The sequence below is a fragment of the Equus asinus genome, chromosome 4, assembly GCF_041296235.1.
Source record: "Equus asinus isolate D_3611 breed Donkey chromosome 4, EquAss-T2T_v2, whole genome shotgun sequence".
Taxonomy (NCBI): Eukaryota; Metazoa; Chordata; class Mammalia; order Perissodactyla; family Equidae; genus Equus; species Equus asinus.
This window is the reverse complement of record NC_091793.1, coordinates 114,813,429-114,957,607: the sequence shown is the minus strand read 5'-3', so window position 1 is coordinate 114,957,607 and position 144,179 is coordinate 114,813,429. Positions and strand designations below refer to the sequence as shown.

The following is a 144,179-nucleotide window of genomic DNA, read 5'->3' as shown; positions in this document are numbered from 1 at the left end:
TCTACTCTGGAAGCCATCTGACATAGAAGGAGCGAGAAAAGCAAATGTGTGCATTAAGGATAAATCAAGGAAGCATCCTTTCCCCCAAGGCCAGCAATGTAAACATATTCATAATACAACTGCAAGTTCAGACTTGGGGGGGAAGGAGTGAAAAAGATGGGGGTGGTTGGCCAAGTGAATGGAATGTACCCACCAAGGAGACGGTTCTCAAGAAATGGTTTTAAAGTGAGAATCTTGTAATTTGGCCCAGATTGGAAAGGATATTTATAGCCAAGGGGAATGGAATCCTTGGAAATATATGTCAGAGGGACAGAAACAAAGACCAGAAGTCAGTTCTGGCTCCTGGGTTTCTGCAGATCCACAGTCCCCGATCAGCGATCTCAAAATTTTAAAAGTTCTGACAGTGGAACGTTTTTCCCTAACTCATTTGGTGGTTAATTCTCATGTGACCTGAACACATTTGGTTGCAAAGCCTGATCTGAAAAGATGTGGAAATATCCACAGTTATCTTACTTTAAGATAAATAGCCATACATTTCATTGTAGAAATATTAATGTGTTTGATTGCAGAGTGCTGCCCAGACCCCACTGGGGGTTAGGCGCTGTAATGCAGACGGCACTGAGTTATCTTTCTGAAATATGGAAAATTCTGAATTCTGAAACACATCTGGCCCCAAGGATCTGGGTAAAGCACTGTGGACCTGTAGTGGGAGGGGCCAAGAGGACTGCACTCCTGACGGTGTGAGGACGGTTAACACAGAACAGATGCAGAGATCACAGCCTGCACAAGACGTCCACCTTCATGGAGCACAGATGGGGCGTGCGGTCACAGTCAGGGGCTGCGAACCAGCCTGGGGCTGAACCCAGCTCCATGTGCCTGCGAGAGGGAAGTCTAAAGGGTGCTGATGGTGTCCGGTTGGGAAACCCGTGTTTTTTTGAGAGCCTGCTGCTAGCCAGGCACAACTCATTACTTCATTTTATTCCTCACACCAGCCCTCTGAGAAGAGAAAATAAGGATCGGAGAGTAAGGTCACAGAGTCAGTGGCACTGTTGAGCATCATACCAGGTCTGTGTGACTGCAAAGCCCGTTCGTTGCCATTATAACATGCAGATCTCTCATTGATCATGTCAACAGGCTGCAGGCTAGAGAGAGCAGTTATAAGCTAATTCTTAGTGAATGTATTCTCCATGCAGGAACTTTGCTTAATTCTCAAAACAATCAACTGGATTGGTGTACTATGACCCCATTTTTCAGAAGGATAAACTGAGGCTTAGAGAGGGGAAGTAACTTGTCCAAGGTCTTGCAAACCTAATAAGTGGTGGAGCTGGATTTCAAACTGACATCTCTCTTTCCCCAGAGCTTCCCTGCTCTGATGGATCTGATGCTTCCCCCTGAACAGAGATTGCTGGTGCCAGAAGTCAGATATTTACATGCAGACACACAAATGCAAACACACAAGCCCTTTTCTTAACAGCCATGTGATTATCCAGACTTAAGTGTCAGCAGCCTTCTGGGATGCCTCCAATGGGTGAAGGGATAAAGGTCATAGTGATGGCCACAGAAAGTTTATGATTAGGAGATAACATTTCCTGTCACTTTAAATGAGCCAGAGACCTCCAGACACTGCAGCAAGTCTCCCATTACACAGGAGAACAGCTTCAACATCAAAAGAGAAGGGATACAGGCAAAGGAGGGGCAAGGGTGCTTTTCTTCAGCTGTTGAGGGTTGGTCAAGGGAGTCTAATGGCTTATTAATAGGAAGCAATTAATTGTGTAGCCAGCCCAGTAGTTCTAAGAAATGAAATCCCAAATCTGATACATGAAGGGCATTGAGGATTGAATAACTGTTCAAAAGCAGGTTCTGGACTGCTTCGCTTCAATAAAGAGGTAAAGAACAAAGGAATAGCGTGCAACCACTGCACGATCAATAGATGCTTGAAATACAAAAGCTGGAAAAGCGGAGAAGTGTGGAACCTGGCAAAACGTTAATATCTGCTTTGCAGAGAGGAAAGGCGAATCACGGAGACGTGGAATCGGAAAGGGCCCCAAGAGGTCATCCTGTGCCACGGCTTAAATTCTCTCTGGCTGAGGACATCTAGTCTCTTATTTAAAATGTCCAGAGAAATATGACAGATCGTGTTCCAGAGAAAGAAGAGAATGTGCTTTTACTTGTGGCAGCCACTGGACAGCTGACCCACTGGGCGTGGTAAATCAGGGTTGAAAACAATGACATACAAAGAACTTCTGAACTCATTAGACCTCCTCTGATGTACAAGACTGGCATCTGCCTGCATGCCAACAGGAATCTTATGAAACCAAAATTTCAGCCCAAAGAGATCTGGACCCTGTAACAGGAATTCTTATAATTCTCAAGCCAGAACTCATAAGTTTCAGCTACTTCGATGAAGGGAGAAGAGGCCATTTGGGGGGATCCCCTGGTCGATGTGGTCGTCGTGACAACCTGTGCTGCTTGTTAGGAAATAATATCCAAGTGGAAGGGATGTTCATAGTTTATAGTCATAAGCTAAGAGAATTTAATACCAGACTGAAATTAAAACACACGCACTCACACCCATACACACACATTTGGAGCCTCCAGGAATGTGAGAGACATAAGATAACAGCATTTGTATCACAATGCCAATTTATTAATTAAGACCGAAATGTGTAAGATTTCCATTTTCAATGAAGTTGCATCAGTAATGTCCCTGCATCCAAAATGTCCTCAGTTCCTATTAATAAGGCTAAAGGGAGATTCTTTGCAAAATGGTTGGAATGTTTTGAGATTTCTGAACCCCTTGGGAACACTAGGCAGAATAATGGACCAGATTTAATGATCTCTATATCGTCCATGCTGGTTGCCTAGACACATCCCTCAAAGATTAGTAGATGCTGGTTTTGTCTGTTTAATCAAAGAGAGGATATGTAAAATTTAGACACTGTTTCATTTCTGGGTGCTTTTCAGGGAAGTGCCAGAGATTTCAGGGGACCTGGGGAGTTGTTTCATCTGTTGTCAGGGCATTCCTGTGAGGAATACAATTTGGTACAAAAGTACACTAAATACATATGGTAGTCAGCGTGACCGTGTCAATGCTATAGCTGAAGAAATGGAATTGAAGACTCAGAGTTGAGGCCAACGTTTGTAACGATGATCCCTTCATTTCAGTCTAAGAGACTGTCTTGGTCAGAACAATCTCCTGTACGGGGACATGAGGCTGCCAAGCAAAGGCCGTTTGTAATGAGACTTTTTCTTTAGTTACAAGATTGTCTTCTAAATTAGTTGAATCCATGGGCCACAAATATAAAACTGTCTGACCCAACTTGACTTTAACATGGCAACACACCGTGCTATGTCTGAAATGTATGCAAGGATGGGGTTTTAGCTCCATTTTTTTTAAGAGGGTTTGATAGTTATTTGTGCCTAGGCAGCCTAATCCCTGAAGGACTGGCCACTGTCTGTAAGTCAGAGCTGTCCCTAGCTGGCCCCATAAAAGAGGAACTGGTGGCTATATTTGGGATGGCATGAGGCAACAGGACAAGCGCTGTTCATGTTGCTACTGTCACACCTTCTGAGATTCAAAGTGTTCTTCCATCCTAGACTGTAAAAGGAAAGGCCCAGTTTCCTTGGGAAAAGGGAAGTAACTAGCTGGTGTAACTCATTAGGATGCACGGTACCCTGCCTGGGTGGTGAGCAGCCCTTCACATTTCTCTTTGAATATGCATTCTCCTTTCCCCACTGTCTCCATGCATATTCTCTTTGGATACACATTTCTTCCCTCCCTCGTGGAGGGAAGGGGGTGGCATTAAAACATGCTTGTACTTTATCTGTGAGTCTGTGACTCTGGGTAAAGGTTCACTCACTAAGAGGAAGAAAATCCTATTTTAAGTTCCACCTCTGGAACTAGGAACTTAATCCTTGATTAGACAAATAGTAAGGTCAGTGAGTAATAATTAGAACCTGTTCCTAGAACCCCACCACATTAGAAGGTCTTACGCACACATCGTGTCTCTTACGGGGAAAGGAATGACAGACATGCTCACTTCCATGTGGCTACTTGACAAGGATCCAAAATAACACAATGACTCCATGGATATTTCTATAGATTTTTTTTCTGTTACTCTTTTTGTTTGATGTTTATGTGAAATCACAGAGAACAATCACTGTTCACTTAGTGAATGTACATTGAGTCTTAAAGATGTGCTAAGGGAATTTTGAAGTATAGAAAGAAACATGGTACCGTGAGCCATCAGATTAATGCCAGCTCCTATTTAATTATAGGTATGCTATGATGTTTTTATACATCGAGCCCATCTTATAAATCAAGTAAATAAATAAATATAGTTGACAATAGCTCGTGCTCATCTGTGGACTATTTAGACAATTGCAAGTGAAAATGAATATTTTTTCTTTCCATATTTTACTAAATTTGCTAATTTTATGGTGAGGAGTGCCTGCTTATTTCCAGGGTTTAAATGTTAAAAGTCTCTTGATGAACATGGAATAAATTAATTGGTAAATTAGAAAACAGTTTATGAAATCAAAGTACAAAATACGCTCTTTGCCTCATGTACAATGCAATACTGTGTTCATAACCAGTAAACGCTCTGAAGTTGTTGCCATGTGCATGCTAGATTGGAGAAACAGTTGAAACCTTGCACAAGGGTGATTTTTTTCCCTTTGATTCACAGAATGGAAATAACATAAGCCATGTCTGATTTTTGAAAGTATAAACTGAAGTATGAAAAAGGTGAGGGACCCTTCACTGCATCAAGACTTAGAGTTAGAACCAGACATAATGAGACAACTGGAAAGCCAGCTAGAAGAAAGTTTACAAGACTATGACCTCAAACTATAATCTTCAAAGAGGAAAAGAGATAAATTAAGAAAACAAGTTGTCAGGTAATGTCCCCATGCAGTGGACCTCTGACGTTCTGGCCTGCCCAGAATCTCTTTGTTCTTTTTCTGGTAACCATACCTTTAATTTCCTGTGAGGAAACCACCCTCTCCTAATCTCAGAGCACAAGGAGATTGGGTACACTGCTGCTCCTGAAGTAGACATGTAATTCCAGCTTTTGCCATCAGGATATTCCCTCCCCCCGACCACAATGATTGGCTCAAGGATGGGCACATGACTCCATTTTGGTCGGTCATAACCAGGCCCAGAGGCTCTTTGCTGAGCTGAACATGAACCCAAGAGGATATTAGTCTGAAGTTCCTGGGGGCCATCATAAGAAGAAGATCCATCCAAGAGGGAAGCCAACAAATGAGAGAGTAAGTAAGAGTGAGGTTGAGTCCAAATGAATTTGAACTCTGGGATCCAGCTACATCTAAAATACACCTAGATTTTTTTTATTATTATATGATATGTTAAATTCTTTTTCTTTAAACTTAAGTCAGCTTAGAAGTGGGTTTTCTGTCCCTTATAATCAAGACTGTCCTAATACTCTCTAAAATAATGAACATGAACCATAATGGGCCAGTGAATATAAAATCTGAGTACATTGACCTAGTAGATGAAATAGAACTCCCATCTGTGCCCTAGATGAACCAAGACCCTTTACTTGCTGAGTTCATGCACCAAACACAGAGTCAGCCAGAGGTAGAAGGGTACCACGAAGGAGTACAATGGTCATACTGGAGAAAAACCATCTCCAGGTTAAAATGATGTGATACAATTAAGAAACTGAAGTCCGAACTGACACAGGTAATCTCTGATTTATCCACTGCCAACAGCAAATGAAGAAAAGAGACCACAGAAATGGAGACCAGCTGGTGGACATGTTTTGGATTTACAGTGCATCAGAGCAGTCTGAGATGAGTGAACACAATGGATTATAGAGGTTCCATTTCAGTAGACCAAGCACAGACTTCCAGGAAGCCTTTGATAGGCAGGCTTTGCTGGGTTGCCTCCACCATTCCATCAAGCTTCCTCTGACTCTGTCTGATATGATTGACAAGTATGCAGAATTTTAAAGTGGAATAGAGGCACAGAGAAAGAACTACTTTTCTTTGATCAATTTGGTACAGTTTTATAACAACATATTAAGAAAGAACTGCTTTGTAAAATAAAAATGTAAGCAGAATTCTAGTGTAGCAAATACATATACGCGTATGTAAAAGAGTAAAGATCTGTGTAGGAAGAATTGGAGGCCAGGATAAGAGCCTCAAAGGGTGCCCTGCGTAGAGAATCTAAAACTTAATTCTTCAATGTGAACAATCTACAGAGAAGAAAACTGGAAAGGAGAGCAAGGAACAGATGAAATATAAAAAGAAAGATTTTTGATACACATAAGAGGTAATTCAAGTCTCAAGAACATGATCTAGAATCATGATAAAAAGAGAAGTGCTGATGAAGGCTTAAAAATCCAGGCAGATTCAGGAGATGCCCCTGGATTCCACGTTTCCCAGTGTGCTTCCCAGATCTCACCCAGGGAACCAAGTACCCATCCATTTTCTTTACCTCATTTAGAAAAAGCAGGGACTTCAAGCCAGACTAGTTGCTTCTCAAGGGGAGAAGATATTTCTTCTTCTTTTCCTTCTCCTCCTTCTTCTCCTTTCTTCTTGTTTCCCAGGGTATTCCACAGTGGCTATCAGATACCGTTGAATTGATTGATTAATTAATTACAATTGAAAGTGACAATGGCATTCTGAACTAACCCCTAATTTTACCGATGGGAAAAGAAGTGTCAGAAGGCTGAGGATTTAGTTCAAAGTCATATAGCTAGTTAGAGGATCATCCAAGACAAGGGTTCAATATTCCTGAGCTGAGGGAAAGAGTGTTTACACCTAGAAACGTATTCTGGCTGGTAGTGACTCTCCTAATCAATTAGAAGAATGTTGCCGCACGGAAGAGGGTGGTATCTCAATAGAAGATTCCCTCCTATCCTGCTTTACTCAGAGACACTTTAAATAAGAACAGCAGTGAACTGAGGAACAGAGAATGGATGAATGGATGGGGTGGTGATAAAAAGAGACTTTGCAAATATATTGTCAAAAGGCTTATTTGGACTCACTGTTTTGGCAGGAGCATCTAGAGACATCAGCCTACCAGTAAGCCAGTGGTGTTCGTTAGTGCCTTTGGCTTGTGGACTCTAGGTCAGGGCAGAGGAGGACACCGAAGAGACAGATGACAGTCCTGGAGAGAGAGAAAGCCCGCTCGCATACACAGGCTTAATTTCACACAGCTCGTTTAATGGAAATTGTTAGACCTGGACTAATCCTGTCTTCATCACCATCCAACTGAGCAGCCTCTCGGTAACTGAGGGGTAAGGATGAAATCATCACTAAGATCCTTCTGGCTCGAACAGTACCAAATTCTGAGTGTCATGGGGATGTGGCATAAAGGCCTAATTAAATTCAGTTGAGGTTAATCTAGAATTGTCCATCCTGCTTTCCTCTTCTGGCTTTCACTGACAAATAAATGTAAACCTGAAATTCATTTTGTTTCCAGAATGCCTGAGATGCTGAAATTATTCATATTTTAATCGGCTTTTAACAAGAATAGGTAAGAAAGAAAATTAGGACAATTAAGAAATAATGAAGCCGTTATAAAAGCAGTAATGATTTAAAAGCGGGGGGTGGGGGGGCAATACTCTTGTTAGAAACACCAGATACCTACAAATGAGCAGTTAGATAGGCACAGAGTGGGATTAAGGGGTTTCACTAATGCACAAACAGAACCATCTATAATAATTTCTTTCCCCAAATTGAAGATAATGCAAATGTCCTGATTATTACTGGAAATGTATATTTTCCTGAAAATTGACCATCCTGCACAATGTTGGATATTATATCTGAAGATGCCATCAGTGCTCGGCTCAAATGTATTCCCTTTCCAAAGATAATAACTTCCTAGAGTTTTTCTTGTAAGTCAAAAGACCCTTTTGAAAACTGCTAGAACCAGACTTGCTCTCTTAAAATAATAGTAATAATAATAGTAAGTCAGGGTGTGGTGCCAGCAGTTGTAACAAATCTCAGTGCTCATGCTGAGTCCAGTGTGAATGTCCCTGGCCGGGCAGCTGTCCTGGGGCACCTCTTCTAAGGAGTGAGTCAAGGATCTGGGCCCCTTCCATCCTGGGGATCCTCCATCTTCTAGGATCTCAAAGGATCTCACTCCCAGCCCCAAAGAGAGGCAGGGGGAACACTTAGAAGATTGCATGGGAGGTTTTACGGCCTGGCAGTAGCCAATGTAGCTTCTGCCCACATTTCGTCCATCAGAACTCAGTCTTGTGGTCCCACTTCGATACCACAGGGACAAGAAGAATAATTCAGCTGTGTGCTGAAGAAGGAGAAAGGAACTGGAGATGGGTGAACACTAGGAATCTACCACAATACAGAAATCAAACCAAAAAGAGAAGATAAAGGAGAGCTAGAGGACAGGCAGTGTTCCATGTTGGGAGTGATTCCGTAAGTGTGAATTCAGCCACCAATCACACAGTCCACAAATCTGAGTGATCCCTGCATGTGTGGTTAAGGTGCCATAGGGGGAGCGTGCAGCGTTTGGGCAAATATGTCCTGAACAGACAAAGCTCTAGCCTTCATGCCACTTACTGTATAGGTCAGGGGATAACGTATGAAAAGAGAAACACCAACAGACCATTTAATGATCGGAGACAAGATTACCCTGAGCTTTAAGGCCAGCGGTTTGACTTTCTTCTTCTTTGCTCCCCAGCACCAGGCACATAGCATGGCATAGGTTGGCATGGAATACGTGTAGTTGATTTCAATTAAATGGACTATAACAGAGAGTACAGAGCAATACATTGACTGACCTTAAAGTTCAGAGATTGCTATAGGGGTAGCATAGTAGACATTTTTTTTTGCTGCCTCCCTAGCATAGCCACCCACCAAATGATGTCCTGATGAGGGGATATTTCTTCATTCTGAGACATGCGGTTTGTCCACTCCCAATTTCAGAGGTAGACACCAATTGGCTTGTATCAAAATTCCCTGCACAGATTTCTGCAGGCCCAGGCAGTGGTCCTGTCAAGGTTAAAGAGAGAGAAAGGCACAGTGTGTCTGGAAGCAGGTACTACCCCAAGAGACACTCCCTCTATTCTTTGAAGAGAGAGAAGATGTAAGATCTTGGACAGCCATGCCACTTTGCCATCCTAGGGGAGATCCCAGAACTGTGGGGTGGCTACCAGATGGAACCCGAGGAAAAAGCCTCATCAGGGCCAGGGATTCTGAAAAAATTTTACTCCTTGAAGCACACAAGAAGAAACTTCCCCTTTTGCTGTTGGCCGCTTTTGTGTGAGGATGTGATAGCAGGAACCAGTGCAGCCATCTTGTAACTATGAAGGGACACACCCTAAGAACAAAGCCAACACAGAGTGGCAGGGTGAAAGAAAGGGCCTGGGGCCTTGATGAACATCAATCGGTTGCTGAATTTACTAACTTTGCAATTGTCTTACTCCCAGCTTCTTTCTTTATCTCAAGTTATTATTGAGATGGTGAGTTATCTCCTTGTTTAGGCCACTTTTGCCTGAATGGAGGAGGTTCAGGAGTTGACAAAGGCTTAAGGGCGTAAAATTGAGATAGGCTGAAAGAAGAGTAGGAGGAAGGTTTCTGTATCAAAACAACAGCAATATCTACAATTTACTGAGCATCTACTATATGTAAGGGACTTCATTTATATTCTCGTTTTTAATCTTCTAATTTACACAACAATCGGGAAATAGCCATTAATATGCGAATTTCACAAGTGAGAAAATTGAGTCTAGAAAAGTAAAGTGACTTGTCCCAAGCTACTCACCTGTTATGTGGCGCCACCCAATTCCTGCGTCTGTACGACCCCTGAGACATTACACTATAGACAGGAATTTTATGTCTAGCAAATGTGGCAGGCAAATTTCTAGAAATAGAAATAATATTTTCTCCACAGGGATCAAGTCTAAAGTCATAAAGTAGGTGAACAACACTAAATGGAGTTAAATTAATGTGACATGTCACATCAACAAGTCACCAAGAATTGAGAGACCTGTGCCTTTGCTTTCCTTTAAGATTCTGTTTCCTCCTAGCACCTTCTTTGCCATTTATCTGCTGCCTCTGTGAAAAAAATAACCAATAATTCAATCTGGGCCCTAGTACAGTAGGGGGTGGAGAGGAGCTCCTTTTGGCAGTCCAGCATCCCTTCCCCTTTCTTTTGATGGCAGTCTCCTGCTATTCTTAAAGGAAATTACGTACTCACACCCACGTATGGTGCCCATTCTGGTAGAGCCATCTGTCAAGGGGTCCTGTGATCTTTGGCCCAAGGTGAAAAGTCACCCAGATAAGCCATGAAAATGCTCACTCCTGGGCCTCTGCATCTTGAGGGGAGTGCTGCAAGAATGAGGAAGATGGTTGGCAACCACACGCTCACTGCAGTGGGGGCACCCTACTAGACCACTAAGTGGTTCCCACTCTCTGCACCCTACTACCTAGGCCCCTGCTCCAGACCCCTTTTTTAATCCCGGTCCACAACCTTGCCATCGGTTCTGTGAGCTACCCAATGTACTTTGACAAATTACTTTCATGCTTAAGCTGATTTCCATTTAAACCTAGAAAGTTAACACGTGGCTGCCAATCTGTGAGGGCAGGAGCCACGTCTACTTAGGCTCACCCTTGCATCCCAAGTACCTAGCCCAGAGTTTGGTATCTACTAAGCAATGAACAAATATTTTAATTTCTTAATTAATTAGTAAGGTCCAGAAATAAATGAGTCATCCCAGTCTATCATCAACCGGAAAATTGAAGCTTAAATTGCAGATTCTCTTCAAGGATTTTTATATGGGAGATTATCTGCTGCTTGTCTTGGTTAAACAAAAACAGAACCTTTGACATTATAAAGAGTGAGTGACAGCCTTATATAGAAACAAAGAGAATGTGTTTCTTCTTGTGCCACCAAGTCTAGAATGGGCTATTTGAAAGACAGGTAGAGAAATGTGCGCCTTCCTGCGTGAAATATTCTCTATCCCACACATCCCAGAGCCTCTGATTCTTAAAGAGGATGATTAGGTGGATGGACAAAGGATAGGAAAACCAGGGATAGTTGCAAAGGAAGCCACAGTGTCCCTCTGCTAAGAATCGTAAGGGCAGGAGTGACTGAACAGGCCGATAGGCTACTTGCTGGATAAAGAACAGGGATAGGACCAGAGCAGGAAGGACTCAGCACACTGCTGCCTGTTCTCTTCCTTAGCTTCTTTTATTTCTCTTCCAATCTATCAATTTGTCCTCCTTACACCACACATACACACATGCACACACACACACACACACACATGCACAGAGAGGCTGTGAGAACTAAGAAAGATACAGACATAAAACAAATGGAACTGAAAGAAATCCTAGCCCACAACCCCCTGGTAATGATAATGATGAAGAAAAGCTGCTGCCAGATGCATCTTGTGATGCCGCCAATGATCTAATTCTCTTATTATCAAGAGATGCAGGTAAAGGCAGCCTTGACAGAAGGCTCTAAAAAATCAAAAGAGCACAGCATCACTGGAACTGTTATCTGATCTGCGTCTTTTCAAAGACCAGGCTTGTGTCATATGCTGATAATAGACCCTAGCCATCAAAACGTTATTTTATCTGGTATCTTGATTTTAAAGAATTGTGGAAACTAGCAAATGGAACTGGGTTATTTATATAATGTTTGAAACTCTGTTAGTTCACTAGGCGAAAACAACAACACACACACGAGAAAAATCAACACCCAGACTAGATAATAACATAATGAAAAGCAACAGCCTTGGTGTTATAGGCAGCCAAAGATGTAGAATGTAATTTCCAAAGTAGAACGGACATTTTTCTTTCATAATTTCATAATGAAAGTACGAGTGAGTGATAAGTTGGCACGTGGGTGCCCACCAGCCGAAATCCTTACCCACTAGTTCTTGGGCACTGCCAGGATTCAAAGACATTACTGCCAGCAGATGGAGACCTGTGCTAAAGAAGAATCCACATCAGGAAACAGCCCCATCTATTAAGTTATACAGGGATGAGAGGGTCCCCTTGGAGGAGACGCAACACAAAATTAAAAAAATAATAAAAGTTTTAAAAAATGTTTAAGTAATTGAATGTAAAAACTCCCCAGAAGCATGACCTAATCATTTCACTTTTCATGCAACTTAGAGAAGACATCTTTTTCCTTCAGTGACTAGACATTAATCAAATGGACCTCTACACTTGAGAAGATAAATGCCAAGCAAAGAAAAGGAAGGCTTCTGTATATTCACCTTACCTTTTAAAGCACAGGCGTTAGAAATGAATGAGATTTTTGACCATTTATCACACAGAGAGACGGATTGTCTCGCAGAAATTTTTATGTCAAACCACACCTGGCCATACATGTTTGTCTCTTGATTCATGAGCTCTAAATATCACATTGCAACATTGTTGGGCTTAAGCCAAGAGTAATGTGTTTAAAACTCCTTCCTTGCAGTCTTAAATTAGCTGCAATACTGGAAGAAAAAAGCTGCCTTGATGGTCCAAAACTATGGATAATCTGTGTTATTTATTTAGTGTTTTAAATATATTATTTAATGGGGTTTGGGCAGTATATTGACCTTCCTAATGAGGTTTGACTAAAGCCAATATTAAAATTAATGTGCTCTCCCTGAGCACCCAGTGACAGAATGTAAGAGAAGCTGGCTCGGAAAGGTCTGAGGGCAGAGAGAAACCAGCTTGGCAATAAAAACTGGCCTTGGACAATCTGTATGCAGATGATCAAGAACTGACTTCATCACTATTACAGATTCCAGGAACCATCATTTCAGACCAGGCCCAGTGCTCAGTGATCAGAATATATTGATAGAAAATATTGATTACAGTGGTTATAGCTTGTGGAAACACAAGAAGAGAATATAAAACATCCTGAAAGTGGTTTTAAGTGGAAAGACCAGTACCGCACACATCAGAACTCCATGGTCATTGAAACCACTGCAAATAATGCTTGGGACTGGCCAGTCCTACTGCACATCTACATTCTCTTCTAGAGCCTACATGTATTCCAGCCTCACTTGCATTTTTAAGCAGTTATTAGGATGCTCACTTGCTAACCGATCTCTTCAAATAAGCCCTAATTCTTATTCCCAGGCATCACAGAGCCATGTCTCCCCTAATCCCTGACCGCACAGCCAGTCCAGGCCAAAGGTGATGCAGGTGAATTTGTCTCTTCCATCTCGCAGCTTCTCCATTGTGTCCCTTTCACTTTCCCCCTCCTCCTGAATCTCCAGGTTGAAACGATTAATAATAGCTTATAGCATGGCATCTCCTGGCAGCTCCAAAGTAGATTTCAGAGTATGGCCTGTAGTGAGAATCAGCTTGGGTTCCATTTACGTATCCTTACCTGGTCACTTCACAGCTGCGTGTTTTGGGGTGGCTTATTTTGCCTTTCTCAGACATGGTTTCTCCACTGAAAAAATTGGGGAAAAGGAATGAAATTATATTCACAAAGTTCGTAATACCAAGAGGCACTTCTTTGTAATCGAAAAGATGTAGGTGGACCAGGGTTCTCCTCATCATTAAGTCTGGAGATTTAAAGACTGCATGCTCATTTCTTTAATGTAGCCCATCTGGATATTTCAAACTCCAAAGGGAATTTGAGAGGTCAAATTACCCAATTCATCCTCAGAGTAACCATTTTTAACGGTCTGCCTATTCCACGGCATCCCAAACAGGATAATTTCTATCTCAAATCCCCTTAGGTTAAATCCTTTGGCATATTCTCTGAGCAGATGATACAGATGTGCTCCTTCTCTTTGTATCTGGATCCTCAGCCCAACTGGACAAGGCGAGCAGGACAAGGAGCAAAGAAGACAAGCAAAGGACAAGGACGGACTTCCTGGCAAACTTGCCTAACTTCCATTTCATGTTTAAGATACCAAAATAGTTCTTCAAATATGCTTGCGAACAGTGGCACTGCTCTTGAATATACTCCCCTGGCTCCCGTCTGAGTCAGTGTAATGAGTCTGCATTTTATAAGAGCTGAGCCTGGTCCAAATGGAACCGTGTAACTGTTAGAAAGATTAATGGACTGTATCATCCCATGGTTGACTATAAACTTCTAATTGTGTGAATCTCAGTGTGGCGTCTCGAGCTAAATCGGAGCCTGCTTCCTCAGTCGCTAATATCCACTGATATCGTTCATTATTTTTCTAATGCCGACCCTAGGTACATCAGGCCTGGACAGATCCCTGAGGAAAACAACAACTTTTGTTGTAGGTACTTGTGAGCAGTCATTATCACTGTTGCCAATTAATTCATCAATCAGTGTTTACCAAGCTGCCACCGAGAAAGGGGACGGGCACTGAGCCGTGCTGAGCGAGGAAAGGATGGAGGAGTCTATGAAGACCAAGGCTCTGCTCTGGAGCAGACCAAAATAGGAGCCAAGAAACCTCTTCCCGAATCGGGACTGTGTGACATCAGGCAATTCACTTACTCCTCTGAGCCTTAACTGGGAAGCAGGACGCTAGCCAGGCCACCTACCTGAGGAACAATGGACGCAATGTGTGTGAACATGCTTTGAAAAACATTAAGCCTGACATGAAAGCATTCATCATAATCTATAATAGAAAATACAAGTCCTGTAGAGCTAAGACTAAATCAGGTTAACTTGAGTGTATTTGCATCCTTTTTCTTCCTTATAAATTCACGCTCCTCTCTTCTCACATTTCAGAACATTTGTAGTGGTTCCTCCACAAAAGCAACCCCTTCTCTTTTTCAGTTTTGAAATTGTGTGCAGAGGGTTCTTTAAGCTGCATTTGCTTTGTCCTTGACAGAATCACATTCTATTAAAAGAACCATCAAGCGTTGGCCCCTGGGTGGGATCAAGAGAAAGCTAGAGATGACTTTTTTCCTCCACCCTTACCCACCAGCTCCCTCTCCCACTCCTTCTTTTTCTGGCTCCCTTCTGCTCCTCTAAACAGGAAACACAGAACTCTCCACCTCTTGATGCCCCTCCATCCTGCAGGAATTTGGACCATTGAGCAGAAGTCCCACAACCACTGGGTCCTTCATCCCAGGCACCTAATAGTATAAATTGCTTTTAATCACTTTGCAAAAATGTCCTTCTCTCCTTCCTTACAGCTGCAGTTAATGACCATTCCCTCATGTTCTAAACAGTCTTTTCTTTTCAAGAAATGAGGGAGAGAAGAATGTTAGTTATCTGTACTGCTACAGTGTGTTCTGAAACTCTGGATGGCATCATGCTTGTTGGAGAACGGCACCGCAAGTCTCCAAAGTGAATCAAGTTGCTGAGGTTTTCAGGATCCGGATGTTGGCATAATTTCCCCACACCCTGTGCCAATTTAGATGTTTAAATGTCTAGGGAGCAGTCAATATAGAACACACCACTGCAGCATTAAGAAAGTACCGTGGCTGCAGTCCTGTCGAACCAGCATGTCCCCTTCTGTTCTCAAACTTCTCTTTTGACTCGATGGCAACATAGTAATACGTATGCCCTCCTCAGTCCTAGAAAGAGCTTTGCTATTGCTCGCAAAATGATTCAAGCCTTGGCCTGCCGCCTCATTTATAACAAACTCCTTTATGCTCTGTAGATCAGAGAAATGGGCTGATTAGGAAGAGATTTGTGTAGATTTGAACCTGCGCTTTGAATGATAGAAAAGCTAAAACCTATTGCACTCTAGAGTTTAGAAGTACCTCTCATTCCATCAACGTCTCAAGTTGTTGCAGTGAGGCCTATGAAAGGACAATCTCAAAGAGGCCTGAAAATCATGAGCTGGCAAAAGGTGCAGTATCAGATTTGACCAGCAATAGCCATACAGCTTTTACCAGAATATGCGAAGGTCATGTGTTAGCCAAGATGACTTTTTGCATCACTGAAGGAATGACGGCTAAGTTTGGGTCTTAAGACTCATCACCACATATCTTCTGTCACTTCCCCCCAAGGATGAGTAATAGTCTCTGAAATTTCTTCCTGCCGGTGTTTCTCAGCTGAGTGAAGGGAGAGGGAAGACTGGGAGGGGAAATTAAAGCGGGGGGAGAAAACGGAAGGAAAAGACTCCTAATACCAATGAAATTCTGCCATTTGCAAAGAATTTTCTGTCAAATCTGGACTGTGTGAACTTTGGTAAGTGAACAAAACACCCTGGATGCTACTGAAATAAGGGAGGAAACGGTTAAAGCCTTAGAAAGCCCAAGAAAAGGGGCTTCTGTTAGCTGAAGGAGCTGGTGTTTTTCCTTTCATCTTTAAGAGTATAAAATGTGGAGGGTATGAACAAACAAAAAGCCCAATAAGACTATTTATGAGGAGAAGCAATATAGCCCACACGGATAATGTATGACAGAGAAAGGGAAAGGAGGTTCCCCAAACAGAGTACGGACACCCTCTTCCTGGGCGCAATGCACAAGATTAACGATGCCACCCTCAGACTCCTTGGTGGCATTTCAGGACCTTGCTTTACAGCTCCCTTTCATTACATTGGGATGTAAATAATTGATAACTTGAAGGGACCCGAGAAACTATGGCAACTGAACACAGATATTTTTTATGACATCAATTACAGGGCTAGTGACTTGATGAGAAAAGGAAAATATTTCAAACTACACTTTAATGATCTCCACCAAAGAACCCCTAGTGTTCCAGATGAAACGTGGGTCTCCAGGCCTTGATATGTTTTTATTCCTCCATTTTCCTCCTCATAGGGAATGTAAGTTACAGCTCAACAGCAGAGATGGTTAATTGTTTTCATGTCTGTACTTTGCAGTGGTGGCTTGCAGCCCTCCTTATCCTAATAAAGAGGGAAAGACCTGGGGGGCGTCGGGGGCTTGAGAGGAGATCGCTTGCATGGGCCGCCTCAGGGCCACATGTTCACGACAGAGATGTTATGGAGTTAGCCTTGGCGACTAGGACGATGATCGTAGTTGAGATTGTCGTTTATGACATTACAACACCAGGGCACGTTAGAATGATATGGTAAGTGGTACCATTAAGGCTGTTGAAAGGAAGTCAGAGTTCAAGTATTTGTGCACGGAGCACTTTATGTGGTGACGACTTCCGAATTTATAGTTGTCAGGACGGGAGTAGAAACGTTGATTTGGTCTGAGAACGGGTCTGTTCATGCTTGTGTCTGGTTGATTGTGAAGTCCAGTTCATTTTTCTTTTCTTCTGGCAAAACTCTGTCAAGACTGCTATTGCTTCGTGAGAATAGTCCAGAACTATGTCTAGAAGGCTATCCAAAAACCCAGATGACAGTGCAGTGGGAGATGTGCTGAACACTCATTGCACATGGGTGGTGAGGGTGCTTTGAGGTAACATTGGGGTGAGGGGCAGAGAGGACCTGGGGATGTCTTAGAAGGAAGGGAGTGGAGGATGGGGAAGATGCTTAAACCCAATTCCAAGAACAATAAAATGCTATTCTAATGTGACTCATTACATGTATTGGAACCCACCGTAAGTCAAAACATACACCTTGAAATATCATTACAGGACCCAGGAAAAGTCTCCTGGAATTAGCTTATAATAAGGGTTTGAGTGTGTTTCTCTACTCCCAGCATTATCACCGTTGAGCTGTATTTCTTTCATTCATTCTTTAAAGCAATGCAATTCTAAGCTTCCATATCTTGTAAAGAGCTGCTCACTGACTTGGCTCGCAGACAAGAAGAAAGGGAGGCGAATGATACAGTGAAAAGAAGAATTCTTCCTCTTCCTTCCAGTTTTCTGATATAAATACACCCTTGTTTCTCTAATTTCATTTCCTCACCACTCCTCTATGCTTTCTTAATGCTCTGTGTCTTCTGGTGATGTCAGCTAAGCTATAGGATGTAAGATCTTCAAAATGTCAGCAGCAAAGTGCTTCCTGTGGCTTCCTTTCTGGCCATCTGTAAATGGCACTAGGAAAAATCAATCTATTTTTATAAGTCTTCCAAACCCACCTGGGTCTACTTAGGAAAAATCTACAAGTGAAATTTAATGAAATGTTCCTAAAATGCCTCCTATTTACATATCACAAATGAAACGTTATTTTGAAGTTGGAAATGGTTTGTGGAATAATTGAGTCTTTTCAGATTGAGCCTGTAAGTACAGTTCATATTGAAAACTTATTAATGGAGTAGATATTTTATAACATCTGTGTTAATTGGATACTGCTGATTGATCATCAATAAAGCATTTGGCTAGAAAATGATGTCCATATTTGATGGTCTGGAAACTTTTTTCTTCCATTTTATGCCACCATAACTGCCCAGTCTTATTCTTGCCCATCATAAATGTGTAAAGTTTTATGGACTAAGTAATGTCAAGTGACACAGTGTCAAGCAGATCTGGAGACAAGTTGGAAGAGTATAGACAGAAAAGGAAGTTGTATGGTCTATGCCAGCTTTGCTTGTAGTTTTAGTGGGTATTGATCCCTTTTTACACCCTGATTTAGCATCCTGAATTATGATACAGTATTAAATTTAAATACCAATCGAGGCCTCCTATCTCCAAGTTTGCTCTAAGTCACAGCCATTTTTGACTCGGTGGCCTCTGCCTCTCTGGAGTGGGTGTTTCATTAGAATTGTCCATAAAAGACTGCATGGCAGTCAGCCTGCAGTGGACAAGACAAGTGGTGCTTTGTAAGTGTCTGGAGGGTCCGGAAGCAAAGAGTGGTTTGGTATAACAGAAATATTCACACAATCACAGTCTTGAAAGGAATCTCCGGAGATCGTTCAGTCCAGTCTGCTACCTCTGGGTAGAAGCGCACATGACACATTCCTAAAGTCTTCAGAAAAGGGGTTCCACAGACTTGCTTGATGACAAAGTTCACTACTTAACAAGCCTAATGCTCAGGGCAAGTTTTCCTAGCCCCTCCCCAAGCCCCCGCCCTTCACACTTGCTCCCATTTCTCCCAAGGGAACGGGCATTGAAATCCCACGTAGTCTACCACAAGAGGAAGGAGAGTATAATGTATTGGTCAAATTTTTTGAAAATTAGGAGTCCTTAAATTTTTAATTAGGTGTAATGCATTACACTCCAGGTGTTATTTATATAGTTTCTATTTGTTGCATATAGGCCAGGGCTATTTTTGTGAGTGGAATATGTCTGAATACCGTGCTAGAACTTCTTTTTATTTTAGAATCAGAGAACGTGGATTGAGTCCTAGAGTCTCTTTTTAATAGGTGTCAGTTGCCACTATTGCAAAATACATGCTGTATTCCTATGATATTTAATGTCCAAATATAGGAAAGGAGGAGAGAGGGAGGAAAGGGGGGAGGAAGGAAGGAAAGAATGAAGGAAGGAAGGGAGGGAGGGAAGGCGTGAAGGAGAGAGGAAGTGAGGGAGCGAGAAAGGAAACTATTGGTCTAATGAATTTAAGTCTGTGTGGAACCCACTCCCACAGTTTGTGAGTCTGATGTGAGGCCATCCCATTTCTCCTTGCTCATCACTGAGGCAGTGCAGGGAAACGGGAAGGAGCAGACATCCAGTGGACCATGGATTGCTTTATGTTCCATGCAGGTGAGAAGTTACCCTTCCATTACTGGTCTGGATTCCAGGGGGATACGGGGGGAGCACAGACAGGACAATGGGAGAGCAGAATGTGATTTATTCACGCAATCTAAAATGACTCCTTTCAGGTGGGCCGGGTGGTGTAGCAGTTAAGTGTGCACGTTCCACTTCGGTGGCCCAGGGTTTGCAGGTTCGGATCCCGGGTGCGGACATGGCACTGCTTGGCAAGCCATGCAGTGGCAGGTGTCCCACATATAAAGTAGAGGAAGATGGGCACAGATGTTAGCTCAGGGCCAGTCTTCCTCAGCAAAAAGAGGAGGATTGGCAGCAGTTAGCTCAGGGCTAATCTCCCTCAAAAAAAAAAAAAATGCTAGGATTCCTTCCTTGCTCACCTTGGGCAAATCTATGAATTCGTCCCTTACAGTGGTGAAAGAACAAGAGACAAGGATAAGGTGAGGATTTTCTCTTGTGCAGTATGAAGATACGTATGTTTCAGAAATGAAATAGTTTAATTATATCTGGAATTCCCATTCATCAATTCTATTTATGAAAATGCAATAATTCATTGGGTTTTATAAAGAGTTAAACATTGAACCTCCAACAAATTAAATATAGCTTTTTATTTCAATCAAATGACTAGCTCCCTGAACCATGCGTTTTACACAATTATGACATTTAATCTTCACCCAATGGGTGAGGCAGTTTTTCTCCAAGTGTGGCTCCTGGACCAGCAGCATCACCTGGGAACTTGTTAGAGATGCACGTTCTCAGGTCCCGCCCAGACCTACTGAACCAGAAGCTGGGGGGAGAGGCCCAGCCCTCCGTGTTCTAACGAGCCCTCCAGGGGCTTCTGATGTGCAGGCAGTTGAGAATCACTGCGTTAAGGAATAGTCCCACTTTAGAGATAAGACACCTTGAGGCACAATGAGTTTAAGAAATTTTCCCAGTACCACAGTTTACTTGGGAACCCATTGCCAAGAACATAGATAAATGATAAATATACTCCAGAGAAAGAATTTAGATTTTTTTTTAAAAAATTAGCTAACAACATATGGCTTAAAACATGTCTTGCTTGGCCAAATTTCTGTCTAGAAAATTCTTGAACTGAAGCACTTAGGACTCAAAATGTTAAACTCAAATGCCAGGTAGGTGATGGGAAAAAAACGCCTGGAATCAGAAGGCCCAGCAAGCAGATGGCTCATGGCCTATGTGAAGGGGACAGCCAGTAGACTGAGTGCCAGCAGAACAATGCTACATCAAAATAACCTCTCAAGAGAATCCAGGAAGGGGCCTACCAGGTGGCATAATGGTTGAATTAGCACGCTCCACTTTGGTGGCCCAGGGTTTGTGGGCCTGGATCTTGGGTAGAGACTACACTCTGCTCATCAAGCCGTGCTGTGGAGGCATCCCACATACAAAATAGAGGAAGATTGGCACAGATGTTAGCTCAGGGCCAATCTTCCTCACCAAAAAAAGAGAGAGAGAGAGAGAGAGAGAAGCTAAGAATCCAAATTTGTGAGTGAAATCTGGCAACTTTAAAACATTAGCTACTAATTCATAAATTTTGAAAAAACTATACAGATTTTAAAAAGAATACATGGGTTTGCTTACAGCATGCCCTTTTGCAACCTCTGGCTGAGAAATCATGATAACAATTAATAAACCCACATCAAAGACTGAGGGGTATAATGTTTATGGAAAATACGTGTGGGGAGAGGCGTGGGAAATTGAACTCAAGGACCCATGCTACGTAATCAGGTTATCAAAACTGTGCCTAAACCTGATGGCTATGGCATAGTGGCAATTTTTATTAACTCACAGTTTGGGACAGTGTTTTATAATATCGTCATGCTTGTACAATCTTCACTGAGATCTTACGAGCACAGACCCTAGTTTCATGAGCGACTATTTGAGCAAATGTTGGAAAATCACCTTTTGAAGCGTGTATCAAGTGAGCATGTGGGCACCATTTTAAATTCTCATTGAGAAAGCCACTCTGTGGACTGAAAAACATCCAGAGGAAGCAGGTTTGGAAAGGTTACTGCAAAATCCATCTCAACTGCAAACAGAAGTGATTTTAATGCCTGTTATTTTGGAAGCAGTTCAAAGTTGTTTTTTCCATTGTAAATAGCATTAAAGTGCTCTGCGGAGGCATATTACTTTTTTCTTGGCCCACTGCACTTCAGTAATGGTTCTTCTACACTGAAGGCACAACAATAAGACTCTGGAAGTTATGTACAGTATATCAGGGACGGCAGAGGAGAAGTGGGAGGGGAGGGAAGAGGAGGTCATATGGTAAGTATAGAGAAGAGAAATTTGGGGGTGGAGATGCTGTGCATGTGAATACCAGCCAAGACAGGGAACATCTGGAAAACCTGCTCTGTATTATGTGGTCATGCCACAAACTTTTCCAAGGAATCACATAAGGAGAATATTACATTTTAATTAGAGCTGGGATTGATCCAGAGAAAAGGGGGAAAAAAAGAGGCTGGTTTGGTGAACAAGATGCAGTGTAGTTTGGCTGGGTCCACGAACTGTAATTAACCACTTGGCTACCTCTGGATGTGCTCTGCACGTTCTAGTAGCTCGGTGACCTAACGAAACATCACACTGGGCTCTTGCTCAGCCCTAACCTGTGAAAGGAGAGCAGAGACAATGGGCAAGTGTCAATTGAAAACAAGGGGTTAAGTCTGGGGCATTTTTGCGGGGGAGCACCAGAAAGCCTACGCAATATCCTCATTTCTCCCTTCCTTTCTTGTTTATGTCACATGGCAAGTTTATCAGTTATTCTCTAATAGTAAGAAGCTAACAGGGAAAAGAATAAATATAAGAATGTAATAAACTATGTAATTTCTTTAAAGTAATATTATTCTATTTCATTTTATGAGAAAATACATGTATTAGGCCAAGAAATACAATAGTCCATCTTGAATCCTCAATAGAAATTTAATGCATTTTAAATGCTAATAATTTATTAGCTTTTTAGTTAAGCATCTAACAAAGTTAATAGATCTAATATTAATAGAAAAGAATGAAAGAAATATTTCCCATAACTTTTTTGTTGTTGTTGTTTCAAATTCATCCTTGTACGTTTATTGAGCTCGGACTGTGGTGGGTATTGTCCTACAGCACTCGGCCCCTCCTCTTAACGGACAAACAGTCAAGTAAGAGAGACAAGGCATAGAGCCTTGAAATGTTCTAACACTATAAAACAAGGATATATATGATGGCCACCAGTAAATTGCCAATGGTTCTGTTGCTAATGTTTCAAGAGGAAGCATCATGGGCTCTGGCGGTAGAGAAAGCAAGAGTGGCTTCCTGAGAGAAGCAGCATTTGTCTCGACTTTGACGGCTGGGTAGAATCTAGGGAGATGGAGAAGAGAAGGATCAAGTAGGGAGTGGGCCATGCTCTGAGCAAATACCCAGGAAGGCATTAAGGGTGTTCAGAGGACCCCTGAGAAGAGGCTCCTGGAGGCGACACAGGGAGGGTGACTTCTGAAAGAAGCCAGTGGCCAGATTGTACAAGGCATTGACAAATGCTGTATATGGGGTATTATATAGGGATTGTAGAAAACCTTGTTTAAGGAAGGATCTCTGGGGTAGAGAAGAAAAGCTTACAAGTGAAAAGGGTCCAAAATGAGTAACTAAATATTTCAGGAGTACACACACTATATACGTACACCAGGAATCAGGAAAGTGGGATACTTCCAAATGTTCAAGGAATGTTTCTGTCTTGAATGGGATCTCTGCGGCGTACACCAGTTTGGACAAGATGTTCACTGTGATTTCTATGTTTACCTTCCTTTATACCCCAGACCCAAAATTGTTATGCCATCTGAAATACTCTAAATTCCTGACCCCTTGCATTACTGACCCCATGCCTATAACATGTCAACTCCTTCTCTTTCCTCTTTTGGCATATCTTCTCCAGACAGTATTTTGCCCTAGTACACAAGCTGCAGACTTTCCAAAAGTTGGAGAAATCTTGCAAAGAAGGAATATGGCATCTGATGCTTGGAATCACCCTCCCTCTATCCTCTTTCAGCTGCTGTGCATACATACACTGCTTCATTTTATTTAATAAGAGAGCTCAAAATGTTTCCCAATTCAGAACATAACCCTGCATGCTGTTCCCTCTAGTCTAACCAGAAATCCCTTTCTTCTCCTCCTCTAACACAATAAACCAAATCTAATTGGAGAATAATTATAAAATACACTGATGTGCAATTTGTTTCACTAACCCAATAATTAATTAATATGCTACTTATGGTTTGGAAGAGCTCTTAAGACACAGGACAAATTCCACTAGATGAAAGACCAAAGACATAAACCAGGGGCAGCATCTTTACACAAGACAGACTAGGAGAAAAAGATAAGAGGGAGAAAAGACAAGATCTATTTGGCCTCTTTGAATCTATGGTGAGATTTGTTTTACCGCATTCGAGGATTCTCCTCTCGCTCTTTTTAACAAGTGAAATAGCCTGTGTGTTTTGCAGATGAATTGGCAGCAATACTCATGCAGCTGAATCCAGCTTGTGGATGAGCTTTTTGATGTTTAAATTTTCCAGCCACCAGATGCTTTCAGGTGAGAGGAGAGTTCTAATCAATGGAACCCATCTCCCATCCACTCGTGGTTGATTTGAGTACACATGCTATGCTCATCCAGATAATACGCGACTCCCAGGCCCTTTTCCTTCACACAGTTGAATCTTGCAGCAGGAAATGCCTTGGCTTTTCCTTTCCATTTTTTCAAATGTACAGTGTGCATAAATTGCTCTGGAGATCTCATTTAAAATCATTATAAACCTATCTTCTATATGCTTTGGAGAGGTGAGAGTTGAAGCTGAATCCAACTCTGTCATTATTGCAACAAGCAATTATTAAACAATCGCTAAGTCAACCAAATCTTTTAAAAAAATATTTTTTTCTTTTGGACAACTGAACTTATTCCTTATAGCTGGGTATAAGATTTTGGATGACACCGACTGATGGTCCAGCAATGCACCTTCATAAACTGAAGGATATTATGTCATGTTTTAATCCTCTCAGCTCTGTCTCATAAAATTGGCTTTCATCTTTAGAAGTGTGGTAAACTCTGTAGTACCCACCACCTGGGAGGCTGCAGTGTATCTCATCCAAGGGGGACAGAACTTGAGGGGATCCAGAATGGTTTGTGTCACTATATCCTCTTCGTCACGGGTTCCTGGCAGGCTTTCTTTTAATCAGCTCCTTTCCTTGGCAAAGCGTGCTTGATGCATTTCCCCAGCTCAGCCTGGGTGTGCCTGTGTCAGACCCCTGTTTTCCTGGAGACCTCATGTTTGTGCAGCAACGACAGTTCGCTTTGGCAGGCCAGCACCATACATGACGAATGAGGATTCAAAACCTACAAGTTCAGCTGATTTCCAATCCAGGGCCTACATGAAGGAAATAGTAAATCCGTTGCAATGTGGTTCCTTGCCAGGGTCTGCATATGAGTACCGCTTTATATCTTTATAGCTCTTAACATGAGGTTTGTAATTCAGCTGAGACTTGCCTCATTTTATTGAAAAACAACTGATCGATTGCCTACCTATTGTCTGCGGCAAAGGATGTGCCTCACTAAGTCACCGTGTTTTAATCCACATTTCTTCCACACAGGATGTTATGTAGAGACGGGAGAGGCTTTCTGCTCACACGCAGCATAGTTAATTATTCACATCGCTGTCTTCAGTGTGTCACCTGATCCTTTTTATCCTGCATTAGGAGTCTCCTGAATTTGGCAAAAAGAACAGTTTCTATGCAAGCTTACTTTTTAGGAACGTGGACCTATTTCGAGAAATTCTTTTTTTCTTTCAAAAAAAAAGAAAAACAAACAGTGTCTTTTATAGCCATGGGATTTTCCTTAACAAAGAGAATTAGTCAAGCCAAATACTCTGGCCTCATCCGTGTCGATTCATGAAAGGAATGCTGATTAGGAAATTCCATTTTATTACATGAAGCCGTATTGGACAAAGATAAGACAAACTTGCTTAAATGAATTGCTATTTCAAGATTGGAGGAATTTCCAAACTATAGAAGATTGAAAGGAACAACTCCCTTCCTTTCTAAGTTCTGCACTGTCCGTCCTCAATGGTTCTGTCGTATTTTAGCTTTTAACTGTCTAGAGTCTAGAGGGAAATATTTCTACCTGTTTTTTCTCATTCTATAGAAAGTTTGTGGCACAATATGTATATGGATTTTTTTTTAATAAAGATGACTGTGGGATAAGGCAAATAGATGCATTCAACACTAAGAGCATCAAACCTGATAAATAGGTGAAAACAGATTACAGACTTCCTACAAATCATTTTCACACAGACTTAAATATGCAGGGAACATAGGGATTGCTTGATGAATGCTTGCTGAGGTGGTGATAATGTTCACATAATACAATGCTCCTCAAACTCCTGTGTTCTATAGAGCCACCTGGGGCTGAGTTAAAAATGCAGATTCCTGGGGGCTGGCCCCGTGGCCGAGTGGTTAAGTTCGCGCGCTCCGCTGCAGGCGGCCCAGTGTTTCGTCGGTTCGAATCCTGGGCGCGGACATGGCGCTGCTCGTCAGACCACGCTGAGGCAGCGTCCCACATGCCACAACTAGAGGAACCCACAACGAAGAATACACAACTATGTACCGGGGGGCTTTGGGGAGAAAAAGGAAAAAATAAAATCTTTAAAAAAAAAAAATGCAGATTCCTGAGCCTATTCCCAAAAATTCTGATTCAGTAGTTGTAGAATGGGGCCCAGGAGTTGGCAGTTTTGACCAACACCCCAGGTAATTTGGATGTAGGTGGTCTGTGGGCCACACTTTGAAAAAATACTGCCATAGGGCATGACTTGCAAAGAAAGCACCATTTATTTCCAGTATGTCAAGAGCACTTCACCAAGCAATAAAATGACAAACGCTCTCTGAAGAACAGACAGAACATTGCCAAAGGAAGGAGAGGACATTCTGTCCATTTGTTCATTCACTCATTCCTTCCTTCATGCTTTAAATCCACTGAGCATCTATTACAAAGCATTTCTCTACTTGCCAGACCCTGCGGCTGCTCCGCCCCAGGCATAATCCGAGGTTAGTCCACAGAGAAGCCTATTGGCAGAAAGAGAATCATCAGGTGCAGAGGTCATTCTTTTTCTACTCCAATTTTTCTGTCTGTGAGGCCACTAGTCATCATTCTACAAGCACGTAGTCCTTGATCCAGAAAGGTCCCACACAAGCGCCCTCACTCTACTCCCTGCTTTCAGCATTCAGAACATTCTTTGACTCTGGAGGTTTGAGTAGTTGGTTGGCTTTGAGTTTGAGCCCACATCGCTCTACATCAGGATGGGCTCTCTTTGTTTTGAAGACAAGAGGTAGTGCCTGGAAACTCAGGCAAAGTGGAGAAATTCTCTACTGGGGGAGTCGATACTATTTTTCTCAACTGAGAGCTAGTTTTCTACTGAGGATAAATTAATGGCATTATGTAACTCAGTTTCAACACATATTGCTTTATCCCCTCAAGCTGAAGGACAGGCCAATTAAATTTATCCTTTAAAATAGACCACGTCCCAAATTCCTTAAAATTGTATGACAATAAATCATATTTAATACCACCGTATGTACTACCTAGTATAGGGCTCAGATAAATAGGGTTCTCATGAAATCTCTCATATAAGATTTTATTCATGCTAAGTGGTAGAACATATATTGCCAACAAGCACAGGAGAAGTGAGAACTGGTCCCTTTTTCCAGCCTTGAAGCCCTGACTCAAGGTGGTGCCTTGAGGTAGGATTCAGTTGACTACCAGATGCTTGGAAACTGGCAACTCAATTGTATAGCTAGAGAAGTTCTATTTCCAGATATGGTGATATAGGTTTTTTCAGACCAAATTTACCACAGAAAATAACAAAAATGTTGGATAAAATATTAACCAAAACAAGTCTCATGTGTGTATCACCAAACTGACAAAGCTGTAAGGAAATACCAGGCCAAAATCTAAGGCAAGGAGGGAAGCTAGAGAGGAAAGCAAGGCCTGAGCACCACAGACGCTTTCATCCAGAGGCAACTGCTAAGTTGTGTTGGTCCCATGTGGAGGTGGACAGAAGTCAAGGCTCAGGGCCAATGCAGGAGTGGGAGAAAAATCCTTCCCCTCCTTAAATGGAGCCCAAGGCCTGCCCCTCAGTATGCATGTCAACCAGAAGTAAACTGGCCTCCACTACACCAGAGGTGGAGAAGGGAAGGAGAGTGGGGGAAAAAAGAAACCCATTTGTGAGATATTATGGCCACAGGCCAGCCCTCGTGTGAATTTGCACCTGGGTTTGTCTTGTCCGGAGGTTTCAGACAACTGAAACTCTGACCTTGATTGAAGGTGTTTGAGGACTGGTAATGCCCACAAGTGCCACGCAGAAACAAAACCTCTCTGGAGGAATGTGCCTTCTTGACAGGCCTCAAAGACTCCCACACGTGATTTGTCAACAACAATGACAAGTACACATACAAAAGCTACCAGACACACTGAAACAAGGCACCATGAGCAGCTTTGCTATCTGCTGGGGACCCCTGATCTCTGCTCCCTGAAGGGAGAGTCACTGGGAGAGAAGAACGCACCTGCCCGCTCTACCTGACCAGGAGCCGTTTAATCCATTTCATGTTGGATGAAAAGTTTCTGCGACTAGAAAAGATTAAAATACCTATTTATGTATTTAGGGGAATACAAACACTGAGGTTTCTTAATTACATGACTCAGAGTGGCACTCCACTCCCTGACAATTAAGAAACCAAATAGAGTAAAAGTCATCAAATTCCTTCAGGTAAGAAACTAACCTACTTGGAAACAAATTTTATATGTGTGAGGAATTCAAAGAGCACAAATTTTCTTTAGAATCTAAAAAAAAGACAAAAGGAGGAATTTAGTATCTTGACCCATTTTCAGAGGCAAAAACTGAGGTGTGAAACTGAATCCCAGGCGACAAGGAGGCCAGAAGCAGCACAGAAAAGTGGCCTGTGGTCTCCTCAGGATTCTATACAGCAGACCGCGTTCACCCAACGGCCATAATCTGAATTCATCAGGCTTCTTGATTTTGTTCATGTGTTTTAGATTCAAAAAATGTATTTTGCCAGAATTCTTTGCCCTTAATTTTTAAAACCATGTGTGTTTTAGGGTTAATTTAATCTGCATGTTTCCTATTTCCTTACAATTAAACCATCAAAATATTGTCCTTTAAAAAGTATTTGATGTCCACGAAATCTTCTGAGCCCTTTCAATAAACTTCTTAAAAGGGTTTTTTATCTCACTTAAAAACAGAAGTTGCACTGTGTTATGGGTGAGCTGATGCAGAAACCAAGAATCTCCTTTAAATTTCAAAATCCTTGAAGTCTGAATAATTTCTGAACTTGAAGAAAATGAGTTCACCCATTACTAAAGTTTCGGTGTTGCTTCAAGAAGACATTTGGAGCAAAGATGACTTCTATAAGAAGGGAAATCAGGGTCGCAGGAGAAGTTGAAGATATGTGAATTCAGCTCAGGCCTCTGAGGAACAGCTGGAAGCCTAACTTGTCACATTGCCATCCATAGAGCAAGGAAAAACTCAAATGCACATCAAATGTTTGACAGGACTAAAGAGAAATGTGATGTCCATATGAAATAATATTTGTTCAGAGTGCTAAGAAAACAATGGAATATAAATGCATGGGTTTCAGCACATCCAATTTGCTCTCTAGTATAATCCTCTGCTGTTGGCAGCCCGTGGAGAACTCTTAATAAATTTACCAACATTGAATAATTAATTCCTCATAAAAGATAAACAGGATTTGTTATGCTGACTCTAATTCCTGTTATATAGAACTGCAGAACTGCGGGGGCAAGGCCGGAATGGAGAAGGTCTTTCGTAGAAGGATTTGGACAGCAAGCCAGGAAAGTGAGCTGGGCTTTGTAGAAAAATCTCTCGCCTGCTCTGCTGGCGTTGACATTGACAAGAGCCCAAGAGCTGAGCAGCAAGCACGCCTGTGAAGGGAAAGCTCTCCAGCCAGGCTTCAGGGTGCATTCATCAGGCATTTCCAGGGAACCCATAAATACTTCTGTTCTGCGCAGTTCCCAGCTCTTGGAGAGCACAGGCCCGTTATCGCCAAGCATCAAATACTGAGCAGACAGGATGCAGGGGCTTCCCCACCAGGGGAGCTGGCACATGAGCTCTAAGGAAAAGGAATCTGAGTCCGTTTCCTGCAATTGTTAGAGGATGGCGGCCTGGCCCTTGGGTGTTTCGAGTCCTGTGTGCATTGCTGTTCTCACGTGATTGCTAGGATCTCCACGTCTCCAGGCCTTAATCTTCTACTACAGGGAAACCTGCTCTGCTTAGGCACCCAGGAGAATGAAAAGTTTGATTTTTCTATTATAGTTAATAAAATAACTTATAGAGTGCTTCGCAGTTTGCAAAGTTCTGACAGATGCATTAAATATGTCCTTTGATAATGCCATTGATTTTAATCACAGCAACAATAATAGTAACAATAACAAGCATTATTAGAACACCTGAGTTTAGTAAAGTTGTAGGATACAAAGTTGATACATAAAAATCAATTGTATTCCTACATATTAGCAACAGACACTTGGAACTTTTAAACAGCTTTGTTAAGGTCCAATTGACATATAATAAACTGCATATATTTAAAGTGTATAATTTAAGTTTTTGCGTCTACGTGTGGGTGTGTATATATATATATATATATGCACCCTCTTGAAACCATCATCACAGTCAAGAAAAAGCATGTATCCATCACCCTCAAAAGTTTTCTTTGTCCCTTTGTAATCCCTCCTTCTCACTCCTACACGCCCTCTGTCCACGCTCATCTGTTTTCTGTCACTGTAAATTAGTTTGCATCTTCACAATTTTACATATATGGAATTGCAGACTGTGTACTCTCTTTGGCCTAGCTTCTTTCACGCAGCATTATTTTGAGGTTCATCCACATTATTGCTTGGGGTGATTTGAGTTTCTTGGATCTGTAAGTTTATAATTTTCATCAAATTTGAAAATTTGTTCAGCCATTATTTCTTCAAATACTTTTACTTTCCCCTCTCCTCTCCGTCAAGGACTCTATAATACATATATTAGGACACATATCAGGACTCAGTAGCTCACTGATGCTCTGTTTTAAGGTTTTTGGGGGGTTTTTAAGTCTTTTTTTAATCTCTGAGTTTCATTTTGGATAGTTTCCATTACTTCAAATTTACTAATTTTTTTCCTCTTCAATGTCCAACCCACCATTAATTCCATCTAGTAAATTTCTCCAGCAACAATATAGTTTTCATCACTAGAATTTCAACTTGGATCTTTTTTTTAATACTCTTCCCATCAGTATGTAACATTCCTCATCTTTCTTCTAGTTTCTTGAACATAGAGAATACAGTTATAGAGGGGCCGGCCCTGTGGCCAAGTGGTTAGGTTCGCATGTTCCGCATCAGAGGCCCAGGGTTTCTCGGTTGGAATCCTGGTGCAGACATGGCACTGCTCATCAGGCCATGCTGAGGCAGCATGTCCAACATCCCACAACTAGAAGGACCCACAACTAAAAATACACAACTATGTACTGGGGCGGGGGATTGGGGAAAAAAAGGAAAAATAAAATCTTTAAAAAAAAAAAGAAAAGAATACAGTTATAGGAACTCATTTTAAGTCCTTGTCCTCTAATTCTATCATCTGGGTCATTTCTGAGTAAGTTCCTATTGAATGAATTTTCTCCTAATTACGCGTCACATTTTTCTGCTTCTTTGTATATCTGGTAATTTTTTATTGGATACCAGACATTGTAAATTTTACCTTCTTGAGTACTGGATATTTTTCTTTTCTTTTTTTTTAATATATTTTTTTCTTTTTTTGAGGAAGATTAGCCCTGAGCTAACATCTGACCCCAATCCTCCTTTTTTGCTGAGGAAGACTGGCCCTGGGCTAACATCTGTGCCCATCTTCCTCTACTTTATATGTGGGATGCCTACCACAGTGTGGCTTGCCAAGCAGTGACATGTCTGCACCCGGGATCCAAACCAACGCACCCCTGGCCGCCAAATCAGAACGTGCGCGCTTAACTGCTGTGCCACCGGGCCAGACCCTGGATATTTTTCTAGTCCCAAATATTCTTGCCTTCAGTTCTGGGATGCACTTATATTACTTGGAAACATTTTGATCCATTTGTTCTTGCTGTTAAGCTTTGTTAGGTAGGACCAAAGTGGCTTTTAGCCTAGGGCTTATGAATTTTATGGGGATTTTCTACTCTAACTGGTAGGAACAAAAACTATTAGCACCGTGAGAGCTCCCGGTATTGTTTACTCTAAACTTTTTGAGTGTTTCTTTCCCTAGCCCCTGGTAGTTTCCTCTCCAGCATGCACTGATCAGCACACAGCTGAAAACTATGGGGACTTTCTGCAGACCTCTGGAATTCTCTCTCAATGCAGTTTCATTCTGTCCAGTACTCTGACCTGCAAACTCTAGCCGTCTTGGCGTTCCTGAGCTCCCACCTCTATTTCCTCAACTAGGGGAGATTGCTGGGCTCTGCCTGAGTTGCTGCTCTCTCTACTATGGTCTGGAAACACTCTCCAAGTGATGAGCTGGGCAATGATCATATGACTCACTTTATTTTTTTTCCGTCACTCAGAAATCACCGTCTTTTGTTGCCAGATGTCCCATGACTTGAAAATCATAGTTTTATATATTTTGTTCAGCTTTTTAGTTGAGAGGATAGATCCAGTCCCTGTCACTCCATCTTGGCTAGAAACAAAATTTCCCCTACTGGAAACTGAAATTGAAAAAGTATATACTATTCACAACGGTATCAAAAATATAAAAACCTCAGGGAAAAGTTTAATACAATGTGTGTAAAACCTGTATACTGAAAATTACACATTTCTGAAAGAAATTTAAAATGGACCTAAATAAATGGAGAGAGAAACTGTGTTCATTTATCACAAGAAACAATATTGATAAGATGTCAATTCTCCCCAAATTTATCTCTCAACTCACTGTAATTCTCAGAAGGCTTTTTTGTAGAAATAATTTTAAAACTTATCTGGAAATGCAAATGAAGATCTAGAAAATTAAATTATTCTGAAAAGAAGAACAAGTTTGGAGTAATTATGCTACCCAATTTCAAGACATTATAAAACTATGGTACTAAAGATGGTGTAGCATTGGAGTGAATATAGACATATAGATCAAGGAAATAGAATACAGAGTCCAGAAGTAGACCCTCAGATCAATGGCCAATTGATTTTCAGAGAAGGTCCCAAGGTAATTCGTAGGAGAAGTGATAGCCTTTTTCAATAAATGGTCCTGGAAGAAATGATCATATGAAAAAAATATATATATCCTAGACCCCGACCTCACACCATCTACAAAAATTAACTCAAAAGGTATCAAGTACTTAAAGGTAACACCTAAAACTATAAAACTTATAGAAGAAAATATAGGGAAAAAACTATTTATTGGAGTTAGGAAAATATTCCTTAGATACAACACACAAAAATAAATGAACCACAAAAGGAAAAATATGATAAATTGGTCTTTATAAAAATTTAAACTGTATTAAACAGTCTGACTCCATTTTGATGTCTGATTTTGACTGCTGACAGATTTCAAGCCCCACTCTTCCCCCTCCTCCTTCTGCCCTACATCTGGACCAGTTGATAAGAAAGCCCAGATGCTCCCACCTTTGTTGCCAACAGGAAGTTCGAGCACACAAGCCCTGGCTTTCATGCGCGGGAACCCTTACTCCAGCCCCATTCCCTAACTACAATAACAACAAAACCAGTCTCTTTTCCTTGCTCTCTCAAGCCACTTTTGGATTTGCTGAGGAACCAGCCCTGCCCTCCCCAGAAAATCTCATTATTGAGTAATAAACCTTTTCATACCTCCTTGGTGCATGCATGGCATCAACAGTCTCAACACATAAATCAAATCTGGTGGAGAGGAATCTATCCTGTTTCTATGGGATAACCACACAAAACCTTTACACGTCAAGAGACATCGAAAAGAAAATGAAAAGGCAAGCCACAAACCGGGAGAATATATCTGCACACATATATCTATGAAGGACGTTTATCTAGAACATATAAAAGAACTCTTATACCTCAATAATAAGAAAACAGACAACCCCATTTTAAAAACTGGTAAAAAGATTTGAACAAATTATTCACTAAAGAAGGCATATGAATGACTAATAGTCATATGAAAAGATGCTGAACATCATTCATCACTAGGGAAATGCAAATTAAAACAGCGAGATATCACTTCACACCTACTAGACTAACTAAAATTATAAAGACTGACAATACCGAATGTTGCTGAGGATGTGGAACAATTGGAAATTTCATATATGACTAGTGGAAATGCAAATAGTGCGGCAACTTTGGAAAGCAGTCTGGCAGTTTCTTATCAAATTACACATAGACCTACCTTACAACCTAGTAATCCCACATTTGGGTATTTACCTAAGAAAGATGAAAGCATATCCATACAAAGACTCATACTTGAATGATTGTAGTAGCTTTGTTCATAATAGCCAGAAACTAGAAATAAGCCAAATGCCCACCAACTGGTTAATGGATAAACAAAATGTATTTCCACATAATGAAATACTACTCAGCAATGAAAAGGAACTATGGGTACATGCAACATCACAGATGAATATTGAAAGCATTGTTCCAAGTGAAAGAAGCCAGACAAAAAAAGGCTGCACACTGCATTTGTATAAATTTATATAAAATTCCACAAAAGATGAAAGCAGGGGTATGGAAGGGGATTGATGGGAATAGAGCACAATAGAACATTCGGGGGTGATGGCATTATTCTATAACATCATTGTGGTGTCAGTTACATGACTATATATATTGTTCAAAACACATTGAATTGTACCCTAAAATTGATACATTTTATTGTATGCTTATTACATCTCAATGAAAAATTTTAGAATCAATAGCTAGCATCTATTGACTGATGAAGCACTGTACTGGGCTCTTCAGATTGTTTTCTGTTTCATGTACATTGTCTTACTTGAGTGGTTCTGAAGGATGATTCCATAAAGACGGGCTCAGGGAGGCCAAGGGGCTTGCCCAAGATCATACTATCTGTAGGTAAATTGCAGAGTTGGAAATTTTTATTCTAAATTCAGTGCTCTTTTACATACAAGGCCTCTTTTTCATGGAAATCCATGTTTTTAAATCTTTCTTGATATTTTCAATGCGTTGCTTTACAATACCTTAAGTAATCAAGAAAAAAGAGGCTCTTTTCATCAATCTCTTGTTTTAACTACGGGTTAGTTATTTATAGAGGTCTTTATAATTCTGTATGTGACGACTTCATTTACCACTTATTTTATATTTCACAATAATTCCTCACCCTGATAGAGTAAACAGATTATTCCTTGTAATTTAGAAATTAGCATCTTCTCACTTTTAATGAGAACCTTGGAAGGATGGACTGTGAAGCTGATGAAGGAAATATCCCATTGTAGATTAGCTACGACAGAGTAAAAGTTGGGTCTGTAGTCCCGAGTAAGCATTGTTTTTGTCACAGTTGTACTGGAAATGGGGAGAATGTGCTGCCTTGGCCTTATATTCTCCTGCTTAAGATGATGGCCTAAGAATGTCACCATGATGGTTTTTGCCATAGCCCTGAGTCACTTATGCTATTATTCATTTAATTTTTCTTTAAGCTTCCTACTTTTCATATCTAGTCTAATCCTAAACAACGTCTATGAAATCAAAGGTTTGATACGTTATGGCCTTTTTTGATACACAGTAAAATACATACCTAACAAGTTGCAAAAGGAGACTTTTTCTGTCATCTCAGAATTTTGGCTAAAGTTTCAAAGCTTTAAAAAAGTAATGAGAAGTATCCCAGCAATCTAATTCAAGGTGCTAATAGGTGGATAAGCTGGTCCTTAAAGACTGTCAAGCGAAGACTGAAGGTTCAACAGGAGGAGTAGCCTCATTGGAGTAGAGAGTACTGTGGTGTTTTCCTTTCTTTCCTGTGGGCTCTTCCTCCCCCACCTTGAGCAAAGTAAGAAGGCTTCAAGAAAACCACTTATAGAGACTGATGCTACTTGTCAGACATGGAGTGTGGCCTCTTACTCCCTACCTGGAGGTAAGCTCCAAAGCATTAGCGAATTCTTGGGAGAACTCCAAGTTGTGTTCCCTGGAGTTTGGAAGAAGGAAGAAGTCAAAGGGCCAGAGGTTAGCTGGTGCTGCCTCAGGCACAAGGAGAGAGGGCCAAGTGGAGCTAGTTGCACTTCTATATATGACAGACAGTGCAAGATATGTGAGCTCCTGTGAACCGCCAGGATGATGCCCCAGAAAGTAGGGGGGTTACAGCCATCTTGAAAGGATGCTGCTCAAGATCCACCTGCTGAGGTAAAGGAACCCCAGCAGAAAAAGGCTGATTGAGATAAACTGCCCAAAGACTGGAGCCAAGGGGGCATCACACAAAGGCAGAGAGAGAATCCATCAGCTCATCAGGGAGTGGTCATTAGTAGGGTAGTGGAAGCATCTCCAAAAGACTCATAAAAATACACCCAGAGAGAGCCAGCTTGGTCCTCTGTCACAAGGAAATAGCTCCAGACAAGCCAATATTTCTGTTTTTCTCTAATCCGTCCCCTCCTGACCTTGACTCTGGGAGAGCCAGAGGCAACCTTGTGAATTGGAATCTGTGACTCAAGAAGAGCAAAATAAACTTTCACTCCCTTTTCCTACTATTGGTCTTCAGGATCAAGGGTCAGAGGGTAGAGGGTAAAAACTCTGAAGTGGATGAAGGATTGAAATTTGGATCTTTATTTGACTGGAACTTTCAATACATGAGCATGAAACTGTTTTATTGATGAGAAAACTCTAACCACCCAAAAGTGATTAAGAAAGTTATGAAACTGGTCTAGAATATCATACAGCAGCAGGATGGAGATCTGAGAGCAAGGAGGAAGGCAATAGGGAATAAAAACAATGCCATTTCCTGATTATATCTTATGATGTTCAACCCATTCAATAAATTGTTAAAATTTAAGATATTCATTCATGCACCCCTAAAATCCTGTTACATTCCCCCAGTGACCCACATTCCATATTTCACACTTTGGGAAAGACTGAGTCACATCACACTAGAATAAGGAGACCGTGGAGAGGACAGCATTTCAGCACTGAGAAGGCCCTTGGCCATTGTCTATGTTAAGTGTCAAATAGAATCAGTTAGAGATAAGGACAGAATCTCAGAGATAGCGAATGACTTGCCCCAAATCACACAGCTACTTACTTAACCAGAACGCAAGTATTCTAATTCCTAGATCAGAGTACTTTCCTGAATACTACATTGCATCCCTGGTTCACCATCGGTAAGTTTTAATATGGTGTTGGAAATTTAATTATTGAATATACATAATTTGTCTGCCTGATTGTTTTACAAAAAAAGAAATAGCAACTCTCCGAATTTCCCCGATTTAATTAATACAATATTAAAACTCTGGGAAAATAAATTGTCTTCAGATTCCTACTCTATCTCTAGTATATCTGCCAGGCCACCCTCTTATCTGAGAGGCTGGGCTTGAAAATCTATGAATAGGAGCTTTTATGTAGGGTATTCATAAATTCAACGAATGTTCATTGAACTTCTCAGGTGCCAGGCCCTGTGCTAGGCACTGAGAGTACAACAGAGAAGAGGTGGAGTTCTTGCCCTCCAGTTGTTCAGCATCAACAGATGAGAAAACAGGCGAATACAATAGAGTATGGTGAGTGCTCTGATGGAGGAGTACTGTCTGAGAATACAAGAACCAAGGGGCATCAGAACCAGTCTTAGGGGCCAAGGGCACTCAGGTAAGGCTTTGCCTAAATAAACACAGATAAATACAAATACAAATATAAATAATGTTTGGTTCACACCAGAGGTGATGACTAACTAAAGTGGCATCAAGATTTCCACTGGTTCATATGATCAGGTGGGCAGGAAGAGAGCTCCTGACAAACTCCACGTACCACCTGGTGGGACTCTAGGTGTAGAGCCCTCTCCTCTCCCTACGTGAGTTAGGAGAAACAACACGGCACCCCGAGCAGCCAGGAGAGGAGAACCGGGTTGTTCAAGAATGAGAATCTGCCTTGAAATTGCACCTGTTTCTGCGATTTTGCAAATGAAGAGATTTTGCAAATGACGACATCAAAATGCACAGCTAAATTGGCCAGAGCCCATGGTAGGCGGAATAACGGCCTTCGGAAGATGTCCACACCCTAATTCCCAGAATGCGGATATGTAACCTTACTTGGCAAAAGGGACTTTGCAAATGTTATTAAGGTTAAGCACCTTGAGATGGGGAGCAAATCCAGGATTATCCAGGTGGGCCGATCTCCTTAAAAGTAGAAGAGGAAATCAGAGAGTCCGAAGGAGATGCAACTATGGAAGAAGAGTCAGAGAGATGTAACCTTCCTGTCTCTGAAGAGAGAAAAGGGGGTATGAGCCAAGAAATGTGGACAGCTTCTAGAAGCTGGAAAAGGAAAGGATTCTCCCCTAACCCTGCTGATGCCTTGATTTTAACCCAGTGAGACCTGCATTGGACTTCTGACCCACAGAATTGTAAGGTAATACATTTGTGTTATTTAAACTGCTAAATTCGTGGTAATTTGTGATAACAGTGACAGAAAACTAATATAGAGCCCGTGACTCCTCACTGGAGTGAGCTGAAAGTGTAGTTAGGAAATAGTTTCCAGAAAAATAAATAACATACCAATAAGCTAAGGTCAAAGATAACCATGCAAACTGTTTTCTTCGTGTGTGTTTACAGAGGGATACAGTAGGCTATCTTAGTTATTAAAGGAATGCGTTTTCATTGCGGGGAAGGAAGTTTCCTTGAGTAAGATGTATAATTGTCTGCAGATGCTGGTGGTTGACCTCAAGAGTCTAATGAGAAGCTCACTGTGTGTTCACTACGTACGTCTTCTCCCAGTGGGAGAATAAAGGTGGTGATCATCAGCCAACTGTCAGCAGAGAGAAGCCACCGAGAGCAGTGGCCCGGATGCAGGCCTGAGCACCTGAACCTAAGCTTTCATTCCCTTTCCAGTACTCTGTGCTGCTGAAAATGTACCTAAGGAGACAGACAGGTTATTGAGGCAATAAAAACCAGAGATACGTGGTGTGAGACTCATTACTTGCTTTTACTGTCCAAACAATCAGAGAGAGTAATCTGTAAGTATTCCCTCACAGTGATGGTGGAAATGAATTCTTCTTCCCCCTTCTTAGCCATAAAAACGCACCCATGAGGCTACGTGGAATTGCATCATGAATTTTTCCTTCGTCCTCAGCAGGATCCTGCTTTGCGTTTGCTAAAAGTGGGATTTATGTGAAATAGACTCTTATTCTCTGTAAAAGTTCACCTACAGGCGCAGATCAAAGGATAAACAGCTGTGTGATAAAGCGCCTCTGCCCTTATGACGTAATGGCACTGCCCCAAATCTAAGTGCTTCCACGGTCTTTTCCATCTTTGCTTTCCACGAAGTACAAGTCATTTGCTGTTTTCTTTTGTTTTCCTGCAGCCTTGCTCTTTGCACCTCATCTTTATTCATGTCCCTGATGATGAGGTGTTGCTTTAAGGAGCTTTACACAATATCACAAATCCATAGAAATGGCAAGGTCTTCAAGAGTCCCTCTACTGCTCCCCTTTGCTCTCTAATCTGGGGCTTTGCCCAGGCCGGCTGAGGCAGAAGATGTCTTCCATACTCCTAGCAATCCCCGGCTTGGAGTCCGTTGATGGCTGAATTGTGTCCCCCAAAATTCATATGCTGAAGTCCTAACCCTAGTTCTTAGAACATGACTGTGTTTGGAGATAGGATCTTTAAGGAAGTAATTAAGTTAAAATAAGGCCATGAGAGTGGGCCTTCATGTAATACGACTAGTGTTCTTATAAGAAAAGGAGATTACGACACAGACACTCAGAGAGAGAAGACCCTGCACAGATATAGTGAGAAGATGGTCGTCTGCCGGCCAAGCAGAGAGGCTTCAGGAGAAACCAACCCTGCTGACACCTTGATCTCTGACTTTCAGCCTCCAGAGTTATGAGAAAACACATTTCTGTTGTTTAAGCTGCCCAGTGTGTGGTACTTGTTACGGCAGCCCTAGCAAGCGAATAGAGACCAAACCTATTAGTCGATTTACTGTCAGAAGAATTCTCCTTATGTCTAATAAAAATCACACTTGCTCTAAATAGTAGCCTTTTATTTTATCTTTCATGGAAAGGTTAGCAAGTTCTTGAGACAATGTCCTGAATAGATTAAGGGAATCCAGAGTATTAGGCATAGAAGGGGTGTAGAGATGACTATTTCAACCACTTCTCAGGGATGAGGAAACTGAAACCCAAAGAGGTTAACTGATTCTTCCGAGGTCACACTGCAAGCTGGCGGTCGAGCCCAGGCGCTGGCCGCAGGGCCTGGACCCCTGGCCCACTGCTTCCTAACTCACACCAAAACAACTAGGAAAATTTCCAGAGAAACCAACGTTGAGAGGCATAGTACGAATCAAGCGAGTTGGGAGTGGGGGGTGGGAGCACAGTTTCCCTGCATATGGTCGCTGTTGGTTCTTATTTTCTAAGATAATAAAAACTGCGCAAAATTTTAAACTGTTGCAGACTAAACATTTCTGGACTTCATAATCAATCAGAGCAATCCCTGCACTTCTGACAACGAACTCTTATCTGGTATTACAATTTCCCTGCTCTGGGGGTTGGAGGGCGTCACCACTACCCCGCCCTGCCATGGTGAACCCCGTGACAGGACGCGCCGCCTCGTGTAAACCCAGGCATGCTCCCTTGCCTCTCAGAGTTTCGTCCACTCCCTCATCTGTCCTCCAGCTCCCTCCTTTTGCCCAGGACCTTTCATCTCACATCTGTCTCTTTCTAGAAGCTCTTTGAAGGACAGAAAGCTCTATGTAAACCATAACGTAAGGAAACATACAATTTCATTATCTTACTCTTCTCTCTTTTCCTCTTTTTTCTCACCAGTCCTTCAATCCCTCACATGGAGAAGGAGCGGAACACACATAAAACTCAGAACACTAAACTTGCTCACTTTGAGTGCAGGTCTCTCCCCCCAGAGCACATTGAACCCATCCATTCCTCCGCGCGCTGGGGCCACTGGAGCCGAGGCAGGGGCTCAATCAGCTGATGGTGCTGACTCCTGGGGTTGCAGCCCTGCACAGGCTCGGGAGCAACGAGCGGAGGCAAAGTGTGCAATTCAGGGGTGAGATGAAGCCCACTGAAAAGAGCACAAGAATCAGGGGCCAGAGCTGAGCTGGATCGTGATTTCTCTGCCATGAAGTAAGCAGAGTCGTCTCACGTGAACCTCCTGACTCATTGGCCCTGGATTCTCAAAGTGACGTCTGCAGACCACCCATGTCAGGATCACCCAAGGGCCTGTTAGAAACTCAGATTGCTGAGCCCCACTCCCGACTTACAGTTTTAGCAGCTTGCCCAAATCAGGGGTGATAGCCTTTAGGACACCAGCCTAATATCGTTGCATTGCTTTAAAAATCAATGAGACGGACATTCTAGAATATCAAGAGACTTTGGCCGAATAGTCACTTTATTGTATCTTCATTTAAAATAAGATACTATTAAATGTTATTTCGATACCACCCAAGCTGTTTTCATTTAAGGGATCACCCCTGCTTCTGACAAGTGTTGAAAACGTTTATGAAACCAGACTCTCAGGGCTGGGGCCTTGGGATCTGCATGTTCATTAAGCTCCTGGGTGATTCTTAGGTTCATGAATATTGGAAAACTAATTCCCGTAGTTTCCTTTCCTGATCCTTTTGGTTGATCTTTTGGGAAGAATAAAAGGAAAGAGGAAAGGAGGGAGAGAGGGAGGGAGGAGGGAAAACCCCCCATCGTCACTTTGTGCTGGGTTCGGTTTGGTCTGCGCTCGCCCTGTCAAGTGGGTGCCCTGTCACCCAGTTTGCTCTGCGCAGCATCCAACCTTCTCTCCTGTGTGGGGCGGAGCATTCGCTATGCACAGTATTGGTGGGACACAGTGCCCCACACCTGTGGGCAGCTCAGGCCTACAGAGCTTCTCTAGAGGCCCAACCAGGAGCCAAGGCTTGAGCACATGACCACATTCAGGCTTCTGAAGCTTCTGCCAAGATGTTGACTGGGGGAGTGAGGGATGAGTTTGGAGCAGTGGCAACAGCATCCTTTAGGAGCAGTAATATCTTAGCCAGATCACATTGCCTAACTATCCTCCACTTGAGAATGGTACCATTTGATAATCAGACAATTTGGTATGACAGAAAGCCCTGAGCTGGTCATTGCAAAATTCTGTATTAATCCTGGCTCCACCCCTGTGAGCCACCTGACTCCAGGCAAGTCTCTTGAGCCTTCTAGGCCTTACTTGCATCATTTATAACAAGGAAAATCATTGTCCCTAAGCTGCTTAGTAAAATTGTGGGAAAATCCAAATTTTAAATGTATGTGTGCTTTGCAAACTGCAAAATACAATAGAAATCTTAGTGGAAAGTGAATTTTTAAAATGGATACCTATTTTCACAGAAGCAAAGAATTTCCACCCAGCAAAAATTATTTTTAGAAAGAGCTTCTTGGTTGTCTTGTGTGACTTTTAAACTTAACATCCAACTTGGTGATTTTTAACATCATGAGTTTTTATATTTTGCTAAGTCCCCATTGTGTCATCTGTTATCAGACAGGCAAATTCCCCGAAGGAATAAAAGCATTAAATAAAATACTATACACACTCCAGTAAAAACTTCCATCCATTTCCCAACAGCTGTTGCTTTTTAGAGAAACCAAATATTTTTGGAAAGGGCCACAAACATTCTGGATTCAAACCATTTATTAGCTTTGGAAACGGAACATGCAGTCATCTTGCCAGTCTTAATCTTGCAGTTCCATTAAACACACCACAACTGCATCATAAAACAGAAAAGGGAAGAATTTATAAACAAATAAAGCAGTTAATTGGGGCAATAAAATAGCGGTTCCCTCCAGAGTGTGGAATTGGTGTGTTTCAAACTACAGAACCCTGAAATCAGATTTTCAGGGGTCTAGTGACTACTAGAGGCAAGCACGGATCAAAGGTTTCAGGATTGCTCCTGGGTCCACTTACATCCACTGCCATGCCCTCAGCAGCCCCTGTCCTCTTACCTTGCGTTGGCTGCAAATTTTTCCAGGGAGATGAGCAGCCCCAAGCCCAGTACTCTCCTGATCTCTGTTCCACAGCCGGAGTTCCAGTCGAAGAAGGAAATGCTGGGAGATTTCACAGCTGTGGCTGCGTCTGCAACACAACACTCAGGTGGGAAGATGGCAACACCTTCTCAGATGTGTCTTCTTCTATTTCCTGAGTCATCCCCCCTTGAAGACTGGGCAGTGCAGTGACCTCATCATGATGTCTCTCATGTGCTTTTTCAAGAAAAGAGCAAGCTTTGGAGCCACACAAATTAGGTTGATATCCTACCGTTGCCTCTGCCTTGCTTTATGACCATGAGCAAAAGCCAGATCTTTAATCTGAGTTTTAGTCAATGCATATTTATTGAGCACCTACCACATACCAGGCTCTGATCTTTAGATTTTTTAGCAGTTAAATGGTGATGGTAAATCCCTGCCTCAGAGAGTTGTTGTGAGAATCAAACGAGAAAAAAATATATATGCACGCGTGTATATGAGGTATGTATGTATACCCTTGCATACAGTATGTGTTCACAAATATTCACTCCATTCATTCAAGGAGCAGATGAGAATTACAGTAAATATATTGTGTGTCGAATAAAAATTACAGTATTTTGCATAGTATTGCTTTTGTTCAAGAAAGAGACAGAGAAAAGTTAGAGTATCCCCACCCCACTCCATAAATGAGCCCTGGCTTCACTCATGTGAACTGTGGAATACTCAGGGCGGACTGTGGGCTCTGAGGGGCCGTCTGCGACAGTGGGATAGAGCAGAGCCAACTGGTCCATGTGGGAAGTGCACTCATGACCTTTGCCTTGTTAACACCCAGGACCTGCACTCTCTCCCACCCTTGGAAGTGTTTACAGTCCATTTATGTAATCAGATGCACACACACACACACACACACACTATCTAGCAGGAAATTGTGCCTCTTCATAGAGGTCTGGTTTTCAGTATGTTTTGTTTAAACTCTCTAGAGATAAACTGCCATTTACATTCATTTAATAGCCCCCATAATACATGGACTAGAGCTGTACCCAAAAGATGCTCGATTAATGACTTGTAATACTATGAACAGTTATTTTCCTGCCTTAAAAAAGAATGAGATTAGAATATGGTACTCTTGTAAACTATTTTCCAGGTCCTAAGTCAACGTAAAAGAAGAAAATACCTGGCAGTCAAAATTTGTGTGAAGCCTACGTAGATGCTGGATGCTCCTTGAAATCCTTCTAAGACATAGAAACTGCACGTGGGCCGCGGCTTTAGAAAACATCAACTAGGACACTAATGGCTGAGGTTAGAACCCAACACGGGCCCTACAAGGGAGGCCAGGGAGGTGGCATGGGGGGAAGGAAGAGGCCTTAATCTCTTCTCCAGGTTAGCATCTTAAATACTTACAATTCAAAGGTTTCTAGGCTGTGCAGGCAATATGCTGGGTTAATTGGTTTCCAAATGTACTGGGCTTGCTCAAACCTAAATGAACCTTTTACTTTTGGAATCATATGTGGCTGGAGAGATTGAACCCATGTGTCTCATTCATTTGCACATTGACTGTAAAAATATCTTTAAATTATACTCTGGAAAAGATCTGTAAATCTTAAGCAAGCCTACCATCTCTTTCACCTTAAGACCTACTGGATCTCAACTTTATGGGTGACAGTGCTTTCTTCTCGTTTCTAAGCCTTGCCAGCTCTTGTCTCCTCTTACATGTAAACGAAGCTCAAGTGAACCAGGAGGCATTTGGAAGGTAGCTGGAGCGTTGTTCTTTCATCAGCTCACCTGGTGCTCTAATGAAATATCTAAGAGGCCCACATCTGGTACATAACAAAATCCAGAGCAGAATGAAGACTCCTGGCTGCTGAAGTGTTTTAGCCACTAGACAAAGCCATCGCGACATTATTTCAACCATAGCCGATGCCAGGATTTTAATGGGACAAAGCTGAAAGCCCTTTTTCTATATATTTTTCCTGCGCTGGGTTCACTGGCTGTGCTGCTCCCATGCTCTCTCCACAGCACCATCAAACTCACTCACAACCCAAACAAGGAAAATGCTTCTTAACATGACAGAATCAAACACAATAACACTTATCTCATACTCGCATTTCCCCAGGGTGGTGGCACTGAAGGACGGATCTCCTTTTTCTCCACCTCTTTTTAGTCTCCCAAATAAGAATAAATGTTAGATCTCTTTGCAGGAAGAGACAGTTATGCCAACCGCAGAGGACATGTTCTGACTGTCAACAGTGATGGATGAGATTCTGTACATTTAATAAATATAAACGTCATAATCCAACCATCAAATTTAATAAACAAAAATACCACAAACCATCTTTCCTCTCTTCTCCATGTGCTCCTTTAAAGCTGATAACATTAGAACACATTTTGCCCAAGCTGTAACCTCACCATCTGTGTGGCGCAACTTCTGAAGACTTGGCATGCGCTAGAAAGAAAAGCAAATGACTTCACGCTGAGAAAAAAAACGGTGGATTTTTTTTCCCTCTTTTTCCTTCTCACCCATTTGTTAACTATAGAACCAGATGTAACTATCTGAGCATAAGTTCAACCCTCAAGAATTATTAGGGAAGCAGGTCACGGGGAACATTTTTTTGCCCGAGCTGCACAAACAAAACTGAAAAACCTGCTTCACCGGCAGGCTGAGTTGTGCATTTCAGGGCTTTGATTTGAAAATGTGTGAGATGAGATGCAGAAACTAACTGATTAAAGATACACTTTCTTTTGATGGCAAATTAATAATCATAACCACAATGATAAACACCTAGGAAAAATAGTTTCATTCCGGGGGTATACAGAGACCAGATTCAAAGCTATAGCTGGAAAGCGTTCTTTATGTTGAGTTTAGGAAACTTCAGTGGCTAAGGGAATGAAGAAAGGGGTAACCAGGTCCAAAGAATCTTAAAGAATGTCTAAAAGGAAGAGAGAGCCAAAGGTATGCTAGACCTAAATTTTTTTAAATTCCCTTTTACTGAAAGTCTGCTATGTCCCAGATATCTTACACACATTTTTATAATTTAATGTCATTGGATGTCTCAAGAACACACACCAAAAGATACTACTAACCCTATTTAGCAGTAACCCTATTTAGTGGATACTATGACTACTTAGTGGTTAAAGTGTACAGAGGCTCTCTAATGTGGTCAAGCAAACAGCACTAAAATGTGGGAGAGGAGGATGAACTTCTCCAGAACGGCTACCCCTTCGTCTCTGGGACACCTCAGTTTTTCTTTGGGGAATTACTTTTCCCTCACTCTCACACCGCATTGTTTGACCCCCACCGCCCGGTTCCAGCATTCTCATTTATGATATCTGCCTCCGAACCCACGTTTGCGGCTACTGTGCAGTGTGCTCAGGAAATGGCGACATTTGTGGCCGGGGTCATTGTCAGCTGTAGAAAGGACATTTCTTAACCCCTAGAAACCCCCGAGGTGTTCAAGTTAAATCAAAAGAGACCGTGGGCTTCCGGATATGTCCACTGGTTGCTGCTATTCTCATTTCCCAGCAGGGGTGTCTAGGCGGCACCCTGTGCAAACACCCACATAAGAGACATCATTTGACCTCTTCCAGGTGTGGTGCAGTTCCCCTCTCTTTTGTACCTAATGCACACCCTGCAGTTCTTCCAGAGCACGCTTCAGATTCACGCTGGACACAGCATGCTTCCTAATGAAGCTGGGGAAGCTGAGTGGCCATCATGTCCCCTTTCTGGCTCTATGTGTCTAGAAGCGGGCTTGGATTATTGGGGTCCCGCAGCTTGTCTCAGTGACTGGCAGAGCAACATGTGTCCTAAGACTGAATTAACCCAGCAGGGAGAAGGGAGAAATGAAGAGGGGCAGTCTCTGCACATTGACCAGCTAGGCAACCTCGCTGGAAACTATGAGTCTCATGGGTTCTTTACTATATAAAACCCAAACACCTGCAGTGCTGGGCAAAAGGAGAGGTGAGAGGATGGAGCCTGAGCAGAGGAGCCCTTTCACTTAAGTTGAAGTCTCCCCACATTCCCTTGGTAAAAAATGCAACGAGAAAATTTCTCAGGATTTTGCTACCAAATTACCACTGGGACATCACATTGCAATTGAAAAATTTTTTGTGGAGCTGGGTGGGATCTCTGATTGCAAAGGGTCTGTTTCCCTTCTTAGTTTTGATTGGACCACAAGTCATTTTTCTAGTGTCACAAAAGTGCAATAACTTCAGCGTAACAATTATCATTTTTCCTCTTGACAGAACTCTCAGGCAATGGGAAGCAGCAACACTTGGAACAAACATTGCTACTTACCAGAGAGGATCACAGGGATGGGCAAAATTTCACAAGAGACAGTCCCTGACCTAAAAGCTAGGAATCAAATTTCCACAAACGTCATGGCCAACGCTATAGTTACCTCTGCAAGTTTCATAGCATGATTTCGCACTTCGTTACTATTGCGAATTTCTTCTCTACAGAGTCTTCTAGGATATAAATAAATAAATAAATAAAATCAAGGGGAGGGGGCAGAGCCGTGGGAACCAAGTTTTTCACCCTTAGTGCCCCCCCTCCAAAACACATATCAACGGTAACTGAGAGGTGGGAAAGTGGAGAAGGAAAAATATGGGACCCATGCCTCCTTTCTGTTCAGATCTGTCCTTTCTTACTTGCCAAAGTTTTTTAAGAAGAAGAGAAGCATGAGATCGTGTGGGCTGCTAAAGGAAGGCACCCTTCCCCCCGGGCCACATTCATATCGGCACTGAAGCCAACAGCAGAAGAATCTGGCATCCGTTGTTAGTCATCCTTTTAAATTCAGAATACTAAACAACGAGGCGGATACCCTGCCTCCTTAGTTGAACCTTAAAATGCACATGTCATTTTAACTGTCCTCCTTGGGCTCTGGACTCCAGAAAGGTTAAGTGTATTCCCCAAAGATGCATAGCAAGGGTTTAGAAATTAATCCCGGACATCTGGCTCATTTCTACCTCTACATGAGGTAACAATGGCTGACTAACAGTAAACTTATCTTCAAAGTGCTTGCTTGCTATTTTCCATCGCTAGATATTACCTGGTAGTTTGTCTCATAAATATTGTATCATGATGATTCCTAATATCTCTGTCAGAGTTCTTAACTTTTACGATGATAGGCAATGTAGAAACACTTTGTCAGACATGAGGCCATAATGCACAAAATAAGTGACTTCCAAATGGGCTACAGCTATCTAAAGCACGTCTGGTGAACCTGGACGGCAGTGAAATCAAAGCTTAAGTGCTGTCTTTGTGAAATGAAATGAAATGAAATGAGTACCGCTGTCTGGTTCTTTGTCTTATGGTGAACTGCTTCAGCAGCTGCTGTCTTTTTAATTAAAAACAGCTCCTTGAAACAATAAACCCAGGAAGAAACTATGGGAGGCAAAGATACAAATACAGCAATTCTCTAACACCTACGACACTGTCGGCTCAGTGGCTCTATTAGCGTAAACAGAAAGTCTAATTCCTTACATTTTAATTTCTCTAAATTCCAAAAGCAAAGTGCCCCCATGAAGAACTGAGACCATCCTTGGAGGCTGGAGACCCAGAAACAAATTACTCCTTGAGATTCTATCGCCCAAGGTTCAGTTGAGAACATTTTTATACAGATGAACCAGATTAAAATAAATTTTGAGGGCAATCTTGAAGAGAAAGAGAAACAAAACTTTTAAGATTCAACTTCGAAAAATTGCAAATAGAAAGATGGAAGGGTTTTACTTGGGTGATGGTGAGCGGTTTAGGCATTTTAAAAATTTTTATTTATTTATTTAACTTATTTCAATCCACTGCCTCTTTCTACCAAAGATTACAGATGGCTTACAAAAATATAATAAGAAAGGACTTTTAAAAATTGAAATAACCTAAGTGAAAATTTTACACAAGTACTAACTCCAAGAGTGATATTGGTAGAGAGGAATGTAGCTCATATGCTAGTATAGAGTTGCTCCTAAGCTTCTTAGGAGCCAAAATAAAAAGGGAAACAGAGTCACTTATAACATTCAGCATGTCAACAAAACCAAACATTCAGGAGAGCCACACTTCCTGGAACTGAGACCTGGAAGCATTTTTGCTGTGGCCTCTCGTGAAGAGGATGTAGGCTGATGCCCAACAGCATCCCTACAGTGGATGCCACCAGCAGTTCCTGCAGGCAGGTTCACCCTCCTGTGTCTGCATCAGGCCAGATTCAAGTGAATGAGCATGATTCTAGGGAAGGCAGGCACTGTGATGGTTTCAGAATAATCTAACATCGTAAGCCTCAACCCTGGCTATGCATCAGAATCTGAAGTGGGGAGCACTGGAATATCCTGATACCCAGACCACATCCTAGACCAATTAAATCAGAATATCCGGGGATGGGTCCCAGGAGGCCGTATTTTTTTAAAAACAGTTTCCCAAGTGATTCCACTGTGCAGCCAGTGTCAAGAGCCTCTGTGATGCATGCCCTCCCTTCTTGCTCCCACAGGCACCTCCCCATTCCACGCCCCCATTATGAGGCCCAGGGCAATACACAAGACTCACTTCAGCCTCGAGGCTTTATTTTTCGCCTGCCTCTGTGAATAGTTTTGACTGTAGCCATCTTCCCTGGAAGACCCTCCAGACTAGCTGCACCTTGGCTCCGACCTAGCTCCTGCTGTCAATCTTGATGAGTTAACTTTTAGTTCAAAGATGACACCAACTGTAATCTTTGGGTAAGCATTTGTCTCTTTAGTCACAGCCACCACACAGACACAAATCTGTGATTCTTCTCTCTTTTTTTAAACATAATGTAGGACATGTCATGCCTTTTGACAGGTGCTGAAGAATGGCTCACTCAATACCCACTCCATCCCTCCCCCCATCTCCTCTGCCTTCTACTAGGAAAGCTGGAAGTTAACATGCCTTCTCAGCTTTCCATATAATGAGGGTGGCCTTGTGGCACGATTCTGGTCATAGATACAGGCAAAGCCCCTGGGAAAGACTCCTATTCTAAATAAAAAGACAAAACTACATGAAGAAAAGGTTTTGCACATCTCCCTTCTTCTGGCCTGAGAGCAACCAACTTTAATACGAATGGATGAAAGAAACACACTAAGCACAGGAAGAGAAAAGATGGGTGATAACAGGAAGCAACAGCACCAGCTCCAAACTACCCATCCTGGGGGTTCTCATCACATGAGAAAAATAAGCCCCTGTTTGGTAGTAAGCCACTGTAGTCAAGTTTCTGCTGCACACAGTCTCATGCAATCCCAGCCAACACACACACGGGACCCTTGGACAAGGTGGGCTAGAACAGTGTTTTTCAAACAGCAAGTCACAGTCAGTCCCAAACTCAATTAACCTGAGATCCTTATGTAGATGCAGACGTGGCCAGAGATGATAGATAAGAGATAGATTTCAGTAGAAATGAAGGGCTTCCCTAATCTCCCCAATTTCTCCTCATCCACGGCAAGTCAATATGGTTGTGACTTTTTCTCTGCTGTAAGAATTAAGAAGGAACATGGCGACTGCTCTTATTCATGAGGAGGAAAAACAGACTCGTTTTTTAAATCCAAGGATCACAGAGAAGATAAGTTAGATTGTCCAAGATGGGGAAGGGCCCCAAGGATTAGAGGAATTGGACGTGGCCCATCCAGGGCACAGAAGGATTCCCCTGAGCAGGATGGGAAACAGAGGGTGTAACAAATTTCTCCAGTGGTGAAGACCTGTGTCCTAGTCCTATGAGGAGACCAGGTAGTGGATGGTAAGGATCCTGACCTTGAGAGTTGGCAGGGTGCCCCACGGTCAGCCTGAGGCAGGTGAGGGCTCTGTGGGCTGCCCAGACCAGCACTGCTGGACAACGCTGAACATCACCTTATTTAGCAGAAGTCTCATTGTAAAGAGTAAGGCCACCAAGAGCTAGGACCACTGTGTTTCAAGTTTTCCCGGCACCACTTAAATTCTGGGATTCTTGTTACTTCATTGGAGGCAGAGGGAGTCCCTCAAAATAATTGATATTGGACTCACTTTGGTCAGAGGGAACTTGGAATTAATATGACTGGGAAAAACAAAGAATTGTGAGGGTTGACGGTTCTTGCATCTGAGCCTTGGAGAATTTATTCCTATTTCCCAGTCCGTTGTTGAAAGAGGCGTTCATTCCACAGTATAATCTTTGGGAACAACCCAGTCACTGAGGATTATATTTATCAGAAGATAATTAAACCTTGGAGAAAAGGTTCATATTTGTTTTTGATCAAACTAGAGAAAAGAAATAAGGAAGCCAGTTTCCCCTTCTGGTGAGGCTGTAGAATCATTCAATTGGAGAATGGAAGGGATTTTGAAGATCATCTGGTCCCACCATGTGATGCTCAAATCTCCTCCCCAAAATCCCCATCATTGCATCCCCTCCAACTTTGGCTTGAGCATGCTTTCTGCGCACAGGGCGCTATATGGGGCTCAGCGAGACAAACAGGAAGTGAGGGCTCTGCCCTCAAGACACTCAAAATGGAGAGGCGAGAACTGAGAGCACAGAGGTTTATTGTAACACTTGGTTTTGGTGGGAAGTGGGCAGATAAAGACCGGGTAAAGTCTGGAGTAGGGGGTTATCCCCAAGAACGAGGGTCTTCTGTGAGGGTCTCTTGGGGGTGGGAGTCAATGAGAAACTGTTCAAAGGACACACAGGGAAAATCTTGGTAGAGCGAGGACAAACTTCGCCAGTTCCACAACTTGGCTGAGGACCAATTGGCAGGGGAGGGTCCTAGAAAAGTCTAACTCAGGTGGCAACAGGACAAAGAGAAAGGGTAAAAATATACATTTGGGCTCAGCAATGCTCTATTCACAAGCCAAATCTTACTTCCTACTCTACTCTGTAATATTAATTTTCCCCAGGAAGATATTGCATTTCATCTGGAGTTCTGAAGCCATTAACAATGCACTCGAGTTCTTCCCCCTCTTTGCCCAGCAATAAACATTACTGAGCCCAGCAGCAGGCAGCTCTCCCCGCAGTCTGCGAGGGACTATTGGGGGAATTTGAAAATTTTATGGTCTGAAAAGTGGGCCTTAGCACTTTAGCTTTTATTCTCTCAGAGAGCTTATAAATCCCTCTTCATTTAGCAGTTTTCAAGAAAGTGACAGCTTTTGTTAGTCAGGCTAAAGCGAGATTAGAAATAAAAATTTTAACCATTAATCCTCACTGATTAAAGTGAAACCAGGAATCAAATTGTTACCAACTGTGTGCTAATTTCAGCTTAATTCTTTGGCAAAAGGCATTGGAAATTCTCGACTCACTGCACTAATTCACAACGCCTTCGTGCTGATGGCACAAAGTCAAGGTCTCCTTCCCTCCTGGGTCCAGAGTGTGAACAATGACTATTTCAAAATCAGTCCAATAAAACACAAACATGAAATCCTTAGCTATGCTGTTTCTCAGCCATCACTTTCTACACCACTCTCTCCTCCCATTCACCACCAACCAAACTCCCCCTCCTCCACCAACTGCAATGAAAAAATGTCTCCCCAGAGACGAGAGAATCACAGCTGAATGGCTGGCCTTTCCGCATCAAACAGAACGTCTGCAGCATCAAAGCAGGTGTCGCCCCACCCCCCCCACAAGCCGTTTCTATTACACACAGTGCTGGGAGGGAAGGAAAAGCTTCATGCCAATAAGCCACATCAATTCATCAATCAAAATGAATTCATGCACTAATTAAACTAGCAAAAATTTAAAAAGGCATTTGTGTTACAGACAGAGAGAGTGGAATGGCGAGGGACACACGGAGTTAAAATTCCAGGGAAGCAAAAACTTGACAGGCACAGCACCAAATAGAAAAGGCAGTAAATATATGACCAGAACTAACAGCAAGCCTTTCCTTAACCTAAAAATAATAAATAAATAAATGGCACTCGCACACGCAAAAGAGGCAAATATTTTCCTGGTTGGGCAAAACATTAGCAGAAGTGCCCTCTGAATTGTGTACATTCATTGGGGAAGCCTGTGAGCAAAGTAAAACTCTATCCCTTTTTCTTCACATCCACTTCCACCTTATTGCTGAACATTTCTCTTACTCCTTTTGATGACTTTCCAGGGCCACCATGTACAGATGTACGGTTAGTGCACTGCACAAAAGCTTCCAGCTGAGGGAAGACTGGAGGCTGAAATCTAGTCCACGCTCTGATGGCCAAGTCACAAACTCTGGCGTGGGGTTGTTGTCATCAGGAAGTAGTCCCTCTTTCTTCATACAAAGGTGCCCTCTGCTAGTGCACACAGAAGACTGTGACCGCACAGAGGCTGGCGGGTCATCCTTGCTTTTATTTACTTCTCTTGTCTCCTGTTTCTCTGTTTCCTCCCTCTGAACTTTGAACTGAGTACTTCTTCAGCTGTTTCAGTATATCATAAATATCTGAAGGAAAAGAAAAAAACCTCAATTATCCATCCAAGTGTTTCATCTCTATGACACCAAGTATCCACATAGAGGGGAAACATCTTAACACTGAGTATTGCGTAGACAAAACATCTGGTTGATCAACTTACTTCATGTTTCTTTCAGATGCTTGAATGCCATAGAAACACTCTCATACCCACTCACAGGCTGGGTTCTCCTTTGTAGAGTGCAAACTAGTTGTTTTTCTAGGTTCAAAGAGTCTAATTCAGTACAGTAGGGGCCTGAGAGATAATAAAGGGACAAAGGGGCTGTTTTCCTCTTACACCAAATAAGCAGCATTTAGCTTATATGCTAAATATCGGGAGGAGAGAACTTTTTATCTTTAGTTCAGTTGCTCTGATGCTTCATCTGACAAACAAGATTCTTTCACTGTCTCTTGTCTGTGCTGTATTTCAAGTAGAAAAACTTTATTATTTGCCTCAATATTCCAATTTTTACAAAGTCTTTCAGATACCCTTTTTCTATTAAAGCTTGCTCTTGAAAACCAGGAGTCCAGTTGAATGAGCTTCCTAAAGTTAATATCAGGGCAGACAAACTCAGCTATCTTTGTTTGAAATAATGGAGAAGAAGGATTGTAATATAATGAGCATGTCATTTGAACGTAGCCTCCTCCCCAGAACACTGTAGCATCCTACCAGGTAAGTGGCAAATGTCATTCTCCTCATTTCCCACAGAGAGTAGAGGCCAGTAGAGTGAAATGCTAGGATCATGGTCAGACAGTGAGTCAACAGCATAACAGAGAACTTTTCAGATCTTCCCAGAACCGGCTCCAAGACGACTCACTTGGTACACAAGGGCTGAAAACCAAAACTCCTTTTCTTTTCCCCAAGGCAGACCATGAAACTGTAAAGATGAGCTGGCATTTTGTTTTATTTTGTATAATAAACTGTTCTTTTCACAGCACTTCGCCCCGGGGGAGTTTCAAATAGCACTGCTTGGCTGCAGCTGCGGGTGTGGCCGCGCTCCATCCAAAGGCAACTTGGAGACCACAGCTGTGTCAGGCAGAACGGATCTTAAACTTTACATCTGGGTTGCACACTTCCAAGTTCACCCCCCAAACAAGTTGAGTCATTTTCACAAGCCAGAACCCTCACACGGAGGTTCTGCTCTTCCTCTGCCTGTGGGTACTTGAGGCGCATCAGATAGCCCTGCAGACTGACACCCATATTTGGCTCAGGCCAATTTCTGAAGCATCCGCGAGCCATCCCCTTGCTAATCGTGAGAAGAGTCCACACCGCGTTGATAACAGTGGTCAGCATTGGCACGGGGGCTATGGGACTGGTAGGGTTGGTTTGTTTCATCGTGATCTCTTGGGTTCTTTTTGTGTGTGTGACTATCAGTTCTCTCTGACAACTGGGATATGTCCCCAAATCCACTAAATTCTTACACATTTCCAGAAAATTTTACTTCAAGGGTTTTTCTTTGATCCCTACCTTCCAGCTGGAGCAAATGATTGACAACGTAACCCTCCAATATTAGCGTCCAAACCCAAGGACGGAAGTGTGAACTCTGAACCCCTCCTCACCCTCGAAGTGGAGGCAAGAATCACTTGCTTCTTTGTTTCATTGAGCAAAATATCTGGGCCTGTGAATGGCTTCTTTTCTGCCTGGATTACACGAACATCAAAATAAGCACCTCCTGAGAGGACCAGAGAGGACACGCAGCCCCGGCCGCATGGCTGGCCGCTGGATCCCAGACCACCGTCTCGGGGGCTGCAGAGAGCGCCCGGGAGGACCGGCTCCCCCCGCCCCCCCCCGGTGCGGTGTGCGGAGCGCCCGCTAGGGGGCGCGCCCTGACCCCGGCCAGCGGGCCTTTGTTCGCTTGGCCTAGCGGCGGGCGCGGGCAGCAGCTGGGCGGGGACCAGCTGTGCGTTCCTCGGGCAGTAGAGTGCCCGGCTCTGTGCGGTGTGAAGAGCGCTGGGTCTGCCAGCGGGGATCCGCGCTGTATGGGGCTGAAGCCTCCGTCACATCCCCCGTATCCGGCTTCCACGGGAAAGCCGGCGCGGTCCCGCCAGGCCACGGCTGCGCCTGGTGTCCCCGCGCGCCGAGGGGATGGGGACGGAGACCCACAGGGGTGCAACGGCGCGGGCGGCAAAACCCAAAACAAAGCCAGGAGAGCGCGAGCGGGAGGGGGAAGTGGGGGGCGGGGGAGGAGGAGCAGCGAGAGACAGAGGGAGAGAGAGTAGAGCTGGAGGGTGAGAGAGAGAGAGACAGAGAGAGAGAGAACAGCTCACCCAACAAGTCCGGAGTGCAAGGCCGAGTGCTGTCCCCTGGGAGAGACACATGTCCTTCAGGAGGACCCTGCCTGCCCTTGGGTGCTTGTGGACTGGTGGAGGAGACAGAAGAGGGAAGCACGCATTTCCGTTGAAGACAGAGTGGGTTCAACTGATGTAACTAACATGACAATATTTACACTTCTCAGGATCCTCCTTCCTAGAGAAAGGGGCCAACACTTCCCTCAGAGAGCCGCAGTAGCTTCTTTGTGGAGTGTCAGGCTGTCCCAGAAGAGACTCTGGGATCTACGGCCTGGGAAGAGCCATGAGAACACAAAATTTTTTTGCAGCTAGCAACTCTGAACAGGTTCCTGGGACCATGGCCACTTTCTTCTCTTGTCACTCTTTCTTCTGCTCCATTTCAGCCAGTTGGCCTGCCTAGTATTCCTGACGAGGAAAATAATCCATAACCAATCTATAAATGAAAATTTGGGTGAGTTTATTCTGAGCTAAATGTGAGGACCATGGCCCAGGGCCTTCCTTCCCCAAGGAAGAAAGGGCTCCAAAGAAGTGGGGTGGGCAGAGTGGTTATATACGCTCAAGGAGAAGGTTTCACATATGACTGGAATGTCCCTTTTACAATAGTCACAAGACTGCTCTGTCGGCACAGCCATTGATGGACACAGCAGATAGGTCTGTGGTCTCAGTGGACACAGCAGGGTGGCAGGTCTATTGTCTCGAGTTGGGTGGTCACAGGTGAGCACAACAGTCAGTTCTTAGCCTAGGAAGAGATGCTTATCCTTAAGGAAATGCCAGTGTGGGGGAAGTTGCATCTTTATCTTTTAAGGCCATTTGTTCTTGTCTTTGGGACATAGCAAATGCTTAAAGCAGATATACAATGCATGCTCAATGGCCATGTCCGGTCCTTTTGGAAAAACAAAGCAGGCAGAATTAGGATTGCACCAAAAGGCTTCTTCATATACTCCAATATATCCTATTGCTTGCCATTTCTATTTGTCATTCCTATAAACTTGTAATGCCTGGGTCTGTCTGCAGCCAGGCTAGTTCTGCACCGAGTAACCTATTGGTTGATGCCACCAAGAAGGAAAGACTGAATGTCGTCCTGAGAACGGAGGTCACTAGGGACATTTTTAGACCTACTCCCCTTAGTCTGCAGTGGGGGAAGGAGAAATAGAAGTTGGCCACTCAGGTTTAAACACTGGCTTTGAATTTTAAACTCGGCTCAGGGTACAACAGGAAACCAAGCTTGGACTTGGTTAGTTCATTTCATTTTGGGATCTGAGCCCATTAACACCTAAAATACACCACTTCTTTCATATGAGCATGGCTGAGACACTTGGTCCTTTCCTGGTCTTCTTTTCTTCAGTCATAAAATTGAGAGGTTGGATCAAGGTGTCTTCCAGCTCCAAAATTAGAAGACAAGTTGTATCTCTTCAGGAATTTGCAGAGCAATGTTCCCTATTTAAGTGTATAATGTGGTCATGGAATGAAGAACATGACAGACAAACTTTCAAAAGGAGAGAAGTAGCATAGCATTTTCTCCAGCTGAGTCTCCATTTCCACATTTTTCGTTTCTAATGTTGGTAATTTACTGTTCCATGAGGTCACGTCTAAAATAGTTAATGCTCCTTTGTGAGAAGGCAGTGTCACCTTGAGACCCAGTGTGGAAATCAACCAGGGAGACCTATGGGCCAGATGGCTCGCTGTTCAGGAGGAAGCCATTTTCCTCTGCTCAGGAAACCCTCATCACCCAGACTTTAGAATCCTTGGGCTTTCAGTACCAAAACCCGGCAGGATGTAGCAGAGTTTTCAGAGCATGTCACTGTTTGGTTTACACTTTGTCCTCTTCTCATTGTTGTGTAAGTTTGGGGGTTTGAGGACAACAGGGAGACGCAAATCCCACTTTGTGGCAAGAACATTGCTCAGTATGCACATCAAATTTTAACAGTTGTGAGAATGTCCATGATTAAGGCTGTTTCACCTAACGTTTTTTTAAGCTGAGAAGCTTCCAACAGTGAAATTTAAAGTCTGTGGCTAATGAGGAACACAGGTTTTTTTAAACTTCATGTTCAGAGGGCAGCTCTTTAGCCTCTCTGTTGGAACTATGACAATGTGGGTCTGCTAAAATATGACTTGGTTTCAAACTATCAAATAGCTTTATAAAAATGTTTGGACTAGATTTAGTTCTCCTGAAAGGTGGCAGATTGATAGAGCATGGATAAAGCAAGTCAGCTTCCAGGAATGATTGCCTCGTGAGAAACAGGGCCCTTCTTCCTCCAGAAGGACGTGGACATTCCCAGACAATGTCTTAACTTGCAGAGTTCTCAAAGCACGGATCCCAGCTTTCTTCCCTGCTGAGGCCTCTGGCAAGAGTGGCAATTGTAGTAGGAATATACAGTGGAATGATAGCTTCCTGAGATTAGGGGTCACCACGTCATTGCATTCTGATCAGCCAGAAGCCAGCAGGGCTATCACCATGGCCAAACCTTCCAGAACAAGCCTGTGAAACGTGTCCTCTGAGCCCTCTGATCCACTAGGTTGGTTCCTCCCTACTGTGGTTTCCCTCCCCCTCCCCCTGCTCTGGCTGACCAGAGCCCCACCCTGTTGGCCCAGCCTCCTGGCCCCACTCCTTGGCTCTTTCCCCTCCCTCCATTCTCTTTCCTCACTGCCTGCTAGGTACTTTTGCATCTCATTTGTGTGACTGGTGCACCTAAGGCCAGCGGCTCCATAAAGCAGGAATGGGTTCCGTCAGTCATCGTTTCTTAAGAGCAGCTTATAAAGCTGGGCAAGGTATTTTGACTGTAAGCATTGATTAACTTCAAATCATTTAAGTATCACTTCTTTGAAATACCAGAAATTGTTTTTAACTCAAGATTATTATGGACAACAAAAAAAATAAAGGATTAGTTGAGACAAATAAAGCTGCACTACGGAATAAACAATGCATAGCTCATTAAATAATTTTTAAATTATTATAAATAAAATAACACATACATGCGTATACTCATAAATGCATATTAGGCATCAAATAACGCTTAGCTAGATTTTCCCCATGGTTTGGCTCTTAACTACCTCCATAGCTGTTTGGAGCCTTTAGCACAGAATAATCGAAGAAAATGTGTCTGTCTTGTTCACCTTCTTCCATCATTAGGAGATGGTTCCCTTCTGGGTTTCATTGCTGACGACTAATTACAAAAAGGTCTGTCTCTGCCCACAGGTTCAGAGCTCATGCTTTCCAGAGCAGTCGCTCTCTCTTCTCTCCCTGTCTCCCTCCCTCCTGAAGTGATGGGAGGGCTTTTACCAACTATCTTGGCTTTTTACTAGATAGAACAATTTACGGACTAAGCACCTTGCCCACCCCACAGAAGTCAATCCTCCATGCTTAGTTCCTGGGTTGACTATTAAATATTCCTTCTCTTCCTTGCTCCTGCATTTGCTGCTGTGGTTTCAACTGTCCAGCAGCCATCTCACTGGGAAACGGTTGGTTCATCACAGCATGCTGGTTTCTGAAAAGCTCCGTGAGCATCTTCACAGAGCAGGTCCAAAATCAGGAGCCAATTCGTCAGCCAGACCACGTGACCCCCTTCAAGATGGAAGCAAAACCATTTGCCCCACCCTCTGACTGGCCAACAAGTACCCCACGTTTCTGTAAAAATCAAATCAGCTCACACATATCGATTGCGTGCATTCTTAGCAAAGCCATCTGCTAGGTACTAAGTAACCAGACACAGGATCAGGTGAGGTTGCTAAGAACACTGCAGAATTTCTGAAAATAGCAAATGGAGCTACAGGAAGGAGAGAGAGCTGCCCGAGGCCAAGCTGTGGCGAATCCTGGAAAGCAGTGCGTGACACTGGAGGTCCAGGGTGCCAAACAGCTTCAGCAGAGCGGCATATTTTTACAGAGTTCATTTAAACCATTATGTCGTGTACATTCTCTTTTTAAAAATGATACATCACTGCTGACAGTTGGCATGTACTGTTTTCATAGCTTAGCCTTTATAAATATTACGAGCACATATCACAGCAGTATTGTTATAACGAGTTACAATGATGTGTTCTTTGAAAGAGTGCCAATGACTGGTTTATATCCTTGGTGATGTTGCAGCATCATAATAAATGTGGTATAAATCTTTTCCCAGGTTCCTTTAAGCCAAGAACACTACATGTGGGTTGTTGGGTTCCCCGTGTCACCTCCCCCACCTTGGAAACCCCTGCTTCCTCAAACCTTTGATATATGGTCCCCAATTTTGAGGATTTTAATATGGCCAGTGATCTAACTGCACTCCTTTAATAGAGGGCAGCCTTTATTATAATCTGGAAATAATTTTCATCTAAATATCACCAACAGCCAAACATAATAAAATATGTATAAGTCAAGTAACATTACACAGGGGCCCTGGCGGTTCCAGCAGAGTCAGCCACAGCCACTGCACAGCGGAGGGGCTGAGGCGAGGGAGGCAGGGAGGGAGAGAGGGGGAGCATGTCTGCTGCTTCCACAGGGACGCTGGCATTGCTGGGGGGAACGGGAGACAGCGTCACCCTCTACCAGGATGGCTCTGTTAACTGAGGAGGAAGGCCAGTGGGTTTCTCTGTGAGTATCAGGAGCCAAAAGGAGAGGCTGAGCCAGTGAAATGAGCAGCAAGCCAGACACAGAGGACTGAGAGCTCATCTCTTCTGGCCGTGAACATACTTTCTCGGTTTGGACAGGTGGCCTGGTCTCGGTTCCCTTCTTTCTACCCGACGGGACCAGGATAAGGGCTGAGCAATACAGACCTTTAATAATGGTGCTAAGTCCACGCTCACTATTCTGGGGAAACTCTGGGTAGGAATAACACTGCTGCAGTGGTCCCTCTCATCAGCTCCTGAGTCACTTTCTATAGGATGGCACCATGTCTGCCACTTGAATCCCTGAATTGCGTCCACAAAAACAGGTTCCAGGTGCGCCGCACCCTTCAAGGTAGGGTGCATTCAAGTGATTCCTTGAAATTGTAGGCATGTTGAAAACGAAACTGCTGAATCTTCGCTCATTAAATCTTCATGTAATTCTCCTCCTCATATACATGATCCAAGAACTGCCTTCAGATAATCAGACCGTCTCAACAGAAACTGGCTGTGGAAGCGGAATTGATGTACAGTCAGCTGTCCCAAGCTTGAGGTGGCAATTCTTTGGCCACACACTAATATATTCTTTATTATTCTTTATTATTAACGAAACCACACTTGAATCAGTTAGAAGAAACCCAAGAGAGTGTGGTAGGGGCATGCATAAGAGGGCCAGGATGGAATACTCTCTGTAAGGGGCGCCCTTCATCCAGGCTCTAAATCACCTGCATTCCTGCCTAGGCTGGGGTTACTTCATTACCTTTTCCTGTGAATTATTAATGCCAGAAACACTGAGCCTTGAGGCAAGTGTTGAAGAAAATTCCACGGATGGAGGAAATGAGCCCCACCTATTTTCAAGTGCTTCTCCTTTTCTTTTGCTGGAATTTCCTCATTTCCCCCACCGGCTTCTGAAGTGTTTGTGCATTTGAAATAGCTGGTGTTTCGGTCATTTGTGGATCTAGTGCTGTTGCATGAGTTTGTTTATTCTTTTAGAAATATCTTTTTGAAAGAAAAAAACTAGTTCCTGTAAGTTTTTCACAGGGCATGTCCCAAGTCCCAAGTGACCTGTGAGGAAGGGAGTTCTGAGTAAATTCTCTACCTGCTTTTTCCTTTGGTGTGAGAGTAAACTGGTAGGTGAAAACTGACTTCCATCGGCGACCCCTTCCTGTTGCCACAATGATCTGTAATCTCAAAAGACAGACGCTCAGATTGAGGGTGCCAGGCCTCCTGCTCTCGCAGCGCAGCACAGATGCGCTCTCCTCAGTCTCATCTCCAATGTTCCTCCCTAACCCTGGTGCCCCCAGTCTCTCCCCTTCTCCTCCTCCTCTGTCTCTCCGAGCCCCCTGGGAGCACACTGGGTCTCAGGACTTCTAACTTGCCCTCTTGTCCTGCCACCTGCTCAGTAGTCATGAACACCCCGCCCCCTTGACTGCCCGGGAATGTGAAAGGCATCTTATTCAAAATTAATTTTATTATATTCCACATCCCCTAAGGAGCTACCCCAGCACTGGACTTACAGGAGATACTACGTAAATCTTTGTTGGGTGATTGAAATTGGAAAGATTAAGTCAAAAGAAAATCTTGCACGTGTGTGCAGTTTTTAACGCCCTAAATATGCAGACCAAAGAAGACTTAGAAAATTGGAGATTGGAAGAGAACTGTGGACACTTTTTGGGCCATAATTTCCAAAATAGACATATTTCTGAAGAAAACTCCAGTAATTAAGTCACTGACTCTTGGTTCAAAATGGTCTTCTAAAGATGAGTTTGACTGAATGGGGAAGAAAAGGTTCGTAAAGCTTCTGGAATCTCAACCACATCTCAGAAAATAAGCTCTTTAGGAATTAGGGGTAAATGAAATCAGAAACATGTGGAATATATTTCCCTTTAAATACATATGAGGGTAGAAATTAAGAGGAAAGTGTTCAGCTAAAGCTATTTAGGGTTTGGCTTTACCCACAATATCTGAAAAATAGTTCAAGATGTTAGATGAACCCAAAATGCAACCACATTCACCTTCTCCTGAAAATAGAATGTGTGTAGCAGCTGAGGGGGGACATGTTCAATGTCAAGTTAATAAAAGGAGAAAAAGGTATGTTGGAGCTGAAAGAAGGAGGGAGCTTTCAAATACACACAGAGAAAAAATGTTAAAAGCTAGAGGGGCTACACTAGCGAGAAGGGGCAAAGGAATCAGAAGTCTTGGTACTGGTTTCTGAGACGCGCACCTCCCGAGAGCATGCGGTTCACTTAGCGAACAACACTGTTCACAAGACTCTTTCTTTGGTCATCAGACTGTCCCTCAAAAATTTAAGTTATTGCACCTTGATTTCAACAGAGGGGTCTTACAGACACTAAAGAGGTTGGAAATGTGACTGGCTGTTAGCCAGAAGTTTTAAAAGAACTGATGCATTTTATGCCTAGATAGTTGAACTCCTGGCACCCAGACACTCTCAGTAAGTCAGGACCACACCCGGCTACCCTGTATGAGGGAGAGCCTGAGGACCATCTCTCTAGGACTGCTGAAAGCAACAGGACAGACTCTTAGTCGACAGGTCTGCTTTCATCCTTGCTGGGATCCAACGGATGGTAGAGCTGTCCCCCCACTGAGCAGACACAGAAGGACCAGTTTTCTTCAGAGCCCACAGGCTGTATACTCCCACCCTTTCTGCCATGTCCAATCTGTCTGGATTGATGGGAACCATGGCCCTGAACCCCCCTTTTGAGCTAGCGATCCTTTTCTTTCTTTTTTCACTGGACCTCGAGACAAGAGACAGCAATAAATTTGATTTGTGCCTTGTCAATACTTGTGGAGTCTGGAAATCTCAGCAAAGGAGAAAAAGCCTACTTCTTGCCCCACCTGTAGAAAACAAGCCTTAAATCAGACTAAAACACTCAGTAAGACTGAGATGGAAGAACAGGACCAAACGACCATGTTCCATAGGATGTCCTTGGGATTTGGGGACATGAGCTTGGCTAAATCTCTGAACATCTTTTTGTTTCAATTTTCCCACTTATGAAATAAACGATAACACTATCTGCTCTAACTTCATAAAGGTATCGCTACGTGATCAAATGAAATAAAATTTGTATAGGTGCTTTGAAAAACATAAAATGCCCTGAAATGTTGGTCTCCAGCCCTCCACACCATTCTTCTAAGCTCTGGGTGGTCTATTTGACATCTCTACCTGAATGTTCTACTGGTATCTCACACTTAGCACGTCCAAAATGGACCTCTTGATCCTCCCCTACAAATTTCTACCTATTCCAATTTTCCCATATGTGCAAATGGCTCCACCACCCAACCAGATGTTTAGCCAGAAACCTGGGAGTTTTCCTTGATACCTCCTTGTTCCTCATTCTCACTGCCAATTCATCACCGTACCCTATTGATTCAACTCCATTCTTCTGGAATCTGGGCACTTCTCTAGCCCAGGTTCTATCACCCTCACCTGAACCACTGCAAGAGCTAACTATTAGTTTCTCTGCATCCTCTCCATCCCTACTCCCCCTCCTCCCTCCTCCATCTCTCCCCACCCCCGCCCCACCCCTGCAAAGTCCATTCTCCTCACGGCAGCCAGAACAGTCTTTTGAATTTGATCGTGTCATGCTCCTGCTCAAAACGCCTCAGAAGCATTTCTGCCTCCCAGGGACTTGAGGAAAAACTCAAGAACATAGGAATGGAGAGAAGGCTCCACAATGTTGGGACTTAGGATATGTGACGTACCAAGGTCTTTTGCTGTGAGACACACATGCAGAGCTAACATATCCCAAAACCCTTCCCTCTCCATGGTAGCTCTGACTGAGAACAGATAACTGGGGCCCCCTCAGCCAGGAGTCCTCACTGGACACCCCAACAAACAGGGCCCCCCATTAAGAGGATGTGTGTCTGTGTGTCTCTTATTTGTGCAACTTTTGTGCCTGCCATCTGTTTACCAGCTGTAATTTCAAGAAGGGAAGAGGGGAGGGAATCAAGTATGAAGAAATGAATAACAAAATGAGTTCTTTTCTATTTGTTTTTCTTATTGATAATAAGTATCTTTAATGGTCTGAAAATATCTCTCTAAATTTTGAGTATTTTCTTAATGCCTTAAAAATGCTAAATCTAGAAAAGCCTCTATTTTACTAAGCACCTGAAAAGTTTCTGGATAACAAATGTGTTTGAAATTTAGAATACGAATAACTCTGTAACATCCATGTGCAAAGTCTTGGCTCCATGGATTATCTAAGACAAATTTTTAATTTAAAACTGACTTCCTCTACCCACCCACTATTAGTGATTTGTATTCAAGAAAGAAAAACTAATTTTAACGTTTTCCTAAATAAAACATATTTAGAAAAGATAGATCTACTACCAGAAATATTCTGTAACGTTTCACAAAGCTCAACATAAATACTTCCCAAACGATCTGCTGTTTTAGATTATTGGGTCCGAATTTTAATGCTTTTGGCCAAAAGCCATTTCAAAACTTCCAGAGTAAAAATCAAATATAATGTAATTTTGAGAATAGGTCATACATTATGAAACAGAACAGAACTAAAATATTTCTAAACATTCAAAGTTTTTGTTTCAATTATCTACACTTTCATTCTATTCCAGAGACCCAAATAATAAGAGTTAACTAACTATTTTTAAATTTTTGGTGGCACCTTTTCTCAGTGATCTTCAAAAACTTCCTAGACACGGTCTGTGTCAAGTATAATTCAGCTCAGATGCAGAGGACTTCCGTGATCTGGGCAAAGTTGTGTAAGCACCGTGCAGGGAGAACGATGTTGAGTGTCATGAGCCTTAGAACCTGTCGCTTCCTCTCTACCTGCCACGTCCCTGACAATCAGCTGTGTCATCCAAATTCTTAGAAGTTCACCTGCAAAGTGAGAATACAAAGGCTGAAGATTTCTCAAAAATGCTTTCCAAGTTCCAAAACGCCTGATCTGTGAGTCTATCATTTAACATACAGAATAATTCGTAATACTTGGTAATGGGAAAAAGCTTCTGCTAATGAATCTGTTTAAAGCGAAAACTAAAAATTCAGAGTAAAAGTCAGAGCCTGAGGGTAAGCTTTGAAAGAGACTTCACCTTGAAAAACAAAACTAAAAATTATTAAAAGTGGTTTACTTTATCATATTTTAAGTTTGGGGTTATAATTACAACTGTGAATTACTTGTTAGAACCAAGAATGAAACAAAGGAGAGCTTTTCTTCACATAATTTTTCTACCAAATTTTGTCATGGTATACCACATTATGGTATCCCTTACTATCATAAAAATGGTAAAATCTTTTAGAACGTCATCGTTTTTTCAAGGGCCCTCTTAATCATTTGATTTTCAAACATTTCTGATGAATTAGTATTCCATCATCATTCTCCCTGATTTTTTCTCTTTTACATATTGCTCATTTTTCTAATTCTTTCATTCCCATCTGTCAGTAGCTTTGTGTGTAATTCAAACAATTGTAAACATTGCTTTTATCAACTTCACAAAATCCTGCGTTTTTTGCAAGATTTGCAACTTCACTTTGCAGTAGATTTATATTATTTTGTCAAAGTAATTGGCAAGTTGAGCATTAAGTAGGGGAGAGATTTTTAAGTGGGGGCTAATTTTATAAGTAAATGCATAACCTCAGTGAATATGTTCATGTTATGGTCACTTTTTGCTCCTGTGCACATTTTATAATGAAAGGGACTCAGGTAATAAGGCAGCTTTGTATCTGTGAGTTCTGGAATCTATTTCTCTTGTCCACACAAATCCATCTTGTATAAAAATAATAAGGTGTTTCCATGATTCCTGATCCCTAGGAAAATTTCTATGGAAAAATATTACATTTTAGAAACAGAATATTAACATTATCAGAATTTTCCTCATTTGAATAATTAATAAATGAAAGACTTGACAAAATAATGTCGTATCAACTCCAAAACAACTATTTGCTATGACAGCTCACAGCAAAATTGTGATAACTGCCCTCACAGGACATTTCACAGTGAGAAATACTCCTTTTTTAAAACTCTTGGCAGCAGAATCCATGATGTCTTTATGTGAAAGTCCATTTATCAGGTGATAAGGCAGCAGATCACCTCACAGGGATCCTCAGCTTGAGGTCATTTGTTTCTGAAAAAAGATGGTCTCAGTGGGGCCTGTGTACACATTATGGTTAAGAGAAATGGATTGACCTATTGACACTGAAGGGTAACTTTTAGAATATCTAGTGAAAACAAATTCTTTTACAGAAGGTGTTTGACCAGCCATTCTGACAATTTTGCTTTCCCTGCACTGCTCCTTTTCTGAATTTGTCTGCAGATGTGTCGTTTGGCTCCAAGATAGAGCCCTAATGTCCATATAAATTAATGGTGCTAAGCGTGGGTTTCTGAGCCAGGAATCCCCTTCAACCATTTACCCCAAAATGCCTCTTCCAAGCAGAGTCTAAGACAGTGGGTTGCATTTGGTAGAGAGGGGAACCCAGGAAACGGGAGTGAGACACTGGACGATAAAACAGGAGAGAAAGTCGAGAGAAGGATATGTTGTTCCATTGGTCAATGCTGTGGGTGACTCAAGCTCAACCCCACCAGAACCTTCTGAGAAACTGTATAGAATGTACCTCTCAATTATCTGCCTGGGGAGCAGACGGAGAAAGCATTTCTCCTCAGCCTCCCATTCCCATGGACCAAAGGTTGCCTGTGAGGCCTTACCTTCCACACTTCCAGGTTGCATGTGTGAGTGGATTTCCACAGGCATCTCTCTCAACCATGATGTCAGAGGGGCCTCAGGCAGGAAGCAAGAGATCCGTGGTGTAGCTGAGGTGAGGTCCTGTCAAATTCGGTCAGCATGAAGCTAATTACAGTAGCAGCAGCTAGAACAAAAGGTGGGCATGCAGACGAAGTGTTTGACATAAAGAGAGAAAATCAGTGAGGTGAAGACTAACAGATGAGTTCCAGTCAGGGTACCCAGCAGTGATGTCAGTTCTAAGTGTTGCTGGGGTTGCCAAGAAGAATGGGTATCTTTGCAGTACTGGTAGTACTGTGACACATGGGGCACAGCCAAGGGACCTTCACCCCTTTGGTCCATTTTCCACATTCTTTCACAAATGCCCATTTTCACCATGTTTGTGACCTCTGCCTCTACAGGAGGATGGGTGAGCTCTTCAAAGCTTAGCATTTCAAAAGCACACTCAGCTGGCCTTCACAGGGCCCCATAAGTCTCCAGTCTAATCTCTGCTTCCATAGCTAAGAGGTCAGCAGAGGGTATGGCTCGGAGTAGACACTCTATAAATAACAACTTTTTTCATTTTTATTCCATAACTTTTAGCCGCTCTACACTCCTTTTGCCTATACTGCTAAATTTTTTTCTTTTTGTTTGTTTGCTTGTCTAAACGCTACCTCACTCTAAAAACTCCCTGAGGTGGCAATGCCTATGTTCTAAAGTTAAATCCTACCACTGTCCGTGCGCAGCCCTACGCAGGGAAAGCTTTCTCTAGGGCTATTCCTCGGAGAATTAGAAGCTCAAAGCCGAACCTGATTAATGAACATATTCATCTATGACACAAATATTTACTGGGTACCTCTTATGTACCAAGCACTGGTTAAAACACTCCACCACTATTCCTTCCCTCAAGGATTCACACTGGTCTCACAGTCCAGGGTGGGAAAGGAAAACAGTTCAGCAAAGAGACAGGTATGACACAGAGGGATGGAGATAAACACAGGGAGTTGAAAAAATAGTGGTCTAGCTAGGGGCTCCAGGAGCACAGAGGAACGTGTGCAAAGTCCCCAGGGCACCTAAGGGATGGGGAGTAGGCAGATCATGAAGGGCCTGGTATAACATGCTGAGCAGTTGGCATTTGATCTTGAAGGACACAGAGAACCATGCAAAAAGATCCAGAATCTGCCCCCTTCTCACCGCCTGGTCTAAGCCACCATCGTCTCTTGCCTGGATCATTGTAGCAGCCTCCTAACGATTCCCCCTGCTTCCGCTCTTGCCCCACTACAATCTTCTCAACACACCATCCAGAGTGATCTCGTTAACTATAACTGAGTCCATGTCACCTCTCTGTTCAAAACCCTCCCATAGCTCCACAGCCCTCTCAGAGCAAAAGTCAAAGTCTTTCAACGGCCCAAAGGCCCTCAGGGATGTGCACACCGACACCATGCTGTTACCCCATCTCCCCCTCTCACTCAGCTTCCGCTGTCCCGCCCTCCTTGCTGTTCCCCCAACACAGCAGTCATGGTCCTGCCCCCTGTTTCCTCACCTAGAATGCTCTTCTGCATATCTCCATTGCTGGCTATTCCTGTTTCATACAAATCTCTGCTCAAATGTCCCTTTAGCAGTGAGGCCTTCCCCAAGCAGGCTCTATACAAAATAGCAAATGCCCTCTCCTGTCACTGGTCCTCCCTGGCTCCCTTACCCTGCTTAGTTTTTGCCTTAGGATGTATCTATTAATCATTCTCTGACATATATATACTTGTTCTTATTTTATACACACACATATATACTAACATGTCGTTTATCGTCCCCCTCCCTGACTAGAACGTGAGCTCCATGAGGCAGGAACTTTGTTGGGTTCTCCTCTGCATCCTCATTGCCCAGGTCAGAGAAGCACCTCAGTAAGGATTCACTGGATGGGTGAATGAATGACTGGAACAACTTTAAACAGGAGGGTAACAGGATCAGACGAATGTTCAGACAGCAGCATAGTTGAGAACAGATTAAGGAAGAGTAAGACCAAGGAGGCCAGGCAGGGTGAGGGCCTGAGCTGATGAAGGAGCAGAGGGGAAGGGAGGAGGGACAGAGGGCAAGAAGTATTGGCAGCTGAATTCTGCCCATGGAGCAGACTGACTGCGGGGAGTGAGTGGGTGGAGTTGGGAGGACCCCTGGCTTGTGGGAGGGAGGGAAGGAGAGAGGAGTCCTTCACTGAGACGGAGAGGACAGGAGGATGGGGGGGAGGGGCTGAGGGAGGGAAGGGCTGAGGAAATCCCCACTCATGGCCTCTACTTGCCACGTGAAATGAAAGATAACAAAAACATGTTTGCTGAAAATGAGGGGAGAGTTAACGAGTTAAGGAAAATCTACTGTGAGCGCTGTAAGAGAAAGTTCACAAGGGACATATGAAAGGATGGATATCAAAGAGAAAGCTCATAAGGGACTCACATGGAGGACAGACATCAAAGGCAGCCTTGAGTAAGAACAAAAGACACACTGGAGCCATGAGAGGCTTGTGTGTGCATCCAGGCTGTCCAGGGTGTGAATCCAGGCTGTCCAGGGTGCGAATCCAGGCTGTCCAGGGTGTGAACCAGGCTGTCCAGGGTGTGAATCCAGGCCTGCACTTACCAGCTCACCTCGGGAAAGTGATTTAACCTCTTGATGCCTCAGTTTTCTCATTAGGAACAGAGGAGCAAACACTATCACACCCTTAAATAAGATCAATGTGCCTGAAAGTGGCACAGAGCTGGGGCCTGGGGGGGTCCCCATTTGTGGGACCCAGAATTCTTCAATTCGGAGAGCATTCTTTAAAGAATAGCATATAAAATAAAAATGAAAATTTACTCAGAATGAGAAAAGAAATTCCCAGAAATTATGCATTTTTAAGCTGCCAAATGCCACATGCATCACAAAATCCAGAAGAATGATACAGTATTTTTATTAATTAATTGCCTGGAATACCTATAATATTTTTTTCTACATTATTTGCTTGCATACTCTTGATCACTGCTTTATATGGAAATGATTTTGTAATATGATTTTTATAGAAAGAATAAAAGGATAGTTCGGTCTTTGCTCTAGCTTAGTTGAACTAAATTTGTGTTCTGTTATTGAGAGCTGGGATGCAATACACAGACAAATCTCTGTTTGCAATATGGCTACAAGTCTGTACCCTACAAATACAAGAATTGTGTTTTGTTCTATTTCACACATTCCTATCAAAAAAGATAAAATGTATGGTGGGTGTCTTAGTCCATTTGGCTGCTGTAACAAAAATCCCATAGACTGGGTGGCTTAAAAACAGACGTTTATTTCTCATGGTTCTGGAGACTGGGAAGTCCAAGATCAAGCTGTGGCCGATCGATGTCTAGTAAAGGCCCTCTTCCTCACTGATGACCGTCTTCTCACAGTAACCTCATATGGAGGAGGGCGAGGGGGCTCTCTGGGGTCTCTTTAATAACAGCATTAATTCCATTCATGAAGGGTCCACCCTCATGACCTAATTACCTTTCAAAGGGCCCACCTCCTAATGCCATCACACTGGGCATTAGGTTTTCAACATACAAATTTGGAGAGAACACAAACATTTAATCTACAGCAGTGGGTTTATGTATGGTGATATATGGTTCATTATGGAGTATATTCCTGACAGAAAAAAACTCCTACTTTCACTGGTCATTAATGAGAGTAGCTTCTGGCTCTGTACATTTCAAACCTCATGTCTCCTTCATCGCTCACCTATTTCTTATGCCAGGTCATGCAAAGCATGTTGATGCTGTGCTATGACTTCTGGGCTCTGCATCTTTGGAGTCTGATGCTGAGTGAGTCAGTACAGTAGGCAGTAGAAATATCCGGGACACCGTTTGTACACTGTAACCTCACTAGACATGGAAGTGACTGCAGACCCTGTAAATATATCTCAGGAAACCCAAACTAAATGCTGTCCCAATCCAATTTCCCTCAACCAGATCTCCAAAATACTGGTGGCTATTTCAAATACACCGGCTACCAAATAGGGGAAGTATTGAGAGAAGTTGGAGTGGACAAAGACAGTGGTCCTAACCAATTGCATGTAAATATCTTACTTTTCTAAACTTTACAAAACATGTGGCCAAGTGAACATATTACCTGGGCCCCACCCCGGGTATTGGAAGGAACCCATGCAAATGAGGAACTCTAAAGCTTAAGGTTCGTCAGTATCACGGTAAACTTGTGTCTCGTTGGATGATAAAAGGTAGTCAACACATCATTCCCCTCCCCATAAGCTCTTCTGGGGCAGTGCCTCCTAGGACTCCTATGCCCAGCATCCAGGGCACGGCTGCGCTTGCAGGGTGTGCTCAACCAATGCTTGACAACCAGTACGCTTTATTCACCGTACGCAACTTGACTTAACTACACTTTAGATGGGTTTTTATTTGAAGCAGTTGCAATTTTTTAAAATAGAAAAATAGACAATATTTGCAATACTCTATCTGACAGGATTTCTTAAAATGTAGTCTATAATAACATACTTCTAAAAATAAAAGAGCTAGAGGTTGGCTTTTGAAATCCAGATAAATTGCATACGAACAATGCCCTCATAATAAATTCAACTACCACTTCATTTACATCAATATTGTACAGATGGACACAAAGGAATTTATTATAAATCTTGGTCTCAATCCACACTCTTCACTAAAGTGTGTTGGGTTTGGATTATTTTTTTTCTCTACCAAATAAAAAAGGAAAGAAAAGAATAAAACCAAACCCCCTCCCACGATAATTTATTATATTTACTTTTTAAACAATTAATTTTTCTCAAAAGACAAAATATGCTGCTATAACCTCTTCTGTCTAGAGAGCAGAAGTAGAAGGCAGACTTTTCCATGGGCTTGAATATTCTTTGTTCTAAGTAAGATTCTAATAAATGCACACAATTTATAAGTGATGCTTTGAGGACTATCTCACAGAATTTAAAGCAATCCAGGATTTAATAGCAATCAACAGAATCAAGGCAAAGTGAAATTATAACAGCTGAACACACTGGAAAAGTGGAGTTTGAATTGATGCTGCATATTATTCATTTTGACAAGTGCAAACTCACATTGAAGATAGCAGGAGTAGAGACGGGGACTGCAAGGAAGGGTAATACAAATGGATTATTAACACAGAAACAAATCTGACTTTAAACCTGGCATGTCTCTTGGTTAGCAAGAATAATAATAAGGGCTTGAATTCTCATTGTACTTTGCATCGAAAGTAATCAAAGAAGTCCCAAATTTTCCTGGGAGATATGGTAGTCAGTCTACACCAGCTATATCTTCCAAAGGAAACCTATTACCAAATTAAATGTGTGCATGGGTGCAGATAGGCAACATCAAAAACGCACTCAGACACTGAGGAATATGGAAAGTAAAGTTGCAGGGTTCTGCCGCAAAGGGTTCTCCCAGGCAGCTAATCAGAGATTGGCCCAATTCATATAGTTCAGTGAGACACTGAGAACCCTCACAATGCAATGAACTCCAGCAAGTCTCTGAGTTTCTACTGCAGACTAGCGAGGAGAAGCCCTAACAAAACATCTCAGAAAACTGCCTGTGATTGGCAGGGCCCAATGGACTTTCACAAACACTCCAGTAGGATGGAGAGGGCAAAGATAGAATCAGGATTCCAGCTGTGCGCGGTAAATGCCAGGCCGCAGAACGTGTATTGAGCCCACCTGCCGCGTGCATACACAGGCACTGTGTCCATGTGTTGTCTCTCTCTCAAAGTAATCCTATGAGGCAAGTGCTATTATTATCCCCATTTTACTAGGAAACTGAAGCACAACGAGGCTGAGGAATTTGAGAGGGTCGCATCTGGTGATGCCGAGACAGTGGCAGAAAAGGAAGAAATTTACTTAGTGGACATAAAGTCTGTCCTTTACAAACGTTTGTATTTTATTTGTTTGCTCACTGGATCTGTGGATTATTCCGAGACTGGCAGATACAGTCAAACTTTCCGGGTTCCAATTTCCCACAGAGTGCGTCCAGTGTCTCTTCTTTCTGGTCAGGTGACTCCTTAGTAAGAAATTTATAAATACAGTTGCTAACCTAATGCCCCAAACTAAACAAACAGAAATCACCGGAATGCACCTACCGGGGAGTCTGCTCCTGACAGGGAATCCTTGCCGTGTCTGCTCTGCGCAGGGGCACCCACAGTCTAATAAAGAGTTAAGGCGGCTGTTCAGTACCGCCGAGGCTGTCACAGGTAGCCATTACTCTAATACCACTGTTCCTCCTGAATTAGTGTCAAGTATGTAAACCCAAATATATATTAGCATAAATATTGAGGAATGTTTAACGCTGTGCTGTATTCTTGATTTATAGGAGGACAAAACAAAACAGATAAATCATTTTCCTTAAGTGCCATGGCAATACATCTTTAAATAACCAGCCCCTCAATTCTGAAGGCACTGGTTTCTCCTTTACCCACATTTGTAATTCTCATTAGTATCCGATGAGAACTGCACCCACCAGGGAGAAATAAAACTGAATGGATACCTTGCTCTTCAGATTTTCAGAGCAACGTGAATAGAGCAGATCTTTTGACTCAGTCATGGTAAAGGAGTGCCAGAAAGAGAAGGAATAGCAAAACGTCAGAAACTCAGAATTAGACGTTCATTAACATTGAACTGCACTAAATTCAGCAAAGGTGGAGATCTTAAATAGATTAGTTTCATATAGGAATGTTGCAGACCATCAGGGAAGGAAGAATATTTAAATGAAAGCAGGTCTTTCTTATCGGCCCTGGAAGTCTGATTTTCAGATCCACCAGGATATACATTGCTCTTTAAGAATTAAAAAGGGGAAGTAATTATCCATAACATAGTCAGCTTGTGAATGTCAGACAGATAAAGTCAAGCTACTTTTAAAAAATCAATGAGATACAGAATCGGAATTCATATTCTAATGGACGGGCACAAGTAAAGAGAGGAAGGCAGAACCCCAGCACAAGACTCAAGATTTTCAAGTTGGGTCCAAAATTTTCTCTCAAGATGCTTCTGAGCACGAAAAATAAGAGTGAAAAAGACTGAGGAGACAACTGCCAGCAATGTGCTAGCTTCTTACCAACTAAGAGCGCTTTGTTAGATATTCAAGATTTTCCTAAACTAGTCCTTAAACTGTTGGTAGCTTAAAATCGGCTGTGGTGGCGTATTTACACTATGGAAATCAGCAAATGCTACAAAGCAGACTCCCCACCCGCCCATCCGCCATTTTACCAGCACACCAGTTGTCAACTCCTAGGATGTGTCCAAATATATTTTTAGCCCAGTTCCAAATTCCTAGACTTCTACTCTCACATTTTTAAATATTGAGTCAAAGTAGTGCACTAGGTGCCAATTCAGTGAATAGAAAATTTGCCACTTTGTTTAAAATGCATTGGGTAATGAAGATGGCGCCCAGTAAATGTGACTGTAAAGGATTACTGTCTGACAAAAAGAGCACTGGCCTGGGAATCCAAGGAAATAAGCTTGACTCCCAGCTCTACCGCTCACCAGCTGGGTGGCCTTAGGCAATTCACTTCACCTTTCTGAGCCTTCCTTTCCTTACTCCTCTACATAATGAGAATAATAATACCTTCCCTGCCTATGTCACAAGATTGTCTTGAGGGTGCACATAAAACCATATTCTAAACTGTGAGGCTCTAAAAAATGTCAGGAAATCCACAAAATTAGTCGTGTATAATATTTTTGCCTTATTTCCTACCCTTTTCTCATAATTTACCCTCTATCATGGCAGATGATTCTATCACCTGTGTTCTGGGGCTGTATCTTGACCCCCAACTGTCCTGCGAGGTCTCAAGAGCAGGGATTAAGGCATGTGTTTCTTTTGGATGATCCATATACTAACACAGCTTTACACACATTGCAGTGCCCAAACACTGACTTCTCGGAGGGCATCCCACTCCAGGAATGAATAACCAAGAGTTCTGCAGAACTATAAAGAAATTTAATCCACAGAAAGGTTCTTGTTTATCCCCTCGGTCTCAGCATCTTTTTTGATTCCTCTGATTAGAAATTTCCTCAGATTTGGTCTTTGAACCATCTACAGCCTCTGTTTCAAATCACTCCTCTAAATTCACCGATTCCTGAAGTTCCTATGTCCCCAGTGCACAGATTCTTCCCAGTCTACACTGAATTATATGGGTCTTGTCCCAGTAAGCAGCAGAACAAAGATGCCACAGGTCATAAAGTAATCAGGTAATAAATCGATATCAACATCCATTAATCCTGTTCACATCAGTTCTCTACTGTTCTCCTTTGTGCCTTTATTTCTTATTTAGATTTTTACAACCCACTAAAAGGACCCTCTATTTTCTCACTGTGGAATAACATGGAGTAGTGAAGAACATATATAAGATTTTAGTCTCAACAGATCAAGGTTCAAATCCCAACTTGACCACTTAACTAGTTGCATGACTTTAAGGAAAATTATTTCACCTCTCTGAACTTCAGTTTCCTCATCTATGAAATGAGAACAATAAATTTGCTAAGGTAAGGGATGAGAGCCAGCCCTGGTGGTCTAGTTTTAAGATCCGACGCTCTCACCACCACAGTCTGGGTTCGTTTCCCAGTCCGGGAACTACACCACCTGTGTGTCAGTTGTCACACTGTGGTGGCTGTGTGTTGCTGTGATGCTGAAAGTTATGTCACCGGTATTCCAAATCCCAGCAGGGTCACCCACGGTGGACAGGTCTCAGTGGAGCTTCCAGACTAGACAGAATAGGAAGAAGGACCTGGCCATCCATTTCCAAAAACAGTGGTGAAAAAATTGGCCATGAAACCCCTGTGAACAGCAGCGGAGCATTGTCTGATACAGCACCAGAAGGTGAGCGGACGGCACAAAAAGACCGGGCAGGGTTCCGCTCTGCTGTCCACAGGGTTGCTGGGAGCCGGAACCAATCCCACAGCACTAACAATAACAAAAGTATGTGAAAGCACCTAGCACGGTGCCAGGCGCAAAGCCCCTCCATACTCACCTCCCCTCACTCCAGAGATGCTTCAGCCCCTACTGCAATCGCTCGGAATAGGAAGAGAGTCTAACACATTTGCCTTTCAGCCTCCTGTTGGCAATTAAGAACTAAGCTTTTAACTGGCTGAATTAATTGAGGTAAATCATTGCCTATTACTGTCTGGCAACAGTTTGGGAATGCTGCCTCTGACTCATCGAGGTTGAATTTGATCCTCCTAGTTGCCACTGTTTTGGGGAGGTTTGGGTTTTCTTCCTCCCCTTCCTTACCCTCGCGCCTTTCTTTTTTTCTCGTTAGGTAAACAAACATTTATTGCATGTCTATAAGAGGCAGATAGAAGTTTGTGGGGCCTGAAGTTTATAGGATTTGGGAGACCATCTTATGAGAAAGAACATAAAACTGCAAATACTGAGTTAGGTATAAAAGTGAACATATCTTAGAATGCAAACGGAAGGTACCCTGAGGCTTAACATTTATTCGCTTTCCAGTAAATCTGTGTCAGACACCTACTGCGTGCCAGGCACCACGTGAGGCTCTGGGAATACAGGATGAGTGCGACAGACAGTCCCACTCTCTGGATCCAGCAGTCATAATTTTCAGACAATGCTGAGTCTTCTCTTGCCTCCTTGGAGGGCTGCGTGGTCCACACCCTTCTCACAGTTGAAAGTCCTTGAACACCAGCATCCTTTCCTGTTTCTTTTCTACTCTGCACTAGAAAGAACTCAGATCTTCTACACTCGGTGGCTATCTGCTCTCTCAAATTTCCTCCAGCTTGAAAGAGAAGACCACCTTCCCTATAGGTGTTAGTGGCGAGATTCCTGGAATTTTCCTAGAATTTCTCATTTACAGATGAAGACATGGGGTCCAAAAAGTGGAGCAATGCTCTCAAGGAAGAAAGAGAGTTATCAATCGGCCGAGATTAAAGCTGGGTGCCCTGCTTTGGGCTGTAATGACGGTTCTGTTACACCACATCGTCTCCCCCAGACTTGCTGTCCAAATGAGGAGTAAGAAAAGGCAGACAAACTTTATCCATCCCTGGAGAGGAATCTTAGCAAGCCGGTCCTCTGTGTGCATCATGGATAGCTGTCTCTATTACCTTCTCCGCACTATAACCAATCAGCCTTTAAAATTCCGCGGTTGTCATTTTTGGGTTGTGAGGGTTGTTTTTGACAGCTTTATTTAAAAAATACACTGAGGTCTAAGAAAGAGTTACATCTTTATAAGTGTTAAAGATAAATAAAAATTAGACTGTAATTCGTTCTTTTCATTTTAACCTTTATTTTCTCTTTCTCCCTCAAGAACATGGTAGTGTGTGTCTAAAGAGCTGATTCAATCTTGCCAAATTATCATCTTTTTCTGGTCCGGATATAAGAGTTGGGTGTGTGTAACTGCTGAATCTTTTATCTTACAGGAACAGGGATTAGCCACTAGATGTTCCTTGAAAATTTATCAATGTCTAATGCATGCAGAATATTGTTTAACATTCAGGACAATATAATCTTGCCTTTTCTTGAACTTCGCCTTTTGATTAAATGGTACTGGCATTCAAGAAATAGAAACAATGATCCCTGAAAAGCCATATATATGAGATAGATATTGATTCCATTTTTCGAGTAATAGCAAACCACAACGCTGCTGTGAAATTATCAAATTTGGGTTAGAAAGCCTTAAAGAATGAAGGCTGGGGGGATTTATTGTACGATCGACATATCGCATCTTCGCAACAGCAGAGAAAAAGTATGTAGCCATTGCGGCTGAAAACATCAATGTAAATGTTATTATGCCTTCGCTGTTCTCAGTCATATTGGCTGCTGTCATCTCGCAGTGTTGGTTGATTGTCAGAGGAAAGCAGGGCTGTTGTCTATTGGCTCACCAACGTCATATGATCCCACAGCCTCACTCACGTAAATCACCGAGTGAACTGTTGTGTGAAATCATTCCTACACCCTTTGGTGAATTTGCAGTGTGACAGCTCACACCAGAAATAGATTGGACATCTTCAGACCACATTTTCGCTTCTGAAAATCCATCCAGAAACCCGTGGTTCCTGTGAACCTCAGGACTCCCATTCTTATTTTCTCTAATTCATGTCCCAGGCGGCGTGGTCTTCGCGCCCTCCTGGGCACATCGCATGCTTCTTTAGTTGTTGAGCCTCTCTTTGCGTCTGTGCAACGTCTCTTTAAGAGATTTCACAATGAACGTTCTGCAGCAGCTCAAACTGCCTTTACAATTGTTGTGATTTCCCCAAATCTGATAAAGAGCTTAGCAACGCATTTCAGTCTTCGTGTTTGGATAATTTATGTGGTGAAGATATAACAAAATCAGGATTGGGAAGACATTGAGACATCTTCTCACCTGCAAAAAAAAAAAAAACACCACAAACTGCATCTCAGAATCTCAATGTGAACAACATTTTGCTTCACAGATTTCTTATTTTCTCAATACATAACAACATTTTCTTATGCTGAGAGCGAGGGTGAAAAATAATATAACCTTTCCGGAGGACAATTTGGTACTATCCTGAAGGAGAAATTTTGAGATGTGTGCAAAAATATAGTTATAAGAATGTTGAACCAGAGTTGTTTATGACAGCAAAATAGCTACTTATAAATATATGTATTTATAATTATGTGATATATACTTATAATACTAAAATAAATAAATGGATAAAGGATAGATAGTTATGAAAATAACCTAGATGTCTGTCCAAACATGAAATACTCTGCTGTAATTACTGAATTTTTTTGAGATTATGTTTATAATTTTAGCACATCTTAGTAAGGAAGATACCAAACCCAGAAAACATTAATGATTTTTAATACAAAAAACTTAAAATATCTTTGGTGTAGCAAAAAACCACAAAAACAAAACAGGATAAACCAAAGTCAAATGCTCGCAACACGTATGTTGAAAAAAAGTATGTACAAAGAGCTCTTACAGATCAATTTAAGGAGAAAGAGGAGGAGAAGAAGATACTGATAGAAAAATAGTCAAGGAGCATAAACAGATAATTCATGGAAATCCGATGGCTAATAAACAAGTGAACAGATGCCTGGCTTCACCAATAATCAATGAAAAACAAATGAATGCCATAATTCAACATTTTTCAGCAATTAGACTGGGCAAAGGACCAATAATATTCACTCATGGCAAAGGAGGAAGGAAACTGGTGGTGAGAGTTAAATTGGTACCCTCCTGGAGAGCATTTGGAAACACATAAAATAGTACATATATCTATAATAACAATGTAATAATCACTTGCATGTATTGAGTGCTGAATGTCCTTGGGCTAAGTGCTTGCACAGTTACATGTGTTAACCATGTAATCCTCACAGCTGCCCTATGAGCAGTGCTGTGCACTCCACAGTTCTAGAAGGCACTGTTCACATAGACTCCCACGTGAATGGTGAGTCCTGGAGGCAGGCAGAGCAGGCTCCCTGACTATGAGGTGGTCTAAGCCCTGAGAGGTTATGTGACTTTCTTATGGTCATGGCAATGGTATGATAGCAAACTAGCACTCTCAAAAAGAAAGGAAAAAAGAACAAAGAAAAAGCTCTGATTTGTAGCATTTGCCAATTCCTGTGGTGTAAACTCTTCCACCGTGGCAGATGTCAAGCTACCAACCTGAGGTCACTGAACTCGGAATGGGAAGAGATGTGCACAAGTGACTCTCAGGGGCCAGCCTCAGCACTCCACAGTTTGTAAGTGGTACAACCAGGATACAAATTCAGGCAGTTTGGCTTCCAAAGCACGTAGCCTTGGCTCAGAATTCTGTACCTAGGACAACACAAAATCTACAAAATATGTGTGGCCAAAGTTACATGTGGACGAATGTTTGTAATGGAGAAAAATTGAAAACAATACAAAAGTTTATTTACTCATTTATCAGTTATTTATTGAGAGCCTATTATGTAGCAGTCACTATGCTGGTGCTGGGGATACAATGGTGACAGTCAGCTCTGTGGACATGGACGTGGTTCTAGAGCTGACAGTCCCGTGGAAAGACAGGAGACAAACACTTATGTAAATTGTAACTCATCTAATCAAGGAATATCATATAAATGGAAAAAATAAATGTGTGTACACACATATATGTATTCTATATATATAAAGATAAAAAGTTTAAAACTTTTAGCATAAATTATCTCATGTAATGTTTTCTTCTTTATTTAAACTATAAATATGTATGACATAATTAAATATAAAAAATTAGATAAACATCATCGCTGTGCAAAGATGTTTGAGACTGTGGTTTAAAAGAAAGTAGTTATAAAACAGTATGCGTAGTATGATTCCTTTTTACTTTTTTTTGAGGAAGATTAGCCCTGAGGTAACATCTGCTGCCAATCCTCCTCTTTTTGCTGAGGAAGACTGGCCCTGAGCTAACATCCATGCCCATCTTCTTCTATTTTATGTGGGATGCCTACAACAGCGTGCCTTGACAAGCGGTACATAGGTACACACCCAGGATCCGAACTGGTGAACCCTGGGTCACCAAAGTGGAACGTGCACACTTAACCACTGTGCCACGGGGCCAGCCCCAGTATGATTCCGCTTTTTAAAAAAAATTAATTTTGCATAAGAGAAATGCTGACAAAGATATACAATGAATTGTGAGCTGTGGTTGATTATATAATGCTTTGTCTTCCTCTTTTTGCCTGTCTTTACTTAACAGTGTTCTTACTGTGAACATTTGTAGCTTTTGCAATGAGAAAAACAAAAAAATATAATTTTTTCTTTTTGCTAAAGAATATTCACCCTCAACTAACATCTGTCGCCAATCTTCTTCTTTTCGCTTGAGGAAGATCCCCCTGAGTTAACATCCATGCCAATCTCCCTCTATTTTGTACGTGGGTTGCCACCACAGCGTGGGCGCCCATGAATGGTATAGGTCCATGCTGAGGAACCGAACCCTGGCTGCCAAAGCAGAGTGCGCTGAACTCAACCACTAGGCCACGGGGCCGGCCCTAATATAAATTATTTTTAATAAAAAAGTAATAAAAGAAAAGGTGAACCAGTGAGACCTCTTAGCTTTGCCGCATCAAGAGGCTCAGGGCCACTTTTCTGCAGTAAATCCACTAGAAAGAGTGAGCTGGTGGGATATCTGTTGCCTCTGAAGGATAAATATGGGCTCCCAAGTTTGGAAGTACCGTGACGATTGGTGGAATGTTTCCCCTTTCATCTAGGTGTTTGCCTTCATGTAATAACAGCAACTCAATGAGCTGGTCCAACCCAAGGGGACAAAAAAGAAAGAGAGATGCCCAATAAACTCCAAACATGAAATCACCTCTCCTGCTGGAAATCACGGTCAGGTTTAAACGAATTCACACATTTTACAAGTATTCCTCTGCTTCCACTTATCATGCCAAAGGTCAATCTACAGTTTACATTCATGTCAATATGACGTGTCCAAACCATTGTAATTCTTAGAAAAACACAATGCACAACTGCACACCAGAAAAACAACCACCCAGCAAGGGGAGAAAATTCAATAGCATTGGGATTGCTCAACAAACCAACAAAAGCCAGGAAATTCAAAGTTAAGTTTTACACTCCCTCCTTAACTCCCTACTATTGTGAAAGAGAAATGAAAGGCACAATGGCGTGTGTTAGGGGTGCAATGTCAGCAGTAACAGCACTTCCAGGCTTTTATTGACTTGTGTCATAACCTTAACATTCTATAAACAGGGCATTTGGCTTAACACCTGGGCCCTTTAAAAAAGAAATATCTTCTGGAAGCCTAGACTAGGGAAACCCAAAAAGGTTCCCAGTCTCTTAGGTATACACAGTAAATCATTCCAGAGAGAGGAAACAGATAAAATTGTTGTTAAGATTACAGCCTTTCTGGCCTCTCGGGAAAATAAATAATTACAACAAAGAAATTCTATTTACTTATGAGACCAGAAGAGACTCCTGAGGAATCTGGCCTACCAGCTAATGACTAGACACATTCTCCCTCAAAGCTTTGCATTTAGGGAATAAAAGTATTGCTCAGTGGTACTTAAAAGTGCTAATAGTTTAATGTCTCTTTTCTTACCACTTGCCAAATACCGCAAGCTTCTTTTTGAATGTTCGATGCCTGAGTAAATTGAAATTCCAGCCAATTCAACGACGACAGAAACACTTTTAGAAGTTAAAAAATAAGTGCAATTTCATTACCAGGCAGGCAACCTAGACCTTTAACTTTTTGTAACCTGGTAGGAAAAGCGTACAGAGGAAATTAGAGAAGTGAGTCCCAAAAAAGTTCCTTTTTATGAATTGGCTTGAGATTCTGAGTAAGGAGAGGCACTTTGCAGACCCTGAGCACAAGAAGCTCCTCCCTATGGAGAAGCTCTGACCCTCAGGAGGAGGGTGTGGAAAAACCTTCAGCTTCTCCCCACCCACCCTGATGGAAACTCCCCTCTGCTTAACAGTCATGATGAAAGATTGGGGCTCTTTAGGGACCCCTAAGGTTTGGCTCCTAGACCCAAAGTCAAACCAAGGAATGATGTGGGGATCAAGGTTATTCTCCCGGGTAACATACGAGGATTCTGGCAACAGAGCATAAACTTCAATTGAGTGAACTCATTTCCTCTTTGGAATCTTCACTTTAGTAAACATCACTGGTCAGAACTTTTCTTAAATGATTAAATAATAAGCTACTTTAAGGCAAATTCTCGCCATGATCATCGACTATCAAAAGTTATGTAATGAACAGAATAACAGTTACCAATTACTAAGAACGCTTTAAAAGTTAAAGGAATTTTCTCCCATTTTAAGGTTACTTTTTAAAAAATCAGATAATAGGTATAGAATTGTATCAAATGTTTTGGGGGCGTTTTTCAAAAAGATCATACATTTTTCCTTCTTGTATTAATATGATGAATACAATAAAAGATTTCATCATGTTAAAACCACCTAGGCATTTTTGGAGTAAACACAGACCCATTCACATGGAGCTGGCCAAAGTCAGTCACGTGACCACATATAGCTGAAAAGGAGGGGAAGGTAGATTCTTCGTGTGCCCAAAAAGACAAGGAAATGGGTTTGGTGAATAGCTACGCAGGCTCTGCAACACCAGCCGTGCCATCTCAGAAACTACAAGAATACCAGGTGCCACGAGGAGGGGTTCCCCGAGGAAAGGACAAGTCACTCGCCGCCTTCTCCATCTCATCCCCAACTCAAAATAACCAGGAAATAAGGATAATCTGGAGTGAGTGGGGTTTAACTGAACTTTCTTACCTCATAAGAATAAGATAATTCTTGGACTCACATCTCAGGACTCTGCTATCATATCAAGAATGGAGAAGGTCTATACTCCCCTATGAGTTGAGTCAGTATATGCCATTACTTATATGTACTATTGTTAGTGTTGTAACTGGAAAATGATCCACATTTTCACATATGTTATGTTGTCTAATAAATGAAATGTATACCTCGTACAGAAACCAAATTGTGTATTTTATTTTTAAAATTAGAAACAGAAAGCAAAGGTAGGGGCCAGCCCTTTAGCCGAGTGGTTAAATTCCCATGCTCCTCTTCAGCAGCCCAGAGTTTCGCCTGTTCAGACCCTGGGCGTGGACCTAGCACTGCTCATCAAGCCATGCTGAGGCAGCGGCCCACATAGCAGAGCCAGGAAGACCTGCAGCTAGAATATACAACTATGTACTGGGGGGATTTGGGAAGAAGAAGAAGGGAAAAAGAACATTGGCAACAGATGTTAGCTCAGGTGCCAATCTTTAAAAAAAAAAAAAAGGAAAGCAAAGGTAAAGAAATAACACATTTAGCTGAAAAAGTGAATAATCTATTTTGTAGACATTTTTAAATTGCAATTATGAACTCAATGGATATTGTCTCTAAAGGTAAATTCCATCTAAACATGAGTATGGTGAGTAGGATCTTGTCCCTCTGCCTTGCCCAGGAGCCATTCGTGTGTCTGGCTTCTTCAAACTATCTATTCTATTGACAGAGAATGTAACTTTTCTTTCCTTTCATGCATCAGCCTTAATTTGATTGATCAACTAGATCCTACAGAGACTTGACAACGTCTAAGTGACATTATACAAGGTTAGACTGAAGCCATTGATTGTTCCAGTCCCTAAAGCCATTGATACACACTGCCAGCCAATTCATTTAGAACAAATCATATGACACTATATGTCCCAGGATGGCAAAAAAGCAACCTTCTATTTTCACATGAAATATTTTTAAAAGATTTGCATATTCTAGAAGGCTGAAAGAAACATTCAAAAGTAGGAAAATATGAATGACAGTTGAATCTCGAAGATGATTCTAAACAGAACATTTTAGAGTACTTCTTCTCTGCCACTGACCCCCTCTCAGACTCTCCTCTCTCTGCTCAGGGTCTGAGGAAATCACCGTAATACCTTGCCTCTCCCTGGTAGCTCCCCAATGACAACCTGGAAAAGTTAGGAAATATTTCCTTTTTTCGGATAAGAATTGGGGCATAGAGATCTTAAACAATGTCCCCAAAGTCACTCACAACTGTAGTGAGGGAGTCAAGTACCAACCTCGAGCTCTCTGACGGACCCCATGGCCATGCTCATCCCCGACACCATGGTGCTCTCCCTGTGCTGTCAGGTTTTTGATCCAGAGATGAGTTCCACCAAAAAGATGTTCACAGGCTCCTCTTTCTCCCACTCTTGGTGCAAAAGCTAAGGCTCATGCACTTTTTGTTTCTCCCAGGACAACAATGGAATCTTTGCCTTATTAAGAGTCTGGAAACTCCACACTTCTTACACGGGAGCTCTTCAAATTCCAGGATTCCATCACTTTCACCACTTCTACTGCCACCGCCCTGCTTCACCACCGCCTCCCTCCTGGATTAGTGTAGTCATCTCCTAACTGCTTCCCCCCACTGCTCCCTCCCTTCTCCCCACTACAGTCTATTCTTAGCCAGACAGATCCTTTGAAATCCTAAGCAAGATCGTGTCACCGCAATACTCAAAACTCCCCAGGTTAACCAAAAACTCAAACCTCAGTGCGATACCACTTCTCACCCACTAGGATGGCTATAAGCAAAAAAGACAGCTAGTATACATGTTGGTCAGGATATGGAGAACCTGGAGCCCTCATACACTGCAGGAGGGAATGTAAAATGGTGCGGCCACTCGGGAAAAAAAATCTGGCAATTCCTCAAAAGGTTAAACATAGGACTCAGCAACTCCACTCCTAAGTGAGAAATAAAAATGAAAACATATGTCCACAAAAACTTGCTCATGAATATTCATAGCAACATTATTCATAATAGCTAAAAAGTGGAAACAACCCAAATGTCCATTAACTGATGAATGGATAAATAAAGAGTGGTATACACACACAATGGAATATTATCCAGTAATAAGTAGCGAAGTACCGATGCATACCAGAGTAAGGATAAACCTTAAAAATATAAATGAAAGAAGCTAGTCACAAAAGATCGCATATCATATTATTCCTTTTGCATGAAATGTCCAGAATAGGCAAATCCACAGAGAAAGAAAGTAGATTAGTGGTTGTCTAGCACAGGGGGACTTCGGGGGAATGAGAAATGACTGCTGATGGCTATGGGATTCCTTGTTGGGGAGATAAACACGTTCTAAAATTGATTGTGGTAATGGTTTCACAACTTCGTGAATATACCAAAAGCCATTGAATTGTACACGGTCAGTGGGTGAATTGTATGGTATGTGAATTATATCACAATAATGCTGTTATTTTTTCAAAAAACTCTCCAGGACCAAGCACAGAACCTGTCACATAGTGAGTGTATAAGAAATATTTGTTGAATGAATGAAGCCTTTTCATTTGTAGATCAAATTAATATCACAGAGTGAGTAAGCAGAGTTCAGACAGGGAACTTGGGTCTTGCCTCAATAAATCATTCTTTGGGAGGCCTTCACTGAAACCTCAGAATCTGGTCACTCCCCTTGGTCCAGTCTCCTTCAGTGCTCGCCCTTCCTTTTTTGTCCTATTCCTGTCACATGATTACCTGTACTCCGTGAGGACAGAGGCTGTAGCTGCATCCCCACCACCCCCATCACAGTGCTTGGTGCTCAACTGAGTGCCTGTGTGTGGAATCAATCAATATTTATTTACACCCACTTTCTTTAAACATCTACTTTATGTCAGGCAATACAGTGGATGCTATGGGGACTATAAAAAAGGTTAACAGGCTTCTGAATTGTTTGTCTTGTTATTACAAGCATATACTACTTTTGCAATGCAAAAATAAAATAATGTAAAAAAAGTTCTAAGTCTGGTTTCTTTTGAATATTTGGAAGAAAAAAACATGATAGTTTACTCAGAAGGTCTGTCACTGATATCTGATAAACACAGACATGAACATAGATAATTTGGGTACAAGCCATGACATGCTAAGTGGCAGAATAGAATATATTAAATATGAATGCACTTCCTGGTTTAACCCTTGGCTCAGCCACATATTAATTGAGTAATTTCATGTAGGCTGCTGAGCTGCTTGGAGCCTCAGTTTCCTCATCTGTAATTCGAAGATCCTTACACTGTTACCCACTTCATAGGGCCCTTCTGATGATAAAACAAGTTAAACAATGTAAATATTCTACAACTTATCAGTAGCAATATTAGCAATATCCACAAAGAGAAAGAGTGGTCTCTACAGAGACCTGGGAAGGAGGTGACCCTTGGCCTAGAGCTTCAGGTTGGTTAATGCCATGGTCTCTGGAGTCAGACCACCCAGGGTTCTGATCCTGGAGTGACCGCTTACTAGCTTGGGGAATTGGGCTGAGTTGCTTCTCATTAGACTCATTTTTTCTTACTGTTAAACGGAGAAATTAAAAGCGTCTACTTTATGGAGGTGTGAATTCAACGAGAAACTGGTATGTTGTATGTGTTCAGCAGATGGTAAGGCTCCCATTGATGGCAGCTGGTACTCAAATCCTGATCCTTAAGAGGGCACTATGCTGAGCACTTTACAACCTGGGTAAAAAGATAACGGGCAAACAACCTTCTAACCAGAGAGAGGCACACAGGCTGCAATGCCCAGTGAAAAATTATTAGCCACCTCATAGTAGTTCATTGCGATCACATCCTACAGCTATCTTCTAAAGACTATCACAGTTACTGAAGCCAAAGTTTTCCTTTCTGGAGCTGGCTTGAAATGCCTTACAGAGAGCACTAAAAGCTTTCTAATAGTTTGGCAACCACTGTCTTCCCCTGCATTGGACTATCAGAAACTTCACCATAATGTTGACCATTGTTAAACAAATTGTAGTCATCCAGAAGAATCGTGTCAATGTTGGGGACAGTATTCTTGTCTGTCTGGTCTCAACAGGACACTGAAGATGTGCTCTAGGTTCCAGAAGGGGAGGAAACCAACAGGCTCTGTGCATCAAGAAACTGCCTTTGGCCTCATCTTAGTTGAAGGGTTTGGGTCACCATTTCCCGCCCTCTCATCTTTGCCATTATATATTCTCTTACTAACTTAATTATGAATTCCTCACCAATTTCCGTGGTTCTCAAACACTAGTGTGCATCAGAATGACCCAGAGAGCTTGTGAAAACAGTTGCTGGGTCTCACCCCAGAATTTCTTATTCACCACGCCTGGCTTGGGGCACTGGAATTCACGGTTCCATCGATCTCTGGGGTGAAGTGATGCTGCTGGTCTGGGGAGCACACTAGGAGAACCAGTTACCTATCCAAACAAACAGCTGCTTGGGAAAACAAAAAAAAAAAACAACTAAGGCTGCCTTTCTCTTTAAAAGAACTCTGACAGTAGTAGAGCCTTTCAGAAAAAGTTCAACGCATACAGCTCTGGAGTCTCTAAAGGGTAGACATTCTGAGAGGCACTGAGTCAGGAGCTGACAGGCTACAGCTGCTCTGATGAAATATCCTATAATAGCGGCTGCTTGTCTCCACAGACCTCCCTGAGCACAAAGCGTTCCCAGCCCAGCTGCCTGCTCCCAGCTTCCTGGAGTAGAGCAGCAGCTGGCCCCACTTCCCGCTGCTCAGGGGACCCCTGGGTGTGGTGAGGACCTGAGGCCAGTGGACCTCCTCCCCACTTCCTCCCACCTCCTGACGTCAGCTCTCTTCCCCGGGAAGCAGGCTACACTGTCTTGAGGGCCACCACTGGAGGTTTGGTTGCCATGGTAACTGATCCTCTATCTAACAGAGGGGCAGAGGACCCTGGTGTGTGATTTGATGGGTGGGCTACACCATTTCTGTTTTCCCAAATGACAATTATTTCACCACTAGGAACTCCTTTTGGGTTAAGCACTTTTCAATCCAGGAATTCCATCTTACAAAACAGTCCTCGGGAAGAGTGTGGATCCCTTTATCAAATGGAGCCTGGCACCGGCCTCAGAGGAGATATTGCCACACCTCACCCATGAAAGGATGCTGACAGCAGCTAATTTGCCTCCCATACAATTGTATCGAAGTACCACTGAGAGGTACTTGCTGAGGGTAGGAAAGGGAGTGACTGTGACCACAACAAACTGAGGTTGGGACCCATAGCTCTTCCTACATGTGGCAATGTTTTTAAAATCTCTTGATCAAAAGTTGAAGACTAGGGATGGTCACCAAGTCCCTTACCAGTCTTCCCATCGTGAAGCTGCGGAGAAACGAAGGAATGTTCTTTGTGATTGGACTCCTACCGAACAGCACAATTTATTGATGCTTCAGGACAAACACACCTTTGTAATTTGTATTTTATTTTGCTATCATCTATTTTAAGATCTTGAATCGGGTTTCAGATAAAAGAACTAAAGCCAGGATGTTTGAGAAATTAACCGATGATATTTAGCAAACATTTTGATGGGTCATAAAGAAACATCTGCAGCCAGTCTGGGACTAGGAGTGGTGTGTTGGGAGAAGGAGGCTCCCGGCCAGCAGCTGCATTAGGTTACAGACCCAAGCTGAGCTAAGGGTTCAGAGCTGATGTCAGTGCAATTCAGTAAGTCCCCAGCAGGGGGAACCCTTTTGCAGTGAACTCTTTTTTTAATAGCTTTGCTCCCCAGCTGCAGACCTTACAAATAATTGGCATTTTGATTTCTCTAACCCTCTGCTTCCTCCTTCAAAGCAGACATTCCCCTCCAGGAAGCTTTCCTCTCACCTCTTATGAAAACGGACAATTTGACGGGAGGTGCTCTTGTGGGGGAGGATTAAGAGCAAAATCTGAGGAAAGAAGACAGTCAGCGAAATTAAATAAATTATGAAGAAGGTTGAATATATACTCACAAAAGTTTAAAGATGGTCTTGCCCGATTTTCTTGACTGACCCAAAGAGCACAAGGAATTCCTAGATTGTCTCTTAAAAGTCTGAGTCAGTAGAGCATCTGGGCATCAGTATTTCATCTCTCAAGGGTCAACTGTGTCAGCTGACACCTCGTCCCTATGTGGAAAGCACCCAGTACTCTCCTGGCAGTGCATAAGTAATCACAATAAATAATCCACTTATCATCCAAAACAATCAGCCCCACTTTAGACAATCCTAAAATGTCTTGGAAGCAAACAATTCAGAAGTGGATGTCAATATTCTTCTCTCAAAACCAGGATCCAGTATTACTAGCCATTACTATTTAAACATTTTAAATAACCTTTTTATTTGTCCTTTGAATAAAATTAGATAGTTTAATTCCTTACACTCACACTTCACAGCTCTGTAGACACATTTAGGCAATATTCTCATTTTAAACTTGCTATGGATTTTGTAATTTGATAGGTGTTTTTTCATTCCTCTTTTAAAGATTTTCTTGCTGGAGTTATTGTCTAGAAAGGGTTTCACTGTTCATACTAGCTGTCTTCTCAGCCACATTTAAAAAGCGAATTCACTCTAGAAATTTTAAGTCATTTAAGCCTCATGAGATAGATGTCCTGTCACCGAGGGGTAAACTGAGGCACAGAGAAATTAATAACTTGTCAGAGTACACAGAACTGGCAGGTAGCCCAGTCAGGTTTTAAACCCAAGAAGTCTGGAACCAAATTCCAAGTACTTAACCACTATGCAATATTATCTATAAGGAAGGGTCCTTGGTCATATACAAACTCAGCTAATAAAAGGCTCTTTTAGTTAAATGTGATACCCTATGTAAGGTATCTAGTCCAATCCCTGGCTCATGGTAGATGCTCAATAAAAGTTGGAGAAGGCTAGATGGATGGATGTATATTGACTCTCTGTATTCACTTAGTGAAGAGGTTGAGAGCACAGGGTTAAACAGAACTAGGATATTTCCAGCTCTTTCCATTACTATCTGTGTGGCCTTACTCAACCAACTCAATCACACTAAAATCAGTTTTCCCATCTGGGATAATACTAGTGTTCATTTCACAGAGTTGAGGTCAGGATCAAGGAAATAACGCATGTAAAGACTTAGCACAGGGTCTGGCACAGAATAAAAGCTTGCAATTCTTCCTTTCAGTCTCATTTAGACTCAGCTTTATTTAAGGATTTAATCAGTCTATAGTGTCACTTAAGGGCAAATACTTACTCAAATGTTTCCTCAAATAAGGCCAATCAAGAAGCAAGTTCAAGGCTTTTTGGAGAGACACAGAAGCATTTGGTCATCGATATGGAGTGAGGGTTTTGAGATGAAGAGCACTATTAGCAAATCAGTTACGGACTGAAATTTGGCAAGATTTACAGAGCTTCAAGTTCAATACTCCTCCTGTAGCCGATACTTTTTACTGCGTGAAAGAGAAAGCTGGAAACTCTGCCCTTGAGAGGCCTAGAGGATAAAGAAATCAGACAGAATAAGCTCAGATAGGCCACGCTCAGGCCACAGAGAGGAAGGGAAGGTTTCTCCCTCCTTCCCTCTCCTTGCTCCATCTCATCCTAACACTGCTCTTCATTTCGTTCCCACTTTCCCTGGCCTAACTCTTCCTCATCACACCTTCTCCTGGAGCAGCCTTTGAATGGTGAAAGAGCATCAGGAGCTGCCTTTGCTGCCCAGGGGCTGTGACAGGGGCCAGGTGGCCTCAGTGAGTGACCAGGGGTGATTGAGGCCTGAGGTGGAGGGAGAGTGACTTCCCTGAAACCACCATAGATGTGTAAGGGCCATGGGCATCTTTACTGAATTGCCTTGCTATAAGAAAAAGGAAATGATATTCAGTCCTAAAAGTTGTATTTTAGACCATTGTGTGAACCGTAATTGTTGACTCAACATCAGCCTAGGGTTTTCCAGCAGTCACATGCCTTGCTGGGAAGTAACACTTGCACAATGTCTTCCTAGGAATGCCATGGACTTACAGGCAACTTTTAAGATGAGATTTTAACATTGCTATTCTCTTCACCATTTCTTGATGGTTTTCTTCTCACTCAAACTGATGAGGATCACATAGTTCCAAAATACATGAAGAAAAAGAAAGAATGCAAGAGACCCTGCTGCTGGTGAGAGCAAGAAATAGTGAAAAACATCAGAATCCCTTAATGACCCACACACAAGCCTGGAGAGTCTGTTTTGTGATATGTGTCTTCATATTGTACATCTCAGGGGCCCCCAAAGGACAGGTGGGGAACTTTTACCAAAAATGATAAGAAATAAATCCCAAAGAGATTTCACTATACAATTTATTTGTTCATTCACATTATTTTGAGCTCCCATTATGTGCCCAACATGGAGCTAGGAGCTACAGAGAGGACTGAGGCACAGTTGTTACCTTCAAGGAATTTGTGATCTGGTGGGAGGGAAAGTCAAGGAGCTCAGCCTTCCACAGTGTGAAAAGTGCAATAATGAGGTGTAACAAGGGCCATGGGTACCAGAAAGGAGCTCTGAGAGGGGCATCTAATGTAGCAAGGCTCTCCAGAAAAGCTCTGCAGGGCATCTGACCCTTAACAGACCCAGTGGACCTAGAGTAGGAAAGGGGGGGATGGTTCTAGGCATCAGGAACTGCACCAGAGCATGAAAGCATATGGGGCAGTTGGAAACTACAAGAAGCAAGGCTTATCATGGGAAAGCAAGCTAGATGACTCTAGAAAGGCAGGCAAGGGCCAGATTGTGAAAGTCCATTAGGCCAGACTAAAGAATGAGAATTTTATCTTCTGGACAAAAGGAAAACACTAAGGTATAAGTTTGAGAGTGATATAATCATATTTGATTCTTGGAAAAATTCTGGTAGGAGTGTAGGAGCTTGTTGCCAAGGGTTGGTCTCATGGTAGAAAGACTATTACCCATGCTCACTCTACAAGTCCTTTCCAAAGTGAGTACTTACTTTACATCAAGCGGAAGTCATGACAGTCCAAACTGGTAGGAGCCCACTGCTCCAACTCTGACCCCTCCTGCCTGTGGCAGATTGAGCAGAGCTGTGAAGTATTTGCAGCTCCTCCCATTAAGAGGTAGTTCCCACTCCTTGAACCAGAGCTGGCCTTATGATTCTCTTTGACCAGTAGAATGTGGCAGAAGTGATGTAATGAGACTTCCAAGCCCAGGCCTCAAGGGATCTTGCAGCTTCCACTTTCACCTTCTTGGACAACCACTATCACCATATAGGAGTAAAGCCCAGACCAGCCTCCTTGAGGGTGAAAGACCAAGTGGAGAGAGAGGCCCAGACATTAAGCCATTCCAGCAATTCACTCACATATAACAGAGACCATCCCCCACCAGCTAGCCTCTGACCAACTCACCAACCAACTGTAGCCACATAGGTGACTCCAGGCAAGAGAAGCAGAAGAACTAGCCAGCTGAACCCAGCACAGAGTACAAAATCAAGAGCAAATTAATGGTTGTTTTACAGTACTATGTCTTAGGGTGATTGGTTACACCACAATAGATAACCGGGCCTCCTCAATCCCTGAAAACTGGCACTGGAACAAGCTGTCCAGAGCTTCACTGGAATTAATACTGTCTGGAGGATAAATATACTCCACATACCTTGTAGAAAAAGGGTTTCTGCTAGGATTGTCTGAGCATCTTTCCCTCCAGAGTGCCAATTAGGATGCCTGCCTTTCTATAACTTATACCTACCTATAAATGCACAGCCCTGATTGATGGGGCATCAATATTAATTAATAATTCATAGTATGGCCAGACTTTTTTCACATGTAATCACAACTTTAAATCTCAAGAAATGCTTCTGTAGATAGCTGGAAAAGCAGCTTTTCCTTCAAATCTTGACTTTAAAAAAACAAAATTATCTTAGCCTCTCAGAACAGAATTTTGAGAAAGCGTGTGAAAAAGTCAAAGTTGGCCAGAGATGCCATTCTTCTCCTCAGGGCAGGATGTCCCTCCTGCAGAATGTAGCTTTCATGTGAACAGACCCCACCATGGGGACAGACAAGGAGAAGACAAAATGGGCATTCATGGCCTCCCCCGTAAAACACTCGGATTCCATATGGTGGCGAATAGGGGAGGGGCGCTTGAAACCAAGTTGATGTTATGAAATTCACAGCATCTGAATTCCTGCATGTACATCAAAAGGGAAAGAGCCTTGTTGCCACACACTTGAACTCATTTTGAACCTGCAGGAATTCTCTGTAGCATGCTACCATGCTTCATCTTTGTCCCATAAATCTAAAGTTAAGTTTTTATCTTTCTGCTGTCAGTACATCATACCCAAATAGCTAGACATATTTTTACCAAATTTAGAGGATATGTTTGGGGTGTCCTGACTTGAAAAAATAGGCCCTGGGGTTTCCAAGCATGAAAGTCACTTCGGGAGGCCTCAGGGGGCAGACAAAAATGAGACAAGAAAGACACTTCTAACTACCAATCAGAGACATGGCAAGGAATTAAAACACCAGGGCCAGACAAACAAAACAGAGCTTCAAACGTGAACCCAAACTGTGATTCATTAAGGGCTCCCACTGCAGGCATCAGTTCTTGATGGAGCTGCGTCTCTCGAAGCTGCATTTGTGGTGATCCCCAGGTGAGCAGCAGTGGGAGTTACTTAGACAGCAAGGGGTCAGGGTTCTTTCCAGCAACATGGGGGAGGCCAATGTGTATCGTAAATACACACGGGCAGTGCCCTTAGAATATGCACTCTTTGGAAACAAAGACATATTCAAAGCTGAGTTTAAACCTGACTAAGAGATGACGTCATATACTTTTTGGTGAGACTTCTCTTCACAGTTGGGTAGTTCATAGCTTCCTCTGTGAACAAGCACAATTTGTTCAATGTAAACTGTTCTATCAGACACCTGCCGTGAACCTGCCAAGACCACTTGCGTGTTTCCGTTGGTATTAAGTAATGTTGTCTGCATATTTACACAAGCGCTCACAGCAGGCATATAATAAACAGCGGTGGGATTAATGGAGGAAAGATTGAATAAGTGAATGAATGAATGTTGTCTGAGGAGCTCTGAAAGGGAGAAACATCTAACAGAACCCTTCGCAGAGGGCCAAACCTTGTTAGCTAGGCTTGAAAGTGAATGGCATCTTTAGTTTCATTACTTAATAGAGTGCTGAGATTTTTCAAACTACATTTAAAGGACCTAAAACATAAAACCGTGCCTTTAAAAGGCCAAGATTACAGCGCTTCCATAACACTTTTCATAAGAACTGTTCGCTTCACGTTTAATATTGGCACTGCCACTGTTACTGCAATGAATTGACAAAACAGTTCAATACACCTCATTTAGAACCATTATGGGGCATTTCATCAAAGATCTGGTTATGAATGTCTCCAAAGAAAGGATCAATGAGGTTTTTATTATGGTTGGGAGCGATTTCTTTAAGAAAAAGAAAAAAACCCTGTGAAATAAAGGTGACTAGAATAAAGCATGACTTGGGCAAAGGATGTGTTACATTTTATTCGGTTGAAAGTGAAAATAATTTTTTATTTTTACAATAGTCTATTCCCACATATATTATCCATGTAATTGTTTAGGTTTCAAAACCCACTTGAAGGCAGTTTTACAGGCGGCACAGATAGACTATTCTCAGGAGCTTGTGCTCAGGGACTGCCTTAAAGAGAAAACTGCCTTATAATTAGCACATTTGGTACAGTGGCAACAAAGCACCCCTTGGAGGGCAAATCAGGCCCACAGCTCACCACACTCCTCTCCCAGAAGAGCGTTAGAGCCAGGTCCTGGTGGCTCGTACGTGGTACAATTGGTTCAAGGTTCCTTTGCATTGCGGTCTTAATTAAGGATCCTATGAAACACGGTACATTTAATCATTTATTTGTGTATCTTCTTTACGCAAAATGCATTAACTTAGCCTTGTGTGGTTCTATTTAGTCCCAGATAGTCTTATAATTTGATAAGAAAAACATTTCTAACTGGCTTTAATATTTTTCCTCAGTTTGTACCTGCCAAGTTAATGATTTGAAGGAAGCTGGACAAAAATTTTCAGAAATGTCTTGTTTTATATTGTCTCCTCAGTTTTGTTCAGCCCTATTCATAAATCCTTAACACCTTTTGTCCTTTATACAAATCTCAGAAATACAGAAAGCAAGCCCTTGAGAAAAGCAAACATTGTTTTCCTGTAGGAATCAGTCAAGGTTCTTTGGGTGCAAAGCAAAGAGCCAGACTCTGGCTAAAGCAAGTCAAGGATGGGGAAGTGGGAAGGACACTGGGGCAGCTGATGGAGAGGAAGAAAGAGGGAAACAGTGAGCCTCAGGCGGGACCGGAGGAGTCCCCGTTAGAACCCCAGCCTAGGCTCCACCAGCCTCCAGTCTCTCAGGATAGAGAAGCTGATTGGCCCAGCTAAGTCTAGCATCTCTGCCCCTGAACCAATCAGCTGAGGTCAGGAGCTGGGGCGGAAACCATAGACAGGGTGGCTGAGGACACCATGAGATGAGCAGCCACCCTCCCTTATGTCCACTACACTCTACACTTATATCTTGTAAATATTCTCTAAGTGACTCATATCTGTTGATGGTAAGTGCTTAGATTTTTTCAGAATAGGCTCAACAATAACAATAATAACTGTTATTTGTGCAGTTTTACAATTTCGAAAAACTCGGTATGTGCTATTATAAATAGCACACTATTATTAATAATAAGCCATCATTTGTTGAATACTCACTTTCTGATGGTAAATTACCACTTAGTGTGCAAATAAAGTGCTAGGCTTGTGCTAAACACTTTGTATAGATTATCTCTAATTGTCACAACAAACTAACTGATTTGTATTATCAAGTTTGTCAGATCATTTGTGGAATAAGACAGGATGTAAATAAAGTAAAATAATAAATACAAAACCAAAGTGATATCTTACATATGGACTCATTTGGCCTTCCTAAGACGCTGATGAAATTATAATTATTCACAGTACACAGACAAGGATGCCAAGGCAGAGACAGAGCGTCTGCCGCATATCTAATAAATGGTAGAATCCTCTTCTCCTAACTTTCTGTCCCATGCTCCTTACAACAGTAGGCCAATGGAGCTTGAGGGAATCTATTGGTAAGGATATTTCTAGAACTTTGCTTATCTTAGATAAATTCAGTTTTAGTTTATAGGATCAGCGGTAATTACGGGAGTAAATCCTTCCTGAATTGGGTTTATATTTTGTTCACTTATTTTGTTTGACAGAGAAGAGGGGGAAACGAATGAATTAGAGTCCAGTCTAAACTGCCTTAATTAAGAGACTTGATTTCTCTCGTACCTAAGAGTCTGGAGCAAGCAGGTCAGGAAAGGCAGGGCAGGGCCACCATCTTTCACATGTGGCTTCTGGTCATCACCATTTCCCAGCCAGTGGGAAGGAGGAAGAGGGAAGTTTAGGGAAAGCAGCTTAGGCTTTAAGATCCAGAATTTGTCAAGTCTCACTTCAGCTTACCTCCTATTGGCCAAAATTTAGCCACATGGCCAGACCTACTGCAAGGGAAGGTGGGCATCATCCTCCAACTGAGTGGACAAGCGCCCACCTAAACCGGGGGGTGCTGTTACTGAAAGGGGGTAAGGGAAAGTAGAAACCTGGGGGAAATTAGCTGTTTCTGACACAAGCAGTATCTTTACAGGTTCTTTCTTTAAGCAATCAGAGTTTGGAAAAATAGTAACCCGTAATCAGGCAGATCTAGGTTTTCTGGGGCCTGAAGTTTATACAATCTGGGAGGAAGAGTTGTATGAGGAACTTTTTCAAGAAAAATAACACAAAAATATCTAACTTTTGGAAATGTTATGAAAACATATGATCCTAGGAACACATTGCTGGTCTGGGGTCTGTACAAGTGAGAGGCCTAGAAGCTTAAGCCTCATTACCTTCAGGATAAACCAGTTTATGCCTGTAACAGCTGTATTTCTCTAATTCTTTATTCATGCAAATTTATGAACACACAAAAGCTGTGACTCTCTCTCTGAAATGAAAAGCTGAGTCAATGACAGAGACAGTCAGTGTGGTTTTCATAATAGCTGGTTTGTCAGTCTGAAGCCCGGCAGCCCAGCTGGTGGTTGAGAAGCCTTTACTAAGCTGTGCTGACCAGTTAGTCTGTGTTTGCCATAAGTAAACATGGCTGAAACAATGACTCATAAAAAGCAAATGCTAATGTTTGTTTGTTTGTTTTGTTTTGTTTAAGCTGAACTGCAAGAGCTGGACCCCATTTTTGACCCTGCTGACCAGCACTGTGGCCCAGACAGGAGGGAGCAAGTATCCTCCGCCGGCCTCAGGTCCCAGATCCATAAAGCGAGGGGCAGAGCTGGGTCTTGCTCAGGTTTCCTACACTGGAGGGAAGATTCTGATGGAATCTTAGTGAAACATGCTCTGACATGCCTCACTTTGTGGACCTGAGCCCAAAGAAAAATGATCTGTCACTAAAATGGTTGCTTAACCATTTGCCTGGGGCAAATCACAAAGTAATGCGAACACAATTTTACTAAAACTACACCTTGAATGGAAACGAGAAAGCTGGTTGTAGGGGTCCACCCCTCCTGGAATGCCTGCTTCTCCATTAGATATTTCCAAATGTGCACAGTTCTCCTCAGCACAGCATAAATGCTCATTCATTCATTCATTCATTCCAGGAATATTTATTTTCTGTTTGCACTATGCAGTATGGAAATTAATAAAGGAAACCTTAACTTAAGTGGAGGGGGTCACAGCCTATCATACATTGTCAATCACACCAAACAGGAAAAGATAGATGCTTCCTCTTTGACAGGAAGTAAAACTACTTCACTACTGAAGGAAGACTTCTCTCCCCACCCAGCAACAGCCCAGCCAATCAGAAACTCTGCAGCTCAGCCAATGAGAAGCTGTTGCAGCCCTGAACTGCTGCTTTCCCTCAATGCGTTTTTGTTTAGAACAGCCCCTCCCTGCTGCCCCTTTTTCTCTATAAAGTCAGCTCACCCTCCTTTCTTTTCTGGATTTGGCTATGGTTTGCCATAGCACACATGTCCTTAATTGCAATTCTTTTGGCTATTCCTGAATAAACTCATTTTGAGATAGAATAACAGGGAAATTTGCTTTTTAAGTTGATGACAGGTAGGCCTGAGGATGCAGGACTGGATGCGGGAAGGGCAAGGACATCAGGTGTACACACACACACACAAAATACGGGGTGATAAGGGCTGTGCCAGAGTTATGCTATTAGTTACCATGAAGACTATTTCTCTCCTTGGCTCACCAGGCTGGAACAACCTCTCCTTTTTCAGAGCACTGGGTGCACATGACACCAGTCACATCCCCCTGCATGGCACTGGGCATCAGCCTTATCCTTCTCACTGTAATGCGAACTGTGGAGGATGACAGGACGGAATATGAGCAGGTGTGACTGTGGAACGGATGCTGATATTTGTTAAGCACCTATTTTAAGTCAGGTAGTTGACATAGTCTATTTTATTTAAATCTTATTTTTAAAAACTCAGTGAGGAAGATAATATCCCTATTTTGCAGATAAGAAAACTGACGCTAAAGAAAGCAAGCTTAGGGAGTTCGTCCAGGCTCACGTACCGGTAACGGTGGAGTTAGGATTTGAGCCTAGCTGTCCGACTGCAAAGCCAACATACTTTCTAGATATCAGACCTACTCATTTTTCTCTTACCTCACAGTCCATAGGACAATTGATTACTATTTGTTAACAAGGGCATCTTTCTGCTGAAACGTCAGTCTCACTGGGCCTTTCTTCTTGGGCTTGTTTAGATGAATAACAAGGAAACCCACAGCAGCCTGGTTTCCCCTGGTGTGGACATCCATCAGTTCGGGATGGACATGTAGAACCCCAACTACCCTAGCCACACTCACTAAATAATGATCACTTTGTAACAACTTTGACCTCAGCCACATTTTAAAAACATTTTGGCAATTAAACACTCCAGAATATTATGTCAATATATTGTCAATATCAAGCCTGCTGGTAAACAAATGCTCGGCACTTCCAGTTCTTAAGAAAAAGCAAACCAAAGAAAAACGAAAAAACCAAGGCCATGATTATTGGAAGTGTTTTTTCCTCACATAAACTGATTTCTGTGTTGACTGGCAGCTATGTGATTTAGTTTGGCTAGTTACAGTCATACCAAAAGAAAATTTTCTATTTACCAAATCCTATTATATATCTTATTACTGGGGTATGGGAAAATATTACCTACTATTTCCTATTTAGTGTTCGTGGAAGAGAATCATTTATCTTCCATTTTAAGCAAAAGTAACTAGATATGTTTTTTAGCTAGTATTAATATTCCAGCCACTAAGTTCCATGTGCTGTTATGGAAATAATATATAATAGATCATTGAGAATAAAAAAAATGCAGCCATAACCCACGTGATATATACTGTTTTCAGCACTGATGTGAGACCAGCGCAACTCTAAGCTGATTTCGGATTTTGTGTGTATGCTCTGATGCTCTGTCTAAACTCTTATCTCAGCCAACTTTGCACCAAATATTTGAAATAACTTATTGTAATAGTCCAACTATTATTGGAATCCAACTCATTTAAAAAAATGAAAATCTTTTGCACTAAGAGAAGATTCAAGACCCTTCATATGATACAACAGAAAACTAACACCGACTAATAGATGGAAATTGTTCTCAAAAAATAATAATAGATATGTGGCTATGCGGGCCACTACTAGCAGGCCTGCAATAGCAGAGGGAATTGAAGCAGCCAGCTGGGAAGACAGAACAGCTACTCCCACAGTAATCTGGGCAAAAGACAGATAGTTATTTCCTATTAGTTTATTTCAATGTAAATAGAACCTTTTAACTCCAACTGTAATATACTTGAAGCTTTGCCAGATTTCATAAAGAGCAGAATCACCGCATTTTTGTTTTTTTCAGGCATGGACATTTTTATTTACCTTCTTTAATGAACCCAAGAATCACGGAGTTTGTGTAGCTCTGTAAAACGACTTTACAGTTGAAGATACTGAGGCAGACGGATGCAAAGTAGGCACGCCAAGTTCATAACCCTCTGGTAAGGCCAAGATGAGAAACCAGTTTTCCAAATCAGTTTTCTCAGTCTCAACAGTATAGACATTTGAGACCAGATAATTCTTTGCATAGGGGGCTTTGCTGTGTCCTGTTACCTATTGGACAATACTCATCTCATTCTGAGCCTATTATTTATGAATAAACTGATTCCAAGCTCTGAACTCTCTCTAGTCTACTTCTCTTTATCGTATCAACGTGTGCATTGTAGGATATTTGTCAGCATCCCCGGCCACTACCCATTTGATGCCAATAGCACCCATCTCCACAGTTGCAACAAACAAAAATGTCTCCAGACTTTGCCAAATGTCCCCTGGAATCAAAATCGCCCTGGCTGAGATCCACTGCTGCAGACTTACCATGATTTGCCTAACGATTCCTCAGCCCCAAGCCAGTCCCAGTTATGCCACACGGTCCGGCTTTAGAAGTGTCACTTTCTGAGCAGTCCACGCTTTTCCTTGGGAGTAATTATGCTGGGATAGAAAGAACACATAGGATTGAGCAGATTTAGATTTGAATTCTGGTTTTGCCACTCACTTAGACAATATTTTAATTTCTCTGACCCATTTCCTCAATTGTAAATGGGAATGACAATGCCTACGTTCAAGGTTAAGTATTAAAGAAACAGGCTGTGAAAAAGCATGACTCAATGCCTGGCACCCAAGAAAAGCAGAGTAATGTTAACTCCTTCCTGCTTGGATCCTTCAAACCTTGAACCTTCCCAGTAATCATGGTACCAAAACTTCTAGAAAAGAAGAAATAAGGTGGTACTGGAGTATAGATCTTGAAGATTCGGGGTTGGAAGAGCTGGTCTATCTTGGAGAAGTTTATGACCAAGCTTTGCCCGGAAATCTCCGGCCTCTGCAGAGAACAGAGTCTACCTGAGTTTCAGCTATCGCTGAGGCTAAACCAAGAGAAGGACAACAAATAGCTAGGATCCAACTGGGAGCAGGTAAGATTCAGGCTCTGGGTCCGGGGCCGGGAAAATGAAATGTGGGTGAGTTTGTCAGGAGGTCAGGCATCGAGGGACTCCCCACAAATTATAAAGATCTGATTTCTCCAGAAAATCTTTACATAACAGAAGTTTCTTCCTTTTGGAAGCCTGTGGCAGTGTTAGAACTTCAAAACATGTTGAAAACAGGACTACCAATTATCTTCCATAGAAGAATATCTAGAAAAACTTTACCACACATGGCAAGGCAACGTGATCTCAAAACCGCAATTTAGAAAAAGGATTAATTTTCAGTTCAAACTTCCCAATTCTTAAAATTTTATTTTGCCCACAGTGCTATATTAACTATTAGACAATGTCCATCTCATTCTGAACCTATTATGTATGAATGAACTGATTCCAAGCTCCGAACTATCTCTCTTCTACTTCTCTCTAGAGTATCAATTAAAAACACGTGAATAATGGAAAATAGAAATCAATAATTTAAGTTAAAAATTTTTGTTTGCAATCCCTTCTTGTTGCTTTTAAATTATAGCATTCTATTTCAATAGAATTAAAATGCTATGTCCTTGAAGATTTCTATAGCAGCTTTGTCTATAATAGTACCACCACCATCACCAACACCACCACCAGTAACGAAAACCTGGAAACAACCTAAATGTCTGTTATGGCTTGAATTGCATCCTGCCAAAAAAGATATGTTGAAGTCCTAACTCCCAGTACCTCAGAATGTGACTTTATTTAGAAAGAGGGTCTTTGCAAATGTGGTCAAGTTAGGAGGAGGGCTTCAGGGCAGGCCTTAATCCAATATGACTGCTTTCTTTATAAAAAGGGGAAATTTGGACCCAGACACAGATATACATAGAATGAAGACTACGTGAAGAGACACAGAGAGAACCGCATGTGAAGAGGAAGTATTAGAATGATGTCTACAAGCCAAAGAATGCCAAAGATTGCTGGGAAATCACTGGAAGCTAGGAAGAGATGAAGAAGGTTTCCCTGACAGGTTTCAGAGGGCGTGTGGCCCTGCTGACACCGTGATTTTGCACTTCTAGTCTCCAGAACTGTGAGATAATAAATGTCTGTTTTTTAAGCCATGCAGTTTGTGGTACTTTGTTATGACAGCCCTAAGAAATAAATACAATGTCCAACAAGAGAGACACACTTACTTAAATTATGCTACATCAAACTCATGAAATAGCTTTTTTTTTTTTTAAAAGATCTGGAGTCTCAAATTTTTTTTCCTTTTTCTTTTTTGAGGAAGATTGGCCCTGAGCTAACATCTGTTGCCAATCCTCCTCTTTTTGCCTGAGGAAGATTGTTGCTGAGCTAACGGCTGTGCCAGTCTTCCTCTATTTCATAGGTGGGATGCCACCACAGTGTGGCCTGTGGGTGGTGTATGGGTCCGTGCCCAGGATCCGAACCCGTGAACTCAAGGCCCCTGAAGCAGAATGTGCGCTTAACCACTACACCATGGGGTGGCCCCATGAAATAGTTAGAACCACTAAAAATGATCATTTAAAATGATTTTATATATTTATTATAATATAAACAATAAATATGATAGATGATGAAATAGATTATAAATGGTATTACACTGAATGTAATAATATAGAATATCTGTTACTTGGATGATACATTGCAAATATTAAATCCATGAATTTGTATGTCCCACCGTAAATCACGTCTACTTACAATCTTTTTTTTTAGGAAGATTAGCCCTGAGCTAACTGCTACCAATCCTCCTCTTTTGCTGAGGAAGACCGGCCCTGAGCTAACATCCATGCCCATCTTCCTCTACTTTATATGTGGAACGCCTGCCACAGCATGACAAGCGGTGCCATGTCCGCACCTGGGATCCGAACTGGCGAACCCGGGGCTGCCAACGCGGAACGTGCACACTTAACTGCTGTGCCACCGGGCCGGCCCCTATTTACAATCTTTTACTTCTTGGGCTAACCCCACAGGGTGATTGCTCCAGAGAAGAGACGTTTCTAAGTAGTGTAGATGGGGGGGTGTAGTCAGAACAAAGAGGCTGTGGATTAATTTCTAGCTCAGAACCACTTTTCTTTTTTCTTTAGTGAGACGCTGGTCTTGAAAGCCAGACTAGGTTGAGGGAGAGGGGAACATTTAAATAACAAAATGCTTTTGTTAAGACATCAAAGGTGAGGCCTTGCCAAGCAGCCCATCATGTGTTTCTTCGAGGAAGTTTCCCACCCCACAAGTTGCGGGGAAGCTTGTTGGATAGGTGGGGAGGAAGGCTGAAGACAGGAGGGCTTTGGCCCCACCTCAAAGTTAGACTCTAGCAGCAAGTTGGCCTACACCAAACCAGAGGCAGCCACAACAAATAAACTCCAGAGGACAGCATGCGTAGTGAAAGAAAGGCTTTCCTGGCTCACCCCAGAGTCTGCATGGCTTGGAGACGTCCCAGAAGTTCTTGCGCGCCCCTCAGCGTAGACACAGACAGTATCAGCTGAGAACTAGCCGGGACCCACCGGGGTGGGAAGCTAAATGGGAGAACTGGTCCAGGAGCCAGATGTAGCATGAGGCACAGGCTCAAAGCGCCTGCAGCGCCATGTGTCAAGGTAAGGGATGCCAAGTTCCTAGGGGACACCTCCTCTGTCCACACAGATTGCAGGTTATACGAGCAACAGGCCTCAACCTCAGCTGCCAGCCAGCCCTCCCCTGTGGGACCAGCGCCACCCTGGTGGTCATCCTCCCAGGAAGCCAACAGACCAGCAATTTTACAACAGGGACAAATAAGGATCCCAAGGGAATCACTAAAGGTTCAAGGAGCCCCATCTCCGTCCACCTCATCGCTCATAAACCCAGATCCTCCTCAGAGGAGGGTAGGGGCAGGCCCAACGGGAGTCCACTTTATCTAAAACATCTGAACGTTTATAAAGATTGTTTCAGTGATTGCCTCAGACTAAATTTACTAATTAGCAAAAACCTAGTTTTTAACACTTTTTTCTACTACAAAGACACAAATGAGGATTCATGAGGAAGACCAAATTGATCTTATGTCTTAAAAAGTTATATTTTTTTGCACATCTGAGTCTATTGTGAGAAAACTTGTGACCTACCACACATGTATGTAGACAAAGATTCAAAGGAAATATCCAAAATGAACATAATTTATTTTTTACATGTTTTCAAAAAAGAACATCTTGCCCAGCCCCTGTCTCTGAAGAAGGTTCCACAGCTCTTGCATAACAGCGTATTTACAAGAAGACTGTCTACACTTTTGGAAAGCAAACATCCTTCCAGCCAAGGCCTGGTTCTCAGACACAGGCTTCAATAAAGTTAAGGATGTAACTTTCCTTTTTCAGTCCTCAATGCATCCAGCTTTTTGGAATGACTGAGAATAAAAAAATGGAGAGAGAAATAGAAATGGCTCAGAAAAATCTTCACAACATCATTCATTCTCATTCACCTGCTGATAATCCGCAGCTGTCACCTGCGGACAGCAGCCTTTCTCAGCTACCCAGAGCCAAACATGCTCCAAAGAGCCAGAAGAGCTGCCCCACATCTGTGGCCACTTTTCCCTTCCCACACTTTTCACAGCTCAAGTGGTCTCTCCCAAAAGTAATTCAAACTTAATGTGAAAGAAGTGTCGGCATGGATTTGTTTCCTCACTTGTCCCTTATTTAAAAGGAAGGCCAGCTGTCCCATGCAGGTTGCCTGAGAACAGGGTCAGTCTCGTGACTGGAAGTGTCTGAGACGTGTGGTTTGAAGGGTGCGATGACAGGGTGGCGGTCCTCCAGGGCAACGCCTTCTCTCTCTGTGCATCAGGTGCCAGGAATCCGAGCATCACGGACTCATTCCTTTGATCTTCAAGATGCCTGTGCTTTCAACAATTACCTCTTAAAATGCTTCCACTGACTGACAGAAGCAATACCTTCAACATTCATCAGCTACCACTCACCCAGGATTGATCAACCTGCGGTGTGCAAGACCCAAGAGGACAGGAGCCAGGTAAGTACCAGAAGGAAAGAGGAATGACCCAAGAGATGGCGAAGACCAGGAAAGAGAAATCTGGGGAAGATTCCTTCACTCTCAGGAAGTAATTCCAGGAAAAATAGCTAACCATCTTAAAGGGCATCGCTGGGGTTGGCCCTCTCATACTGTACCTCGTTTCCTTTTCATAGCAATCCCTTGAGGAAAGGATTATCATTGCCAGTTTACAGATGGTTAAAATGAGGCTCAGAGAGTTTAAGTGATTTGCTCAAGGTCACACAAGTTGTGGAACTGTGAGTTGGAATTCAAGCCTGCTGATTCCAAAACCCACACTCTTTCCTCTATTTTCTGTTGTGTGTGCAGGTAGAGGATAATTTGAAGGTACTTGTTAAAAGCACTAAAAAATAATAACTCTGGCTCTTCTACTTTTTGAATTTTAGTAAGTTATCTTAAGAAATAAATCATAGAGGGACCGGCCCGGTGGCACAGTGGTTAAGTGCTCACGTTCCGCTTGGTGGCCCTGGGGTTCGCTGGTTCGGATCCCGGGTGCGGACACGGCACCGCTTAGCAAGCCATGCTGTGGCAGGCGTCACACATATAAAGTAGAGGAAGATGGGCACGGATGTTAGCTCAGGGCCAGTCTTCCTCAGCAAAAAGAGGAGGATTGGCAGCAGATGTTAGCTCAGGGCTAACCTTCCTCAAAAATAAATAAAAATAAAAAATTATTTAAAAAAATTTTTAAAAATAGAAAGAAATCATAGATATGTCCAGAGATTTAGCCAGAAGGTTTAGCTAGAAGGCAAAGTAATCTAGTATTCAACACTGGGGGAAGAGTTTAAAAACAGTATGTTATTTCTAAACAATAAAAATGCTATGAAACCATTAAAATGATGCAGAAGGAAATAGAATGAACCGAAAGAGTTCACAGCTATGCTGCCAAGTTTGTCTGTTTATTTGTTTGTTTTAAGCATGTGTTTTGGTTACTATTGCTATATAACAAAGTACCCCAATTTTTCCATTTTTGTTTTTCTCAAAAAATTGTAGGTCAGGAATTTAAGACGGGCTCAGCAGGACAGTTCTTGCTTGGGGGTCTCTCTAGAGATGGTAGTAGGATGAAAGCTCACTCATCTGGAGGCTGACCTAGACTGGGCATCTGAGATGGCTGGCGGCTGGGACATGAGCGTGGGCTGTTGGCTGCAAGGCCTATGCGCGGCCTCTTCATATGGCCTGGGCTCCCTTACAGCATGAGGGCTTCGGGCAGTTGAACTTCTTGCACCGTAGCTTAGGGTTTCAGCACAAGTGTTAGGAAGAGCAAGGCAGAAGCACAATCACCTTTTCTGTCCAAGCCTTGGAAGTCACACAGAGTCACTTTAGCCACATTCTGTTGGTTACAAATGAGTCAGAAGCCTGCTCAGGTACAAGGCAAGAGAACAATAAAAAGGAGTGTCAAAAAGTTTAAAACCATTTTTTAAGCTGCCACAGCATGTTATTAAAGAGTTTATCTAATATAGTTGCATTTTTGTTAAGTTGACATGTGGCTAGCAAAAAGACTATAAATACGTAAATAAAATATTAAGAGTAATTCTCTCTGGAATTTGGATGAGTTTTATTTTATTATCTTTTTTTGCCTGAATTTTTTATACTGGATCTCTATAAATTTTGTGATCAGAAACAAATCAAGTAAAAATATTTCATTTTTCACATTTGCAGTGAACACTGAAATAATATTTTATTTCCATATTCTTCACTAGCTAGGAACTTTCCCCCACATATCCATCTTTCAAAATCACCACAGAGCAATCTATCACACATAAAACCCTCGGTACAAGTTACACATGAATTGATACTTGTTTTCTATCACATTCATGTCAATAAATCTCTCAGTCTTATACCACCAGTTACCTGCCATGTCTAGCAATCCATAATGAGCCTGGGAACACAATCAGTGTAGGATGCCATCAAGGAAGTGATCATGGCCGTGGCCTTCTAATGCAACACCTTCAGGAAAAGTCACACAGGCCCCAGCCACATTCTCCTGAATATGGCAATTTTGGGGGCAGCTGGCAGTATTTTTTTTCTCACGGAAAGTAATAATAGATCACAGATCAATCAGTAACATAGGATTTTGAGAATGTTACTCTGGAAAGAAAAAAAGACAAAATCAGCTCAATTGGCTAAGTCCACCAAAAATGATAGATACTGCGTATCAATCAAATGGGTAGACCATGACTGGGACAATCCATTCATTTAGGCTACCTTCAATGACAATACTAATTTCCCACAGACAGAATGAACAGATATCTTTCACTTAGTGTGTGGAGGTATGTCCTAGACCAAAATATTCGCAAAAGTCTCAGAGGCTGGACCATATTAACGACCCTCTCTTTTTTTTCCCCTCCTTCCCTGAAAACACTATTAAAAAACTAGGGTCACCAGCTGTTGCATGCCATCAAGAACTAAAGAATTTATGGCAAGAGTCCTATTTAATTACAGCTCATGAAACTGATCCTATGGTATTGCAGACCTTATATATAAATATTATTTATATCCCAAACTTTCAGGAAAGCAAGGTCTATTTCCCAACCTTGCCAAAGGTCAGGGATCTGCCCCCGATGTTAAACATAAAAGGTGTTGTATAACATAGCTAAACAGATTACAGGCCGGTTTGCAGACATGGTTTTCTTCTCCACACAACGAGAGCTCTCCTTCTCTGACAAGGGAGAAAGCGCGCCATTCAATACACACCCCCTCGTAGCCAAGACTGCCTGTCTGAAGAGTGTGCACTTAATCCAGAGGGCCATGGGGAGCCACTGAGGGCTTACCAAGGAAGGACTGAAGTGATCTAAACTATACCTTAGGGGGATTAAAGCTGAAATTAGTAAAATAGGAAACAAAACTACATAAATTTGAAAACTAGTTCTCTGAAAAGGCTAACAGGTAAACACTTCCCAAGCTTGATTAAGGGGAAAAAAAGAGCAAAACCGTAAAATTAGGAATGTGAAAAAAAGGACATAATCACAAGTTCTAGAAAGGCTAAAAGGACTATAATAGAATATTACCTAAAACTTACAATGACATGTTTGAAAACCTAAAGAAAATGGATGATTTCCTGAAAAAAAAACAATTTTTCTTGGTTGATCCACGAAGTAGTAAATGTGAATAGACCGTGTACACAGAGAGGTAATGACAGGCCACCTACTGATGAATCCAAGAGATATTTTGGGATTGGAGATTGTTTGTAAGGAATGAAAAAGTGATGATTGAAGGTAATTCTTACCAACCTGGCTTAATTGAGTGAAAAAATTGACTTCATGCAGCACAGGGAAACCAGAAGGAGGAGCTGAATTAAGGGGAAAGATAATGAATCACCTTGGAAACATCATAAGGTATAGACAAGTGGCCATGCACATCCAAGTGGCATAATATAATGGCCACCAAGTATGTAACCCACAGACTAATCAGGACGATGCACTGGTATGCAAGAAGAAAAGAGGTTGTATTTATTTTTATTTCATCTTTTCTTAACTTCTACATGTCTGTGTCATTTCATAATATGTAAAATACACTAGTACTATAGTACAAATATGCTGTGTATATATAGCAGGGTGAATGCTCAAAAGTTTTTTTTAGTAATTTGGATGAGTAATCGAAAACATTTAGAGGTATATCCATACAGGAGAATATTACTCAGCAACAAAAAGTCTGGAAAACAAACAGTCCTAATTGGAGCACACTGGAAGGCTTGTTTTCTTCAAGAAGATGTGATTTACACTTAATGTGTTTGAACACATTGAAAGGAGATTGTGCAATTTCAGGAAAGTTTGTTTTGAATTCAGTGATAAGTACAAAGATATTAAATAGCAACAATAATTTTTTAAAAAACAAACAATTATACACTCTAAGGAAAACAAAATATTGGACAAGATGGAAAAGTTATTAAATTACACTACATGGTTCAATGCGTGAATAACATTTACAAGGTCACAACTATTTAAACACAATGCAGATGTTGACATAAATAAAACTGCTGCCCAGCTATATTGAATGGATGAGTGACATAGGAAGGGTGTGTGTAACATGGGAGGAAGGTGGAAGGGTTACAGCTTCATCTTCCAAGTGAGAAGTCAATATGATAGATAACGTCTGACATTGACAAATAAAAGTAGTATCTGTCAATGTAAGCATGAAATAAGAAGGTAAATTCAAGAAGAAGGAAACATTATGCTTGCCCTCAAGGAGAGCAGAGACTCAAGGGAGAGAGAGAGAGATGTGCAAAAATTATTTACCATACATTTGGGACCCAGAGGACAGAGAAACTAATTCTGCCCAAGGACCTGAGGAAAGACTTCACACAGAAAGTGCAACAGATAACAGGGAAACCCCCATGATCCATTCTCTCCATCTTTTCATCACTCCTTCCACCCTAATGCCACTTTGGGTTTTAACTGAGCACTAGGTCACTAGAGATGCTATTTCCAGCCTCCCTTCCTGCTAATTAGGACCATGTTACTAAATTCTGAAGGGAACAGATGTGATGTTTGCAATTTTGGGGTTATATCCTTAAAAAGAAGGCCCTTGCTCTCTATTTCCTATTTTAGCCCTTCCCATGGGCTGAGATGCAGATCTTAGTCGCCTATTTAGACGATGTGGACAAGGACAAAACCCCAGAGGATGGCAGAGCAACAAAGCAGAAGGCACCTGGGCCCTGGATGACCCAATGGAACAGTGCAGCTTACCCCAAGCTGTCCACCAGCTCAATTTAATGTGAAATAGAAATAAACTTTCCCCCATGTTTCAATCACTATTAAATTACCTCAGTTAAAGCATCCAAACTAATATCGTAAGTAACATGGAGAACTCAGTCTGGAAGGAGTTCATGGACAAGGTCCAAAGAGAGAGGCATGGGGGCCAGTAACAATGAATGTAGGGGTGGAGTGGGGATGCCAGAGGAGGCTGAGTGGGAAGTTGGAACTCAATGGTGAAGTTATGTGAAGGAGTTTTCACCTTATCTTATAAGAAATTGAGAGCTAATCAAAGGTTCCTTCATATCAATAGTGCAAGCTCTGTCACTAAAATGACGAAGTAATTATCATAAAAATAATCTATAATTTAATTCATGCATTTTTCAAACTACATACAAATAAATTTCATGCGAACTATATATAACAGATCGTATACGATACTTGCTATCTTTAAGAACGTCCTGGTTGGAACTAGTAACTTTTCTACTATATCCAAACTGGTCTTCCTCCATTCAAAATTATCAATTCAGAGTCTTGGGAAATAATTTCTTATTTCATAGATAAAATAGTCATTTATAGTGATAAATTTATCTTCTCAGTATTAAGAAACTTCCTATGAAAATACTCTTACCTTATTAAGCAATATTTCTAAATAGTCTATGATGCTGAAAGAAAATTCAACTAAGATTAATAAATTGACAAGAAAGAAATAAATATTTAACAACTCCTGGTGGAAACACTAGCTGGATATCAGTATGGAAAATGAAAGTAAATCCACTTTACCTAAGATAAAACAATATAAAAGTAAAAATAAAAAGATGACAATTCTCATCCCAAAGTGGTACAAAGGAACTTTATAAGCAATTGAAAAACACTATTGACAAGGTGGATGAGATCAACCAAAAGACAAATGAAAAATGTATCCTAAATAAGAAGAAGACAAAAGAAGAAGAGATGGAATAAATAAAGTTGTTTGCATTACATGTGAATAAAGTGTTTAATATTTTTTTTAAAGTGCATGAAAATCCATAGCACTTTCTACTTTTTACTAGGCAAATTTACAAAATGAGAGTGGATGGAAAGGTACATATAAAAGTCAACAATTAGAAAAATATTCAGATTTCCTAATATTAAAAATGCAAATTGAAAAAACTGTAAGCTAGTTCATGCTATTATAATTGTAAATTTTTTGAAATTGCATGTTTCTTCATACCAGTAGCACTGTATATTAGTAGTCTTTTTAAAGAGCTATTTAGAAGAATACACAAGAGCTCTATAATCAATCTCTCTTGTGTGTATACTAACTCACATTGAGTAGCATATGCCCTAAGAAAATATTTAAAAGAAAAAAAAGCTATTTGTACAAGGATGTTTGTAGCAATTCCATTTATATGTTTAAAAAACCCACCAAAAGTTGCGAAATGGATAAGTAAATTTTAGTGTATTCCTATTGCTATAATAAATTGTTATATAACCATTAAATAATACTAATATATGTAAAATTGTATGCAAAAAATGTTTGAGTGAGACCCAAAAATGTTAAGTAGAACATAAATTATTATTTACTGATTACATTTATGTAAAAATTTAGGTCTCTACATTGAAAAGTATCAGAAGACACACACAAAGGTAATCAACTGGAGTTTAACATTAAATGATTATTTTTTTCTGTAAAATGTTGAAGTGTGAAATAAAAAGTAAAAGATTAATTAGTAAAGTTAAAAATAAAATACTCCTACCAGCTTGTAATCACCTCAAACCCCAGAGTAATAATTGTAATAAGTTCTGTTTACTGTCTAACATGTGCCAGCAATTTTTTTTTTTTATTAAAGATTTTTATTTTTTCCTTTTTCTCCCCAAAGCCCCCCGGTACATAGTTGTGTATTCTTCGTTGTGGGTTCTTCTAGCTGTGGCATGTGGGATGCTGCCTCAGCGTGGTCTGATGAGCAGTGCCATGTCCGCGCCCAGGATTCGAACCAACGAAACACTGGGCCGCCTGCAGCAGAGCGAGCGAACTTAACCACTCGGCCACGGGGCCAGCCCCCATGTGCCAGCAATTTTGCTTAGCTCTTTAAATACGGGATCTTGTTTAAGCATCAGAGCACCCTTGCAAGCTGGAAGTTAACTTCCCCATTTTACAGATGATAAATTGAGGCTCAGAGACATTAAATAATTTACCAAATATCGCACAACTAGTACTTGGTAGGGCCTAACTTAGAATCTAGTTCTGCCTCCAAAGATTTTAGTGAAAAAAACTTTCTTTCATGAGGATCAAAATAAGCCATGCTCATTGGGAAAGATATGGAAAGATACAAATAGTATTTAGGCGGAAAAAATCTGTAATTCCACCATCCCGAGACAATCACTGAATATTTTAACATATTTTCCTCCAATAGTTTTTCAGTATATTTTCTTTCTCATAGCTGAATTTGTAATCTACACATAATTTCATATCCTACTTTTTAATTTAACACTACATCATATTCATAAGTTTTAATGGTAGCATAATATGCTCTTATATAGATATTCTACCATTTAGTTAATCATTCTACTCATGTACATTTAGATGTTGCCAGATTTTCACTATTTCAAAAAACATTGCAATAAACCTCTTTATACACAAATCATGCTTGGCAAGAAAATCAATTAAAAGATGAATAATTGGAATAAAGGGTATGGAAATTTTTAAGACTCTTGTTACATTTTATCAAATTTCTTTCCAGGAAGGTTATATCAACTCACACCAGCAGTGACTGGTGTTTTATCTTACAACATCCGTACCATGACTATTACTACTTTTAATCTTTGCTAATGGATAGGTGAAAAATTAGGCATACCATTCTTGTTTGAACTTACAGATAGAAGTTGCTTTTCCACATTTTTTAAAAATGCAATATTCTTTTTCAGAGGTTATGCTAATTCCCCTGAGTTATTCCAGTTTTAGACATGTCAGGAAGAAATCATAAGCCCTCGAGCTTTCTATTACAACATGCTGCCTCCTCAAATAAAGTGCATCATTCACCTTTATTCCATTTATTCACCCACTCATCCATGCAATCCTTACACAACCTTTATGGAAAGCATTTTAACAAAAAGGATCATCTTTAAAATATTCATATCCTTTAACTCCACAGACTTTCGTCTAATAGAATGCCTTCTGTAGACCAGTCACATATGATTTGGTTTCTAAAGAAACTTGAGAAAAGTAAACCCAAGGAAATAGCCCCTATCTTTTGCTTTTCTTTGTTTCTATCACCTAATTTTAGAAGAATAAAACATATTGCCAAGAACAGCTGTCCTGAAAAGAGTGGAAAATAAGCAGGTGGTGCCACCTGTAGCTACGTGCTGATAGCTGGTTTTTCTCGATTTTCTTCAGAGCAATGCCAAGCCTGGTTAAGATTCTAATTCAAATTTTCTGATAGACATATGAGATAAATAGATAGTAGACGGTGGGTAGATGGCAGACAGCTAGACAGATAGTAGGCGAAGGATTTGTTGTTAGTACCACCCAGTCGATTCTGACTCCTCGCAACCCTGGGCAGAGCAGAGATGAAGCGTGCTGGGTCTTTTTGTGCCATGCTCTCACCTTCCAGCGCTGTATCAGACAATGCTCCACTGCTGTTCATCAGGTTTTCATGGCCAATTGTATCGGCAGTGGGTGGCCAGGTCCTTCTTCCTGGTCTGTCTTAGTCTGGAAGCTCTGCCGAAACCTGTCCACCATGGGTGACCCTGCTGGTATTTGAAATACCAGTGGCATAGCTTTCAGCATCACAGCAACACACAGCCACCACAGTATGACAAGCGACCAACTGGCGGTGTGGTTCCCTGACTGGAAGTGAACCTGGGCCACAGCAGCAAGAGCACCAAATCTTAACCACTAGACCACCAGGACCAGCATATGATGGATAGATAGATACATAAATAGACAGAGGTAGATAGATAGATGATAGATAGATGGACAGATGATAGAGAAATAGATAGATAGATGATAGAGAAATAGATAGATAGATGATAGAGAAATAGACAGATGATAGATAGCCTCTGAAATAGCAATGAATGGTCATCTGACTATCTAATTTAACCTGCTATAGAGCAGGTACGCTATTAAACAGCTGCCATATCAGTCACTTACAGTATGTCTCAGGGTTGGGTTGATTTATTTGTAAACACACTACACCTCAGGTCTGACTAACAGAGTCTCTTGGTAGGAGACAGCAGACTGGTGCAGGTTAACTCTCCCCCATCCATGATCACCTCCTCTGCAACAATACAAAAGCATTAGCTATGTCTTATGTGTGAGTGTGATGGTGGGGATAGGTGCGTAAGTCTTAAATTGCTGCAAACCAATAAGCCTTCAAGGCTCATACACTCAAGCATGCATGCATTTGTTCACTTAACATGTATTGTGCGCTCTAAATTTTAGAGATAAAATAAAAAATAGGATGGATAAGGTCCCTTTCCAAGTATAAGGTCCTTGCACGGTGCTTACTTTCTAAAAGAGAAAGATGGGAAACATAAGGAAACAAGTTTATAAACAAGAAAATGTCAGCTTGTGATAAACATCAATAGGATGCTATGGTAGTGGAACTGGGGGCTGGGCAGTTTACACTTCCTGAGCACAGGTAGGTCTCTCTGAGGAGATGGGTGAGAAGGAGCCAGAAGTCAGCCCTGATAAACCTCCAGGGAAAAGGGTCTCAGGCAGCAGAAGACCTTGAAGGAACAGAAGGTCGACCAGTGTGGCTGGAGTACATAAGGGCTGGGGGAAGCAAGCAATGAATGAGGGTTGAGACAGGAGAAACGACCTTATATGAGGTCCTGTTAAAAGGTTTAGACTTCTGTAGGAGCTATGGGAAGACTTTGAACGGCTTTAAGTGTGACAGGGATGTCGGGGAGAGACACAATCTGATTTATATTTCTCCTGTTTGCATGGCTATCTCCCTCACCTCCAATTTTTTGCTTGAGTATCACCTGCTCAATGAGACCTCCTCTGACCACCTTATTTAAAATCGTGAACACTAACCCTCCTCTCCTACCACTCTCTTCACACTTCTAACCCCTTGAACCTGCTCAACATTTTCTTTTCCCAGGACACTTATCACCTTCTAACACACCATGTAATTTACGGATTTGCTGTATTTACCTTTTATTGTCAGTCTCCCGTGGGAATATAAGCTCCGTGAGGAAAGGGATATTTGTTTGGTTCACTGACCCATCCTAACAGGCTGGAATGGTAGCCAGCACATAGTAGGTCCTCAATAAATACTTACTGATTAAATGAATAAGTTACATGAAGATAATAATTTGGTGTAATAAAGAAATAGCATATTCATGTTTTAAACCAGTTTTTCCCATACAATCATCTGAGAAAACCACACTCTTATCCACAGCAGTGGAAAAACTGGGATGGGACACTGCAATACCTGTTGGTCACCCCACCCCATTCTAATCATCTCAGGGGCAATTTTCTTATGGTATTAACAGCCAGCTTCCCCCAGGACTGAAGAGCTGCTGTGTGTTAGTCCGTGGGCATTTACTCCTGCTGGCGAGTCATTCCACCTAGACTGTCACAGGGGCGTGAAGCAATGTGCATCTTACTGCCTGTGACTCCTTGTGCTTTACCATAGAATCCTACTGCCAGTAATAATAACACGACCATAAAGCCCGTTCGTTTACTGGAATGTACTACTCCGGATTATGCAGCTGTAGCTATCAATATTGCGTAATCTCACAGAGGTATACGAGATGATTAGCTGCTACAGTTACTGAAGCTTCAAGCACGGACAGCCTAGAGAACTCGCAAGGTTATTATAAAATATAAAAATATGCTGATAAGTTCTGCTTTTGTACCTCAAGATCATACCCACTCCAGGCAGGGTCGTAAAAAAGAACAAAGTAGCCACAGTGAGGTTCAGGAACAAGCAAAAGATGACTTGTGAGGGGAATGGTCCCGACCCTCCTTCTGTGCATGCCATTTTATTCCATAAGGTCTACTCCCTTCACCTGTGAAAAACAGAAAACACTCTTGCTATGCCTCAAGATTTCTGGAGCCACCACTCTAATCAAAATTATAATCCTCTTCATAACCCCAAAGAATTTCATGACTAGAATCTAGGGCGTATCAGCAGAATGCCCTGAGGGTTCAAAGTCCCTGGTCCCAACCTCAGCAGCTGATTTGTTAATGGCGAGCACTGCTCCCATCTTTCTGGGAATGCACAGACACTGCTAGTTGCCTGCCCAGGAGCCATTCCCCCTGTGTCCTCCCCTTGAGAAACTCCCCTTACTCTGGCTTACACTGTTTCAGCCATATGTTTCCGAGGGTGGTCTGTGATGTGCCATAATCCTGGCCAATGAGGCACAAGAATCTTCTTGTGGGGCTTCTGAAAAGATTTTCATTACATGAGAAGAAACAGCCTCTTCGTGCGCTGTGGTTCCTTCAGCTGGATGTGTTGTGTCTGCACAATGCCTGAGAATGAGGCAGCCATCACACACCCAAAATCAAAAGACAAGTTGGCATGCTGAAGATGGCTCAACAGAAAGATGTGAGAACCTGGGTCCATGATGCTGTCACACAGCTGTGAATTTACCCTCCTGGAGCCGCTCTGCTTCTGGACTTCTTGATGTTTATGGTAATAACACTCTTAATGAGTAGAATGATGTGGTGAGCTGGATAATGGCCCCCTAAGGATGTCCATGGCCTAATCCCAAGCTCCTGTGAATATGTTAGGTTACAGTGCAAGGTTGAATTAAAGTTACAGATGGAATCAAGGTTACTAATTGACTGATGACCTTAAAATACGGAGGTTATCCTGGATTATCTGGGTGGGCCCATCGTAATCACTACAGCCCTTAAAAGTGGGAAAGGGAATCAGAGTGAGGCCCAGAGAGATAGTAGTGTGAAGAGGACTCAGGGGGACATTGCTGGGGGAAGGGGCCACAATCCAAGGAATGCAGGCAGCCTCTAGAAGCGGGGAAAAAGCAATGAAATGCATTCTCCCCTAGAGCCTCTAGAAGGAACTCAGCCCTGCTGACACCTTGATTTCAGCCCAGTGAGACTTGTGTGGACATCTAACCTACAATACTGTAAGGCAATAAATTTGCGTTGTTTTAAGATGCTAAGTTTGTAGTAATTTGTTATGGCAGTCATTGAACACCAATACGGATGACCATATACTTTATCATTCAAATCTGGGCACTTTCGAGAGTGATAAGGGTGCTATTAATAATTTGGACAGAAAAATAAGGGTGCATTGCACATGTCCTTGGAACACCTCAATTATTGCTTAAAGCACTGTGAATTGGGTTTTCTGATATTTGTGGCCAAAACTATCCTAATTATAGCGAACATACCAACACATTCCATATATTGGTATAAATTCATTCTCAGAACGCTTTAATTTTAAGACATTAATTTTAACACACAAACATAGAGCCTATACCACAGGCATTAGGAAATGCCTCAATCCGGGCGACAGCCACACAGGTGGAGGGCTCCCTTCAGAGATGGAGAAGCAGTCGGTAGTTAGCTCTGAGTGTGGAGGAAAAGGAAAAGAGGAAGAATCAGTCCCAACTTTCAAAAAGTTTACAACTAAGTCAGAAAGACAAACGTCACAGAAATTAAGGGCCTAATGGACTGATTTATAGAAGTAGCTGTTTCTTGGCAGCCCTCAGAATACTCCTGTGCCAAACTGTTTTATTCCCCAAAAAACAAGGGAAATGGAAAACTAGCATTCTCAGTCCCAAGTCTAAGCATCCTCACTCCTAAATGCTGTGAGAGTTCTTTTCCCAAAGTGAGCTAAAAGAAATGGAAAGAAAAGTTTGTTTTGAAAAGCTCAGAAAGGATTTGGCATTATAAAAGGATGACAGTCCACAACTGAATACAGAAGAAAATATGTGTGCATAAGAATCCCACTTAAAGAAACTCTATCTTTAATGCAACTCTATCTTTATGCAAGAACATAAGGATCAGCAGTGGAATGAGCTCAGGAAATTTGCCTCGGGTGCTTAAGTGGAGAACAGCAGCAGAGTTAAGAGGCCAGGGCTAAATGCACAAGAACCCTGAAGGAATTAACGCAGATTATCTATCTATGAAGTAATGCAAGAAGAAAGAGGTAAGTTCGGGGGCTCCAGCTTGGGAAAGGAATTTCATTTCCTGGGATCACTGGAGCAGTACAGAGCCCCATACACAGAGCCATAAGCCTGGGGAAGGATCAGAGGACCCTGTGGCTGTGGCCAGTCCAGGCGTTATGGGAGAAGGACTCCATTTACCAGAACAATTTCCTGCATTGGGAGGAACAAGGAAAGATGAAGGGAGAGTCTGTTGATTTAGGATGCATATAGGAAGAGATTCAACCTCCTGTAAAATCTGTTGGAAACCAAAAAATGACTTTTGCTTTTAATCGATTTGTTCAGGTGTATTAGAAAATGGAGAAAAGCAAAGTGCCCTTTGAAAAGAGAAGGCAAGTCTGAAAGGACTCTAAGCGGGTTAAAGAAAACACTGCTAAGGCTGGGAAGAAGAGTTAAAGAATACTTAGGAATTCCAGGCAAAATAACCTTTATACCAAAACAAATATATCTATGAGGAACAAGGCACCTGGAATTTGGCTCTTGATGTGTCTTATTTCTGTGAGAGAGGAAGCCAGGGAGCCTTAAAAATATCAACATTGATTGGCGGGGAAGCTCAAGACCCGGTATAAACAGTCCGTCCAATTGAGTCAGAAAGATGCATCCTCTCCAGCTTAACTTCCACCTGCGCCACCACAAAAAGAAACCACAATTCCCATCTAGTTAATAACTTCTTCACTGTTGTAAAGAAAAATGGCTCTACTCCATTCAGAATCTTCTTGAACTCTCCATAGCTTCCAGCCACTGATCAATAGCTATTATCTTGCTCCTGCTGCTGAAGCATCCTCCCAGTGTAGCCGACTTCCTTGCTTCCTTCCTTCCTTCCTTCTTCCCTTCCTTCCTTCACTCCCTCATTCAATAAACAAGTATCAACATCCCCAGAGTGCCAGACCCTAAGGGAAGATGAATAAGACCCTGTCTGATTCACATCCCAATGTAACACAGTCTGCTTGGGCAACAGAGCCAGAAAGGTCATCTGCATTTCTTTAGACTCACCTTTTCCATATTTTCCCAGTTGCCATCCTAGGCAAGGTCCTCCTAACGTCATCCCAGGGCTTTATCAACGACCTCATGATAGGCCTGCTTTTCCGACTGTTCATATAGGTACATTGTAAACCTGGCTCCCACCCCAGTTTTTTTTTTCTAATGAGGAATATTGGCCCTGAGCTAACATCTGTTGCCAATCTTCCTCTTTTTTTGCTTGAGGAAGATTATTGCTGAGCTAACACCTGTGCCAGTCTTCCTCTATTTTGTATGTGGGATGCTGCCACAGCGTGACTAGATAAGCAATGTGTAAGTCTGTGCCCAGGGTCCAAACAGGTAAACCCTGGGCTGCTGAAGCACAGTGCACAAACTTAACTACTACGCCACCAGGCTGGTCCCCCACCCTAGTTTCCATCACCCTGACACCAGAGACCCGGCTATGCCTTCTCTTGCTCAGCAGAGCCATTGTGTTGCTCTGACCAAAACATATCTTCCCCACACTCTTCTACAGGTCATGTTAACTCTTAGGAACTTAGCTCAAAATTTAAGGGATCCAAAAAGTTGCCTCTGGCCAGCGCCCCTTAACCCATTATCCTTCCTGTTATCTGTGACGTACTCTGAACATAAATACACATTCATTTCTATCTTCTCTTGTTCATGTGTTGCTATTTAATTGTTCTGTGTATTTTGACTGACTTAAAAATTGTCCTTTTATTTGATATTCTGAAAGCACCTAGTACAGAACTGTACTCATAGTACAACAGGTAAAATGTTGTTCAACAAATCATCATTAATTAATCATTAATTAACTGTGGAGAATAAAGCAATTTTCCTCTTCCTTCCCCAATTGACCAAAGTGCCCTACTTCCTCATTACGATAGCAAGAGTGGCATGTCTGACTCATCCCAGGCCAAAAAAAAGGCCAAGAGTCATGTTGAGCCCACATTGTCTTCTATGCATCCTCTATGACCGTTGTGAAATACTACTGCGTTGAATGCATCATATTTTCATAGTCATCTTCTTCCTCTCAATCTCCACAATCAAAGTTTTAGCCCAAATTCTGTCTACCCTAATGACAGGAGCCCATCTCCAAGAATGGGACACAACACCCACCCACCTCAATCACTCGACTCAACAATTGAGACAACCTGTTGAGTGCTTTGAAGATGGTCAGGGCACGTCTAATGAGGAGCACCTTAGACAATTCCACTCCCCTTGTCCTCCACTTTACGCAGAACTTTCTGGAGTAGCCTCGATTGGCAGAAAGTCACCTGTGGCCTTTGGAGCCAGATGGGCCCAGGTTTGAAAGCCAGATCAGCCACTTAGAAACAGTGTAAAATGGATGACATCACTTACTTCCATGTGCCTCAGTTTCCTCATCTGTGAACTGGAGATAATGCCACCTTCTTTGCAAGATCACTGGGGGCATTAAATGAGACAATAAATGCCAGTGTTGTAGCTTTCCAACACTAATTCCCTTCCATCTCACCCTACTCTCCCACAGCACCCACCCTGTCCCCACTTCTTCGAAGGCTCACAGTGTCTTCTCTCTGCCACTGGATAACATTTTTATTTTCATCAGAAGGACTCCTTTCTGAGGCAAGTGTCAGAAAGCCCAATGCAAACTGCTTCAGCAGGATGGGAATTAATGGGGCCATAGCTGAGAAGGCCAGAGCAGAACTAGCATCAGACTCAGCTGGACTGCAGCCCAAGGATGTCTCCAGGACCCAGCCCTCTCTGGCTCTTGGCTGGGCTCTGCCCTCTTTCCACTGCTGATGCCCTTTTCAAGCCACATGGTCCATGATGGGGCATCTGCTCGTGCCTCCCAGGTTCAAGTCTAGCAGGAAAAACCAGCCTCCTTTCTCTGGGCTTCAAAACAAAGGACTTAGATGACCTCTGATGGAACTAGCTTGGGTCATGGGCCCATCCCTGAACTAATTACTGCAGCTGGGAGATGCAGGCTGGATTGGCCAGGCTAACAAGAGAACACTCGCGAGAGGTACCACCTTGACGCACATGCTGAGATCAGGAGAGCGTCGGTTAAGATGGCAGATCTCTGCTTTGAGTTGGAGTCGTGGTTAGAGTCAGCATGCTAGTGTCCAAGGGCCAGGAGAGGGATGCTTCTGAGCAAAGAAGCAGAAGGAGGCTTTTGGAGATCCCAGAACTTTTGAGGGCTTCACTATTTTGCTCTGGCCCAACCTGGGTCATGATTAAGTGCACAACTTCTAGGCTGCCTGGGTCCAAATCCTGGCTCTGCCACCTCCTGGCTTAAACAAGTCACTTCTCTGTGCTTCAGTTTCCTCGTGTGTGAAAAAGAAAGAATTACGAGTCTTCAGGAAGTAAAGAACTGAAGACAGGGCTTGGCTTTGTGACCACTCAGGAAGGCGTCTCTGTTAGTGGACACCTTAGGGAAAGAGCGCCCACAACACTGCCACGGGCATTAATGTTGTACTGGAAGTGGATGATTAAAGCTGTATATGTGGAACCCTCTTCAGAGGGAGAAACAATGACCTAAACTATGAGTTTCCAAGTTCCCCAGGATGTGAACACAAAAACTTTATTACACTTAAAAAAAGTGTAATTAAAATGTAGTTAAAATAAAAATTTTAAAAGGGATGGATGGCTATTTAATGTCCTATTAAGCTCTCAGGTGCCTTTGCTCACACAGATGGGCATCTAACATGCATTTCATTACACCAGGAAAGCTAGAGGCCGGCTAATTGCATACCCGGCAACAGCATTCATTACAGAGGCCCCTTAATCAGATGGTTAGCGTGAGTGATTCTCTTTGGAAGGTGACCTGACTAGTATCTAAAAACACTCAGATGTCCCAGCCGGGTTGATGGAGGGCAGGAAGTGTAACCTTTGACCAGGCAAGTGGTAACAATGTTGCCCTTTCTGCAACCAAGAACCAAAGGAATTAAAATTGAGTCAGTCACCAAGTAGATTGCATTTAGGGTCACCTATAAATCTCTCTGAAGCATTTACCAAAATGTTTACTTTTCTTAGTAATTTAAAACGAATGGGAAAAGGTTTTGTACCAAACATTGAAGAAAGAACCTTGGTTCCTTCTTCATCGTTCCATTCCAGCCATCTGCCTTTCCTTCCTCCCAGAGTACACTTTTGCTGAGCACCTCCTCAATGTGAAAACGGTACTGCAAATTACGGCTAATTCTTCCACAAATTACATATATTTCTGCTCCCTCAGATGAACAAGTTGAAATTATTCTTCAGTGACGTACATTGGTGGATGACGCTGAATTTCTCACAAACTAAAGCAGAGATGAGGAAAATTCATTTCATGCAATTTATTTTGAATCTCCCTTTGTTTTCGGCTTCCCCTTTAATAACCTTCAAATTTCCTTTTGCAGTGCCACCAAGAATCTGAGCGGGATGCAAGGGACCCAATTCCGTGGTTGTTCTTGTTTGTAGCTATGCTATTTATTCTAGGGATGGGGGCAGAGCACGGATGGGGGTGTTCTTTTACAGTTGCATTAAAACCAAGCAAATGTGAGTATAAAAGAAACTCACACCTGCCTCTGGCTTCACTCTGTATTGTACGGTTTGGTCTGTAGAGTGTAAAGATTTTGGTCAGGTTGTAACTCTGCTTTCAGATCTCCTTTCTCAGCTGTCTCAGCATTGACCAGGACTCCTTAAGGACCGATGCAAAGTACGTGTAGCTTTGATAATGCTTCCTACTTTGACACTACATCACGTTATCCTTCTCAAGCAACATATTGATTTTAAAATTGGCTTCCTGACTTCTAAGTAATTGTCAATTCGTTCTTTAATGGAGTTCCTGTCTACTGAACATACACCCCCCCTTTTCTTTTTCTCCTTTTACAGTGAGGCACAGTCTAAATCTCTCAGAATCATTCTTGTATCCTTAAGATAAAAGAATTGAGGAAAACAAACGGAGTTCTGATTCATCTCCAGGAACTTTCTGTGCTGCTCCGTGAAGATTCTCCCAGCAGTCCGTTTTCACGCTATTCCTGAACTTTAACTTCAAAACCGCACACAGCACTGGTCCCCTTGTAAGAGAGATGATTTTGTTTTCATATAGCAAACATTTCTGTTTGGATTTTATATTTGTTTTATGAAGACAAATTGGCCTCCACCCCATAGTTTACCTGCCAGGTAAACAACACAGAATTTACCTTGCCTTGCAATCTCGTTTGTAATCTACACTTTGTATACATTGTGAAAAATGAGTTAGAAATGCTATGTGGATCTCGGAATGACTGGTGACAGACAGGGAAAGAACTTGAGGGCCAGGTTATTTCTCAGGGTGTCCAACTTCTGTTGGTTTGAGTCATTTCTGAGAAGTGCTGAGATTATCTCTTTATTAAATAGACACCCAGGTAGATGGAACTTTCTCTGCAACAAATGCCCTTAAAGTTTACAGAAAAGTAACGAAAAATAATAGCAAGAGTACAATAAGCTACAGTGAGTGTTTCATCCAGACTCTACATTGCCTGTCCTCAGACCAGGGGAATCTGCTGCCTAGCCTCCCGTTTTCAGGGCCCCCAGAGGTCCAGCTTAATGCTATCTGTCTGTGGCAGTGCTTCAGCATAGTAACTGTTAATCATCCATTCAACAATGTTTCTTGGGTGTTGGCAACATCCCCCTTAGACCCAGGCAACCACTACTCCTGCCCTGGGCCCCACAATCTAGAGAGCTTACTGTGGCCCATTCGCCCCTTTTGAAGCCATGATGCAGATGCTCAAGACTCCAGAATTCCCTGACCAAATGGCCCTGGGGAGGAGGCAAAGGACTAGCTATGGTGGGGAGGGGGAGGATGGAGCATGGGTGTGTAAGGCTGGGGTGTGCAAGGTCAGAGGAGAAAGTGGGGTGGACTAAGGCCCAGGGCCTCCACGTGCAGCACAAGCCTCAGGTCTTGCATGCAGCGTATTGGACGGTGAAGGAGAGAGACCACCCCAGCACTCCAGGAGCCCCCAGCCCAGCTAGGAAGATAAATGGCAAGGGAATAACTAGAAGGGCAATGGGTTCTGCAAATGAGAAGCACAGGGTGCTTTGGGAGCCTCTGACTCGGGGGAAGGCGGGTTGGCAAGCCAGGCTGCAGTGGGGGGTGGGTTGAGGAAAGTAGGGACACCTTCTATGAGGAAGTTCTGCCCACAATTTCCACCCACAATCTCCCACATACCCAAGGCAGAATTCATACACTAGGGCTCAAATGTGCGATGACCGTAACTTTCTTCATCATGCATAAGTCTGACGTGCTAAGGTAAGGTTGTCTCTTCTGATTTCAAGCAGTCTTTTCCAGTAGAAATCATTTTCTTTCAAGTTCCCTGTAATTGACAAATACACATTTTTCTTCCATCAGCAGCTGAGTGGTGTCTTAAGAGCAAGATATCCATTTTTTAAAATAAAGAAAGCTACTTGTTTTCTCATAAACCATAGAGTGTAAAATCTCCACCTAGCTATCATTTCAGATGTAGCTTGACTCTGAGCTCTACGACCTTGAGCCAGTCACCTCATCTGTATACTGGGGGGAACACTATCTATCTCAGAGGTTGGCATGGGGGTAATGAGATGAAACATTTAAAGCACAGAGCACAGAGCCTAGAATGGGGTAGGTTTCGGTATGAATGCTAGTCATACTTCTCTGTCCTCCCATTAACCTTAGAAACCCAGACTGGTTTTCGAACACTTTTGAATTTTAAAAAAGAAAGAAATGCTGTCTCCTTCACACTCGCTAATACTCTGGTTCACTTTAACGCTAAGAAGCCATGATTATGTTTTCTACAAAGAGAGGTGCCTAATAATAAATACATGCACGCATACATAGCAGAGAGACAGAAACAGAGCGAGCGAGGAAGCTACTCCTTCAAGGTGAAAACAATTATAATTAATGCAAATATTGTCATCCAGACTTCTGTTTTATTTGCTATTCAATTTGTAGTTTGAAATCAGACAAATGAATTCCTGACCTGGAATGGCATTTTTGGAAAGATACTAAAAAGAAATCATGTGGTGTTGCCAAGGCTGAGAGTTGCAAACAAGTCAACGGGTGTGCAAATGAGGAGCATCTCGACCCTCAGGATTCCCTTTGAATCTGCACATTTCCCCCCCTTCTGTTGCTATTTGGAGTGTAGACATTCCTTATGTTCTACTCACTTATCTTTTTTCCCCATCAGGCTCCTACCTTCTAGACTCTACTTCTTAGTTTTACTAAAAAGCTTTCCAAAGGTGAAGTTCTAAGATAAAGAATCAAATGCTGGAATTATCTAAACTCCAGTAACTCTGAAGACATGAGAATCCACAGAATCATAGCTCTCAGGGGGTTGATAAATAGCACTTTCCTTCTCATCTAGGGTTTCTGCTGTGTTATGGTAAAGTAACATGCCATCCTCCTACAGTTACTGTCTCTGCCTCCTGTACTTTTAGGGGCTGACAAAATCAGACACCTATATTTTTTGTTTTGTGTGGTTTTGCAGGGGAAGGTGGATCTTTATGCATATAAATGCCCTATTTTCTAGATAATGTAGTAAGTGCAGCCTAATAAAGTTTTTCTAAAGGCAGGGTGACTACTTCCATAAAGCAAATTTAAAGATAAAAGCTGTTTGGAAGACTGATTTTAGTTGTTGAAAAAAATAAGGGACGCAATAAATAAAATGTTAGAAGAAATTGACATAAAAAGCCACACCCATATTTCTCCCACTCACACAGCTACTTTCGCTATTTTCTCTTCAGTCTTTGTCAGTTTACAAAGCATTCTTAATTTAAATGCCATTGTGGTTTTTGCTTCTTAAAGTTATAAACATATCCCTGGTTTTCTACAGAACGAACAAATTTTGTTCTTTCACTGTGAACCAATATAATTTAATTACTGTTAATGTTTCAGTCACAGTGATTTATATTTTGATAATTGCTGTCTTACGAAGAATTCAAATGTTTTAAAAATAGCACCTTGGAAACCAAACCATAGCTCAGAAGCCCTCCTATTGTAAGGTTCCATTTTTATAGACGGGGAAACCGAGGTTCTAAAGAGGATCTGGCACTAGCCAGGATTATTTCTTGGCAGGTCCAGGACTACAACCCAAGCTCCCAGAATTCCGGGCCCAGCCACAGGTTTCTGCCCAGCCACAGCCGCCGCCTGTCAGCCCCCAGCATCTCCGTTGGATCCTGGGTGGATGGAGGAGTTGGTTGCAGGTCATGGAAACAGAGCGGCCTGGGTATCCATTTTCCAACTCAAGTGGATCAGGCAGCCGATACCTGCCTCTACGCAGGACTGGTTTGGATAGTATAATCCTAACCTGACTGGCCAGAATGTGATTCCTTTTCTGTCTTTGAAAAACTGTTCTTTATTTCATGGGAAGCTAGTCCTGCGTACTAGGTCCCAAGACAGTTGCAGTCCTGGATAGCGTGTGCAGACTCCGAGGCTCTGGGAACGTAGGATGTACTTTTACGTAAATTTCCCTGCAGCCAGCCAGCACCAGGACCCTCCCGGAGGTAACACCCTGGGGTCCTCTTGGTGCTTTGGGGTGGGACAGGGGCCTGAGGAAACTCAGAGCTACGTGACTTTTTCAGAGACATGGAGTCAAACCGGAAGCCAAGCCCTGGATACACCAGCACGATTCTCAGCAGCTGGCTTCACGGATGAAAGGTTTCCCTCTGGACTGACAGAGTCGGTGTAGTTCACACAGTCACAGGACACGCTTTCTCCCAACACACGTCGTGGGCCTGCAGAACCCCGGGGTAGGCGTTAAGAAGGCGGATGGCAGGCAGCAGGGGTCAGCCGACCCGGGGAGTTCTGGAGAGTTCGAGTGTCTCCGAGTGCTGCCTGAACTGCTGGTCCTTCTCGCCGGGATTTCAGCGACCCAGCTGACTGCAAGCGAACCAAGAGTACCTGCCCCAGCTCCCCCCTGCCTCGGAAGCCCTCTTGTGCAATAACTTGTAGGAAGGGCTGAGCACAGCTGCATTCGAACTGAGGACCTGGCAATGTGCACTAGAAAGGGCCGTATCGTTTACAAATCCCCGGAGCCTCGCCATGTATTTGACTTGTTGCTCTTAAAGTTTCACATCGTTTCCAACATGTTAAGCCACCACTTCAAGGGTATTATTGAGTCTGAGGGAGAAAGCAGCCCCTGAGCGTGTTCCGTTGGCCGCCTTTGCCCTCCCTCCGCCCTTGATTTCACAGCTCACTCACCCAGAGCCCGCAGGCGTGTCGTTGGTTTGAGGAGTCAACGCTGCTTTGCTGGTTCGGAGGATCCGTGTGCTGATTATCTGTAGAGAAATCAGCCCTTGGAGACATGCGTTAGAGAACACCTACACCCGGCAAAGACAATTCTTCATGAAAAATAGTGACACGGCATCCTGCAAGATTTCAGAAAAATACAAATGGCTTCTCCTGGACAATCAAGCATTTGTCAGGAATGTTAGACAAAGAAGGTTTTATGTTCACGTCATTATTACTGCTGCCAGCAGCGTTTGTTTGATACAGAACCAGCTGGGGCAAAAATCACGTTGCTTTTGCTTCACGAGTAACATTGCGCTTCCATGCATGCTCCTGGTAATGGATAACCATAGTAATACGCGGAAAACTATGCATTTCCTTCTTAGTCTTCTGTCCAACCAATATATGATCATAAATATTTAGTGACTCATGTGTATGTTTATTAAGTATACATTATCTACTAAAGAAAACCAAAATTACATAAAATCTGACACAATTAGAACTTTTGGATCACTTCAGAATTTGTGTTTTTTTAAACTCTTCTTCTTTTTTTTTACCACTTCCTAGTTCTTTATGGATTTAAAAACTCCAAAACTTATCTAAAATCAGACACGATTACCAATCTTGGAACGTATCAGAATTGTGTTTTTCTTTTCTATTATGATTGCCATTTTGCCACTTCCTGGTGCTTATGGATCTAAAGGCATTAAAATCTTTTACATTCTATCAAAATTGACAACTAGCTTTTTGCCCCAGTATCGCTCTGCTTGAGGCATTCTCTGATGGTGAGTGTTTGGCAGCATTGTTTTTTATCCTATATACTGATGTTTGTGACAAGACTGAGAAATAAACATGCAGGGTGTCCAAACTCCTTCCCTTTGCCAAACACACATTTCATTCCAAAAGAAAAGTGATGTTCTTGCTCATGCTCTTTTGCAAAAGAACTAAAAAAGGAAACATGATGCAAAAAGTTTTAATATTTCTTTGAGTTGAGGGATGATGTATAATGGCTTGTAATGATTAGTTTTAAAATAAACTGTAAAATAATATGTACATTCTAGTAGCATCTTAAATGTGAAAGTTCCAGATAGAAAGTTCCCATAGAGGGTAGCAATTGAAAGATTAGACCTATGGAGTCGGACTTCCTAAGCTCAAATCTACCAGGCATTAGCTGTGTGATCTTGGGCAAACGACTTAACCTCTCTGTTATTCTGTTTCCTTATCTGTAAACAATAATAGTAACCTACCTCAGAGGCAGTGAGATTAAATGATGTTGTATGTTCAAAGCACTTGTAACAGTGTTTGTCATGATATAACAACTCAAGTATTTGCTATTTTTATTTATTGTATATAAAATGTAAGGATTAAATGAGATACTTTCTAAAGTTCCTTTAGACTCTAAAGCTAAGATAGTAATGTTGTTATGATGTTTTATGCTACTTGCTACTTGGCAATTGCATGTCAACATTGGTAGACATTATAGCATACTATTTACTATAGCTGTAATTCCTTCCTACTGTTTGCAGTTAGCTAGCTTTTTTATACTACAGAGCACCAAATGTGTTGAAGCATTCTGTCCATCACATTCCCAGAAGCTCCTGAAATTATTTTGCAGGGCCAGCCCGGTGGTGCAGCGGTTAAGTTGGCACATTCTGCTTTGGTGGCCCAGAGTTTGCCAGTTTGGATTCCGGGTGCGGGCATAGCACTGCTTGGCAAGCCATGCTGTGGTAGGCATCCCACACATAAAGTGGAGGAAGATGGGCATGGATGTCAGCTCAGGGCCAATCTTCCTCAAAAAAAAAAAAAAAAAAAGAAAGAAAGAAATTATTTTGTGTCTGTTCTTCAGTATAAAACAGTTTGTGCTAAAGCACAGACAAGGTGGTGCCATATTGCTTCCTGCTGCATTTCTATATCATGCTGTAAAAACTGGTTTTCTTTTGCTCTCTTAATATCCAATATCTTATTCTGCATAGGGGAAAGTAATAGCACTTTTCATGCTCATATTGAGGACACTAAAGCATTCTATGATTGATAAATATACCAGGCCACTATGAAGGTCCCTTTCATTTAGATAATCAAGCAGAGACACTATCCCCTCAATTACAAATCTTTTATGGAAATAGTTGGCAATTTGATTGATAATTAAGCAACATGACAGATGAACCATGGATTTGGAGATGAGAAATTGTAACTATCAGAAGGCAATAGCCTGACCATTGGAATCACATGGGATACTTGTTGAAAATATAGATTCCCAGACCTTTCTTTGGAGCTCTTGGGTGGGGCCAAGGAATCTGTATTTCAGTGGGTGCTCCATGCGGTCCTTGTGGCCAGGCAAGTTTGGGCAACACTGCAATAGTCCAGAGAACAGATCACTGGCACCAGCCCGTGGGAGAGGCAGTGGGAATGGAAAAGAGGGTGTAGAGACACACACACTTAGAAGTTAGAGTCACAATGGGCATTGACTGCAATACTCATATTTCTCTGTATTTTATTATGGTGCTACTACGGAAAATATATTTAAAGGCCACTTCAGAAGCATCATAAATTTCCAATGACCTCTCCTTCATCAAAAAAGAAACATCTTTTACTTTCAGGATTCTTCAAAGGAGAAACTCTTTTAACTCATTTAGAAATCTCTTTAATTTCAGAGGAACAAAGCAATGAAACATTGTGTCCTTAGTTGTCCAGAAAATTCAATTCAATAGATACTTTTTAAGTATTTTAAGGAAGCATGTGAGATGCTGCAGGAAGTATAAGGATGGAGTCCTTGCCTTCAACTTGCAACCCAGCAGGAAAGAGAAGAAAAAAATCCCAACTAACCCTAAAGAAGAATAATGTGGAAAATGGACAAGAGAGAGGTAAACAAACTGCCATGGGGATGCTGAGAAGGGAGAAATTACATATTCACATATTAAGAAAAGTCCTCATGGTTGCAGGGTATAAAATCAACACACATAAATCAGTAGCATTTCTATACACTAACAATGAACTAACAGAAAAAGATCTCAAGAACTCAATCCCATTCACAATCGCAACAAAAAGAATAAAACACCTTGGGATAAATTTAACCAAGGAAGTGAAAGATCTATACAACAAAAACTACAAGACTTTCTTGAAAGAAATCGATGATGACATAAAGAGATGGAAAGACATTCCATGCACATGGATTGGAAGAATAAACATAGTTAAAATGTCCATACTACCTAAAGCAATCTACAGATTCAACGCTATCCCAATCAGAATCCCAATGACATTCTTTACAGAAATTGAAGAAAGAATCCTAAAATTCATATGGGGCAACAAAGACCCCGAATTGCTAAAACAATCCTGAGAAAGAAGAACAAAGCTGGAGGCATCACAATCCCTGACTTTAAAACATACTACAAAGCTACAGTAATCAAAACAGCATGGTACTGGTACAAAAACAGGTGCACAGATCAATGGAACAGAATTGAAAGCCCAGAAATAAAACCACACATCTATGGACAGCTAATCTTCGACAAGGAGCTGAGGGCCTACAATGGAGAAAAGAAAGTCTCTTCAACAAATGGCGCTGGGAAAACTGGACAGCCATATGTAAAAGAATGAAAATTGACCATTCTTTTTCACCATTCACTAAAATAAACTCAAAATAGATCAAAGACCTAAAGATTAGGCCTGAAACAATAAGTCTTCTAGAAGATAATATAGGCAGTACACTCTTTGACATCAGTTTCAAAAGAATCTTTTCGGACACCATAACCCCTCAGACGAGGGAAACAATAGAAAGAATAAACAAATGGGACTTCATCAGACTAAAGAGCTTCTTCAAGGCAAGGGAAAACAGGATTGAAACAAAAAAACAGCCCACTAATTGGGAAAAAATATTTACAAGTTATTTATCTGACAACAGGTTAATCTCCATAATATATAAAGAACTCACACAGCTTAACAACAAAAAAATCAAACAACCCAATCACAAAATGGGCAGGGGACATGAACAGACATTTCTCCAAAGAAGATATATGGATGGCCAATAGACACATGAAAAGATGCTCATCATCACTAATCATCAGGGAAATGCAAATCAAAACTACACTAAGATACCACCTTACACCTGTTAGAATGGCAAAAATATCCAAAACCAAGAGTGACAAATGTCGGAGAGGCTGTGGAGAAAAAGGAACCCTCATACACTGTCGGTGGGAATGCAAACTGGTGCAGCCTCTATGGAAAATAGTACGGAGATTTCTCAAAAAGTTAAAAATAGAAATACTTTATGACCCAGCCATCCCACTACTGGGTATCTATCCTGAGAACCTGAAATCAGCAATTCCAAGAGTCCCATGCACCCCTGTGTTCATCACAGCATTATTCACAATAGCCAAGTCATGGAACCAACCTAAGTGCCCAGCAACTGATGATTGGATAAAGAAGATATGGTATATATATATATACAATGGAATACTACTCAGCTATAAAAAAGACAAAGTCGTCCCATTCACAACAATATGGATAGACCTTGAGGGTATTATGTTGAGTGAAATAATCCAGACAGAGAAAGACGAACTCTGCATGACTCCACTCATAGGTTGTAGTTAACATATAGACAAAGAGAACTGATGGGTGGTTACCAGGGAAAGGGGGGGGGGGAGGGGGGGAGGGCACTAAGGGTGAAGTGGTGTACCTACAACATGACTAATAATAATGTCCAACTGTAATTTCACAGGGTTGTTAACTATCATAATCTTAATTAAAAAATGAAAAAAGAAAAGAAAAGTCCTCATGAAGGTGTCATTTGGAATGGTCAGAAAGACAGGGAAATCTTCACTAGATATAACTATGGACAGAGAACATCCCAGGTGAAAATGAAATGCGTGAAGAAAGCCCAGAGAAAGGAAGGCACAGTGTGGGCATAGAATGTTATGACTTTTCCAGTTTGATAGAGAATAGAGCCCATAAAGGATGGAAGCGGGTAACAGTGCTTAAGAGGAGGCAACGCTACTCAAGATAGTTAGGCTTAACTCAAGGGCAGCAAAAATCATTGAAGGTGTCCCCAGAAGTGATATAATTGGGATTTTCTTTAGGAAAATGTACCTAGTGATGATCAGGAGGAAGGATTGGAAGAAAGGACCAGAGCTAGGGAGTTTCAACATCATGAAAAAATTCACATTTTCTCCACTTTGAAGATAATTTCTTTCATGAAGTTGAAACTCCCAAATAGTTAAAGGCACTTGTTCTCAAAGTTCAGCATGACCAGAACCATCTGGAAGGCTTGTTCACACAGACTGCCACAGTTACAGCTGGGGCTTCAACGCCCCTCTCAGCAACTGATAGAACTACTAGACGGGAAATCAGCAAAGATAGAGAAGAACTGACTGACACCATCAACCAGCAGAATCTGAATGATATTTATAGAACTCTACCCAACAAGAGCAGAATACACATTCTTTTCAAGTGGCCATGGAACATATACCGAGGTTGACCATATGCTTTGTCATAAAACAAACTTCGACAAATTTAGAAAAATTGAAATCATACATATATGTTCTCTGACCATAATGAAATCAAACTAAAAATTAATAGCAGACAGCAAGTAAATCTCCAAACACTTGGAAATAAAACAACACACTTCCAACTAATCCGAGAGTGAAAGAGGAAATCTCAAAAGAAATTTTAAAAATTCACAGAACTAAATTGAAAGTGAAAATACAACATCATAAATTTGGAGGTTACAGCTAAAGCAGTATTGAGTGGAAAACACATGTTATATTAGAAAAGAGAAAATTCTCAAACCAATAACCTAAGTTACCATCTCAAAAAACTAGAAAAAGAAGATCAAAATAAACCCAAAGCAAGCAGAAGAAGAAAAAAATCAATGAAATTGAAAATGGGAAAACAATAGAGGAAATCAATAAAGAAAAACTTATTTTTAAAGCAATAAAGTTAATAAACTTCTAGCAAGACTGATAAAAATAGAAGACACAAATCACCAATATCAGGAATGAAATAGATTTCAGTACAGATGCTACAGCCATTAAAATGATAATAAGGGGGCACGACAAACAACTTTACACTCATAAATTTGACAACTTAGAAGAAATGGACCAATCACATTAGAAATTCACAAACTACCAAATCTTAACCGAGACAAAATAGATCTTCTGAATAGTCCTATTACCATTAAAGAAATTAAACTCATAATTTAGAAGTTCCCATCCCCAAATTCCTAGGCCTGGATAGTTTCAATGGCAAATTCTACTACACACTTAAAGAAGAATTCACACTAATTTTATACTCTCTTTTTCAGAGAAAAGAAGAGGAAGGAATAACTCATTTTATGAAGCCAATGTTACCCTCACACCAAATTCAGACAAATCGCACAAAAAAGGAACCTACAGACAACTATCTCTGATAAACTTAGACATAAAAATCCTCAGCAAAATTTTAGCAAATTGAACCTAGCAATATACAAAAAGAATTATATATCACAACCAAGTGAGATTTATTCCAGGTGTGCAAGGCTGGCTCATTATTCAAAAATCAAGCAATGTATTCCAACAAATCAACAGGCTAACAAAAAAAATCATACAATCATATCAACTAATGAAGGAAAAGCATTTAACAAAATTTAACACTCGTTTATGATTAAAACTCAGCAAACTAGAAATAGGTGAGAACTTTCTCAACTTGATAAGCGCATCTACAAAAAAATCTACAGCTATCGACATACTTCATGGTGAAAAACTGAGCACTTTCTACCTAAAATTGGGAACAAGGTAAAGACGTCCTATTATGGCTCTTATTCAACATAGTTAGCTCAAAAAGGATCACAGTCTTACATGGAAAATTATGAAACTTTTAGAAAAAAAATAAGAGGAGAACTTTGGGACCTATAGAGCGAGGAGAAGAGTTTCTAGACTTCGCACCAAAAACCCAACCCACAAAAGGAAAATTTGATAAGTTGGACTTCACGATTAAAAACTTCTACTCTGCAAAAGACCCTGGTAAGAGGATGAAAAGATAAGCTACAGACTGGAAGAAAATATTTACAAATCACGTATCCGAAGGACTCTCAAAACTCAACGGTGAAACCAAACAATCCAACTGGAAAAACAGGCAAAAAACGAGAGCTGACATTTCACCAAAGTAGATATACGGATGGCATATAAGCACATGAAAAGATGTTCAAAATCATTTGCTATTAGGAAAATGCAAATTAAAACTACAATTAGATATCACGACACACCTCACAGAATAGATGGCTAAAATTAAAAACAGTGGCCAGAAACTGGATCACTCATACATTGCTGGCATGAATAGAAAATGATACAACCACTCTGGAAAACAGTTTGGCAGTTTTTTTTAAAAAACTAAATATGCCTCTACCATATGACCCAGTACTTGTACTCTTGGGTATTTATCCCAGAGAAATGAAAACTTGTGTTCACACAAAAACCTGTACAAGAGTGTTTATAACAAGTTTGTTCATAATGGTCAAAAACTGGAACTACCCAAATGTCCTTCCACAATGGAGTAGTGAAGCCACTGTGAGGCATCCTTACCGTGAAATACTACTCAGCCATTAAGAAGGAACAAACTGTTGATTCATGCCACAGCCTGCATGAATCCCTTAGATTTATACTGAGTTTAAAAAAAAAGCCACTCCCAAAAGGTTGCATACTGTATGATTCCATTTATATAACAAATATAAACTTACAAATAACAAATAAAATTGTAGAGATGAAGAACAGACGAGTGGTTATAAGGACAGGAGTGAAGGGGAAGAGGGTGGGTGTTGCTACAAAGAGATGACACAAAGGAACCTTGTGGTCATAGAACAGATCTGTATCTTGATTGTGATGGTGATTACATAAATCTGTGCATGTGATAAAGTTGTATAGAACTACACACGCACACAGTTGAGTCCATGTCAAACTGGTGAAACCTGAATAAGCCATGAGGATTGTCCCAATGTCAATTTCCTGGTTTTGACCTTGTATTCTTGCTGTTCAAGATATCAGCATTGGGAGACACTGGGTGAGGCTACAGAGGACCTTCTGGTACCTTTGTTTTATGCAGCTTCATGTGAATCTATAATTACTTCAAAGTACAAAGTTAAAGAAAATAAACTCAACTATTTTTACAAAGGATGAGGCACTCATAAAAGTGAGTCTAGGGGCTTGGGTGGAATCTTTGGCTTTTTACCTTATATACTTCTATAATTGGTTGAGGTGAATATATAATAAAAATGCAAATCTCAGGGGGCAGAAACACACACCGATGGTGGGCTCCACTCCTAGAATTTCTGAGTCAGTAGGTATGGAGGACTTAAGAATGTGCATTTCTAGTCAGTTCCAAGGTGAACTGATGCTGTAGGTCTGGAACCCAGACTTCGAGAATCCCAGATTAAAGGAAATAGGAAATCAACCCAATCCTGGCTTGTTTGGTCTGATCTAGAAGATCGTTTCTCTCAAATAGATAAATATCAGTTCAGATATAATGTCTTTCAACTCAAACAAATGGCTACTCAACCTGGTCCTGGAAAATAAGCAAGTTAATTAAAATGAAATAAAATCAGTTTGTAAAGGGAGATAGCCCTATCTAATCTGTATCATGAAATGAATTAATTCTTCTGAAACACCAGAAAAGCAGCCTTTGTGAAAATCTCCTGCTCACCCTACTCTTGGTAACCCAGAGTTTCATATTTTCACATCTACCACCCGAAGGAAGGACGCTCACCATCCTATGGAGATAGAAGCCAAGCGTAGCTCAGTGAATAAAATGTTATTTTCTTTCTCAGTTCCTTTCTCAGTCACATTTCATTCCCTCTTCTCAGAATGTTTATCACCACCAAGAGTCATATTTCTGTTTGAGTATCTGGTGAGGAACTCCTTACTGAACAGGCCGGGGAGAAGCCCCATAAATCAGAGTCCAAGGTCCACATTGCAGCCTTTCCAGCCAGTAGTGGGACCCCTGAATATTCTTCAAAGCTAAGGACTTCAGAGCAGCACTCTTAAAAATAAAGATCCAGTTACTCGGCGCTGGATGGCATTAGAAGTACTCCAAATCCCCAGGTGAGCAGACCCTGAGGGGCTGTGAATAGTTCCCTTGGCTTCTCAAGAACCCTGACCAGCACTGACCTAGTGAGTTCAGGGAAAACCTCCCCATCTGCAACGCTGGCCTTCTCAGAGGTAAGAACAAGTGCCCACTGGGACACCGGGAGATGGAGATAAAGTATAAAATCATGGGCCTGTAACTATCAGTAAGAGATCGTGACAATTCAACATAAGGAAGCTTGGCATGTCTGTAGCACTTTTGGTCTTAAAAATAACACTTTGGAGTGTGAGCAAATTCTGAATATTCCTATGTCCCTCCCACTCAAAGTGTGTTCCTCAGACAAGCAGCATTGGCATCGCCTGGGAAACTCTGCGGAGTTTCCCGCCCCACCCAGCCCCACCCAATCAGAATCTGCATGTTAACAAGATCCCAGGTGATCCGTGGGCACTTTAAAGTTTGGGCAGCTCACGACTAAGGTAGTATAAACCTGTTAATTACAGCAGCGGAGCAGCCGGGAAAGGGGGTAATATAGAGGCAGGGGTCTCATGAGTGATGGGGGCACCACCACAAACACTACAAGACCACGCTGGACAATGAAGCCATGTGGACCAGGCCTGAATAACTGGGAAAACAGCCATATCTGTGACACTCTGCCTCATAAAATGCCGGTGAAGGCTAGAAAGCTCTGAATTCAAACCTCACATGTTCCCAGAGAAGCACTCATTCAACCCCACCATTTCTTAACTGAATTTCTTGTTTTCCAAATAACTGGTAGTTTGATAGTTTGTAGAGGTTTATTGTTGGGAAAAGTTTGGAATAACTGAATAAAATAGCAGACGAAGTATTCTGGAAAGGTGACAAAATTTATCAGAGAATCATTACGATTGTTCCTTTTCTTTCTTTGTTTTCAAACGTCTAGTTAAAGTGATAAAACCATACGCACTGAGCGAGGAGAGAGGCCAGGAAGTAGAGATGGTCTGCAGGGACCTTAATGGCGTCAGCACATCCTTGGGGCTGAGTTTGGCGGTGTTTAGAAAATTTCTTGCTGTCTTACTTCCTATGAACCTTTATGTAAACCCAGCTTTGTAATAATCACAGTAACCATAAATATATTTGAATAATTAAAGTTTAGATTTTGCAGACAGTTTCAGCATTCAGTTTAAAACATTTTATCTAATTACACAAAGATTTTTAAAATATGTGCTAAATGATGATGCCAATATACGATTGGGGTAACCCTGCAATATCCTTTTCTTTTGAAACAATATTATTTTGATAAGAAGGTAAATAGTCCTTTTTTGTCGTGGAGAACTGTAACTGTGTAAACTATTGGGGGACCTTTTCTTACTTATCAAGGAGAATTTGAGGGCCTTCAATTTGCTTAGGACTTTGCAAGAAGCCACATTCACATGTGCGCCCTGCCTTTCAGGAGCTTGCCATCTACATGAGGAGGCAGACATAAAATCATGAGATACACTCCACAGGAAAAATTGGTAGAATTTTAAATCGGAATATCAGGGGGCAGATAAATGAATCTCACTGAGATATTAGATGAGCTACTGACAGAAACTAGAATGATAGGTGAGGAAAAGAGTGGTGGATTGTGAATGGGAAGATGATGAACTTGGCTTTGGACCAGTGACTGGGAGATGAACGTGAGACGTGGATTGCTGCAAGTCAGTGTAAAGTTAAGTGTGAAATGGACCCTTAATACCAGAGGAACTGGACAGACTCATCAGCAGTGAGTAGTGACTTGAAGCTCCACGCAGTTATGACTTGTATTGAACCTTAAAAAGAGATGAATTTATCCAAGGTGGAGTAGATCAGATAACGGAGCGTTGTGAAAGTACAGTAAGCATTTTAGATTTGAGTGAGTAAGAAATAGACACTAAAGATTTTTAGGAAAGAAGTGATGAAAACAGTGTGTAAAAAATGTTGGAGCAGGGAAAGTTCTTGTTCAAGGCTTCTAGAGTTGAAATCCCTGTTGAGAGGGACAGATAAACAATATATTTCAAAGAAAAAGTAAATAAAACTTTGAATCAGACTATCAGGGAGTTGGTGAAGGAGAGAGCTGAATCTGACAGGGAAATTGGTAGTACTAGTGACAAAGACCAGAAATATAGATGGGGAAAGAGAGGAGGATTGTGAATAGAAGGATGATGAAGTTGGCTTTGGACTCAGTAAGTTGGAGGTGACAATGAGATAGCCAAAATGGAAACACGTACAAGGCAGCAGGGCCCGGAGGAGGTGGGAAGAGTTAGGTGCCATGGGTGCGGAATTTAAGACGATGTCACTCACACAACCCTGAGAGGGAGCGCCTCCTTAAATTTTGCACCTGCGACCTCAATTGCTTCATCCTAGTCCCCGCCCTGCTGGGCTGATGGAACTTGAGTTTAGATGAAAAACAAGATTGGAGATCCAGGCTTGGAGGTAAGCAGCATAAGAGCAAATGTTGTCCTCAGGAGGTCTTCAAAGTGGGCACCAAAGAGAAGGCAGGATGGAGGCGAAGAAAGAAGAAAGAAGAGCAAGCAAATCTAACATAGGAGGGGCAATTGGAAACTTAGGAAAATGGGCATGTCTATATAAACATGGTAGATTTAACAGATGCTCTTACTGTTACTCCCTTCCAAATCACCATGGAAATGGTAATTAAATAATTTTTGAAAAAGCATTCACTCACAAGGATTAAGAGAACAGGTGAGGAGATGAGAGTAATAAAACTGTGCAAGTTTGGGCAGTAGGTGGAGAAGTCATAACTGTCTAGGCAGATTCAAGCAAACAGAAACTGAAGCCAGCAGTGGGACAAAGTCTGGGAGCAAATATATTTGCACCACAGAACCCCAAAAGGCTCAGGAATTGGAGGCACTTGACACCTCTGGGGGTAGGGGTGTGGGTGAACTGAAAACAAAAGGATTGGTTAAAATTCTGCATATTCTAGAGCAGTTATATATAACAGCTTCCCTTCCCCAGCCAGCACTGTTAGGCAATACCCAACCTGTAACCCGGCAGAATTTGAGAGGTCTATTCTCTTGAAAAGTTGAAGTAGAGTGACTCTGAACACAGGAATACAAATCACAGCCAAGCATAGAATTGTCTTACTGAAAACAGAAAGACTAAGTGAAAGTCTGCATTCGGCACAGCACCCTTCCCCAACTGGATTCCAAGAGTGCTGGGAGCCTGGCTTCTATCTCCCAGGCAGGAGTTCCCTCTGAAAAAAACTGAACAATCTAAAGAAAAGACCCTTAAATGTGAACAGCATCAGGCACTCCCCTGAGAGAACGCGGTCAGGTCTCCTAACAGTGGAGCATAGTGGTCATCCAGCACGGACTTGGACACAGTCAAGTGTTTAGATTTCCTGAAGCAGAAGCGAAAGACATGAGGTTCCATATTAAGAAGGCTCTTCGAGTACCCAGCATAGTAAATGAAAAAAGGCTGATATCAAATCTCATAATCATGAAATTTCAGAACTGTGGAAACAAAGAGGAAATCCAGGAACTTCGATGCAAGGGCCACTCACAAAGGATGGCATAGGAAATCTTAACGGCAAAGTTGGAAACCAGAAGACAGTGGAGCAATGCCTTCAAAATAGTGAGGAAAAATTATTTGTATACAAGAATTCTATTCTCAGCCAAACTGTTGATCAAACGTAAGGACAGAATAAAAACATTTTGGGAAATATAAAGACAAAACAATCATCTTCTCTGCATTTTTTTATTAAGAAGCAAATAAACAAGAGACTTAATACCCCAAAAGGCGATAAAACATGAAAGAGGAAGATTTGGAATCCAGGAAAAAAGGATCCAACACAGCGAAAGGCAAAGAGAATCTCCACGATGATGGTGAAGGGAGCCTCTTGGGCAGCGGCCATGAGCCATCTAGACTGGAGCAAGGGGGAAAAGAGCTTCTGCAGGGGCGTATCTAAGAAAAAGCTTACCTGATTTGTTTGACTGTAGTGAGAGCAAATGTATCCCTTTGTCCAAGGATTGGGGCTAAACTAGAACAAAGAGAGAAAGCTAAGCAAATGCAAAAGAGAAAGAGAGTTATTACTGCTAGGGAAACAACATAGTACGTGATTTAAAAAAAACACATATCATATCATATGGCTGAGCTGTGTGAAAGATGTACATAGTCATAAACTTTGAATACTGATCTCACCAAAATGAATAAAGGAGAGAGGAAGGGAGAGAAAGCCAAACCTCATCATTACAGGTAGGAAACTCACATATAACAAAACAAAATGTTTTTAATAACCATGTAAGGATGTTATTCAGAAACACAAATACTAGAAGAGCAAGTTAGAAGATTTACAAGTGGTTGCCACTGAAAAGGACTCAGGGGCGAAAGGTTGAGCCAGGGGCTGCCGGTCTTAATCTTAAGGCTTTAAAATGATTTGCCTTTTAAAGTTGTATCTATGGGGGCCGGCCTGGTGGTGCAGCAGTTAAGTGTGCACATTCTGCTTCTCGGCGGCCCGGGGTTCGCCGGTTCAGATCCCAGGTGCGGACATGGCACCACTTGGCACACCATGCTGTGGTAGGAGTCCCACATATAAAGTAGAGGAAGATGGGCACGGATGTTAGCTCAGGACCAGTCTTACTCAGCAAAAAGAGGAGGTCTAGCAGCAGTTAGCTCAGGGCTAATCTTCCTCAAAAATAAATAAATAAATAAATAAATAAATAAATAAATAAATAAAAATAAAATTGTATCTATGAATATCTTTATAAAAGTTTAAAAAATAAGGGGACAAAAATAAGCAGATCGAGATATCAAAATAAATCCCTTTGTCAAAATCAGATGCATCTACAACAGTGAATGCATGTTTCAAATTTAATGACAAAACTTGTTAAACAATCTGTCAAGTTTTACAATCTCAAGTTAATATACTTTTTTAAGGAGGAAAAATGAGGTTTGTGACGGAATTGTACAGCCACATTATTAAAAAGTGGTTTTGAAGTTAGTTCCAATTACATTAAGTACACTTTAAAATCCTAAATATTTTCTGTTCTTCTTTGTAACATACACCAATTGCTCTTTCCCAAATACATGTTCATTCTTGTGAGTATTTAAAAACAGCACTGGGTAGATGATGTGTAAATATGAGATCTCCAGGCCACGAAGGTTTAAAAATTCATTTCCCATGTTTTCCAGATGTCTATCTGGTAGAACCCCTCACTGATTTTTTTTCCAATTCACTATTTGAATTGTTTATCCCACTTGTAAATATGAGTAGCTTTAAAGAGCGGCTCACAACATATTTCAACTGAAACAGAAACATTTCTGTGGGACAGAAAACTGCACTGGATTCAAACAATAGATTAGAGATGAAATAGTGGTTTTGAGGTTGTTTTTGACATCTAAAAAGGGCTGAAGTATTTTCATCCCTTTGCTGCCTGTTGTTTCTCCAGATACCTAATAACTTTCAAGATTCCTGCACATTAAATGCACTGAAACCCTGTCCAATGCAAAGTGATATTTTCCTTTCTATTTTTCATTTCTGGATGCTGGCTCCAGTCAACAATATAATCATTTTCTCTTATTGATTTTCTCATAAAGTGTATCCTTGTTAGGTTCATTGATGACTATACATTACTGAGGCACCCGATAAAATTTCGTTGTGTTATTACCACCACACAGGAAATGCTTTTTGCTGGATGAGAATAACTACTTCCCAAGGTGAAGATGGAACTGGGTTTGACGCAGAATTCCAGAGAACAGCATCCTTATTTGAAAACTAATCATCAAGAGCTCCCACCCTCAAATCAATTCAGAATTATTCTCTGCCGAGAAGACACACTGTGTCATTCTAGCTTGACTTCAGTTTTCCAATTAAAAAAAAAAAAAAAGATGAATTTTCCCACTTAAACATTCAACAATTGAAAGCTGTAGGTCTTCAAAAGAATTCGGATTCTCTCATGACTGGCCTGGGCACAGCACCTTCTGAATCACTCTGAATAGTTTTTGGAGGCCTGTATCTGATTAGCTAGAATCGATTTGGGCTACAAGATTTGTTAAAACAACTCAGGTCAATAGTGACTTTGCATTTGCTAGGTTGTATAAATATATAATCCACAGTTATTTCCCCCATTTTTATTTGGGGGTTTCATAATAGAGTATAATCTCAGTAGGCCCTCCTTTTAACTGAGAAATCCTGAGATGGTCTCTCATTTTACCAGAATTATAGGCTTCCTGAAGTTCCTAATGCACCACATGGACAAAAACGACAAAGGATACATTGTTAAAGTTTATTCAAAGGTTATGGATTATTCCCAGGAAGTCCAGCTCAAAAGGAAATAGAATGTTAATACTGTCACCTAAAAATTGGATATGACATCCTCTGATGAGATCATTTATTTCTTAGCTACATTTCCTCTCAGCCTGTGCCGCTCCTTATGGAGGGGCTCGTGGAGATACTGCTTAAAAAAAGAAAGGAAAATTTTCCTCCTGGTGGGAAATGATTTTTTAAAATCAATTTCTTATTTAAAATTAGAGTGATTGTTAAATTTCAATAATAAAAGTATTCAAAGCCCCACATAGATTAGATGACAGCAAATTTATGAATAAAGCTAATTTTAAAAGTTAGGACACTTAAAGCTAGCACTTTGCTACATAAGAAATGGCATATGATACTGCAATGCTTTCTAACTCAGTCTAATCTGAATTAGAGAATGTATTAAATCAATGTCGTTTCATTTAAATCACAGACAGTAACTCTTAAAGCTTGCAAAACACTGCTAACCAGAGATGATTTAGGGACCTGATCCTGATTAACAAATAGAGAAATAATTCATTCCAATTGCACATGACTGGCTGCTTCCCCAGGCTTAAAACAGTATGTACACGAAACTCTCTTTTGTAGATTTTTAATTTGCTTGACAAATCTGTTCTGCAGTCTAGAGGTCCCAGTTCTTGTCTCGATTTTCAGAGCTCTTCTGACTGAAGAGGTTTCACTCCAGTTTATAGGCAGTACACTGGCTAGATTTTCAAATAACCCAACTTTGCTCCCCATTACCCTACTGTCTTCGGCTTAAACTGGAGCAAGTTATTTGTATATCTGCAAGCCTGAGTTTCCCCACTTCAAAAGCGGGGCTGGAGGTCTGTGCAAATTCAAGTGAATCAAGTGTTAAAATGGAATTCGATCCTAAAAAAGATGACCAGGCAGATAGCAGTTTTCTGCATAAATCAGTTTGAGGGAGTTCTGACCACAATAACATCCCGCTTGGCCGTTGTATTCGATGTATGTCAACAAAGCTACTCTTTTAGCCATTCTAGAAAATACGCACTTAGGGACTTATAAAAAGCACCTTTTTATTCCTTAAATCATTTTTAAAATAGGCTGTGAATGAGAACTTAAAAGTGCTTAAGAAAATATTATTCATTCTGCAGAAGAGTTACTCCGGCCTAGAATGCAATCTGGTCACTTGGGACTAGTTTAAGACTACAAGCAAGAGGAGGGAAAGTCATTGCCTTCCTCCCTCTGTGACAAGCCAAACCTCCTCAGACTTGGCCTGTCAGCTCCTGAGTCGGGCGGGGCCATCTCTTGGGACTTCTGCAGCCTGCACATGACCAAGATTTTTGAATTCAACAAGACAGAAATCGCAAAACTAAAAACAAATTTGCAGTAAGGGAAAAAAAATGTACTTTGCTTTCCAGATTTTATTTTAAAACATTTATTCAGGCTTCTCTATGATTTCAAGCCCCACAGCCCAAAGGCATTAAACTGTATTGAAGCTTAATGGCCTGAAAAGTTTCCTTTTGAATTAAAGCACATCCAGTCCCAAAGGGCGGAGGAGACGCATCTGCAGCTAATCTGAAAATTCCATTTCTGATCCTGGACTTTGAGAACGTAAAAATAGCCAGCAGAATATTTTCAAATCACATAGAGGAGAATACGATTTCTGGGAGCTGGGTTTCTAAACCAATGCCTAGTTAAGGGAATTTTCCACGAGTGCAGAATGACCTGTAATATAGTGAGGTTTACGTGGGCATGAGAAGAAAAAGAATAAGCTACATAAGCTTGTCCAGACTCTATTTTCCCCAAGTGACTCATTTATTGTAGAGGCAAATTCTAGCACCTTTCATTTTATAGATAAAATGGGGACCTTGTTTCCAGACCAATGGGTTCCAAACTAGGAATGACGTGCAGGGGACAGGTAGCAATTTTAAATTTTTTTATTGAATATGCACTACTTACCATCTTCTTTAATTTTCTGTTTAGTGTATGTAAAGGACATTTAATGTCCCTTAAATAAATAAATGTGCCTATGTTGGGGTGTTCAATTAAGTAAATCCAGAGACAGCTCTCTAGACACTATAACCGAGGCACGACGAAGCTGTTCTAACTCTAAGTGAGGAATCCCCTGAATGCTGCAGCCCCCGTGGCTCAAAGAACCTGGCCAACAAA

General features: G+C 41.8%; 2 long non-coding RNA genes across 4 annotated transcripts; both read right to left on the bottom strand.

Annotated features, from left to right (window-relative positions):
- Positions 1-63,869: 63,869 nt before the first annotated feature.
- On the bottom strand, positions 63,870-75,582 carry LOC139045128 (uncharacterized). Its single transcript, XR_011502876.1, has 3 exons — positions 75,534-75,582; positions 66,530-66,690; positions 63,870-64,707 (listed from the first exon to the last, which is right to left on the bottom strand). It is a non-coding gene; the product is annotated as an uncharacterized lncRNA (long non-coding RNA).
- Positions 75,583-75,981: 399 nt separating this feature from the next.
- LOC123285216 (uncharacterized) lies at positions 75,982-126,934 on the bottom strand. Of its 3 annotated transcripts, XR_006526826.2 has the most exons (4): positions 126,713-126,876; positions 123,707-123,851; positions 106,598-106,834; positions 103,858-106,102 (listed from the first exon to the last, which is right to left on the bottom strand). It is a non-coding gene; the product is annotated as an uncharacterized lncRNA (long non-coding RNA). The 3 variants fall into 3 exon arrangements; XR_011502875.1 differs by lacking the exons at positions 103,858-106,102; positions 106,598-106,834 and adding an exon at positions 75,982-77,879 and having other exon boundaries at positions 126,713-126,934; XR_006526827.2 differs by lacking the exons at positions 103,858-106,102; positions 106,598-106,834 and adding an exon at positions 121,836-122,573 and having other exon boundaries at positions 126,713-126,901.
- Positions 126,935-144,179: the final 17,245 nt, after the last annotated feature.